The sequence below is a fragment of the Brachyhypopomus gauderio genome, chromosome 12, assembly GCF_052324685.1.
Source record: "Brachyhypopomus gauderio isolate BG-103 chromosome 12, BGAUD_0.2, whole genome shotgun sequence".
NCBI classification, from domain to species: Eukaryota; Metazoa; Chordata; class Actinopteri; order Gymnotiformes; family Hypopomidae; genus Brachyhypopomus; species Brachyhypopomus gauderio.
In genome coordinates this window covers 22,041,521-22,181,496 of record NC_135222.1, presented here as the reverse complement: position 1 = coordinate 22,181,496, position 139,976 = coordinate 22,041,521, and the positions used below count along the sequence as shown (strand labels likewise).

Here is a 139,976-nt window from a genome sequence, read left to right as displayed (position 1 = left end):
AGCGGTTCTGGACACGGATGCGCCTCTTCTCCGGCCGTTCCCATGAAAATCGCAGAGCTGGCTTTTCCTAGTAGGAGATAGCACGCAGAGCCCTCCAGTGCAGTGGGAGTCCACGTCTCCTCGCTGAGCACAGAGGAACAGTGTTTTTGCTGAGGAAGTAGAGATTATCTTCATTTTAACAGTTGTAGTGATACAGTGGTGGTGCTTTTGAACACTTCACCAATTTTTCATCACTTTATGCATCCATACAATTTGAAAATAAAGCTTATGTTGCTTTAAAATGCACATTATGTTTCACTATTATCTTTCCACAATGCAAAATTAGCATAATGGTTTCCATTTCTTCCGTTTTCTTTTCTCACTCCTTCTGCACTGCAGTTTCTTTTGTTGAACCGTGACAATAATAGCAATGCTGGGATTTCTTTTTTGCTTGTTCATTTATTTTCCCAGATTTTCTTTATTAGTGTGCCACTAAAGTGCCTTATCTGTGAAATTAGAAGCACACTGCCCTCTAGCACTATTGTGTCATGTATCAATATATCTGATCAAATCAAATAAATACTTCTGCATCAAAACTATAAATATCTGTTACTGTAATGGCTGGTAGCACTTCAGTGTCTCATGAAGTTGACTGTGCCTGCATGGTGTGTATCTATGTACCTGCATGGTGTGTATCTATGTACCTGCATGGTGTGTATCTACATGCCTGCATGGTGTGTATCTATGTACCTGCATGGTGTGTATCTATGTACCTGCATGGTGTGTATCTACGTACCTGCATGGTGTGTATCTACGTACCTGCATGGTGTGTATCTACGTACTTGCATGGTGTGTATCTATGTACCTGCATGGTGTGTATCTACGTACCTGCATGGTGTGTATCTACGTACCTGCATGGTGTGTATCTATGTACCTGCATGGTGTGTATCTATGTACCTGCATGGTGTGTATCTACGTGCCTGCATGGTGTGTATCTATGTACCTGCATGGTGTGTATCTATGTACCTGCATGGTGTGTATCTACGTACCTGCATGGTGTGTATCTACGTACCTGCATGGTGTGTATCTATGTACCTGCATGGTGTGTATCTATGTACCTGCATGGTGTGTATCTACGTACCTGCATGGTGTGTATCTACGTACTTGCATGGTGTGTATCTATGTACCTGCATGGTGTGTATCTATGTACCTGCATGGTGTGTATCTACGTACTTGCATGGCGTGTATCTATGTACCTGCATGGTGTGTATCTAGGTACCTACATGGTGTGTATCTACGTACCTGCATGGTGTGTATCTATGTACCTGCATGGCGTGTATCTACGTACCTGCATGGCGTGTATCTATGTACCTGCATGGTGTGTATCTACGTACCTGCATGGTGTGTATCTACGTACCTGCATGGTGTGTATCTACGTGCCTGCATGGTGTGTATCTATGTACCTGCATGGTGTGTATCTATGTACCTGCATGGTGTGTATCTACGTACCTGCATGGTGTGTATCTAGGTACCTGCATGGTGTGTATCTACGTACCTGCATGGTGTGTATCTAGGTACCTGCATGGAGTGTATCTATGTACCTGCATGGCGTGTAGCTGTGGGTCTGTGTAATTGCATACACATGTGGCTTTTACTTCTTTAGTTGTGTGTTTATGTATTTGTGTAGCTTTCTACAGTTGAGCTAGTTATGAAGCGCTGTTGTATATATTGGGTGTATAGTGGTGTATAATTGGCACTTGTGTAGTTCTGTAATTGTGTAGTTGTCTACCTGTGTTTCTCTGTGTATGTGGTTCCACAGCCTTTATGAATGGAGTATTAGATTCATTCAAAAAAGGAGTGTCTTGTCATAACTCAGCATGGTAGCCAGCTGTCCTGAATCCCCCTCTTAAGATGAACACCACTTTGTTCTATCATATCCTCTCTATAGCCTCACGGGCACAAAATGATCAGCCCAGTGTAAACAGCTGTCAGAGTGCTTATCTCCTCCTTAGCAGCTGGGTCCTTCAAAAGTCCTTAAGGTGGTTACAATCAGTGCTAGCCTTCATTCCGATAGGTTACCTGAGCATTTTAGCTCTTGCAGTGGTGCAATCTGTGCAGTGCGGCTCATGCGATGTGATGGGGTAATTAGGTTGAAGTCTTTTCATTTCTCATACCAGCCCTCGGCATGTGCTGTGTGCTGGCCTGTCGGGTCTTGCCCAGGCTACAAGCTGCCGTGGTCCTGACGGAGGTGGGGGGCTGGTTCTCGGGCTCAGGGCCAGCTGGAGTGAAGAATGGGGAGTCAGTTACTGACTACATGTTGGCTTGAGAGCTTGTATCTGTCTGCTTACAGTAGCCCGCAGTTTGATATGTGTTGGGGTGAATGCGGGTGTGTTTTTTGTGAGTGCTTTCATGCAGGTAAGCTTGTATACATAATGCTGTGCATGTGTGCATGTGTGCATGTGTGCATGTATGCGTGTGTCCATATTCGATTGTGTGTGTGTGTGTGTGTGTGTGTGTGTGTGTGTGTGTGTGTGTGTGTGTGTGTGTATGTGCTTGCATTCATGTGTTCATGCATGTGTGTGTATGGTGTATGATAATGGAAACGTCTGGAGATGTAACATGTCAATGTGTTTTGTACATTCCAAAGGAGATTTGTTAACTAAAACTGACTTCTTACAACCTGAAATCATACTGAAATTCACAACTCAACATCTGTTGAACACTTTCAGCTTATTTGCTAATTCACTGCAACATCCCGCATTTTTTAGATCAGTCTATATCAGCTACAATATACTACAGTATACACAAAAACAACAATAAAAAATATGTGACAGTTTTCTGCTGTGTGGCCCTGTGGCCCCATCCCGCTGTTGACTTCCCCATCAACAGACGCACATGACTCGTAATTACATGTATTCACCACTAGAGTGTGCAGCAACCTCTTAAATAGCTTAAAATCAGCCAGCGCTGAGAAAGACCAGGGCTGCTACAGGGGCCCTGTCCCATCCGGCTGCGCTCCACGAGTGGGGACAGTGGCGTGCAGTTTAACTGGAAACAGACCTGTGCTGTCAGTGGCACGTTAAGCCTGTCTGTGACTTTTATGGTTCTCAGTTGGGTGTCACATCTGGTTCTTCAGCGATTACAACAACATCAAAGTGCTCACAATTCCAATTTTATCATTAAAAAAGATGAAAGGAGGAAGCAGAGAGTGATTTGCCACAGCCCTTATTGTTTTCTCTGCCCCACTTTCCTCTGGGAATTAACCTGTGACAGGTGTCAGTCTACACGTACCAGGTATCAGGATGCAGTGGCCTCGGTCCGAGTGTGATGGGAGATGTTTTCATATTTTTTTTCCTCCTTCATTGCCATGTAAAATAGGTGTCAGAGTCGAGTCAAGTCAAATTTATTTATATAGCGCTTTTCACAACACATGTTGTCACAAAGCAGCTTTACAATCGTAAGGGTCCAGATCCCTAATGAGCAAGCCAAAGGCGACAGTGGCGAGGAAAAACTCCCTATGATGGTGGGGAATAGGAAGAAACCTCGGGAGGACCAAGACTCAAAAGGGAACCCATCCTCCATTGGGCGGCCCGTTAGCACAAGTCTGTGGTGCGCAGGGTGGTTCTACAGTTCTACAGTAATAGTTAAGGTTCTTGTTCCCTGGCCAAGTAATCACAGTCCCTTCGGTGCAGGTGGTGAGCCTCAGGTAGGAGCGAACATCAGCACGACCTCTTGTGGAAATGGCACATCCAACCCCGGCATCAGCACATCCACCAGCAACCCAGACCATCTCCCAGGTGCCTGCAGGTGCCTGTATCCATTCGTCTTGGGTAGAAGCATGTAAAAAGATAGACAATACAGACTAAGTGTACATCAATTTAAACCACCATTGATTTAAACATACATAGCTCACGTGCCAGTGATGAGCATGTGGCTCCGACATGTGGCTAATCTATAGCAGCATAACTAAAGGGAGGGGTTCAGAGGTGACCACAGGCATGAGGGCTCACTGAGACATTGCTTTCCAGTCAAGTCATTATCACAACCAGAGTGATGCCATGACACAGCTGGATACAGCATCAACATCTCAGATTACCAGAAATCTCAACGTCTGGAGCCCCCCGAGCCCCTAAACATTACAAGGGGAATATTAGCTGAAGGCTTGATTAAATAGGTGAGTCTTAAGTCTAGATTTAAAGATTGGAACTGTGTCAGAATCTCGGATTGGAGCTGGAAGGCTATTCCATAATTGAGGGGCTTTAAAAGAGAAAGCTCTGCCTCCGGCTGTAGTCTTACAAATTTTTGGAACTAGGAGAAATCCAGCATTTTGGGAGCGCAAAGGGGCGAGATGGGTTGTAGTAAGCAATGAGTTCACTCAGATATTGTAGGGCAAGACCAATTAACGCCTTATAGGTTAACAGAAGAACTTTAAATTCAATGCGATACATACAGTGACATACTCCTTAGATGCAAGACTCCCTGAAGAAGAGCTGCAAAGCACACTGCTTATGTAGCCTCATAATCCATCCGTTATGACACTTTTTGCTTAGTCAGTGGACTTGTTCGATTAAGACTGTGAATCCATGTTACAGCCTTGTAGACGTGAGTGGGGAGGTTCATTATTAGCCCATCTGTTGACAAAATCCTATTCACATGTATACTTAAATACACTTACAAATACAAGGTGATCATTTCGTTAGTGAACAGTGAACAAAATCACTATTTACAGTAGACTAACATTTTTTGAGATTTTTCAAATTAAAAGGTGTAAAGTTAAATATTAATCACTGTGTTCAGAGAAACTAAGGGCTGTTTGAATCTTAGAAACACCTTTAACCCCACATTACAGCACCAGAGCACTTCATTCCGACAGGGACTTTACTCAGTCACCTCAAACAGTTTTTATGTTTCCCATAAAAAGATCATAAAAGCATACCAAAGGAGACTTTATGCACTGGGAATATTAAAAGAAGTCTAATGTGCAGTGCAGCACTCCCTTAGAATTTTACTAATAATAAAAGACAAAAATAAAATATGAGGTCAGGAAAAGACAGACCAAACAAGAAACCAAACAAAAAATAAGGATAAAAGCTTCTGATCCCGGCTATGGTAACTTATGTCAAGGTTTTTGGCTGAGACTGTGGTGAAAATAGAAGCTGACTCAGATGCTAAACATAAACAGCAACCCAGCAGGCTTCATGTGTAACTGTTAGATCTCCGTCTCCAAATCTTAATCCTAATCCGGTAATAGTAGGATTGCAATGCGTCTGTGTTTAAAAGACAAACATCATGCCATTAAGGGTAAAGGTTGTGGATGATGGGGCAGGAATATAAAGGTATATATAGGGCTGATTTTCCTTTCCCATCAGTCATGTTATTTCTTCCGTCCTTCCCACTCATGAAACAGCCTGAGGTCAAAGGAGACTCGGTGTGCCATGAAAGAATCTGTGCCTGCCTCCTTCTGTCTGCTTTGATTAGTCACTGTAGCAGAGTTCATGCTGCAGGTTCAAGAATTCAGAGAATCTACTCAACATGTCCTGACCACTACAGTTGTAGTGTAACTTCTAACTTTGCTAAAGTGAACAGTTATAATTTTACTGAGGATAACATCAATATGTGATCAGTGGGTTTCACCTTTATACATTTGATTCTCATAAATATTAAAGCCTTTCTTGATGTTAGAATCTGACTTCTTACCACTGCAAATGTGTAGGGCATGAAGTAAAATATATTCTTCTTGGAATCAGGTTAAGAGAACCAATCATGGGCGTACAGGCCTAATGGTTTGTAAACGCTTTTGAACGTCTTTCTGGTGCCGTGACAGAATTGGACGGGTGAGTCACCATGTGAGGCCCCTCCCACTCCCCCAAATCTCCCACATGTACCAGCTGAAGGAATAGTGGGAAGTGAAGCCCTCCACGCACCATTGACACACAGTGAGGTGTGTCGGAAAGAAGGTACAAGGTTATGCTTATGTTACCCCTACAAACAGGAGATTCCCAAAAGCCTCAGTTTACGCACACAGACTGAGCACACAGGCGTGCTTGGAGAAACAGCTCAGACGTTGTTCTCCATATTGTGGTTTTTCTTCCTGTGCCTCAGTCATTCATGGTCCCCCCTGCTAAATAAAAATGGTAAACTAACGGAATTTCATGTTATTTAAGCACAATCTAAACAGTGTCTCCCCTTGGTTTGTTTGGGTATGACTGTGCTGTAAGAAGCCCACTGGAACAAAAGGAGTTTTCTTGTCTGTTTCCTATTTCCCATTTCTCTGTGATGTTCCCAGATGTATTTGCAACAAAGACAGACAATTGTATTAAACATGAAGCTGAGGCTATCACCAAATTTAATCTAATTCAGTCCGAGCTTACTAGATTCATGCCTGATGCACATATGACACGTTTGGTGTTTAAAAAGACCAGAAAGTCCAGAAAGACGTTAAGGCCACACAGCATATTCATCAGAGGCGGTCTTTGCATAGAGGCGTTGCTAGGCAATTGCCTTGGGCCCCTCCCACTGTAGGGCCCCCTTGTCTAGCTAAAGCCAGGTTCACACTACACGACTTTTCAGTCATCAGGTTTTTGTGCCGTTCGCACTACACGACTGGTTGTGCTGTAATCGCGAGTCTCTCAGTTGTTGTGGCTTTCACACTACATGACTGATCGGCGACGCGGGCTCACGAATTACACGACTGGGGAATCGCCGACTCATCTGGCTGCCGTCCAAAAACGCGAGAATACGAAACGAAACTCTCGCGAGAACCAGCAACACCACGAAGAAGATAAAAACAATGTACATGTACTCCACATTTTCGTTATTATTATTATTTTTTGTACCGTTTAACCACTCCATAGTCCCAAATTGCCAGAATTATTTCATCTCTCCGTTGCAGTGAACACAGATATAGTCAATCGCACTATTTCTCCAGTGCTGTCACAGTAACTTAAACACAGTGTTGTAGTAAAGTTGTATGAAGCTAGACGCTGCTGTTGACTCTCAGTCGCCGACTGGGCTACATATTAAACATGCTAGATATCTGCCGGTCGTCTGCGATGAGTTGGCGACCACTCGGCGACGGCTCGGCGAGCGTCTTTCAGCAGTTCACACCACGACTGAGCGAGCGCCGAATGATCCCCGATTTGCCTCCGACCACAGTTTCTGTCGGCGATCTACAAAAACAGTCGGCGACTGAAAAACCAGCCTAAAATCGTGTAGTGTGAACCTGAACTTATATCTCGCATATTAATGTTGATGGGCCCCCTAGCTAAATTCGCCTTGAGCCCCCAAATAGCTAAGTCCGCCACTGATATTCATGGCCATTTTATGATCATTGGAGAAGATGCTGATTCCGGTGATCCAAATGGTGACCATGACACAGATGTTTTGTGAAGAGAACTCATTGTTCTGGGGATGAATCCCCCTAAAGTTGCCCGTGTTCTCCTGCTGTCTTTACGGGCTTTATTAACATGTGTGGAAAGGTCAGCTCCATGCCTCTTCTACCTTTGAAGCCTTCTTTAAATATCTTTCACCTTTGTTCATTTGTGTGTATCATGTTACAGAAGCAGCTTTGCAGCAGATAGTGTACTTCATCTTTAACAGTGAGTTTGAGATCATCTGATGGTATTAAAAACCCCGACATTCAGCTCACTTGTTTGCTTCTTTTCATTACCCAGAGTCACTTCTGACACATGCTGTGTACCTCCAGCTGCTTGAACTAGCTCTGTGAATGTGTTTGTCTTGATTTATATTATAAATCATTAAATCATATATTATATTTGTCTTGAATTATAGTTGATACTAAATGTGGAGATGCTTTGCATTGAGTACCTGTATCTAACCCAGACTGGTGTGCTGTTCATGAAAGCTTCTGAACTAGTTAAAGTATCTAGCCAGCAACCTTAGAAACAAACAGACCCCTGGGCTTGATGTGCTCAAGTGGCACCATCCTGGTTTACTGGATTATGACTCAACTCCTCTTACATGTGTATTTAGAGACTCTCTTTCTCACACTGATTCTCTCACGCTCTCTCTTTCCCCTCTCTTTCTTTCTCGAGTCTTCTTGGATTGTTCAACAGATTTTCTTCACATTTCAAAGTATTCTCCAGTCAGCCCTTACTGTGGCCTTCTGTGATCTGCCAGGATGTTTGCCATTTCAACATTTGCTTTTAAACAATGTCAAACAATGTTTAAACAGTCAGTGCTGGCACACCCAGTCATGGTCATGTTTCTGATTTGCGTCAGCTTTTTGCTTGCTATTGACAGCTCTTTGGTCCTTATGTTGAGAGACAATGGCAATAATAGCTTCAGATGCAAATGCCACAAGTAAATTCCAGACATTTGCTGTCTTTGTGAATTAACCGATCAGATAATGATGGAATAACACCAAGAAACCATGAAACAATCGCCTACTTACCAGAGGTGGCAATTCCAGGTTCAGAAAATAAAAGTCCTCACCAGGATTTTGCTCAAGCTTGCTAGATTTTCTAATTAGTGCAATCCAGGTAAAATTGGTGGAATCAGCACAATCCAGGAAGCCTGAGCAAAATCCTGGTGAGGACTTTTACTTTCTGAACCTGGAATTACCACCTCTGCTACTTACTAATGACTGTGTACAAACATCACATGCATCCAACACTGTTGGACATACATACCTTTAAAATACTTTAAATTGAAGTGTAAATTAAATAAATTTTGTTGTCATTGTTTCAGTAACAACAGAAATAAAGTGCTGAAGAGTTCAGTACAAATGCTGGAGTTCAGAGACTGAGAAGGTGGCCTGCCAATCATTCATTAAGAGGCTTCTCTTCTGTGTTTTACATGTCAAATGAGGCATCTAATCAGACATCTAATAAGAGGCATCTGACAATGCAAAAAAAAAGTCCAGATCAGGAACAATGGAACTCTGAATCCCAGAAGTTAAACCCCATAAGCACTTGCTCCAGGAAGGGAGCGTGCCTTAGAGTATAAAAGATTATAGTAGGCCATTTTTATTGTGCACACCAAAGCAAGTAAGAGGGCAGGAGGTTTGATCCCATTCCATATGCAGAATTATAAAAACATCCTCTGTTACCACATTCATCCATCATCAAATATCCATCAGCCTCTGCTACCATCAAACATCTATCAGCCATATGCCTCCATTTTCCACCCCTGGTTTTCCATGTGGCAGGAGGAAATACTGTCGATGATCCAAATTATGAGAGAACATTTAAAGAATATATAGACTTGTTACAGAAGATGTACTTCTGTGTGTGTGTACTTTTGAGTGTGTTTCTACCCACACAGTCGCCTATACAATTAACAAATTCTCTCACATCCTTTTTGACCATAATGTGCCCCTGTGTGCTCCTCTCCCTGTCCAGTCCCATGAAGATGGCCCAGAAAAACAGATCATCCAGAGTCCACAAAGAATCCAGAGAATCTGTGAGCCAGTTCAAAAGGAGCTCAGTGATAAACTACAGCGTATAGATATGCAGTGGGAGAGTTCTAGTCAGGAGGGTAGAAACTGATGAAGAGATCTCCTAGTCAAAAGGCAGTAACTCAAGGAGAGATCTCCTTTTCAGAAGGGTAGTAACTGAGAGACATCTGTCCTGCTGGTTTCTCCAGGTGGCCATGGACAACCAAGGGGAAGGGCTTGTGTATTTTTAACTTTTTAGATATTTTCTAATACCGATGAGGTGGAAATATGTAAACCGTTTCCTTTTTTCACTCTCCCTGTATTTTTCTCTCTCTTTCTTTACTCTTATAAAAGACACAGCTGAAGTTCACTAGAGAAACACACACCATCATCACTCCATTGCCTAATCACTCCCCAGAGGTGAAAAACTTTGCCAACCACTCTTGTTTGACTTTTTCTAGCCAGAGGGAGAAGGAGGAGATACAAGGGGCTCACAGCAGGGGTGTGAATTAGGGTCAGACAGAAAAAGACAGAAGACCCCCCACAGATCACCATGAAGCTGGGACTATATGTTTTATTGCTGTGTGGTTGTACCCATACTTGCTCTAAAGCTGGAGGTAAGAGTGTCCTCCTGCCGGTATCTGCCATACCTTGCATGAACATTTGACATATTAAACTAATCTTAATAGTATCACCGTTTCAGTAGGCACTGTGCATAAATTGGATCAAAGATGGACCTCTTTATAATTCTTATAATGCTTGGTACTGAGAAAACATATTAAAGAAGTGCAGTGGTGACGTGTTTAGGCCATGGGAAACAGCCGTGGTCTTGTATGTGGAATTTGATGGAGTGGGATAAAAGCTATGGTCACTCTGTGTTTCTTTATTTGATCAGAAACTCTTTACTTTATTACTAGTTTTCCTCCAGATAATCCCTCTGGCAGCTGCAGAAAGTTCTGTTTGCAAGCAACCAACGTTTGCTCTCAGAAATCTGACTGTCAGAAAATTTCTGGTGTTGGTTATGACTCACATATTGTTGCTTACTGGTATGAGTTTATGGTCCATGTCTGTATGTTTGAGATTATGACACCACAGTTCTGAATATCACTGAATGGACTGGTCAAAAGCTCAGTTCAGGCATATCAGTTTCTTCTTAATCTATCTCTCTCTCTCTCTCTCTCATTCATACGTTTAACTCCTTGGTCATGAATACTCTAAAAACATGCTCCATTAACTTTACATGCAAATATTTTATTCCTTAAATTACTTTCAATATTAGATACATTATTAAAAATAAAAATAAAAATAACTTTATTCACTATGTCCTCATAATTCAGGTTCCTTATCTTATCAACACAGTGTTAAAAGAGAACAAGCTAAGTCCATGAAAGTCTAGTGAGTAGTGGGACTCTCTGGCTGTCGTACACCACATCTCATCATTAGCACACACACTTGGTTTTCTCCCTCAAATCCATCCTTCAAGAAGAGGAGACCAGATAAATAATCGCGTGACATGCCTGCGCTAGCTGGGTGTTAGGTTTCTCTGTGTCTACATGAGTACGTTTGGTGTGGACACATCATGTGTGGCCTCAGAACGGCAGAAGATCGGATTTCTCCCTTTATTTACCATTGGATTTACCCCATACGGGCAAGTGTGCTGCGCTGCTATCTTCAAGCACTGCCTTGGACTTCATGTGCAGGATCAAATGATCAGCAGATCCCTCAGCACTGTGTAGTGAGATCTAATTACCCATGTGTCATGGGGTCCAGCACTGACTGAAGTTTCCTGATGCTGTTTGAACCTCTGTGTTTATCCCCATTTTTCCCCTTCTGCCCCCCCCCACCCCCATTTTTACGATGCGTTCAATCTCCACTACCTCATGGAGGAAAAATGCAATTCACTTTTATTTCCCACAGAGAACACACCGTTTTGCTGAGTTAGTCTGCACATTATCTTTCTCCTGATGCTCCCACATGAGAGAGAGAGAAAGGAGGCATTTATGTATTACTCTGTCTAATCGGCGTAAAACGCAGGCCGTCTATCACGTGTAACAGTCATTCCAGAGGAGGTAATAAAAAACGTGCAACATAATGATATGAGTGACGCCGGAGGCCAACACAAACGGCTCTGCCATTACCCCCGCTGAATCAACGAGTGCATAATAACACACAGTAGAGCAATTCACCACATCAGAGCGCCATTTCAGTTCCAATAATGTGCGTACGGAGAGGGCAAAGCAGCCGTTTGGGAGTGAGCAGGAGTAAGGGGCTCGTCGGTCCTGCGTGGTCTACCCCCGTCGGTCCTGCGTGGTCTACCCCCGTCGGTCCTGCGTGGTCTACCCGTTTCTCCCGTTCCCACTGCCTGTGGGCTGGCTGGGGTGTCGGTACGCTGATTAGCCTGGCTTTAAAAAGCAGGGGCTGGAGGTTTGAGGAGACACTCCTCTTCAGCGTCGGGCTGGGTTCAGACTGGTTCTCTCCCTCTCTCTCTCTCTCTCCCTCCCTCTCTCTCTCTCTTTCTCTCTGTGTCTCAGGTTCAGGATGTGTTTGGCTCACTGCCAGGCCCCCATCCTGCTGCTCCTCCTGCTGACTCCTCTTCTCCGGGGCACCGGCTGTAGTCCGCGCGTCTTCTCCGGTGAGGCTACATAGCTACTATTGTCCTCACACGTCCTCGCATGGGCCACCAGGTGCCCACAACCACACCCTCCCCTCGATGGCAGGCTCACGGGTTACTGCGTGTAGGCGAGGGCTTAACCTGAAGCCGCGTGCCCCACAAGCGTAGCGTGGGCTTGGATCGGGAGACGGAGCCACTCTTGTTGGAGTGTTTTAGGTAAATGAGTGGCCAGCGTTGCTTTGGAGTTCACGCAGGGTTCACTAACCGCAGCTTGTGTGTTAGTGTGGGTCGCTGGGGTCAGGTCACTGGGGTCGTGTCAGGTCGTTGTCGATACAAACCAGGTTGGAGCTGGAGTCTCTTCCTCCCTTGTGGCTCTACATATAGCTGCTGTTTCTGGAGCAGGAACAATCATACCTAACTTTTTTTTTGGGGGGGGGGGTGCAATTGTCATTAGCAGCTGGGGGAGAAGCAGAACCTTTTTACTGGAACGCGCAAGCTAAGAAGTCACTGGACGATGCTCTCAGCCTACAACCACGTGTCTATCGTGCCAAGAACATCGTCCTCTTCGTTGGTGATGGTGAGTTGCAGCCATGAAGTGGCCCGTCTGCTTGCTCATTTCAGTGGCTATTTTAATAGATCCTGCTGCCCTGCTTGGAAATTAGATTTAAATTTAGTTTAAATTTAAGTAAAATTATACCTTGGAAAATTGGCCATCGTGATGTATGTTTTGTTGTTGTTTTGATGCTGATTAAAATTTGGTAATCAAATGGGCTTAATTTTGGTAAATTATGTCTATCATATGGGCATAAGTCCAGTGATGTTATAGTACCACCTCTCTGTCCTGCAGGGATGGGCGTGTCCACGGTGTCCGCTGCCCGTATCCTGCGAGGGCAGACGGAGGGACACCAGGGGGAGGAGACCATTCTGGCCATGGACAGGTTCCCTTATCTCGCCTTGTCCAAGGTCTGAAGCGCCACCATCTCCACCCTTCCACCCCATACATCTCCATCTCCCTGGAGGTGACACACTGTCACAGTTCAGCCCGAAACCTCTGACAGTTCAGCCCGAAACCTCTGACAGTTCAGCCCGAAACCCCTGACAGTTCAGCCCGAAACCTCTGCTTCCACCAGACGTGTGTGACGTTTCACACCGTACGAGTGCAGAATTGCGTGTGTATGATCGAGCAGTGCCTAAGAGTATAAATATGAAAAAAATCATGTGTGTTGTCAATTTTTACTCAGTCTGGAGTGAAAACAGGAAACTCTGCATTTAGTCTCATGCAAACCAGTAGCCAAAGAAAACCTCGGTATTACTTCCTTTTTTTGAGTAATGGACTTTGAGACCAATATTAGAACCTTTGGGCATTTAACTAAAGGTTGTATTTCACTACATCAGATAATGACATTTAAACCAAAGAAATGGGTTGTACTGTTTATCTTGTTAACTTATTTGTTACTGCTCAGGATCCAGGTCAAAGAGGCATTCAGTTTTGTATTTCTCGAAAATAAAGTCATGTGAGAACTATGCATTTGGCCAAAGCGTACTGTATCTCGGGGTTGGATGGTGGTATATCTGTGCTTCATCAAATCACACAGTGTTTTAAATGCTTGTTTTCCAGGGCATGCCTAAAGAAAAGGTGGTGCTGGTGTAGACATGCGTGCCCATCAGCTGACCCGGCAGGCCGCTGTGTTTGTGTGCAGACATACAGCGTGGACAGGCAGGTGGCAGACAGTGCGAGCACGGCTACTGCGTATCACTGTGGGGTCAAGGCAAACTCCAAGACGGTCGGAGTGAGTGCTAACGCCATGGCCTATGAATGCAACACCACCTTTGGCAACGAAGTGTACTCCGTCCTGCACCGTGCCAAAGCTCAAGGTATGACTTGGCTTACAGTAAGGTTTACACTAACATCATTACAGTTATTAGTGCTAGTAACAGTAGAGCAATGGGAGTGGAGGTGCTGACATTATACCCTGTATTTATGTTCCATCTCGTTGTCATTGGTATTTATGGGTCATTATCTCCAGCACAGACAATTCAGCAGATCAGTGATCATTTTTCATATTATTTTTATTATTTTATTTATTACTTTATTATAACACTTTATTATATCCTCAGCAAAAGCAAGATAATGATATCGAACGTTAATGTGTGCGATTTAGTCATTCATCTGAGCTTTGAGACAAAATCAGCATGTCTGACCTGTGAAAAATGCAGATTTAAAGCACTTACTATATATTCTTATTTTTTTGTTTCTGTGCATGGCTATCTGTTTCTGTTCCTGTTCTGATACATGACTGGGAAGTCTTGAGACGCTCTAATTATAGGCAGACAAACAGAGATCACTAAAGCTAAAACACTTTCCTACTATTAGGCCATTAAACAAGCACAAACCTGTCCAAGACCTCAGCACTGCAGCGTATTCCTTCTTCACAGCTCTTTCCATCCCTCCATGTGGAAAATATCCACAAATAGTACGTGTGAGGTCTGCGCATGCATAGAGCTGCTCAACCTGAATTTGGGATGTATGTGTATTTGAAGAAGTGCAAAACTATGTGTGTACTTAAAAAGGGGTAAAACCTTTTGAAACATGTGCAAACATGTAATTTCCTCACTGAATGTAGTTGCTTAAAGAGGCACAGCGTGTGTGTGTGTGTGTGTGTGTGTGTGTGTGTGTGTATATATATATATGTGTGTGTGTGTGTTTGTTTGTTTGAGTAGGGATGTCCGTGGGCATCGTGACCACCACCCGTGTCCAGCACGCTTCCCCTGCTGCAGCCTATGCCCACTCGGTGAGCCGCAGCTGGTACAGTGACTCTGATCTGCCCCCTGCTGCCCGCAGAGAGGGCTGCACCGACATTGCCACCCAGCTCGTCACCAACACGGACATTGACGTAAGCGTTTACCCATTGCAAACTCTCGTTATAAACTGCCACAAGTTGAGTTTTTAAACCACAGCCTATCCAAGCTCCCTTAGGAGCTAAATGGGCTTGGTTAAAAACAAACATTTTCTTATGTTTTAAAAAGAGAAACTTTAAACAGTTAAAACAGTAAAATTAACAGCTGTACACATTCATCAGGTAGCCTAGATTTAGTGTTCAATCACCTGATCTCCCGCAGATCTCCAGTTTAACATGGTGTCACCGCTGTAGGTTATTCTTGGTGGCGGGCGCATGTATATGACGCCGAAAGGCACCCCTGATCCCGAATACCCCTCCTCATCCTCACGTAAAGGAGATCGCAAGGACAGGAGGAATCTCATCGATGTCTGGCTGAACGCGAGGAAGGTGTGTTCCCTGTAGGCTACGCCATGTGTTTGTATGGGTCAGCTTGAGGATCACTGAACACCCTTTTATCCTGGGGCGTCTCTTGCTCCTTCTCAGGACAGAAATGCTCAGTATGTTTGGAACAAGGAGCAGTTCAATGCAGTGGATGTGAAAACCACAGACTGTCTGCTGGGTAATATCATTTCACCTTTGATGTGTCACTACCGTTTCTATCTTTTAATGTGAGCACAGTGCTGGTTTGATTAATAAATGTTAGATGTTGCATGAACTTCTAGCTGTTTTTGTTGTTTATTTTTTGTTGTTTGTCAGCAGTTGCTTTGGGAGATTCTGAAATTTCTCTAATTCTAGGTCTGTTTGAACCCAAGGACATGAGGTTTGAGGTGTTCAGAAACCGCACGCGTGATCCTTCCCTTGTGGACATGACTGAGAAGGCTCTTAAGATCTTGAGCAAGAACCCTAAAGGCTTTTTCCTCTTTGTGGAAGATAAGAATGAATCATTTATATACTATTTACATGATAATGATGCCTTGTCCTATCTTTCATATGAAACTCTTAAAACTGTTGTAATTTCATACTTTATTGAATATATTGAATGAATTTAATTACTCATTGACTTGTGTTGACTATAGGGGGGAGAATTGATCACGGGCACCATGACGGCATAGCCAAGCTCGCATTGACAGAGACGGTGATGTTCGACCGAGCTGTGCAGAGGGCATCTGAGCTGACCAAAGAGTCCGAGACCCTCACAGTTGTTACAGCAGATCACTCACATGTCTTCACATTCGGTGGAAATACACCTAGAGGCAACCCCATTTTTGGTATGTCTGACATGGTATTTTGAATGACTAGTGACTAAACACACTTTTACATAAATGCTTAACTTTACTTACTGTAAGACTTGCCTTTTTGCTTAGGACATTTTAGTGTGGGGGGGAAAAAGACAAGAATCGAACCCATCATTTGAACAAAACTTCTTTTCGAAGCCCATGCTAACAACTGGACTGTCAGTTCCAAAAATGAGCATGTGCAGCATATTTGACTGATTGCTTGATTGATTGTTTGTTTGTTTGCAGCTCAAAGCTCTCAAGCTGGCATTAAATTAATTGTTGCTATGCAGAACAAGCTTTTAATGATAACCTAGATTAGCCTTCGTCCACCGAGGCCCCTCTGCTGCTCTAGCGTTGTTTTTGTTTGTTTGTTTGTCTTAAGGTCTTGCACCCAAGAACGCTGATGATAGACTCCCTTTCACTAGCATCCTGTATGCTAACGGCCCTGGATATGTACACGTGAATGGGACACGGGCAAACGTGTCAGCAGTAGATTACTGTAAGTGTATATGTGTGTGTGTGTGTGCGTGTGTGTGTGTGTGTGTGTGTGTGTGTGTGTGTGTGTGTGTGTGTGTGTGTGTGTGTGTGTGTGTGTGTGTGTGTGTGTGGACAGATGTGGATAGATGTGGGTGTGTTCATAAGTTTGTATATGTTCAGCTATATTTAGCTCTTTGTGTATTTTGCTCTTTGAGGTTTGGCGGGTCTCCATGATAAAAAATGACTAAATTTTTCCCTAAGAAGAAAAACATTTAAAACTGTATATTGTATATTCTACCTCTAAAAGATGAAAGCTTGAGAGTGTGCATGTGTGCACGTGTGTGTGTGTGTGTGTGTGTGTGTGTGTGTGTGTGTGTGTGTGTGTGTGTGTGTGTGTGTGTGTGTGTGTGTGTGTGTGTGGTTACATTGTGCATTGATGTATTCTCTGTGGTCTGCTATGTTGTTCTCGCTCTAGTTGATGAAGAATACATGCAGCAGGCAGCGGTCCCGTTGGACGCCGAGACTCATGGCGGTGAGGACGTGGCCATCTATGCAAAAGGCCCCATGGCTCACCTCTTCCACGGGGTCAAAGAGCAACACTATGTAGCACATGTTATGGCCTACGCAGCCTGTCTGGAGCCCTACACCCAGTGCCCCCCTCATCCTCCCCAAAGTGGGGCCCACAGACCACCCCTCCTCCTGCCTGGACCGCTCATTTCTATATGCAGTGTGCTTTGGTGCATGACAAGATGATATGAATCAAAAGTTCATTCACTTTTGAATGACATCTGACATATTTCTCCATCTCTCCCCACTGTCTCTATCTTTTTAAATAGATAGTTCTTTTATCAGTTCTCTTATTCAGTTTACTGACTGGTGAGGGAAGGTGCAGAAGGCCTGTGCTTGCTTTTATACTTTTACATGTTCCTTTTATAGTGTTAAGATATTTTGGTACGTAAATGTTGAATTATAAGTTGTACTCTGTGCACAGTTGGTTCATAAGAGACAATGTTTTAAGAGGTTTCTAAAGGTTTATTTACCATATGTGTCTTTGTATACTACTTTTGGAATATTATATTTTAAACGTATATATTTTCTATGCAGAGGATATATGTGCATTTTCTAACAACTCTTTTGTATAGTTTAAATATACCTAATGTACATGATGCCACAAATAAATGTCTTTAATATCACATAATTATTCTTCTGTAATTATAGTAATTGTAATGTAATTAATATGTAATTAAAATCTGACCTTTTCTGTTTTGGCACACTATTCATTTTTCTACAATCTGAAAAGAACGTAGTGACGACAGGCACTAACCCTAGTCTGAAAATTAGTTTCACCTGATTCATTTCACCTCATAACTGGCTGTATGTGTTGTGACAGCTAGTTATCCCAGTAACTATATCCCAATAACAACGTTTAAAGGTTATCAGTGTTACCATCGGTATTTCAATAAAAGCTTTGCTACAAAGCCCATTAGACTAAATGACCACATGAAATGCATGTAGTAAACTGTAGGAAAACAAATCTTTCATGAGTCATATTCTCTGTTCATAAGAGAGTTATAACATTTTGTATTAGTAATCATAGAAAAAATAGGTTTACTTAACTGTATAGCAAAAAGATATTATTATATGAATCGTCGTTAATTACCTAGATGTTTTCTTGTAAACTTATAAGGGTGTGTCCATTTTCATACAGGGACATTCAAAAGCAAATAATGTCAGTACGTTTGCCAAGTGTCCCATGTTCACAGTCGTCATGCATCACAAAGATCAAAGACAGGTCAGTAGGAAACTTTCTTGTTACAGTGAAAAGTGACTCCAAAACCACAGAAAAGTTGAAATGGACAAAAGGCTCAGAGAAGATTGGCTAGGAAAAGATAGGATATAGGTTATAAATAGATACAAAACACAGGTATGGACCCTTACAGGAAGGAAACAGAATCACAAAATGGGTTGGAGACAATATGGGGTAAAGATAAAATGAAAAGATGACATACGGCATGTTCCAAGAAAAGCACAAAAGGGACTGACCTTGACAGTGAAGCTAATTAACACGAAAGGTTAATTAGACTAATCATTGCATTAATGGACTGAGAAATTAAAATACAACAATAAATTTAGCTTATTCGTCTTCAGTTTTACATGCAGACATACAGCATGAGATTTGAAGACGCAATTGTGCACGTATTTTGAATAGTTATTCAATTTTGTGTGGTTTCAATTAACTTAAAACACTCAAATAAATTCATGGAGTGGACCATGAATATAGTGCAGTGAACCTGTTGTGGTTGGTTCTTTCTATTCAGCTACAGTGCATCCGGAAATAAATCATATTTACATAAGTATTCACAGCCTTTGCTTAATACCTTGTATAACCACCTTTGGCAGCAACTACAACTACAAGTATTTTTGAATATGATGCCACAAGCTTGGGACACCTATCTTTAGGCAGTTTTGCCCATTCTTCTTTGACCTCTGAAGCTCCATCAGGTTGGATGGGAGACATCTGTGCATAGCCATTTTCAGATCTCTCCTGAGATGTTCGATCTGATTCAAGTCTGGGCTCTGGCTGGTCCACTCCAGGACATTCACAGAGTGGTCCTGAAGCCACTCCTTTGAGATCTTGGCTGTGTGCTTCGGGTTGTTGTCCTGCTGAAAAATGAACCGTCGCCCCAGTCTGAGGTCAAGAGGAGCAGGTTTTCAGTCAGGTTGCCAGTTCCTGCTGCTGAAAAACATCCCCATAGCATGATGCTGCCACCACCATGCTTGACTGTAGGGATGGTATTAGCCTCGTGATGAGTAGTGCCTGGTTTCCTCCAAACATGATGGTCTCATGGTCTGAGAGTCCTTCAGATGCCTTTTGGCAAATTCTAGACGGGCTGCCTTGTGCCTTTTACTAAGGAGTGGCTTTCGCCTGGCCACTCTGCCATACAGGCCTGATTGGTGGATTGCTGCAGAAATGGTTGTCCTTCTGCAAGGTTCTTCTCTCTCCATGGAGGAACGTTGGAGCTCTGACAGAGTGACCATCTAGGTCACCTCCCTGACCAAGGCCCTTCTCCCCCGATCGCTCAATTTAGACAGCCGGTCAGCTCTAGGAAGAGTCCTGGTGGTTCCAAACTTCATCCATTTACGAATGAAGGAGGCCACTCTGCTCATTGGGATTTAAAGCAGCAGAAATTTTTCTGTATCCGTCCCCAGATTTGTGCCTCGAGACAATTTTGTCTCGGAGGTCTACAGACATTTCCTTCAGTCTACAGACTTCATGCTTGGTGTTTGTGCTCTGACATGTAGTCAACTGTGGGACCTTATGTAAACAGGAGTGTGCCTTTCCAACTCATGTCCAATCAACTGGATTCACCACAGGTGGACTCCATTTAAACTGTAGAAACACCTTAAAGGTGATCAGTGGAAACAGGACGCACCTGAGCTCAATTCTGAGCTTCATGGCGAAGGCTGTGAATACTTACGTAAATGTGATTTCTTCATTTTTTTTTTTTTATACATTTTCAGAACTCTCAAGAAAACCTTTTTCACGTGGTCATAATGGGGTATTTTGTGTAGAAATTTGAGGAAGGAGATTAATTTAATACAATTTGGAATAAGGCTGTAACGTCACAAAATATGGAAAGTGAAGCGCTGTAAATACCTTCCGGATGCACTGTATAGCTCAGAGAAAACAAGATGTGGGGAGCGTGGGCTTCCTGCTGACGGTGGTGTACTGAACTGACTAGAAGGGGTTTCTGTCTTTGTGTTTTAAGAGTCAGAAAAACATGAACGGCATGTTTGGAAGCACACATTATCTGAGTGGGATGTAGAGTCTTGTCAAGAGGACAACTGATAATAAGCTAAGATCATAAACCCTTTTTATGGTACTTTGACAAATACCATAATCATGTCCTCCTCATTCAATTTACTGGCTGTATGTGGGGTGCAGAACTTTAAACCCACTGCTGTCCTACACAGACCCAGTTCAAAGCAGGTTGTCTTTATATTCAAAGAAACAAATCGGGTGTGATCATTTTAATGTTAGAATTATTTAAAGCTCAGTTAATAATTAATATCAGGCAAATACACTCTGTGAAGTTAGCCCAGTACTGAAATGACATTAGGTGGACCTGGCTAGAAGTGGGCACGGTTCTCAGCAAGAGGCTGTGATTTCCTAGGGATGAAATCAGTGTAGTGTAATCAGATCTTGCCTATGTGATTAATAAGTGATGAATACAGACCGGCTTCAACAAGGTCAATCTGGGAATCTTAAAACGACCTTTGGTCTGAAGCGTGATTATAAACAGCAAAACCCATTAAGTTTTACTAGTATGAGCCTTGTTGCTTATTTTAGCTGCATCCAGGTATCCACACAATGTCTTTAGTACAAAATACCATGAAATCAGGATTATTGATTTTACTTTTCATCAATGGATATTTTTCTCTCATCCCTGGTAAGTCCTTAATTGTTTTTTACTTTTTTTTATAGATGTAGTTGACAGGAAATAAATTATGTAGGATTAACATAATATAAAGTTAAAACAATTAAAATTATACTTTAAATTATCAGCAATTATAATATAGAGATACATCACAAGACCAACCGATTTCATTATCCTTAGAGAAAGAACAGGACCCACAGTTCTGGAACGTGAAGGCAAAGGAGGCTCTGGTCTCGGCTCTTGCTGTGAAACCCAACATTCACCTGGCCAAGAACCTTATCCTGTTTCTGGGTGATGGTAGGTGAGACAAGGAGCCAGCTCACTGTACTTGTGCAAAGATTGTAGATTTGTGTATTTTATTTGCATTGAATTTCATCACCCTCTTTTAAATTTGCATGTAATTACATGACAATGCTTTGTTGATTTAATTAGTACAAGAAACTACAAAAAATCCTTAGACAAGAAATGCAAGGAATACAATGTTTTTTATTTTAATCCTTCGATCTGAAAAATGCTTGCATATTACATGATGAAAGTGTTTAAATCGGAGTGAAGAACTGAAGCATTTTTAAATGTAATCTGCCTTTATTTTGTTACTCATATCATTAACTAATACATGATTTATTTAGTTTTGCTTTCATTTCTTTCTTTGTTTTTAATTAATTGATTGACAGAATTCATGCCAATCTCAGTTACATTTTAAATCGGTCCAAATCATTAAAGGTAGGCATCGATTTGTAGAACACTATTAACTACACAATCAAAAATCATTGCAACCCGAAGAGCCTGTTTAAGACTGCACTGGCAGTCCTAATTATTTTCAAGTATTGTTCTCCATACTAAAGCATCTATTATGCGTTGCTTTGTAAAGAACATATAATATAACAGATAATGCAGTTATAAATTGTTGGCATGCTGCTTTTATAATGATTGAATGGTTGGTCTGTGGGAAATGACCATAAAACCATGTAAGCTGTAGAAGATTAGACGACAGTCCACTCATATAGTTATGATTCAGTTTTCAGGCTTAATGATAATGAAGATATCATTATTTTATATTTACAGACATGCGCTTTTCCTTCATCTGCTGATTGCATCTATGCAAGACAACAACCCTGATGTCACACCCTTTCCTGTTATCAGCCCAGAACACTCACTAGATTAGACACAGGACAAAGCCTATACTGAATGATCTAACGTGGAATCTGTGTGTGTGTGTGTGAGTGTGTGTGTAGTATGTGTGTAGTATGTGTGTAGTGTGTGTGTGTGTGTAGTGTGTGTGTGTGAGATACAGCGTTGCTTTTGCACACAAAGGTTTTTCAGTGTGTTGTACCACTGCTTTGTTAACTTACAGAGTTATTGCATTCCTATTCTTGACCTTTTTAAGGTATGGGAATTAGCACAGTTACAGCAGCACGTATTCTAAAAGGGCAGCTGGCTGGCGGCACAGGCGAGGAGAGTACTCTCACCATGGAAACGTTCCCATATGTGGCTTTATCCAAGGTGCTTTACCTCAATTACTTCAGCTTTACTGAATTACTTCAGTTTAATACAACTTAGTTCATAGTTCATATTTATAGTTTCATATTTAGTTCATATTATATATTATAGTTTCAAGTTTAGGTCTAGTCTCTTTATATAAGCTTCATTTCAGTTCATTTTACCCAACTTTTGATTAGTTATTTGCATGAACTAAGTTTACTTCACTTAATGTATTGTTGTTTTCAACCCACATCCTAAACCAGTGGTCATTTATGCTCCATCCATGAATGTGCAGACCTATAATGTGGACCAGCAGATGCCAGACAGTGCAGGCACAGCCACGGCGTATCTGTGTGGCGTGAAGGCGAACTACGGCACCATGGGCTTGAGTGCAGCCGCACGACGCTACAAGTGTAGCTCCACCAAGGGCAATGAGGTCAAATCTGTTCTCCATCGGGCCAAGGCCGCGGGTACAGTAATGACAGGGCAGATTTTTTCTGCTGTGCTAATGCCATTTTTAGCAGATACAAATTAAGCTCAGACTAAAATATTTTAGGTGGCATTTTTGCTGCCCCCTTGTGGTTGTGAAAACACCATGTATCTCTCTGATAGATATGGATACAGTTGAAAATTCTATTTTTATGCAGTTGCAGAAAACTCAAAAATGAAGCTGTGTCCTGAAAGTGGCCATCACATACAGCCAAGATGATCCTTTTGTTTCAGGGAAGTCCGTGGGCATTGTTACCACCACCCGAGTTCAGCATGCCTCCCCTGGGGGCAACTATGCCCACACTGCTGACCGAGAATGGTACAGTGACGCCGACCTGCCCGAAGATGCCATCCAGGAAGGCTGCAAAGACATTGCCTACCAACTCGTCCACAACACCGACATAAATGTAAGATTTCAAAGCTCTGCTGGCGTGACATAAGTGGCACTCTCACGCAGGGCCGGAGTGGGACACTTTTTCAGCCCGGGAGTTTCATGCCCAAATCCGGCCCAAAATTATTTTTCCCTCCCAATCGGCCCAAACTAGAGACTGACATGAGCCGGCCCATCGGGAATCCTCCCGAATCTCCCGATTAGCCACTTCGGCTCTGCTCTCACGGCAAAGTAGCCTATCTGGGGGACAACAGTGAAGAGGCAACCATTGAATCCACTATGTTTCAGTTAATATTAAGTAACTGCATGACCTTTTACGACATATTTTTTTGGTGTTTGCTTAGGTTATTTTAGGTGGGGGACGGCAGTACATGTTCCCTAAAGGTACTATAGACCCTGAGTATCCCAACAAGACAGGGGACCGAAACGACAGTACAAGCCTTGTCGATGTGTGGATCAAAAGCAGAAGTGTAAGTTCATTTCAAAGTTCAGAGATTCTCTGTATTGAAAAATCGCTAACTCTATCTCTCCTGGCTATGCATTGATCTGTGTCTATAGAGGTTGTATTAGTTTTCTGAATATATAACTCTTGGCAATATCCTGATCATTATTTTATTATCTTTCCTTCAAAAGAAAATGATTTTGCCTTGTTCTTCTTCTTATTCAGAATGCCGAATATGTATGGAACAGAAATCAGTTGAATGCCGTGGATGAGACAAAAACTGATTATTTAATGGGTAATAAAAAGCTTTATCACCAATAATATTCCTAAAATACTGCAGTGCTGATCTTTGAAGAGCAGTCTATCTATTAATATTGAAAAGTATTCATGTAATGAGTGGCAGCTAGAGAGACACAGGTGCTGGGTTGAACAGGTTATTACAGTTTTTTACAGACGCTAAGAGTCATTTTTGAAAACTACGTCTCTTTTGTCGAAAATTAACACACATCAGCCAATGCTACACACACGAAAGGCAAAACATCTCAAACTTTTGGAAAAAGCAGATACTTCAACCAAAACTCTTGCAACTCTTGCCAAAACCATATTAGCTACACTGAAAAAAATAAAGCATGGCTCAATGTAATAAAATTGAATTAATCAATCACACGAATTTTTTTTCATTGAATCAATTAAAAAAACTAAATTAATTTAGTCATGAATTAAGTTTTTTGGATTGAGTCAATGAAAAAAAATTCGTGTGATTGATTCATTCAATTTTATTACATTGAGCCATGCTTTATTTTTTTCAGTGTATTTCATCTAAATGCTACACACAATATCAGGGGTGAGTTTCCCAAAACGTTTTTAGCGCTAACCTCATATGTAAGAACGAGGTTACGAAGCTAAGAACGTTTTGGGAAACTCACTCCAGATGATTAGCCTTTCATAAATGTGACTACACACACACTGAAAAAAATAAAGCATTGGCTCAATGTAATAAAATTGAATTAATCAATCACACGAATTTTTTTTCATTGACTCAATCCAATCATGACTAAATGAATTTAGTTTTTTAGACTGAGTCAATGAAAAAAAATGTGTGTGATTGATTACAGTTTTTTGCAGTTGCTAAGACACAATTTCTGAAACTGTGTCTCTTTTGTCGAAACTTAACACACAGAAGCCAATGCTACACACACAACAAGCAAAACATCTCACACTTTTGGAAAAAGGACACACTTCAACCAAAACTCTTGCCAAAACCATATTTTTGCATCTAAACGCTACACACAAATATCAGATGATTAGCCTCTCTTATATGTGACTACACACTTATGTGATAAATAGAAAACACTACTACCATGTGTTTTTTAAATGTTCAGTGTTTAGTCTGTTCCAAAAGTATACCATAGTTCACATATACAGAGGTTTTTATGCACATTCATAAACACCATGAAGTAAAATAGTAACAAGGTTTATTTACTTTTTGCTTGAGCAGTACACATGGAAACAAAAAGGACAAAAATACCGTACAATAGCAGACAAATTTAGGGTGCATTGTGTCTTGTATTTGGGTCTGGCCACAAGATTTCATCAACATCACAGGTGATGTCCTCTTTGGTAAGACAACGGGGGAAGTATCTTCTTGAGTGACGTATCCAGCCCTGACATGCACCCTCATCAATGTCCCCACAAGCTTCCTCCATCACCTGCAGAAGTGGTATGTGATGGTGGGGTTGGCGCTCATAAACTTTCCACCTCCATGCCGAAAAAAACTCCTCAATAGGTTTGAGGAAAGGTGAGTATGGTGGGAGGTGAAGCACATCAAACTGTGGATGTTTGGTGAACCAATGTCGTACTTGTGTAGCACGGTGGAAACTTATGATGTCCCAGATGACAACGTCCCTGGTCTGTTCTTGTCCATCTCCCTGGTGATGTGGAATGAGTTGTTGTGTAGTGTGTTGAGAAAGGTGATGATGTGAGCAGTGTTGTAAGGACCAAAAGTAGCATGATGATGGACAACACCATTGTGGCAAATGGCTGCACACATTGTGATGTTCCCACCACGCTGCAGGGACACTGACTATGGCACGGTGTCCTATGACGTTTCTTCCTCTGCGTCTTGTTTTGTCAAGGTTGAAGCTTCATCAATATAAAGGAACTTGTGTTCCACTGCTGCAACATCTAGCTCCATTACTCTCTGAAACCAAGCATTACAGTATTACAGTACTGTATTTGACCGAATGAAATGGGCATATATCATACTCAATATTGTGTGGCACAGGACACTGGAGTAAAGTATAAGTAAGAGGATAGCAGAGCATACTTGCACATATTCATAGTGCAGTTCCTTCACACTGTCAGAGTTGTGCTGAAATGGTGCCCTGTGTAGCTGCTTCATATGCACTTGATGTCTTCTCAGGAGTCGTGCCAGTGCAGATAGGCTCACTGATTGAATGTTGCTGAAAGTGATGTTGTCAGTAATGATGTGCTGTTGTAGTTGTCGTAAAGGTATACTCGTGTTTGATATGACAATGTTCACGATGGCCTCCATGGTCAACCAAAGTGGCCTGGATCTCATCCGTGATGGTTGTTTGTGTTCTTCCTCTTCCTTGTCCTCTTCCTCGTCCTCTACCTCTCTGTGAAGTATTAGCTTCCATTGTTGTGCAAACCAAGATTTGCAACTTGTGGCCTCTTTATAAGGATCAAGTTCTGATAACGATTTGTAAAAATTAGCTAGAAGTGTTGTAACGTGTGAGAACTGTGTATGGTAGTTTGGTAGGTGAGTGTAGCAGTTGTGTGGCAGTGTTTTCTAAAAGAAACACATGGTTTTCAGTTTTGAATGTTGTGTCTTATGTGAACAACTGTGTTTAATGTTTTGCAAAAAGTGTGTTTTAGAATTTCTAATTTTTTTAGAATTTCAGAGAATTTCTAAATTCTCTGAGTGTAAGGCAGAGAATGTGCTTAAGGTTTAGCACACCCGGTCAATAGATAGGCTACATGGGTTAGTTGTTTCAAAAATTGTGCTATAAGGACCACTTTTTTTTGTCTTAGCAGCTGCTGCAAAAAATTGTAACAGGGTTGAGATATGTGATACTAGTAGCCTCCTGTAGTAGCCTCCGAGGCATATGAAACTAACTTCACTAACACACAACGATACAAGACAAAAGCACAGCTTCACAGATGACAATGTACAAACTTTCAGAGAGCTTAAATCAACACACACCAGGTAGGCATTCTCTAAAACAACAATACAATTGACAACATTAACCATAAAAACAAGATCCAGATATACGTACGAAAAATAATGCGGGTAACTATAGGAGCCCGAAGTGAAGGGGAACAGAGCAGGGAAATGAACGTAAAGGATTACTTAACTAAGGGAACACAATTCATGCTTTAATATTCACTTGTTTATTTACTTATCAGAAAGTAAAGCAAGCAAACTTTCTTTCAAACTGGTACAAATCATTCCAAGGACTTTTTGTTGCCCATGTTTGTGCTGTGTTTAGGACTCTTGTAGACTATCCATGACTACTGGATGCTGCATATAGGGTTTTGTTCACATTGTGTTTGTGCTGTGTTCAGGACTTTTATAGCCCGTCTATGTTTATGTCTGATGCATGCAGGACTCTTTGAGCCAGAGGATACAATGTACGAGTTGGAACGTAATCCAGACACAGACCCTTCCCTCACAGAAATGATGGAGAAAGCAATTAAGATTCTTCGCAAAAACCCCAAGGGATTTTATCTCTTTGTGGAAGATAAGTATATTCACCAAATGTAATGATATTTACAGGTAAAACATGAGTATTATATTAATTAGAGATTGTATTTTTTCCCCAGTGCAAGTGGTAGAATAGATCATGGACACCATTCAAGTGAAGCTAAATTATCGCTCTATGAGGCAGTGGAGTTTGACCGAGCTATTGCAAGAGCAGCTGAGATAACCACTGAACGGGACACCATGACGGTGGTCACAGCGGACCACTCTCATGTCTTTACCTTCGGTGGCCGCTCGCAAAGGGGCAACCCAGTATTTGGTAAGGCATAACCCTAGTATTAGATACGTTATAAACCAAGTATTAGTTATGGGACAAACCCAGCATTAAGCATGGTGTAAATCTAATATTAGATATGATATAAGACCTGTATTAGATTTAGTATAATCTCAATATAATTTATGGTATAAACTTCGAGAGGCGGTCTTCAAAAGCATGCAGAAACCCATATTAAGTATGTAAAAGGGGTTTTGTTGTTTTATTCACATCTCCCACAGGACTTTCCAGCGAAATGGGTGCCGATGGTAAACACTTTACCACTGCTCTTTATGGAAACGGACCTGGACATGAAATTAATGGAACACGACAAGATGTTAATTTTACTACTTCAAGTAAGTTCCAGTAATCTTAGCGAATCATTTACTGGGACAAAACGTATGCACAAACAAGTAGCACTGGCGGCTGGTCCTAAAACTCTTGCGGGGGTGTGGGGGGGGGGGGGGCAGACAAACCGAAAAATCAAAACACACACAAAAAAATCAATCAAATCTTTAAAAAGGTAGCACACATATCTAGGCCTTATCCAAGCTCTAACATCATGGCTCTAACAAATTCAAACACTTCCAATACACCTTACAACTGTAGTCACTTACATATTTATACTACTCACATACTCAAAATGGTTAATTAAGGTTTTTTTTATCACATTCACGTCTTGACGTTCTCTCGGGTTTCACGCTGAAAATTACAAGAGGCGGTACATTGTGTTTGTAACATAATACAAGTGAATAGTCAGATAGCTATATGTGGTGAAACGAAATGCACTTACAATTCCCAGCATTTTAAAGCACTTTAGTCAAAATTCCAGCGCCAGCAAACCTGGAAATGCAATATTAACATTTAAGCATTTTCAAGGATTTCAAGCACCCGAACGAACCCTGAAATTAGATCTATCCGCCCCAAACTCCGTTATTGTTTTTTCTTCAACCGACCGCCTGGTGAAGGGGCATGTTTGTAAGAACACAACTGAATTTTCATTCATTTGAAATAAATTATGTGCCAACTTGAAATTTTAACTCTTCAACAAGTTAAATCTTCCGCCTGTGTCGATCAACTAACGAGCTGTCAGAATGCTAATGGAAATCATCAAAGATTACCCTATCACATAAGAGGAAAAATAATTAACTATACTGATAGGCTATCGATTATAGTAGGCGTGTCCGGTGCACAGCAAACGTTTGAAAGAGCAACCAATTAAAGAGCTTCCCCAGATCAGCTGCTTGCCAAAAGTTTAAAAAGGACCTGTATAAACACACATTAGGACGGTGCTCCACACACAGGAAGTAATAAAGGTTTTTAATTTTTTTTTATCACATTCATGCATTAATCTTTACTACACTATAAACAAGATTTAAAAGAAAAAGTATAAATTAAAGTTTCATTTATACTGCACTAATATAGAAACCAATTATGTAAAATACCAATAATCTAAATCGTGGAAGAAATGTTGAATGGAATCAATTTTTTTCTCTGTCCTTTCTTGAGATCAATGAAATCAATATTTGTTTGTATTATACACATTATGCCCAGTCCTCCATGGTCTAAGTGCTTCAAGATGAGTTACGTAAACATAAAAATGATCTCTCAAGAAGCTTCATTAAACTCAGGTTTAGTCACTAGGTTTAGTCAGAAAATCACAATAAATCAAAATAGATAAAACATGGTTCCTACAAAGCAAGTCATTAATAATACCAGAGATCTTTAATCTTTTCAGATATTCCAACAATAGTTACCTGTAGCAAGTGATTGTCGCATATGTAAATCTATTACTTTGGTGTTTAGAACTAAATCTCTCTCTCTGTGTCTGTCTGTCTGTCTGTCTGTCTGTCTGTCTGTCTGTCTGTCTGTCTCTCTCAGCTAGCACAGGATATGTGCAGCAGTCTGCTGTTCCTCTGTCGTCTGAAACCCATGGCTCTGAAGATGTGGCCATTTTCGCCAAAGGCCCCATGGCCCACCTGTTCCATGGTGTGCAGGAGCAGAACTACGTTGCTCATGCCATGGCCTACGCTGCCTGCATCGAGCCCTACACCGACTGTCAGTTGGAGCCAGCGGCGGACCATGCTGTCTGCTCCCAGCAGAGTGTCATATTGGCGCTGCTCTGCCTCCTTACATCTTTCATGTCTCTTAATTACAAATAATTTTATAAATACTGACTAAAATCCTCTGTGAGGACCATGAAAAATTACAGTAGCATGATAAAAGAAAATCTTAATCTTCAGGTAAAAAATAACAAAGTGGAATACCTGACTTTTGAGATTTGAAAATACTATTATTGAACTATAGTCATTAGCAGAAACTGTACAGACATCTCTTTGGATAACTTCAATCGTTGACGTAACTAGCCCCATGAAGTTGGTTGCCTCACATGCATCTTGATACTTTTGTATGTTGTTACCTATTAAGCAGAGGCGGTCTTTGCATAGAGGCGTTGCTAGGCAATTGCCTTGGGCCCCTCCCACCAGAGGTGGGACCAAGTCAGTGTTTTGCAAGTCTCAAGTAAGTCCAAGTCTTTATACCTCAAGTCCCGAGTCAAGTCTCAAGCAAAGACACTCAAGTCAAGTCAAGTCTCGAGTCAAGACAGGCAACAGTCAAGTCAAGTCCCAAGTCTGAAACTTGGAATTTCAAGTCCTTTCGAGTCTTTTTTTTTTTTTTTACCGATGTTGCAGGTATATTTTAAATGTAAATAATAGACATGCGTTCTTTTTTTAAATCTGTATTCTCCTCAAATCTTGATAAAACGTGCAACTGAAAACACGAAGTATAAAAAAAATTTAAATTACACCTCTTTATTGCACAGTTCAATTTGTTAAACTTAGCTGCAAAAATATTCAATTTTCCAGAAATAAATATTATGTGAAAAAGTCATAAGTAGAACTCCATGTTCAAATAAAAAGTGCTGATATTTTCACAGTACAATACAACGAACCATAACAGCATTTTCCCTCTCTTCTCTTATCTGGTTTCTTGGAGAACATGTGTGAGTGACACAAGACAAACAAATATAAGAACTGAACAATTAACAGGAATCTGCAACTTTAGACATTTCAGTAAACTATTCTGCATTGCATTTGCTGGCCAAAAGTCTGTATGTCATTTGTGCACGATGAATGATGTCCCCATAGCTGAAAACTCGCTCCACTTTTGTCAATATATTTTTTTCTCGACGTAGATGTCTTCAAATACACAATCCATGCTGAGATAGAACTGGATATTATGATGGTGACAGAGAGAGGCTCTCTTCCCCGAGTTCAGATACAGAACCCAGGGTTGCCAACTCTCACGCATTGAGCGTGAGACACACGCATTTGACCGTCTTCACACACTCTCACGCCACACATCCGATTTCTCACGCCGGAAAAAAATCTAGTTTATTTACCTCTGATCCACATCTATGATTCAATGAGTTACTAGTTCGCTCTGGCACCAACCACTGGCGATCGATCGATCGCGATATAATACTTAATTTGTGTCCATTTTACACCCCGCCCGGTAAAAATTTACGTTCGCCAACCCCCCATTTGATTGGTTGTGCTGCAGCTCATGCACACACACACACGTACAGAGTGTGGAAAAGCAGAGGACTGGTCTGCGTCAGAAGGACGGAAATGAAATTAATGGGGCGCACTTTATAAATATTAATATGCGTTTTAAAATTTAGATTTGGGGTAAAAAAATGAAGTCTTTGCAAGTAAACAGGTTCAAGTCCAATTCAAGTCCCAAGTTATTGGTGTAAAAGTCCAAGTCAAGTCTAAGTCTCTGAATATTTTTTCAAGTCAAGTCAAAAGTCTTAATATTAATGACTCGAGTCTGACTCGAGTCCAAGTCATGTGACTCGAGTCCCCACCTCTGCCTCCCACTGTAGGGCCCCCTTGTCTAGCTAAAGCCAGGTTCACACTACACGACTTTTCAGTCATCAGGTTTTTGTGCCGTTCGCACTACACGACTGGTTGTGCTGTAATCGCGAGTCTCTCAGTTGTTGTGGCTTTCACACTATATGACTGATCGGCGACGCGGGCTCACGAATTACACGACTGGGGAATCGCCGACTCATCTGGCTGCCGTCCAAAAACGCGAGAATACGAAACGAAACTCTCGCGAGAACCAGCCACACCACGAAGAAGATAAAAACAATGTACATGTACTCCACATTTTCGTTATTATTATTATTTTTTGTACCGTTTAACCACTCCATAGTCCCAAATTGCCAGAATTATTTCATCTCTCCGTTGCAGTGAACACAGATATAGTCAATCGCACTATTTCTCCAGTGCTGTCACAGTAACATAAACACAGTGTTGTAGTAAAGTTGTATGAAGCTAGACGCTGCTGTTGACTCTCAGTCGCCGACTGGGCTACATATTAAACATGCTAGATATCTGCCGGTCGTCTGCGATGAGTTGGCGACCACTCGGCGACGGCTCGGCGAGCGTCTTTCAGCAGTTCACACTACACGACTGAGCGAGCGCCGAATGATCCCCGATTTGCCTCCGACCACAGTTTCTGTCGGCGATCTACAAAAACAGTCGGCGACTGAAAAACCAGCCTAAAATCGTGTAGTGTGAACCTGAACTTATTTCTCGCATATTAATGTTGATGGGCCCCCTAGCTAAATTCGCCTTGAGCCCCCAAATTGCTAAGTCCGCCACTGCTATTAAGTTTCAGGTAATTAAAATGTAACGTTATAATGCTTGATAAATTAATAAATAATAAATGTTTGAAAATAAATAAAAATACTGATCTTGTGTTTTTTTAAGCTTGTATATCTTTTCACCCTTCTAATCACTTGTAATGAGTATGTTTATTGTTAAACTATGATTCTCCTCATAAATTTAATTCCCGAGAGTACACATTCTAACAAAACTAATAGCCTACAAATGTATTTCGCTCTCAAACGTTGCAAATTCAAATATAAGACGCAAATTTGCCATTTTCTGAGTATCACCCGACATAAGGAAATCGCAAAGAAACGCGAAATCCGTCAGACACGAAGCGCATTTTGAAGTCTCGCGCTTCGACCCGACGCCGCGTTGCCATAACGACGGCGATAACCTCGCGAGGCGCGACCGTTGGCGCTCCACTTCCTCGCTCGCCGGGGCCGCCGGAGTTGCCAGGTTCGCGGTTTTCACGCCAAATTGGGCTTGTTTGGAAATCCAGCCGCGGGTAAAAAATTCTGGGGTCGCGGGGTGCGGTCGACAACTTACACTCATAACCACCCCCCCCCGTCGATCTCTTACACTCACCACCCCCACCCCCCGTCAACAACTTTGGTCTTTGGGCTAGTTTAGGTTTCTGAAGGGAGGGTTTTTCACTGACTTTGTGCGGGATATTTTTGGTAGGACCTGGCAACCCTGCCGGCTGCGGTTGTGCGGTGTGGTGAAGGCGTGTGTGTGTGGCCGGGAGTCAGACGGTCTGACCACCGTTAACGCTCATTTGAGGCGGATCTGAGGGGGAGAAACACCAGCCGGTCGACCTCTTACCGTCTGAGGGAGCTGTGTCCGTGTATCCAGACCGTCCAGGAGGAGTTCCGCGCGGCGACAGCGAGCGTGCGGGGCTGTACACCGACCGTGTGGCATGGCTGCTCCGCGGCCCATCAGAGGCATCTTGAAGAACAGAAACAGCGGTGCGAGCGTCAAAGGCCGCCCCGAGGTTCCGGCGGAGAGCGCGGACCCGCCGGCGGCGGCGCCCGGCAGCCTCGAGGACGACCAACAGTGAGTAGCGTTAGCTGGGTCGGGTCACCGGACACGGTGAGCGCGGTTAGCCTGCTAGCTAACACGACGGAGCTACAGCTAGCAGGCTAACAGCGGTGCGTCTTGTGTCCGTTCGTCTCTGTTAAACGTTTATTTTTGGGTCGTCAGTGCGCCCGAGTAAGTTAATTTGACCAAACCCCACCAGACTCCCCCACAGCCTGCAGGGTGTACTAGATGGGCGGGTTAGCTAACGTTAGGTAAGTGTTTAGCTAGCTAACTCGACTAGCTGGCAATCCAGTCAAACTAGGTGTAGTGACGTAGAGAACTATCCAAAAATATCTATGTCCTCTTGTGTGTGTTACTCTGACTATGTCCTCTTGTGTGTGTTACTCTGACTATGTCCTCTTGTGTGTGTTACTCTGACTGTGTCCTCTTGTGTGTGTTACTCTGACTGTGTCCTCTTGTGTGTGTTACTCTGACTGTGTCCTCTTGTGTGTGTTACTCTGACTGTGTCCTCTTGTGTGTGTGTTACTCTGACTGTGTCCTCTTGTGTGTGTGTTACTCTGACTGTGTCCTCTTGTGTGTGTGTTACTCTGACTGTGTCCTCTTGTGTGTGTGTTACTCTGACTGTGTCCTCTTGTGTGTGTGTTACTCTGACTGTGTCCTCTTGTGTGTGTGTTACTCTGACTGTGTCCTTTTGTGTGTGTGTTACTCTGACTGTGTCCTTGTGTGTGTGTGTGTTACTCTGACTGTGTCCTCTTGTGTGTGTGCTACTCTGACTGTGTCCTCTTGTGTGTGTGCTACTCTGACTGTCCTCTTGTGTGTGTGCTACTCTGACTGTGTCCTCGTGTGTGCTACTCTGACTGTGTCCTCGTGTGTGCTACTCTGACTGTGTCCTCGTGTGTGCTACTCTGACTGTGTCCTCGTGTGTGCTACTCTGACTGTGTCCTCGTGTGTGCTACTCTGACTGTGTCCTCGTGTGTGCTACTCTGACTGTGTCCTCGTGTGTGTTACTCTGACTGTGTCCTCGTGTGTGTGTGTTACTCTGACTGTGTCCTCGTGTGTGTGTGTGTGTTACTCTGACTGTGTCCTTGTGTGTGTGTGTGTGTGTTACTCTGACTGTGTCCTCGTGTGTGTGTGTTATTCTGACTGTCCTCGTGTGTGTGTGTTACTCTGACCGTGTCCTCGTGTGTGTGTGTGTGTTACTCTGACCGTGTCCTCGTGTGTGTGTGTGTGTTACTCTGACTGTGTCCTCGTGTGTGTGTGTGTTACTCTGACTGTGTCCTCGTGTGTGTGTGTGTTACTCTGACTGTGTCCTCGTGTGTGTGTGTGTTACTCTGACTGTGTCCTCGTGTGTGTGTGTGTGTTACTCTGACTGTGTCCTCGTGTGTGTGTGTGTGTGTTACTCTGACTGTGTCCTCGTGTGTGTGTGTGTGTGTTACTCTGACTGTGTCCTCGTGTGTGTGTGTGTGTGTTACTCTGACTGTGTCCTCGTGTGTGTGTGTGTGTGTGTTACTCTGACTGTGTCCTCGTGTGTGTGTGTGTGTGTTACTCTGACTGTGTCCTCGTGTGTGTGTGTGTTACTCTGACTGTGTCCTCGTGTGTGTGTGTGTTACTCTGACTGTGTCCTCGTGTGTGTGTGTGTTACTCTGACTGTGTCCTCGTGTGTGTGTGTGTTACTCTGACTGTGTCCTCGTGTGTGTGTGTGTTACTCTGACTGTGTCCTTGTGTGTGTGTGTGTTACATTCTGACTGTGTCCTCGTGTGTGTGTGTTACATTCTGACTGTGTCCTCGTGTGTGTGTGTGTTACATTCTGACTGTGTCCTCGTGTGTGTGTGTGTTACATTCTGACCGTGTCCTCGTGTGTGTGTGTGTTACTCTGACCGTGTCCTCGTGTGTGTGTGTGTTACTCTGACCGTGTCCTCGTGTGTGTGTGTGTGTTACTGACCGTGTTCTCGTGTGTGTGTGTGTGTTACTCTGACCGTGTCCTCGTGTGTGTGTGTGTTACTGACCGTGTTCTCGTGTGTGTGTGTGTGTGTTACTCTGACTGTGTCCTCGTGTGTGTGTTACTCTGACTGTGTCCTCGTGTGTGTGTTACTCTGACTGTGTCCTCGTGTGTGTGTTACTCTGACCGTGTCCTCGTGTGTGTGTTACTCTGACCGTGTCCTCGTGTGTGTGTTACTCTGACCGTGTCCTCGTGTGTGTGTTACTCTGACCGTGTCCTCGTGTGTGTGTTACTCTGACCGTGTCCTCGTGTGTGTGTTACTCTGACCGTGTCCTCGTGTGTGTGTGTGTGTTACTCTGACCGTGTCCTCGTGTGTGTTACAAAACCACTTCAGAGTAAGAGCTGCTGGCCGTGACTGACGAGGCTGAACGCTGACAGTGTTTGGTTAGACTACAAGAGTTTGAATGTACTCGTGCCATTGCTTGTAACTCGTGCCATTGCTTGTGGGAGGTCCTGCATGTTATCTGACAGAACATCTATTCCACATACTTTAAATACATACTGTGAGTACTTTAAAATACATACTGTGAGTACTTTAAAATACATACTGTGAGTACTTTAAAATACATACTGTGAGTACTTTAAAATACATACTGTGAGTACTCTTTGCACTACTCGGGTCACAGCAAATAACACCAGGGAATGTGCAATTGTCAACAGCATTGATGGTTCAAATGGCATTGAGTAGTTAATGATTGTGTATAACAGTGTTGTCTAGTTTCTCTTCCCAGTGTTTTTGTCCTACTCTCTCTCCCTGCTGCAGGACTGCACACATGCCTGTTCCTCTCAGGAGTTGGCAGAGACTGCTGACATCAGAACAGTCCATGCATGAAACTATCATAAAAAAAAAAATGGTTTCTTGGCACAGCCAAGCATCAGTTTTTATAGCCGTAAAGGATTGTAACCTGTGTCCTGCCCAGCTGTCTGTTTGCCAGGCAGATAGTGGCATCTCATCTCATTCCTCTACTCCGTCTGTAGTAGTAAAGTCAGTTTTTTCACGTCATTCTGCCTTTGATATGTTGATTTCATGCATAGATTTTTCAGCATAGATTTGTGTAGACACTATTGCTTGTTGACATCCAACAAAACATTGTCTACTCCCTTTTTCTGGTGTATTATTGTCAGCCAGCAACTTGCATTCCATACAGTTAGATGGCGTGAAAACCATATGCAGTAGATGCAATTCAGTTGGAGCTTAAATTTAATTTCTGGTTCTAGATTTCATTGACCGCTGGTACTTACTATGGAACGGTAACTTGATGAAATTGATTGATACACTTTTATCACATATGACTCAGAGAGTTTGGAAAATCTAAAGTACACAGACCTTGAGGATCCTGATATAAAATCCCAACATTTTCAGAAATTAATTACTAGGGGATTCGAAAATCCAGAACTAGACACTATATTCAAGTTTGGATACCTATTGCATATATTAATTATCTTCAGTCATCCAACTGAGTCATTCAGCACTAATGCGAGCCTTGTCTACTCTGAGTGGGTACCAGTCTGCCTATTGTGGCATATTTGATATGTGCTCATTTGTTTGGAACATGATATCATTGCAGTGTAGGCCCTCTGCTCAAGGCTACTCATTTTTTCATTCTAGTCGTACTCTCATACATTCCTCTGTTACCCCAAAATAATGAAATTGGACCAATGCATTGGGTTATATGATGTTTTTTCCTCTTAAGCTCTGTATGCTCTGAGAATTATAATTGGCCAGAGAGCCTGCCGTGTAGCTCTGATTCGTTCTTGGGAAGTTATGTCATAATGAAGATTAAGCCGCGCCCCTGTGGTAGTGTGCCGGGGCTAATTTGAATCTCACTGGTGCCTAATGCAGAATGTTGACCTCCCAAATATGGGTTGTGAAACTGTTTCTTGTTAAACTGATGCATTTAATTTGTACTTCTTAAGAGATGTTGGATTTTAGCACATTTGTGCTAACGGGCCGCCCAATGGAGGATGGGTTCCCCTTTGAGTCTTGGTCCTCTCGAGGTTTCTTCCTAATCCCCACCATCATAGGGAGTTTTTTCTTGTCACCTTTGGCTTGCTCATTAGGGATCTGGACCCATACGATTGTAAAGCTGCTTTGTTACATGTTGTAAAAAGCACTATATAAATACATTTGACTTTTTGACTGTGGTCCATAGTGTTTTTCAGGTCTGCATAAAGTTATTTTGTCACTTCATAAAGCACACTTAAAACAATATTTTTTCAGAATATTCTGACTATAGACATGCTGGTTGAACAAAGATTATGAAGTCATTATTCAAAGCAGAGTTATACCAACTGTAAAACACAAAAAGACTCAATTGTCTTTCATTTGTGTTATCTAATTACCAGTGCTATCCCTGTCTGAAAGTTAGAAGCTCATAATATGGTGATGAGAGAAGGCATGATTTTTATTACAGAGGTCTTTATTGCATAACCAGTTGATTTGACCTGCCCTGTGGCTTTGCTGTAGTGCCCCACCCGACTTATTGACTGGCCATGAGAGATGGGGCCAGAGACACTCTGGAATATCACTGCTGCAAGGGCCAGGTAGTGTTCTCCCCTGACCCTGACCTCTGTTAATAACAGTTCTTGGCTAAGATGAGCTGCAGAGAAGGTGTCACATCCGCAGCCTCATGCCATATGTGGAGGGAAGGTCGATCAATGTTAGTCATGTAAATGTGCAAAAGGATTGCTTCTCTTAGGATATGTACTCTAGGATATGTACTCACAACACTAGGTGTACTTCTCCCATAATCGCTGAAACACTGAGCAACTGAAGGCAGTGGTAGCTACCTAGAATAATAGGTTTTTAATAAGTTTATTGTGGCTGCTGTTTGAAACAACTTTAAAAAAAAAAGTTTCAAAGTGGGACAAAGTCCCTGTTTCAACCTTGCTGTTCTCTGGGGGGGTAATAGTTCTATCAGTGCTAATGGTTTTTACCTAAAATTGTATGCTAAGCTCCATATTTGGACTGGTTGTTTCAGGAAGAAGTCACAGAAATGGGACGAAATGAACATCTTGGCCACGTATCACCCAGCAGATAAGGACTACGGGCTGATGAAGATTGATGAACCCAGTACGCCATACAATCGGTAAGGAGAAGCTGCACCTTTTGTGACACACGAGCACAGGAGCAAGCACTCATCGGGCTGTTTAGGCCATTCCAAAATGCAGACAAAATTACCATTGGATTGATTGTTTTCCTTTACGTAGTTCATCTGATAGGTGGGTATGCTAATTAACTGATGAGTTTAAAAAAACCTAAAACATGTAACACTGTACGTGAATGAATTAAATTACATTTCTGAATTAAAGTAGTAATTGCAGTTGAGTGCTCAACACTTTTCTAAACACCTTGCCACAGTGCAGTCTTGACAATGAAGTGAACAGAGAGCACGTTAACTTCATGACTATCAACTGAGACGAGTCATATTACATGTAGATCATGTAGAGTACATGTAAATAGTGAGTAGAAAACAGCCCTAACACACACCAGCAGTGTTTTCACGCGTCATAACCTCCACCGGAGCTGCCTGCATTGTGAGCGCCCGACAGTTATTTTTGCGCTGTCTGCAATCCGCGAGGGCAACGTTGCAACCCAACCCACAGCAGCTTCTCTGGGAAAAGGTCACCACGTGCCTTTAACCTCTGCCTGGCCCTCAGAGCTGTTCCCTCCCTTTCAGGATGGTGGGCGATGAGGACGACGAAGAGGCACACAGTGATTCAGAAGGCAATGCCTCCCTAACCGTAGATGCCCTAGCCAAGAAGTAAGTGATCCGTGGGGTGGGGAAGGAGTTTGGTCCTGTCCAATGAAGCCATTCTAACATGGTGAATGTGGCTAGGCAGGGTGGTGTATAACCAGCAGAACAGGAAGATGTGGTAAACTACTAATAGCATTCGGTGTATGTGGGCAGTGAAAATGCCCCACAGATGAGGGCTTTAGGTCAGCTGTTTTTGGTAATGTACACAGTAGTACTGGCGTCCTTCTTTTCTCTCTCTTCATAAATCACCTAATTTCTGGAGCTGGTCCAGTGTGATTTATGTACAAACGTGGGTCAGTTGCAGCTATGTGAGGCTTATCAGACTGGGAGCTGCCACACACAACCTCGCTGTGCAAGAAGAGCTTTGCTGTGGGAAAATTATAAGCCCTGCTCTAAGGTGCATGAGACGACAGCCCAAGGACTGCCGTGAGTCTGCTGTAACTGATATGTGGTTTATTTACTCATGTTGCATGGGTGGTGATGGATGAATGGAAGGGAACAAACTGTATAGTTACTGACTACAGGAGGTGAGTTGGTAGATATGTAAGGCTCCAGCCTGCATGAAAACCCACTGAGATGGTTGCTAGTACTATCCACACCACTGCAACAGGCAAACCTGTCCCACTTATGGGGCTGGCCCACTTCCATGTCTCTGCTCTCTTTTGCAGCACTGTAAAATCAGCATTTCATGGTCCTGTGATTGAAACACACAGTAATGTATGCCAATCAATAAGGAGGGTGTAGCTCACTAACCTCTAAGTCACCCAGACAAGGGAGCATGAAAGGTTTCTAGCTCAGGTGTTTCTCTCAGCATTAACTAAAAATGTCATTAACCAGTATCATAGCTATTGTGTTGACAGTTGCAAAGATAACTGTCTAAAGGCCATTACAGGGCAATCATCAAATGTTATGTAAGTATTCTCACAAAAATGTACTTCAATGTTAAAAGTACTCAATGTAGGAAAAAATACCTCTTGTAACTGTTGTATTGTTAGATAGTATATGATTAGTCATTGCTCATGCATTGATGTAAAAGCATTATTTTAATGTCAAAAGTACTTAAAATGACTACTACGGTGCCACCACAAGTGCTCTAAATGATTATCAAAATAGTTGCAAATTTACTGTAGTTGTGTGACGGCCAAGAACAACCAGTACAGGTTGTATCTTTAACTTAAACACACAATCTCTTGTCAGGGTTCCAAGCCAGAAAAGTTGGTGCATGTCCCCTTTTGGGGTCAGATTGGGGTCAGTGTGTGTCTAATTGTAAGTTAGAGGTCCCGACCAGATAGACAACACATATTTAGCTGGGATAAACATTCACAGGTTTTTCTTTAGGTATTCAAGTTATAGAGTGGACATTCACTATATTGCCAAAAGTATTCGCTCACCCGTCCAAATGGTTGGAATCAGGGTTTCCAATCACTTCCATGGCCACAGGCGTATGACATTTTTTACAAGAATGAGTGAAGAATGGGTCGCTCTCAGGAGCTCAGTGAATTCCAGCGTGGAACTGTGATAGGATGCCACCCGTGCAACAAATCCAGTCGTGAAATTTCCTGGCTCCTAAATATTCCACAGTCAACTGTCAGCTATATTATAAGAAAATTGAAGTGTTTGGGAGCAACAGCAACTCTGCCTCGAAGTGGTAGGTCATGTTAACTGACGGAGCGGGGTCAGTGGATGCTGAAGCGCATAGTGCAAAGAGGTCGCTAACTTTCTGCAGAGTCAATCACTACAGACATCCAGCAGTTGTCAGGAGAATGGTACTTGTCTAACTACATTGTGCCAAGTGTAAAGTTTGGTGGAGGGGCGATTGTGGTGTAGGGTTGTTTTTCAGGAGCTGGTCTTGACCCTTAGTTCCACTGAAAGAAACTCTGAATGCTTCAGCATACCAAGACATTTTGGACAATTCCATGGTCCCAACTTTATGGGAACAGTTTGGAGCTGGCTCCTTTCTCTTCCAACATGTCTGCACCAGTGCACAAAGCAAGGTGCATAAAGACACGCATGGCAGAGTCTGGTGTGGATGAATTGGACTGGCCTGCACAGAGTCCTGACCTCAACCTGATAAAACACCTTTGCGATGAATTAGAGATGGAGATTGAGAGCCAGAGACTGAGATGCAGTGCCAGTTGCTGAGGCAGGTGAGGAGTGAAACATATGGGCATCTGTTTGGATGCTTTCTTTTTTTCTTCCCCCTATACCGGTAGTAAGCAAATTTGCATGGTGTTATAACCATACATTTTCATACCATGGTATACACTGAAACCGCTATACCTCTGCAGGCCTATTGGAGATATGCATTCAAGCCTGAAGCTGTTAACTGAAGAAAGGGAATGTTGTGTTTTAAGTGGCCAAGTTGAGCCTGTGCATACAGTTAGGCACTAGCCCAGAGTACCTGAGTGTAAGAGAGTGTGACTGTGTTGTAGGGCTGCACAATATATCGAAAAAATATCATCTCGATATTGACACGTGCGATAGGCATATCTTAAAATTGCGCGATCATTTCTAATATTTTTATTTATAAATAATGTCTTTCTTTATGTCCGCACTTTGACCAATCCGGCGTGACCTTAAATGTGAAGGTGCCGCGGCGCTATTGGCCAGAGCGAGCACATGCTCTCAGCGGACCAGGGAGCATGTAAACACACAAAAGGAAAACAAGCATGGCGGGAATTGAAGAGACGAGTCGAGACTAAAACAGAGAGCAACTTGTTCCTAAAAGACACTGCACCTCCAGAATTTGGGACTACTTCGGTTTTTCCACACAGGACACACACAAGTTCTTTGCAAGTCATGCCGAAAAATTGTGGCTACGTCAAGAGGAAACATGACAAACCTCCACAGCCATCTTCAATACAACCACAAGGAACATTACAACGTATATTTAACATATACAAACCCACAGCCTACTCCGGTAAAGTCAAGCAAACGAAAGGCAAGTTCACAAACTAACATAAATGATAGTTTTGCTTCTGCCGCTCCTTATGAGAAAACTTCGAAGCGACACAAAGCTTTAACTGCAGCCATAACAAGATATGTTGCAAAATGCACTCTCTGCTAATACAGTGTCTAAAGAAGGATTTTTGGAGATGGCAAAAGAGTTCGACCGGAGATACATAGTGCCATCTCGGACTTATTTTTCCCAAGTAGCTATTCTGAAGACGTATGATGAGTGTGTGAAGTCCGTCAAGGCAGAGCTCAGTGAAGTGGATTTTTATGCTAGCACTACTGACTTGTGGTCCAGTTGAACCATTGAGCCAAAGATGCTGCTAAGAATTAGTTGTTACATGAAATGTCTTTGTTTTCATTATATATATATTTAGCCCTTTGTCAAATAAAATCATCCTAATTTCTGTTAATAAATATTTTTAAATGATGTGTGTGCATTAACAATAGGCATCTTCCTTACTACACATTAATAAATCACACCCTGTAGTTGCACAATCCAAATGAGCGGAGCTGAACACGATACAGGATAGTCAGTAGCATCTGCCGAGATTATAATGGCTACAAAAAACTTTTAAAGTATTTTGAAAAAGATAAAGATGAATCAAACAAAGAAAAGTGCAAGTTGGGTCATCAACGTCTTTCATTTCGCACGACAACAACCAACATGGCATACCATTTAAAACGCGTAAGGCGAAAAAAAAAACAGTTCAGCCGTTTGTCGTTTCGGTCGTGTCGTCTCGTCGCGGTGCGTCTCGGCAAGTAGGCCTATAAACATTTTTTGTTGTTGTTTGCTTTTTAAACCTCGTTACTTGAACCTTTAATTATATTTTTTTCTGTTGTGTGGCAATTTTTTAATATTTTCAGGCAGGCACATTTTATTTAAAATATTTTTGACATTTTGCACAGTGCCTGTTCGATATGCGCACTGCCGGTTAATGTTCTCTAGCATTTCATTAAAAAATAAATAAGTAAATAAATAAAAGCTGAATAAAGCCAAACCTACCATGTTTATTAATTTATCTGAGTGCTTTAGATTTTTACTTTGAAATGGAAAAAAGTCCTGAATGAGAACGGAATTCCGTTTTAAGGTGCTCTAGATAAAAAATTTAAAAATCCCTGATTCGACTATTAGTCGACTAAAGGGAAAATCTGACGAATCAGATTCGACTATGAAAATCCTTAGTTGAATACACCTCTAATATGAAACTTGCTGTGCTTTATATTCACTTTTCTTCTATTGTTATTCTTTACTTTGGAAATTGCTTGCTTTTCTTGGCTTTAAACAAAAGATTTTTAAAAGAACACCTATTTCTTTGTTTAGGGTTTTTAAAGTTACTGTTAAAAATTGCTTCAGAACACAAATAATAGCATCAAAAGTTACCCTATACAACTTGATGGCTATTTAGTGTGTGTGTGTGTGTGTGTGTGTGTGTGTGTGTGTGTGTGTGTGTGTGTGTGTGTGTGTGTGTGTGTGTGTGTGTAGATTTGCATGCTTGTGTAAGTGTCAATCAATCAATCAAATTTTATTTATATAGCGCTTTTTACAACAGTTGTCACAAAGCAGCTTTCCAAGTGTCCAGGTCCTAGCCACCAGTGAAGAAGCCAAGGGCATGCAAAGTGTATGTTAGGAATGTATGATCAGGCAGTTTTTGCTGTTTTGGCTCTTCTGTTCTTCCTTGGTGGTTAAACATGATGTCTGGGTATGCTGGGAACTGCCCTTCTGATGTTTATGTCCAGTAATGGGAGTTTAGACCACTGTTTAACAAGAAGACATTGATTACCTATGTTTCACACAGTGTGACAGCCTTTGCAAGTTTGCTAAGTACTTGGGTGAAACTATTGCCGTGATGATATTGATCAGATGCTAGCTCAGATTCTACCGTTACTCAGATTAAATTAAATTAGGAGATGGGCCTTTCAGTTGTTTGCTGATAACTGTCCAGGTTGTAACCTTGTTTGAAAGGAAACCCCAGAGAAATGGAGACCTATATGGCACAGTCCTAGCACCTCACAGTTCAACAGTCCACATGCCATTGTAGTTGCTCCATCGATTGTGTTGCATCGATGATTTGTTTTGTTTTCCCAACTCTAATCTTATTCTATATGACTATATACACCTCTTAGACGTCAGATACAAATTTACCCACTGCTTTTCAGCATCTTCATGCACAGATGTGTTGTGGCCAAAGGAAATCTTTCATTATGCCAATCAAGACAGTGACCACAAACCTTCAAGGAGATGAAACATGGCCCCTAATACTGAACCAAACAATTACACCTTCTTTTTATGCTTTCTGTGTAGATTGGATGATGGACTCTGGCAAGTCCAAAGGTTTGGGAATGTGTTTCATACCAGTAACAACTAGTGCGATATAAAGAATATTACTTTTGGAACAACTGGCAATTGTTTACTGTCCCTTCTGTCTGCCCCAACTGTACACATCCCTCTTCAAGAAAATAGTAATACAGCCTTATTCATATTCCTTTGCGTTGCTTTATAGGCTACAAAACTAACACTTGGAAGTATTCACAGTTCACAACTTCAACAAAGCTAAATTCGAATTTTTTGTTTCTTTTAACACATTGTGTGGTACCAGAGACAGAAACACAGTTCACTGTATAAGAACGTCGATGAAATCTGATCACATTGTGATCTTCCTGTTAGCAAAACATAGGGATTCAAGATTGAACAGGAAGGTCATTCAATGAATGAAGTGAATCCCTGGATGGGCCAATCAGAAGCTACACGGTGCTCTGTCCTCAGTGAGTTTGACTAGGGAATGGTCAGGTGGACTTTATCTGATATATACAAGTATGCACATGACGTGTTCAATCTCATCAATAATGTAGCCCATAAAACAGGGGTACTCAACTGGCGGACCGCGGTCCGGATCCGGACCCGAACGCAGTCCTGTCCAGACCCAATCTCATTCCTGATTAACTGGATATGGACCAAAACAAAACCGTAACATTTATTTCAGGGCTATTGAAAAAACACTCCGTCACGAGTGTTACGTTTGCCACCCCCGCTCAACAACTTACGTTCGCCACCCCCGGGCTACAAGCCTGGTTGACGCTTCGCGAGCGGCGCGAGGGTCCGCGCGGCGAAAATAACGTAATCGCTGAGGCTCCGCGTGTGCGCGAGTGCCTCGCGCGCTGTCACGTTTTCAGGGTTCATACACCTTTACAAGGTGGAATTCAAGCACTTGTACGTCACTTTCAAGGTCCATTTCAATATTTCCCAGCATGTTAAACATAATTAAGTTAAATATTTATACATATACTCGAAATAATTCGCTTTTTATCACATTATTTAATGGTTGTTTATTTTAAAAACGCCCAATCTTCACGTCTTCACGTTCTCATGTTTCGTCCTGGAATTACAAGAGGCTCGTATTTGTTAACCTAATACAAGAGAACTATTCAGTCAGACAGATATTTGTTGTGAAACCAAGTAGTTACAATTTCAAGCATTTTAAAGTACTTTAACCTAAATTCCAGCACTTTTCAAACCTGAAACACATAGCAACATTAAAATTGGTCAGGTAAATGTTCATTCCCCTGTTTTGAGGGGTGTTTCTACCACATATCGTTTCGGACAAAACACCACAACCACCCCCCCCCCCCCCCCCCCCCGGACCTCAGGTCACAGGTATCTGCCAAAATTGGACCGCGGACAAATTTAGTTGAGTACGCCTGCCATAAAATAATCCTGACAACCATGAGAGTCTTTACAAATCAGAAAAGTTAGGTCATCAGGTCAGTATGTGATGTGCTAAACGAACAGGGAGCTGCCTACAATACAGCCCTCAATTCAGGCAATATAAGTGGCACCTTATTGACCAAGGAAAAATCATCAAAAATACCAAGTGAACGGAAAAATGTGGTGGAGACTCCTTCAATCTCCTGCATCTCCTGTATAGTGTGGAACTGACTAATGGTAAATACTATAAAACTAAACCCTGCTCAGTTTGGACAGGTGAATAATCTCTCACTGATCAACTGCCTTTTATGTGTACTGGGCTAACAGACAGTCAGCCTACAAGGAGCTGTGCAGTTGTGACTTGGCTAATTTCATTAACGGGCAAGGCAGGTGTCCCATCCCAGAGTGATATGTTGAGCTGATAGCGTCATTACATTAACAGCTCCCTCCCTGCAAGACATCTACATCAAGGGGATGAGGATATAAGCTATATTTATCAAGGACACTTCCCATCCCAGGAACCGACTGTGCACTGTGTTCAGATCAGGCAAATGTTTCTACAGCCACATTGCCCACAACACAGCTCTCACTAACTGGGCTTGCATACACCACTTTAATGCACTTGCAATTTAGACTGTCTGCTCACCACCAATATATGCATATTTTTCTGGCATTATTCATTTGATACATAAACAAAAGTTATGTGGCTCCATGTAGTTCTTATTTTGGTGAGAGGGGCCAGGGCAGTAGGTTGATGTTTCATTCATAGCTCCATAGCTGGTTAGGCAGGAGGTGGCTGGCCCAGGGTGGATAGCAGCAAAGGCTTGTCTCTTCTAGTCTCAATATTTCTTGGGTAGGAGGGCAGCCATTTGGAAAGAGAAAAGAGGGACATTTAGTTCTGTATGGGATTATATGTGGGGCAGGGAATTTATTCATGCATGAATTCAATGCCAAATTGCGTATTAGACATAAAAAACAAACCAGATAAATTGAAAAATTCTTATCCCATATACATGCATACCGATTTTCAGCCGTGTACATGCAGCCATTTGCGAGAAATCCAGCTTGTAAGTTCTTGTTGTAAACACGTGGCCACGTAAATGTCTATCAAAGCATCAGTATCACACTTTAAAACAGTAGAGGAAATGTTGGTGAATACCTTTATTTCTTTGCATCGCAAAAAAACATTTAATCCTCTCCTTTGCTAAGATCAACAAACAATTCTTGACTTATCAGCGACCATGCAGTGTTGTTTTTCGTCGTTGTTCTCGAATTGCAAAGCTACATCTGTCATTTTTATTTGACCAGAGTGAGCTGCTGTTGTTGAATGACAGCTTTTCACACCGCTGCCTGACGAGGTGTGAATGGGGGAGGGGTAGTGGGCCAATCAAGTAACTGCAAAAGCGACAAGTTGACGCCTTCAAAGTGATTCATATCTGTTCTAACCAATAGTTCACTTGAAGCTGAAAAGATTAACACCACTTGCCATAATTTATGAATGTTTGGCTTTGAGAAGGACATGCTCAAAACATGCTATGCTATGCTAAGATCTCCAGAACACACATGATTGACTCTGGCGAAACTGAAGTAGTCATGGATTATTTTGTTGGTTGATATTTTGATGGCATATACTTTTGGACATCATAGAAAAGAAAAGGCTTACTTTAGCTGGAGTTTATGTAGAGTTGTTTGGGTATAATTTTGAACTGGAAGCATGAACAACAGCTATGAAGGTTTACAAAGGACTCGTTTGTGTGTATAAATAAACAATTGTGCATACAACAATTGGGCAGACACTGCAGGACTGCTTTTAGGCAACAGACTGGATGGCACTCTGTGAGCTGCACGGAGAGGACATTTATGGGCTCACTGAGTGCATTACGGACTGTCCGTAGATATTACCCAAGCAACAAGCCCAAACAACAAAAATAGGTACTTCAGAGCTGGAGACAGGGATAACGATCCAGAGGGAACTGAAGACAACAATCAGGGAGGCTAAGGACAAATATAGCAGGAAGCTGGAGTGAAAACTCCAGGAGAACAGCATGAGAGAGGTTTGGAGTGGAATGAACATCAACAGTGTCAGGTTTAGTAAAAACAGAGGAGTGGAGGGCAACCTGGACAGGCCCAACAAACTACCTATGTTCTTTAACAGATTTGACACTGTCCACCCCCATCCAGACTCCTCTGCTACCTCAGCAGCCCACTCCACCCACCCCCTCTCCCTCCTGATAGCCTAACCCCCCCGTAACAGCACACCTCTACCCCTCCACCACTCTTCACTTCTACAGCGAGCCTCACTGCTCACCAGGTAAAAAGGCTAAAAGAGCCTCCACACAAGCAAGGCCCTGATGGGGGGGGGGGGGCTCCCATTCAAGGTGCTTAAAGCCTGTGCTACCCAGCTTTGTGGAGTACTGCACCATGTCTTTTGCATAAGCCTGAGTCTCCAGAGGTTCCCCGTGATGTGGAAGACCACCTGCATTGTTCCTGTTAAGAAAATGGCGACCCAGTGACCCCAAGGACTATAGACCAGTGGCACCGACGTCTCTCGTCATGAAGACTCTGGTGAGGCTCATCCTGCATCAGCTCCGGTCCATGGTCCAGCCACTTCTGAACCCATCAGCCCCGCCTAGGAGTTGAGGACTGCATAATCTACCTGGATAAGCCAGTCAGCACTGTTAGGGTCATGTTTTTTTCTGGATTGTGGGCTACCTGACTGGCAGGCTCAGTCTGCAGCACTGTGATGGACAGAGTAGTCAATAACACCGGGGCACTGCGTGGAGCTGTCCCTCTCTCCCTTCCTCTTCACCTTCTACAACTCGGACATCAGCTATTGTACAGAGACCTGCCACCTTCACAGGTTTTATGGTGACTTTGCAATAGTATGATGGTATCAGGATGGTATCAGGAGTGATGAGGATGGGTACAGGGCTTTGGTGAAGGACTTGGTCACATGGCTTGAGCTGAACCATCTGCAGCTTAACATGACGAAGACAAAGGAGCTGGTGGTGGACCTGAGGAGGGACAAGGGACCGGCAAGCCCTGTGTCCATCAGGGGTCACTGTGAAAGACTATAAATACCTGGGAGTACACATTGGCAGTACAATTGGACTGGGCTAAGAACACGGATGCCCTCTACAGGAAGTGCTAAAGTCATCTCTATTTTCTGAAGCATCTGCGGTCTTTTAACATCTGCCAGACTGTGCTCAGGATCTTTTATGAGTCTGTGGTGGCGAGTGCTGTCCTCTATGCTCTTGCATTCTGGGGCAGCAGGCTGAGGGTGGCAGACACCAACAAATTTATCCACACGGTCACGTTTTGAATGTGGAGCTGGACTTGCTGATGCCAGTGTCAGAGGGGGATGCTGTCTGCGCTGCTGGCCATTATGAACAATGTCTCCCACACACTCGGACACACTGGTGAGACACAGGAGCACATTCAACACAAGAATTGTTCAACCAAAATGCACCACAGAGTGCCACAGGAGGTCATTTCTTCCTACGTTATAACTCCTCTCTCCTCTCAATGTGTGACACTATAATTAATTTACTGTGTGGTACACTCCACATTCATATTTATTATCATTGCAACTTTACTGTTTCTAGAGAATTTAAATTAGTGTACAAATCTTGTTTTATTTTAGAGTATTTATATTATGATTTTTAATCAGTTGCAACTGTAATAACCTTGCTGTAATAACCACAATTTCCCCCCCCGAGATCAATAAAGTATTTGTGATTGTAATTCTGACACCCCAATTAGAAAGAGAAAAATACAAAAAGTATATACATACAGTATATTGCCAAAAGTATTCAATCACCTTCCTTGAATCACATAAGAGCTTAAGTTACATCCCATTCCTAATCCATAGGTTTCAATGATGTTGGTCCACCTTTTGCAGCTAGAACAGCTTCAACTCTTCTGGGAAGGCTGTTCACAAGGTTTAAGAGTGTGTTTATGGGGATTTTTGACCATTCTTCCATAAATGCATTTGATCTTGGGTGAGAAGGCCTGGCTCTCAGTCTCCGCTCTAATTCATCCCAAAGGTGTTTTATTTGGGTGAGGTCAGGACTCTGGTCCAGCTCCTGAAAAACAACCCCACACCATAAACCCCCCTCCACCAAACTTTTACACTTGGCACAATGTAGTTAGACAAGTTCCATTCTCCTGGCAACTGCTGGATGTCTATAGTGATCTCTGCAGAAAGTTGGCGACCTCTTCACACTATGTGCTTCAGCATCCACTGACCCCGCTCCGTCAGTTTACATGGCCAAGTTGCTGTCATTCCCAAACACTTCTATTTTCTTATCATACAGCTGACCGTCGACTGGAATATTTAGGAGCGAGGAGATTTCACGACTGGATTTGTTGCACAGGTGGCATCCTATCACAGTTCCACGCTGGAATTCACTGAGCTCCTGAAAGACCCATTCTTTCACAAATATTTGTAAAAACCTAGGTGCCTAGGTGCTTACTTTTTTACACCTGTGGCCATGGAAGTGATTGAAACACCTGATTCTGATAAATTGGATGGGTGAGCGAATACTTTTGGCAATATAGTGCATGTCAGTCTTTCTATATATGTTAATAATAAAATTATTTTCATGTGTATGAATAGAATATAACAGAAAATGTATTGGATAAATTTGTCTTTGGTCACTCATGGCATTTGTTATTAATTCATTAGTTTTGCTTGTTCCCTCATTTGATGCACATATTCAATAATTTAACTTATTTTTAATTTCTTTGTCATCTCCAGGCTGGCAGCAGCTGAAAGCATTGAACCTCACTTTATGAGAGAGGAAGAAGAAGAAGAGAGCAGTGAGGAGGAGGAGGAGGAAGAGCTGAGCCCAGAGCAGCAAGGTAGGTCACATGTAGAATCCAGCTAACCACCCAGGGCCTGATTACAGGGTCCTACTTGGCCAACCTGGGCCAGAGCATGGATCCGTCTAGCCAAGCAAGGACCAGTCAACTAACCCATCCCTTCGGTATTTCACAGTGCTTATCTCAAAATATCCAGCAAACTGAACTTCAGTTCAGCAAACTGAACTTGTGAGAATTCTTTGTAAAAAAAAGTTGGAATATTCTCCTGCAGCTTTCTAGATATTCACTCTTATAGCGGTGTGTAATTAGGTTAATGGGCTACTGCGTCACTCTGACTAATGTGTTTCCCAGAATCCCAGTACACTTTTAGAATTGGGCAGGCACAGTATGAGGGCAGAATAGTAAGGATTTGGGAGTGATTCAGAAGTTGACTAATTTGTCTAATTGGGTCTTGACAGCCTGATTGGCTTGTCTTAATGCACTGATTATTATTACTGTACTACCATGACATCTACTCTAATGTCAACAGATTTCATTGCTCCAAGGATATCTACACTAGTAAAACTAGCTTGCCCACATGACTCCCTCACTTTCCTTAACTTAATGTTTGCAAGTACATGGTTACTTATTTTATAATATAGTCTTAAATCAGATTTTTTCCCCCCCGAAACATCCTGCCTCAAAGATCATAACTTAGACTCTGAAATCAGTGTCTGTCTGATCTCTCATAATCCCTGAATTCAGATTGTCAGGGAAGCTTAGAACTGTTGAGATTAGATCCTGTACTGGAAGCCACACCCCATTCCCCACCCCTGACCTTTGACATGGTTTCACTTCGGCTAAACATGGACATGTCTTTCCTGTCTGTCAGCCAAAAAGAAGCAGTTTCAGATGATGAGGAAGATGCATTATAATGAAGGTCTCAACATTAAACTGGCCAGACAGCTGATTGCCCGAGAGTTGGAAGATGAAGATGATGAAGATGAGGAGATGAGGGATGACACGGAGACAGAAGATATTAGTGTAGACCCACCTCAAGATGGTAAATTATGTTTGATTATTCATTCTGTTGGATAATGTGTAGTTACATTTTCACTATTGTGTAGGTTCGAGTAATAAATTGTAATGGAATTCTGTTATTTTAATTAAGCCACAATCAAGGATTTATAAAACCATATTTGTTGAAGCCAATTTTTTATTTCCCAAGATGCCACAAGATGACATCTGTAGATATTTTTATTAACTGTACTATCCCATTAAGGGGTAAAAATAACCCACATGAATTGATTCCATGTTTGACAAATAATATCAAGAAAAACAAAAAACATGAACTTTGTCATCTGCTGAATTAGATCACTGATTATGGGCATCCGTTACTGAGAGTTTGACTAACCCAATTTGATATAAGCCTGAGGTGCTTGAACACCTCTGCATAACATCACAAATGCAGATCATGTCCGTTTTTGCCCATTTACGCGAGACTTCATGTGTCTTTTATATGCACCAGTCCTTTAAGATGTCTTTTAAAAGCACGTATGTGTTTTAAGAGCACCAGTCAAGCCCATGCTTCATCTTTTACTTTAGCAGATTCCCTGGATTCGTAAACAATGCCATCGTCTCACCTGCAGCTCATGCCTGGGCTCCAGACCCTTTGGAAGGTTGTGTGCTGCTTCCTGATCACAGAGGACACTGTTTCAGGACACCCCCCCCCCCCCCCTCTGTATTCTTCAAGCACTGCAATGCAAAACCACATTAGCCTGCTGGTTGCTCCCTCTGTTGCCAAGAGTATATTGTCTTACTGTTGCTATACTATTAAACAAAATGGCCTGAAGACTGTTATCAGGCAGGCCTCCACCCTGAGCACCAGCCAACGCCAGCCTGACGGCCGTCATGTTCCTGAGGAGGCCTTGCACACACAACTCCTGCTCCTCTACACCTCGTCCAGGCTGCAGCAACAAGCCACTGTTTTGACAACCTGTTCTGGTCAGCCCTAGAAGGGCTGTTTATCTTAAGACTGACTTCCCAAATAAAATAAAAAAAATGAAAACTTCTGTGCTTGGAAAACTAGTAAAGGCCTAAGTATACTTGCTACTGCACTACCCTGACCAACCGACTGTAGGCTGCAGCATCAATATATTTAGAGCCTAAGTTGTATACGTTCATGGTATACTGAATCAGAAACACTGTGCATTAGGTTTTAGTGGCTTTATTCACTACACTCTGGCATATAGCCTCTATGTTACGGTTGTCTTTCATTATTGCTTGTGCTGGTTCTGTTTTGGCATGGACCATATGATACAGTAGACATCGGCAGCAGCTGCACTGGTGAGTCCAGAGAAGTGAACCGGTATTCTTTCACAGTTAAGCCAGCTGACACTAGGACTCTCGCAGGCTGTGCTGTAGGTCGGGGGTCTCGCAGGTGTGGGGGTTTTCCCCTCTTGAGGTAAATTACCTATTTCTAAGTTATACACATTCAAATTGTCACTAAATGGTTAGAGATTTGGCCCCCTAAAGGCTGCTGATGAGGGTGTGCTGCCCTCTAGTGGCCTGAAGTTTAGACCCATAGTAAATTATTCATACGACCTCCACTGTCTGTATGCCTAAATATTAAATCTTTTTCTATTACATTAGCACTAATTATGGCTGTGCCCAACATTTCAATTAAATGGTGATGGTTCATAATTTATTGCAAATCAAAACTGTGTAAACTACTGAGGAGATTGTGTGCTTTTGCTTTTTCAAAATTAAATAAAAAAAAACAAAAAACCAAGATGGAAAAAAATATTGCTGGAATAAGCAATCTTTTTGGTTTGTCTTGCTCATCACATTGCTTTGCCCAAGTTTTTTTGTTTTTGTTTTCTTACTGTTATAACAGTAAGCAACAGAAAAAATATATATATTTGTACTCTGGTGTTTTTCACCTTTATGCCTGCATATTAATACCAGAAAAAGCACTAACCTTCATTCGTTGACTGCTAAGGATAATTCTCCACAGTCTACAAATGAACTCTTTCATTAGTTTGAGGTTGTTTATTAATGATTCCTCACCAGAATCTCACTGCATTAGGTTTTCAGTTGCTTGACGTTTTTGGTTGCACTATAGTCTTAAATATTGATTCCTGATTCATAGCAACATGTTTGCTTTGTGTTTCAATATCGGTAAACCTAACAGGAAGAGCCCATTTAAAACATAGCATGCAATTTCCCCCCTTTATAACTTATCCAAAACACCACACTGATGTGTAAATGGCAAGTGTGTTCTATATATGAGAAACAGCACAATCGTTAGTGTGTAATCCCTTAACATGCTGCCAGTATTGAACCTTTTATTGAGAGTATAGTATATTTAAATGTATGTGCCTAGGGTATAATCAAGTCACAAGCAGGTTTCTAGACTCCATGAGTGCTAGTCACTTAAAACTGAGAATCGGTGACATTACTGTCAGGATTAATCCCTTGCAAATACTTTAATGAATTCAGCTACTGTCTGATTACATGGGGTTACACACTCCTAAATTTAAAATATTTCACCATGCAGAATTTAACTTTTAATTTAATGTAAACACAATTTCTTGTTGCAAGGGAAAACATGGTACATGCTTGTTGAATGCAAAATGTTTTTTAGAGCAGTACTATTCCTGTATCTAATGAAAGCCTTGTGTTGAGATCCACTCTGCACACTGGATAGGGTGGTCGTACTGTTGGGCATGTGCTGTAAACCCTGATGATGAATCCTCTGTAAATTTGTAAATGCTCATATCCATATTCTATATTTTTATGATGTTTTACATTGCCTTTTTTTTGCTTAACTTTGTGATTCTTTTCTGTCTTTCATTGTGCTTTGGCATTTGTGTTCCTTAATAACATTTTCCTCACGAGATTATATAGATATTTGCTTCTTTTTATGTAGTACATGTGCACGCTCTTCACCTGTGTGCATATTTGTCATTATTAAAATATGTTTAAATAGGTTGCTTGTAATCCTTATTTATTGTTTCTTTGGTTTCAGCTCTTAAATGCTTGTTTTTAAATGGGCTCATTCTATTTTATAGCGCTGTACTAGTATTTAGAGACATGATGCAAGTCTGGCCTTGGACTAAATTGCAGTGTAAAAAGCAAAGCGGCTTTAGGCTGTTGAGTACAGACTGCTAAATATTTCTGATGTCTCATCTTAAAAAATATGTAAGTACTTCAAAACTTTGTTTTAGTTTAAATCGGCAGATAAGAAAAAAATACATGAACACAAGATGGCAGTAATGTACTCTGAATTTCATAGTTTCAGACTTTTTTGGACTTTGACAGGTTGGAATAAATGAAGCCATGTACAAATCGAAACGTGGAGCGTATATACACTCCTGTAGGAGCTGGAAATGTTTTAACAAACACTAGATCGTCCGGTGAGAACTGTTTACGCAATATGCAATCACACGTGAACAAGCCAGAAATTATACATTAATAGTTATAAATATGAGTACTGGTAGCCTCATTGTATTTGATTGGCTCTTACATGTGGCATTCATTTATATACACACGGAAGCTTCAGATGTGTCTAGTATTGGATACGTGTATAAATTAAATCTCCCACCCCTGACTGGAGTGACCTGGTCAGTGTAGTTTCTGAGAGCAGCATGATATAACTTACTGTATTTTAAATTTTACTTTTTTTACATTTATGTCAAATCTGTACATATGTTCCTTGGGCATATCCATGTTTTAATTTGGCAGCAAGACTGAGTTGCCTTTGTTAACCGTATTAACTAACGTCCCATGATTAGCCAGTTAGTGGCAATATTGAGACTGGCTAGGCTAACTTGAGCTGGGCTAACTTGAGCTGGGCTAACTTGAGCTAGGTTAACTTTAGCCAGGCTAACTTTAGCTAGGCTAACTTTCTTGCCAGCCCACCAGACTGAGTCCGGATTGCTCCTCGAGGAACAGCTCGTCACCTGCTAGTCATTGTATTTTTTTTATATTTCACCGAACATTTTATTTTAAAAAAAGATGAAGATTACTGTTGATTTTGAGGAATGTGTCAAAGACTCTCCGAGGTTCAGGTAAGTGTGTTCTCAGTTTAGTTAGTAATCTATATCGGGCTGTTTAGAAACTTGAATAAGGACGTTAGCCTAGCTAGCTAGCCCAGCTCTGCGGGAATGTTTGGCCAAATAGCTACAATAACTCGTCAAATGTGTCGGATTGCTCCAAATATCTGACTTTAATTCAGTTAACGTGGGTAACACGTAATTAAGAGGGTTTGATACTTAATATTAATGCAACAAGACATTGGTACTATTGTTAGACGGCACGAGAGTCGCTCGCTTGCTGGTAGATAAAGTTGAACGCGAGATAATTTGGGATTTGTCATTTGAGAGACATGAACGTGGACAGATTTCGCTGTGTTGTGTAATCATTAAATTAAACATTAAATCAAATGTCTGTCGGAGACACGAGTACGTTTGTGCGGAACGAGAGCAAACGTGGTGCAAGATTATTTACCGCCCACATCTTCTCCATTTGACCAGCTAGCTTACACGAAGCCAGATCGATCCTAATCCGGCACCGAATTAAAAGTATTCTGCTTTATTAATCTAGTGTTGTGTTAAATATTCCACAAACGACTGTAATGTCTCGCAATAGTTATAGGCCTACTGACGTATATGTTGTATCATGGTATAATGTCAAGGAACAAAACAGTTGCATGTGTTTACTACCAATGCATTATGCAAACACAAAAGTAGTTGCATCTTCTGGTTTATTCTTGCCTGTATTCTAAACGGAGGAGATTCAGTCAACTTCATGATCTGGCTTTCCAGGTTTTGTGCACACGCAGCCCTCCCTCTTCCCCTATTGCGCAGGCAGCAACATCCTGTCACCCCAAACGAGGAGCAGATGTTACAAAGATGTTGTTGGCTGGGGGGGAAGTAAATAAAAAACATAAAGATGCTTGTTGTGTAGGGAGCATCCAGTGTCTTCACACAAGCATAAGCTGAAGACTTAAGTAATAGGCGAGGGATAACTCTATGTCCAAGTGGCCCAAGCTTTGCTGTCTTTAGTGGAAACTAGAAGTAGCAAACTTGACAAAAGTTTGACTTAAAAGGGATGTCCACTGACGAACTAGCTATATTATTTTAGCCATTCTACCTTGCTTGGTAGATAACAGTTCATCATTGCAATAAAGCAATTAAATTTATATTGTAGCTGTTTACTCCCTACATACCCTTTATCAAGGTGTCCTAGGATTTAAAGACATCATAAGAGATGTCCTTAAGAAAACCCTAGTTAATGCAGTTGCATTCCTTACGTATGTGTTCAGTGTTTTTGAACAATGTAACAATTTTGATGTAATGTCGTTCATGGTGTAGTTCTTAGTAATGGGCCTTCGATTTTGCCCACCAATCCCCATCAATCTCCTTGGTGTTTGCAGAGTCGCCTGAGATCTTCTCATATTTATATGCGCTGACATCTTGCACAATAGCAGCTTCCCATGGTCATCACAATATCTCCAGATGTTATGCTGTCTTCTTTCCATCTACTGTTTGATTTGGCCTGGTAGGAGGGGAGGAAAAAGCTACGCACAAACCCAGTCCGTGTGGAATCACTCGGTCTTCTGACCATTTGGGCAAAATCCCCTCAGAGTTCCTGCCGGAGAAGTTTTACGTCTTGGGTTACGTTGGGTTTGCTGTTCTAACAAGGCAGCCATATTTAGGCTTCCCTTTGTGCATCTGGGACTGTAAGCTTCTCACTCTACAACTTCATAACTAATCAAAGTATGGTATTTCAGCATTAAAGAAGCCCCTGTTCTGTTCTCAATGATGTTGAAGTCTTTTAGTTTGTCTTTGTTTCCAAACTTTGTTTACAGGTCATTTAAATAGAGAGCTCTGCTGGGAGGTATGATGTCATTGTCAGATGGTCTTTGATGTAACTGTTTACTCCCACGTGGCCTGCAGTCCTGTTGACTTAGCAGTAACTTCAGTAAGGCCACAACTAAGTGCCAGCGTTTGTTTTTGCTTCTTTTTATTTAATTTTTTATCTTTTTGCTTATTAGAGATGCGTTAAAATTGCCATGCACGAAGATAGTTAAGTTAGATTTCCTTTGTGGGTTTGCCTCATGTGGTTTGAAGTCATGTAAAACTATCTTAATACCCCTCATGGACCTGCAGTCATTATCTGCTCTTTCCCAGTGGTGCTCTGTAGCCTGTATTGGCTATGACCACACAGGAAACGTTTGCTAAACAGTAGGACTGGAGACTTGGTCATGGATGTCTGTGCAGCTTTGAGTTTGGCTTGCCGCTGGTATGGTTGTAGGGGTGTCTGCATGATCCTTAGCATTACCCAGTTCCTGTGTTTGATTTGCAAAGTGATGATTTTCGGTTATTTGTGTTTTTCTCATAATCCATGCTATGTTTAGAAACCTGCAATTCTTCTTCCCCTGCTGAAATCCCTCGATGTCGTCACCTCACACCAGACTTTAGTTACTTTAGTCCTATAGGGCCTTAGCTCAGCGAGACCCCGCCCCCATCCCCGCCCCTCCCCCATCTGCATCATCACACCAACAATGGCAGGATGTGTATCACATCTGAAGAGGCAACCCCTCTCTGAACTTTCCCCTGAATGTTACTGCATACTGGACAGTCCCTGGGCCTTTTTCAGGTGCCTTTGGTAGTAGCTACACGGCACAGTGAGGGCTGATCTAGATCAGAGAATGAGATGGAGCGTGGAGGGCTCACAGGGGCACCTGGTCCTGGGTAACTGCGTCTGTGTATGTGTGTGTGTGTGAGAGAGAGAGAGAGAGAGAGATGCTGTGTGTGCTGGCACCGTCTGCCATCCTGCGTGCCCAGGCGAGGTCGTTTGGCAGGAGGCTGGGTGCGGTGCCCATACAACCCTGCTGTACACTCACTCTCTTGACTGGCTCGTGAATACGACAGCAGGATGATATTCACAAATGTGGGTTTGAAGTTGTTTGTTTGTAAAGGAGGTGTGTCCTCCAACCCTGCCAAAAAACACGTGTGAATATCCTACTGGTATTGATGTGGCTGCCTTAACCTGTTTGTTGTGGTTCTCCACATAACCACACCATCCTTCAGGTAGTATAGGTAAATCTCTTCTTTCTTTCTTTTCTTTCCCTGGCTGCTACAACCCACTTTCACACTCTTCTTTCTTTCTGAACAGTCCTTCTCATCGTATCATACACATTCTCATTTAGTACTAACTCTGCAACTCACTTAGTTCTATCCATTCACCAGTATATTTACTTTAACCTGCTCTGTCTCTCATCTCTCATCTCTCTGTGTAATCTGCTGCATACACTGTGGTAGGCTACAGCAGGCTATATTTCCCCCCTGGCTGTTGGACTAAAACTCATTCATCTTAATTGTTCTGGAGAGTGCAGAGAATGGTTCACAACATTTTCTTCACCTTTTTCTGTTTTTTTTTGTAAGAATCAACAATATAAAACAATGCTTGGGAAGTCTTGTTAGTCTCGTGATAATTTCACTGCTGTTTTCAGCCTTGTGGAGAAAGAGTGTAAAAAAGTTGAGTTCCCCATATATGAGGCATTTATGACTGATCAGCAGAGACTTCTATGGTTCAAAGAAACCATTTGAAACGATGTGCCAAGCACAAGACACACCTTCCTGTTTTTTTCCCTCGTTTACTTTTAATGCGCATGTTGAGCTCCACCTACTGTCATACACGCAGCTCAGTAAGAATGTGAGGTTACTCTGTGATGGTTTTTAAGCAGCATATATTTTACCATTCATGTTTTTATTGGACTAGATTTAAGACCTATGATCAAAAAAAAAGTACAGCAGATATTATCCTGTCATTTTCAGCTGCCTCCAAGTTGAGCTTTGTAAGCCCTGGGTATGACTCATTATGACAACAGCGTGCTGCTATGGTTTTAAGCTAATTTAACATATATTGGGCTCGCATCTAATATATTAATTACTTGTATATTAATCAGTAAAATAATTCCCTTTTACTGATCCTTTTTAGATGAATTGATGATTTTGTGGGTCAGACATTTTGGGCCCAGCTGGGCAGCCATTGCTGTAAGGAGAGTGCAGTGTGTGTTAGTGGGTTAGTGGCTAACCCCTCCTCATCCCGCTTGTGAAGTTCCTACATGAGAGATGTTTCCACACTCTCCTGCTGGGCTCGCTGCTGCGCTGTGAGCAGTTCCAGGACCCGGTCAGGCAGGCACCTCCTTCTCTTCCTCATTTCTCCAGTGGCTGCAGTTTCACAAGCTTCTGTCTTCAATTTCAAAATGTAATTTTGATGCACAATGGCTGAAATTCAAGCGCTGCTGTTGTCAGTAATGGCAAATTTGAGCCAGGCCACTTCTTTGACTCTCAAGAGTGCTTTCTAAGACGTTATGAGTATCTGTATGAGTAGAACAGACAGATAATGATAGGAGTTTGTCTTTATGATCTGTTTACCATCAGCATTACGACACTGATGATGCTTATGTGATCTGTAGTCATGCATTGCAGAATCCTTGTCAGTTGCTAAATCTTAACATAGCTTTGAAAATATGTTGTGAAAGACGCAGAGGGGAAAACCGGTGACAATGACTTACTGTTGAGTTGCAGGTCTATGACCTCAAAGCTGAAGTGTAGTGGACATATTCACAGCACATTGGTAATGTGTACATATACTCGTCTGGGGAGACTTAAGGCTTTTTCAGTTTTGTGCAGGGGTTTGCACACTCTGATCTCTGCTTAGAGCAGTTCCCCAAGTTGGGCTCTACCGAGTTCCTGAGTGTCCGTATTTTATCTTCAAGTGCTCCTAGATTTGCTTTAGAGGGCCCACCATCCACAACCTCCCCACACACCAAACTCCCGTCCACACCAACTCCAACCTAACAGGCAGTCACATGCACACCCTCCCCAACCCAACACTGTAACAACCACACCCTCTCCACCTCAGTCAGGAGCAGTATTAATGTACATAGTAAAATAGAAGAGCTTTCACCTTTACAATTCACTGAATAGACCATTTCAATGCCTGTGCATTTATAGAATATTTGAAGTTTTTTGGAAGTGCAAATACTAAACTGACATGGATAGCTGACGCGTCTTCATCCAAACGAGTGGTGTTTGGCTGGGGAGTGTGTGCAGCTGACTGGCCACAGTGGCGTCCCGCCTGTCATGTCCATATCTGCAGGCCTGGGAATGCATCACCACAGCTCTGGGCATTTGGCATCGCTCCCGTTGTTTTCCTGGAGTGGAGGATGGCCCAAGCATCTGTGTGGTGTCATAATAAATGAGTGCTGGAATGCAAATGCTTAGTTAATTAAAGACTCGTTGCTCTGCTTAAGTCTTGGTCCCAAATACAACAAGAGGGCAGTTTTTAGGTCTGCCATGATCACAGAAATATTTTTAATGGCTCGTGTGTAAAAATAAGTGCTGTTTAATTGTTGGAATACAATCATTTGAATACACACACACACACACACACACACCCATAAATAACATTTTGGTAGTTGACTGGACTGACATTTATAGTCTATTTGGCCTTTCCTGCATTTAATTTGGATACACATGCTCTCGACAGTTACAACACCTTCTACATATCGTCCTGTACTTCAGTTTGGACTGTGCTAGTTTCCCCAGAAGCCATTTTTAGAACGAGGTGGGTCAAACAGGCAGTGTGCAAGCCACCTTCCTGTCTTGGAGCTCCTGTGAGTGTGAGGTGCGGTATCTCTGAGGTGCGGTATCTCCGAGTGTCCTGGCAGCACGTGTGGCTCACAGGGGCTGAGCACATCCTCACCGTCCCGCTGGCTGGAAGTCCTGACTTTGATTTTTGATGTTTGATTTTTGTGGTGGTTGCTCAGCTTTATGTTCTGCCACAGACTGACTGTTATTTTCCTTTTTTTTTGCGACCCAGGGCGACCATCGAGGAGGTGGAGGGAGATGTGTGTGAACTGGAGTCCAAGCTGGATAAGGTACATTTAGAACCGAGCGTGCAGTTTCTGCTACTAACCTTAACCTTTCTACACTCTCCCAGCCTGCAGGACCTGCACATGGACCATGTTCCTCAGTCAGGGAGAAGCTCTGCGGCTAATGGAGGCTCAGCAGTAAAGGAAAGTGAGTTAGTGAGTGAGTGAGAAAGCACAGGGGAGAGAGAAAGAGTGGAGAATAGTGAGAGAGCAGATCTGAGAGAGTGTGTAGGGGAGAGTGAAGGAGCGAGCGTGTAGCATTGTCTGGAGGACTGGGGTCCCACCCTGCATCCTGTGGCTGAGTGACTCACGCCACATGCTGGTGTCACTTCCTCCTCACGCTGAGGACGGATATTCTCCCAGACCTCAAGGAGGAGTGGGAGGGCCAGAGTTCAGCAGAGCAGCCTCGACCGTCTCCCACAGCCTAATATCACAGCAGCCTTGTGCAACCTTGCAGGAAATGGCAACTGAAAGATGACACTTTGTACATGCATCGTTTTCTCAATGCTGTGATCTTTAGGTCACCTGTGGGTGTCTAGAGCTTTGGTGGAATGGTCAGGGTTCTGCATTAATAATAATATTTATGGACACAGTAAAGGGTATTTAAATAAATGATAAATGAATGACTGAACTAGGTTGTTAGGGGTAGATATTAGGGGTAGATATGATGTTAGGGGTAGATATTACTTGCCAGTCTTTCAGATTTTCAGATGAAATAACAGTCATCTTCCAAACACACTGCATTATAGTTTAAAGGGTTCTCAAACAGCTGAGCTCTTTTTTTTACTTTTTTTTACTTTTTTTACTGAGGCATTTTACTTTCCCTTTAATACAGCCAGTGTGAACTAAAGCATGATGTCATTAGTGATCTGGATGACTGGTGCCTGACTGAGATTACACTGAGAACAGTGCAATTAAAAATCTAAATATAGGACAAGGATGTGTTCTACAATGGAGTTATTAATTAAAAGACAATTACAGTTGTTTTAAAATGTGAAAAATGTTTCTGTGAATGTTCTATATTAGTTACCGTCCATTTTACCCAATTTTCTTCCATTTTTGAATGACATTCGCAGTGCTACCATTATGGGGCCTAAATAGTTATCAGATGTGATCAAGAAATGCAATTTAATATCTGTTAAATTTGTGCTTCTATTTAAAACAACAGAAGATACTGGTTGGAAAATATGCAAACATTTCTATACTGTTTTGTCTGGTTATGTAATTAAGCTCTTGTATCAAAGCTGAGGTTTAGGCTGCCGTACACCTGTGACCTCACTGCTAGTTTTAGAGCTCTAGTGTCGAGCTTTGCACAGTTTCACCTGTTCCACACCTGTTTCCATGTGTGGCTCAGCTGGTGAAACTCTGCATTGGCATGATCGACGCTGGCAAGGCCTACAACATGGCCAACAGGCAGTTTGTCAGTGGCATCCGCGAGCTGGCGCAACAGTCTGTCAAGGATGAGGTCATCGAGGTGAGTGGCTTTCTTTCAGATCAGGAACCGTGCTCATCGAATGCATAGGTCATGAACTTGTTTTCCTGTGCTTCTGGAACAGGTGGGGCATTTTGGAACTCTATCTGGTTGCTATTTGTTGTAACTTATAAATACTATATTATAATGTAAAAACTATCAGGACCTACACAGACATTTCCTATATACCTCATACAAGAATGTAAGGTCTTAGTTTTTCTGTGAAGGGTTATGATGAATCTCACATGAGTTACATTTGATAGGTTTCTTTTTTTCTCTGGAGCCGTTTGGTGGACACTTTTGTATGTATTTTTGTCCTTAATTCTCCACAGTCCAGTCTCACCAAGTTTGCAGAGAGCCTACAGGAAATGATCAACTACCATACAGTAAGACAATCAAGCCCAATGTATGTATGAGAGTCTGCAAGTGTGTGAATATCTGCAAGTATGTGTACATTTCTCAGAATGTGTGAGCAAGTATGTCATTTTACACACACACTCACTCACTCACTCACTCACTCACCCACCACTTTATTAGGTACACCTGTCCAACGGCTCATTAACGCAAATGTCGAATCAGCCAATCAAGTGGCAGCAACTCAATGCATTTAGTCATGTAGACATGGCCAAGACGATCTGCTGCAGTTCAAACTGAGCATCAGAATGGGGAAGAAAGGTGATTTAAGTCACTTTGAACGTGGCATGGTTGTTGGTGCCAGACAGGCTGGTCTGAGTATGTCAGAAACTGCTGATCTACTGGGATTTTCACGAGGAAATATGAGCACAAATGCCTCGTTGATGTCAGAGGAGAATGGCCAGACTGGTTTGAGCTGATAGAATGGCAACAGTAACTCAAATAACCAGTCATTACAACCGGTGCATGCTGAAGAGCATCTCTGAACGCACAACATGTTGAACCTTGAGGTGGGCTACAGCAGCAGAAGACCACACCAGTCCTGTCAGCTAACAACACGAAACTGAGGCTACAATATGCACAGGCTCACCAAAATTGGACAATATAAAATTGGAAAAGCGTTGCCTGATGAGTATCGATTTCTGCTGCGACATTCGGATGGTTGGGTCAGAGTTTGGCGTCCACAACATGAAAGCATGGATCCATCCTGCCTTGTATCAGTGGTTAAGGCTGCTGGTGGTGGTGCAATGGTGTGGGAGAAATTTCCCTGGCACACTTTGGGCCCATTACTACCAATTGAGCATCATGTCAACACCACAGCCTACCTGAGTATTGTTGCTGACCAAGTCCATCGCTGTATCCACTTTAATGGAAAGTTGAGTGGAAGGAAACAGTGTGGTAGAAAAAGGTGCACAAGCAAACGGTTTAACCGCAGCCTTGAAAGGATCGTCAATAATAGGCCGTTAAAAATTTTGGGGGAGATTCACAAGGAGTGGACTGCTGCTGGAGTCAGTGCTTCAAGCACCACACACGGACGTATCCAGGACGTGGGCTACAACTGTCACATTCTTTGTGTCACACCACTCAAGACCAAGAGACAACGTCAGAAGAATCTTACCTGGGCCAAAGAGAAAAAGTACTGGAATGTTGCTCAGTGGTCCAAGGTGGTGTTTTCAGATGAAAGTAAATTTAGCATTTCATTTGAAAATCAAGGTCCCAGAGTCTTCAGGAGAGGCACACAATCCAAGCTGCTCTAGTGTGAAGTTTGCACAATCTGTGATGGTTTGGGGGAGCCATGTCATCTGCTGGTGTAGGTACACTGTGTTATCAGGACCAAAGTCAGCGCAGCCGTCTACCAGGACATTTTAGAGCATTTCATGCTTCCCTCTTCCGACAAGCATTTTGGAGATAGAAATTTCATTTTCGAGCAGGACTTGGGACCTGTCGGTTGGTCTTGTATAATATTCTAATTTTCTGAGATAATGAATTTTGGGGTTCATTGGCCGTAAGCCATAATCATCAACATTAACAGAAATAAACACTTGAAATAGATCACTCTGTCATTAATCTTTATATGCATTTCACATTTTGTATTGAATTACTGAAATAAATTTACTTTTTGATGATATGTTAACTGATTGAGATGCACCTGTGTATATTACAGTGCTGCTGAAAAGTTTATGAACTTTTTGAGAAGTTTAGTTTCTGTTCTACCACGATTCTCTTATTTTATCACCACTAGTTCTTGTATATGAAGTGTCCGGTTTTGAAACATGGAATTGGAGCATCTGCAAAAGTAAATGAACCACAACTGCATTGGTAAAGTCAATTAGGTTAAAGACTCAAACACATGCGAGTGCTCAAATAATCAATTAAGCAGACCAATCAAATGAGACCATGGGGGAAAATATTTGAGTCACACTGATTAAAAGTGAGAGGAAGCCACTGCCGTGCCAAAGTGTAAAGCACATGGATCAACTATGCCAAAAGGTAAGGAGACACCCAAGGACACCAGGAAGAAGGTGGTGATGGCCCAAACGATTCCTGATCCATCCACTATAAGGCAGATAATTTACAAATGGAGGCACTCTGCATCACCACCGCTCTGCCCAGACCTCTCTGACACGTGGCTCTAGCAGCATGCTGGTGGAAATGTGAAGGTTTGGGCCTGCTTTTCTGCCTCTGCACCTGGATGACTCCATATTATCCAGGGAACCAGCAATTCCCTAGGCTGTCAACAGATTCCTGAGCAGAGTCCCCGGCCATCAGTCAGGGAATTGAAGCTGTGATGTAAATGGATTATGCAACAAGACAATGACCCAAAGCCTTCCAGGAAACTACCGAGGATGTGCACTCTGGACTGACCAGTCAAAGTCCAGCCCTCAATACCATAGAAATGCAGTGGCAAGACCTGATGCGGGCGGCACAAGCCAGATGTCCCTCTGGCCTCTCCCAGTGGGTGGAGCTCTGCAAGCAGGCGTGGGCAGAACTCCCCAAAAGCAGATGTGCCACAAGCTACTAACTAAAAGACTTCCCATCCTTTTGCAATTGGCAGATTTTCAGTTTTTTGAGAGTGAAATTAACTTTGTTCAAGAAATCATGAAAATATATTTTACTTGGAAGGTCCACTTTACAAATTGAGATTTTGCATGTTTTGTTCGTTTTTTTAATAAAGAAAACAACTATGTTTGGGTGGTGTGTGTGTGTGTTTGAGTGTTTGAAAAATGCTGCAAAGAAAGAATGCTTAAAGTGTTAATTTGTCAATTATCAAAATACACTATAAATGAACAAAAAAACCAAATGAGTCTTTGATTTGTCCATTCAACACAGCATAGGTTCAAGGTAGAGTTGCTCAGGGATTAAGTAGGATTATAGTGAGACATAAGGTCAACCAATTAAACCATACAGATGGTGGGGGTCATTTCTATGTGTATGTGGGGGGGGGGGGGGGGGTACTGCCTTGGATTGCTTGAAGAGACAGAAGGATTTGAGCAAGACTGTCCACATAAGATCTGTGGTTAGCTCTCTCCAACATCCAACAATCTCAATGCTGAGTACCTTCAAAAACTGTGTGCAAGTGTTCCTAGAAGAATTTTGAAAGAGTGTGTGGACACACTAAACATTTAACTAGTTTAGATTTGCTTTTTGTTAATTGATAAAAAAAAAGCGATTAAACGTTTTAAATTGTTTTTAAAAGCATTCTCTGCAGCATTTTTCCACATCTGCCTATAACCTTTGCACAGTACTCTCTCCTTCCCCCCCGTCTGTGTGTGTGTGTAATATATATATATATATACACACCATCTATACATTTATACATAAATTGCACACACACCAGTGTTTTATTTGTCCTTTGTGGTGAACTAAAACATATTGTGAGTGTGGAAAAGAGAAGTTGTGGACATCAGCTGACAGTTAAAGTTCTCACCGAGTGGGACACATGATCTTGAGACCAGAATGGTGTATGATTTGCATGCTCAGATACACATTCATTATTTCTCTTTGCTGTGCTCTGTTGGTTTATGCCACTGACCATCCACACATTCCTGACATATTTCTTTGACCAAATCAGACGTCTGATTCCCTGATTCATGCTAGAGATAACCCTCCTACAGTAGCAGTTGTTGTAAGTGTTGTTTGGTTCTTGTGTGGTGGTTTGGGCCCGAGACACTGGTGCCCAGTCCCTGATCCAGTTCTCTCTGTTCACAGATCTTGTTTGATCAAGCGCAGCGTTCAATAAAATCACAGCTTCAGACTTTTGTGAAGGAGTAAGTATGCTGAAAAGTTTCGTCGCTTACACTCCAGTCTCGCTTTGCTGACGCTTTCCTGTTTTCATAAACACTGCAGTAATTGTCAGTTAGCACCACAGAGTTCTTGTTTTTCATGTCCGATTGGATGTAAAGTGATGTATAGAGGATCTCTGATTCTCACACCAAAGGTCAAATTTCTACCCTGACAATTCCTCTTAGCCGTCACAGTCAGTGACTGTTGTCGATCGCGTGCTGCTCTGTGGTCCTAAGCGTCGGCTACGTTAATCATGCGGATGTGTTGTGGCCCACAGGGACCTGCGGCGGTTTAAAGAGGCCAAAAAGCAGTTTGATAAGGTGAGCGAGGAGAAGGAGGCAGCGCTGAGCAGGAACGCCCAGGCGCCACGCAACAAGCAGCACGAGGTGGAGGAAGCCACCAGCATCCTCTCGGCCACGCGAAAGTGCTTCCGCCACATCGTCCTGGATTACGTGCTCCAGGTAGCAGCTGCACCCCGACACACCTGTAGGTCATTTGGGGGCTGGTCCTGGTGACTGGGGCTGTGGTGAGCTCCTCATGACATACGGCTCATTCTGATGAATTACTCTTGACTACACATCTTCATGCAGTTTCTTTATTATTCTGCCTTTGTCAGGCTGAGCAGTCTAAGCACTTTATTGTGCTGAACCTCCTGCTGTAGGGTTTGTGCTTCATTTCCCTTGCTGTAGGTTCCCTGCTGTGTGTGCTACCCAGACCTCCGCCAAACACCTCGGAGGTTTCTTGTGGTGTGCTCAGCATATGTCAAGTTCCAGCCCTGCCATTTTGGTCTGTGGGCCTGGACGCACAATACAGTGGCTCATGGCTACATGGATGACTATATTAATATAATAGTGACATTTATTTACGTTAATATAGAGATATATTCATGTGCTTTAACAGCTGGAGTTGTATGTATGTGTCTCACTTCAGGCATTGAGATGCACACACACACATCCAGTGTATCACAGGCATGAACACTTCACTGTGTGTTTTCTAAACACTTGTAACACATGGTGCTTTTTGTAATTGTGTTGGAATGCCCTGACATTGTATGGGCTAGTGCCTGAAGGTAATTACTAGTGCTGTGTCATATCGTTGTTCCAGACGACAATACTGTGGAGAACCATGCTAAAATACAACACACACTCCCTCTACTGACAGAACACAAGTACAGCACATTTCTGAAGTTTGGGAACTTTTGGGCAAAAAAATATCTTATTGGTTGTTGTGAAAAGGGTTTTGAACCGATCATACTGCCTTTAAGATTAGGTTTTTATCACAGATAATTACTTGTGAATTCTTGACTTTGAGACAGCTTTGAGCTGTTTAGAACTTTCCCATTTTACATTTTAGAGCTTCTGGGAAATACTTGCATACATACACACACACACACACACACATGCTGAGATCATGCTGAGCTTTGTCTTTGTCTCAATTCTCAAACTCAGAGCTCCTCTTAAGATTTGCAGTGGAGTGTTGTTTAATAAACAATAATAATAATATAATAAAACCTTTCATTTGTGTGCCCTGTCCCTCTCCAGGTCAATGTTCTCCAGTCCAAGAGACGATCAGAAATACTCAAATCGGCAAGTACACTGTCTCCCCGTCTCCTCAGTGTGGTAATCATAAATGTGATCAGTGATGTCTCTGCCATCCAGCGCTCCCTCCTCTGTTGGTAACCTTCGGTTTGTCTTCACGGTTCTCCTCTAGATGCTGTCCTTCATGTACGCCCACCTGACGTTCTTTCACCAGGGCTACGACCTGTTCAGTGAGCTCCAGCCCCTCATGAAGCACTTGGGTGGCCAGGTAGGTCCCGCCCCACACAGCCCCTCAGCTGAACACCGTTTTCCCACAGGAGTGTTCACAAACGCACAAACGCACTTGTGTACACCGCCATGGAGTGACGGAGGTGTCTTCGTGTTTAGCAAATGTCTGAAGTAAATGAAATATACAATATGGCGTTTGAGTTTGATCAGTGTGTAATACAAACAAATATTAGTAAAATCATATGGAATTAGGTTTGAACAAACTTTACTTGTGACCAGTTTAGTGTGAATATATGAAGTTTCCTAAACACACTCACATACCCCACATATACAAGCAGAGCTTTTTCCTCATTTCCTCGTTTACATTGAGTGGGTGTGGTGGACAGTTGCTGCAATTGCTGCTCCACTTTCCTTTTTCGGCTCCTCTGGGGCTGCTGGAGGGGCTCCTCCCCCCCCCCGCTGAAGGGACTAACCCCCCACCCCCCGCTGGAGGGACTCCTCCCCCCCCCGCTGGAGGGACTAACCCCCCACCCCCCGCTGGAGGGACTCCTCCCTCACCGCTGAAGGGACTAACCCCCCACCCCCCGCTGGAGGGGCTCCTCCCCCCCCCCCGCTGGAGGGACTAACCCCCCACCCCCCGCTGGAGGGACTCCTCCCTCACCGCTGGAGGGACTAACCCCCCACCCCCCGCTGGAGGGGCTCCTCCCTCACCGCTGAAGGGACTAACCCCCCACCCCCCGCTGGAGGGACTCCTCCCCCCTGCTGAGCAGCATGACTCTGAGAAGGGGAAGTGGAGTTCTGGCAGGCTAGCTGGGTATTCCCGCACTGGGAGTTGGACTTAGAAGCCCGGCGTGTGTGTGTGGCTCGGAGCCGGTGTGAGCGGAGGGCTTAGCGGCGCACAGGCAAGCCAGGCAGGGTGTGGGCACGGGGTGCTCACGGAGAGAGAGAGCTCCCACACGCACCTCTGCCATCATGAGGCTAAAGAAGGTGGAGTGGCTCTGCAGACAGGCGTGGAGGAGCTGTCAGCAGGTTGGTTTATCCACATACTCGAGCCTGTCCAACCTGTGCTGCTTACACTCGTCAGGTGCTGTTATTACAGAAAGAGATGATGGGTTTTTAGGATTTGTTCTTTACAAGATTGTTGGAATGTTATTTTACATTTTAAAGAAAGTATTAGTTTGTGTGATACAGGATTTAAGTAGTACAGGATTGTTTCAGCAAAGAAACCGTGGTAGCAGCGTCAGGGGGTCCTGGGGTTGGAAACCCTGCTCAAAGATGTTTAGGGGGACAGTGGGAACTCATAGCCAAGCCTTTTCTTATCTTACATCAATGAGGGTCAACCTGCAGAAAATACCATGGCTGTGTTATGATCATCAGATGGGTGTAAGGTACATGTCTCTGGTGTTACTAGTGGGTGTAAGGGACATGTCTCTGGTGTTACTAGTGGGTGTAAGGGACATGTCTCTGGTGTTACTAGTGGGTGTAGGGGACATGTCTCTGGTGTTACTAGTGGGTGTAGGGGACATGTCTCTGGTGTTACTACTGTGTGTAAGGTACATGTCTCTGGTGTTACTACTGTGTGTAAGGTACATGTCTCTGGTGTTACTAGTGGGTGTAAGGGACATGTCTCTGGTGTTACTAGTGGGCGTAAGGGACATGTCTCTGGTGTTACTAGTGGGCGTAAGGGACATGTCTCTGGTGTTACTAGTGGGCGTAAGGGACATGTCTCTGGTGTTACTAGTGGGCGTAAGGGACATGTCTCTGGTGTTACTAGTGGGCGTAAGGGACATGTCTCTGGTGTTACTAGTGGGCGTAAGGGACATGTCTCTGGTGTTACTAGTGGGCGTAAGGGACATGTCTCTGGTGTTACTAGTGGGCGTAAGGGACATGTCTCTGGTGTTACTAGTGGGCGTAAGGGACATGTCTCTGGTGTTACTAGTGGGCGTAAGGGACATGTCTCTGGTGTTACTAGTGGGCGTAAGGGACATGTCTCTGGTGTTACTAGTGGGCGTAAGGGACATGTCTCTGGTGTTACTAGTGGGCGTAAGGGACATGTCTCTGGTGTTACTAGTGATTAATAGTTCACACAGACACTGAGACAGAGCCATCCTAACACTCCCTAAACTCCCCCAACATACACATCCAGCCGCCAGCCCACATGCGGTGGTGGGAATGTGGGGCTGTATGCTGAGAGGGGAGAAACGTTTCCCATAACGTGATCTTATCGTCGTCTTCCCCTCTGGATACAACAAAGCGCTGCTTTTCTGCAGGGCTCCTTTGAACTGCAGCTTCAGTGGCGGTGGTCTGCTGTCTGCTGGTGGGCGTGTGGTAAAGGCTCCTCCTTTGTTAGTGAAAACAAGTGAACCAAAGGTGATGCTGTCACAGTATTACGTGTATCCATGATCCCACAAACTGCTTTTGAATGAGACTCCCTGCCAGTGAATGCAGCACTGAAGTTCTGGTCATAGATGGTACAGCATAGTTTTGAAATCACTGAGTATGAACTCTTAGCTAGTGTAGCCACTCGATCTTCTTCACTGAGTATGAACTCTTAGCTAGTGTAGCCACTCGTTCTTGCAGGCTGTTGTCAATGACCACCTTGTTTTTTGAAACTGACCACTGCTAGGTGCTCTTAATCAGCTGAACGGAGCCCGGCTGTCAGGTCCAGCTCTCCAGCGTGCTGATATTTCATTGTTTTAGAAACTGTAGCAAGTGATGCAGATTAAATGCTTCTTTGATCTTTGGTGAGTTTGTCTTCACCCACTATTGCACAGTTGTGAAACTGAGTTTTATAGATATGAAGCCCTCAAAAGGTCAAAGGTCACGTCAGTCACATTCTTTCTAGGCCTCTCTTTGCCTGTTTCTCTCTCTCTCTCACACACACACACACACACACACACACCAAATGACATGATCGGTTCTGATCAGAGATGTGTGTATTTCAGCTAGACCAGTTGGTGGTGGATGCAGCCAAGGAAAAGCGGGATATGGAAATGAAGCACTCCACCATTCAACAGAAGGTACACACACACACACACACACACACACACACACACACACACTCCACCATTCAGCAGAAGGTACACACACACACACACACACACACACACACTCCACCATTCAGCAGAAGGTACACACACACACACACACTCCACCATTCAGCAGAAGGTACACACACACACACACACACACACTCTACCATTCAGCAGAAGGTACACACACACACACACTCCACCATTCAACAGAAGGTACACACACACACACTCCACCATTCAACAGAATGTACACGCACGCACACACACACACACACACACACACACACACACACACTCCACCATTCAACAGAAGGTACACACACACGCACACACACACACACACACACACACACACACACACACACACACACACACACACACACACACACACACTCCACCATTCAACAGAAGGTACACACACACACGCACACACACACACACACACACACACACACACACACACACACACACACACACACACTCCACCATTCAACAGAAGGTATGAGCCTTCCTCTTCATCATCTGGCCCTCCCTCCACACACAGACACACACACACACACACACACACACACACACACACAAATACAGCTTTTGCTGGGTTGGCTGTACAGTGATTGTGGAAAGGTCCTACAGCTCATGACTGGACTCAGCTGCTGTCTGGTTAAACACCATTATGACCTAACTGTGTATATGACCAAGACAACCAAATACACAACTTAAATATCTTTATACCCACAAGTGATTGTACATGTAGCAGGTTTTTGAACAGTAAATCTCTTCCATTGATGAATCAAAAGAACAACACACACACTCACTCAATCACACTTACTCACTCACACACACACTCACTCACATGGACTCTGGCTCTCTATCTTTCTCTCTCTGGCTGTGTTTGTTGTTATTCTTGCAGAATTCTGTCCCTGTTTACCCTTGACAGTCTCCACGCTACTCCCAGAACTTCACACTCGTGCACTCCCACGCTGACACACACATGCACTTTCACACTTGTGCACTAACACACTTTGCACTCCAGCACTCAAACAGACTTTGCACTTTCACACTCGTGCACTACTGCACTAACACACGTGCACTTCCACACTCGTGCACTCCTACATTCACACACTCGTGCACTCCTACATTCACACACACGTGCACTTACATGGCCGTGCACTCCCACACTCGATTGTTCTGGAAGAGATATTCACTTCTGACTGAGGCTTAACTCCATGCTCAGATACTAGCTAACAAATACAGTGCATTGATCACATCTCATAAGCATGCAGGGTTGGGGTGTGTGTGTGTGTGTGTGTGTGTGTGTGTGTGTGTGTGTGTGTGTGTGTGTGTGTGTGTGTGTGTGTGTGTGTGTGTGTGTGTGTGTGTGTGTGTGTGTGTGTGTGTGTGTGTGTGTGTGTGTGTGTGTGTGTGTGTGAGTTCCAGTGGTCTCTGCTGGCGCTCTTGGCACAGCTGATAACATTCCATGCCTCACAGGAAGTTGCTTTGGCCTGCATGTACTATAAGAGCTATTATGTTGATGAGGGCAAAGAAGAGAGTCTCTGTGTGTGTGTGTGTGTGTGTGTGTGTGTGTGTGTGTGTGCGCGCGCGCTTGGATTTGCGCGCCCGTCTGTGTGTGCATATCTCTGACTGCTGCATTCCACACACACTCGTTACTCTTCAAGCTCCCAGCAGTTCATTAGTTCACATTAAGAGCTGGCACAGGTGGTTCTGCCCGGTTGGCCCAAACCTCCGCTCTGTCCTTGAGTCCCACAGTTCAGAGTGATGCTTCTTTCTACTCCCCCCGTGCCCCAGTGAGCTATTTTTATGTTTCGTTCACCCTCCCTCTCTCCCTCTCTCCGTCTGTCTCCACCCCCCTCCTGCTGTTGTGTATCAGCATTACAATCCTGCTCTCTCTCCTTCTCTCTCTGCTCATCCCAAGGCTTCCCTGCAGGTGAGTTTTTCTCCCCTCTCCTTGCCGTGTGTGTGCCGTGTGTGTGTGTGCCAGTTCTGGCCCGCTGAAGGCCTGCTGTCCTGAAGGGGCCAGGGTGCCGCGCTGTGTGTCTGGAGGTGACTGAGGCGTGGGATATGGCATTAGGCACGTGTGTAATGACTGGTGAGGTCATGACTGCAAACGTGCTGATGGTGACTGCGAGGGCCTGTGTATAGTGTCATGTGTGCCTGTGTCATGCGTGGTGTATAGTTACTCTTGTCTTTCCGGTGATGCTGGAGGGAATCGGTGAAACCGGATACACCTTCCTGATTCACCCACAAGTATTAACCACAGTTTTGGACAAGGATGATTTGGTATTTGCATGACATTGCAGCCTTTTAGATGTTTTATTACCTGTGCTGTTTCGAAGATGTGCTGAGTAATGGATGTAATGCTGACTGGCAGGACTGAGTGCATTAACACACACACACAGGCCCAGCGTGGGATAATACTCCTGTGGCTAACAGACCTTCTCACCTCTGCTGGCTGGCCAGACTGAGGGCAGACGGCTCCCAGCAGCCAGCGCCAGAGACCGCGCTGGTCATGCACACACACACACCGTAAATGTTTAATACACCAGATCGTGTCCTCTGAGGGCTGTTATCCTAGCCCGCTAGCTACAGCTAGCACATTTATTCACTGTGCGCATGGGCACAGGTGACCTTTGTGTAGGGGGCGGAGCCTGCTTGGCCAGCGAGTGAGCGTGCTCTGACGGGAACACGCTCGGACGTAACGCCGCTCACACTGCTACACACACTCGGGGACAGAAGAGAGGGTCAGAGTCAGGACTGCTACTGTGATGTTTGGAGGTTACATGCAGCATCACTGCTGACACACTCAAAACCATCATCTGTCCGACATGAAGATCTTCAGCCGCTTTCATTATGTGTGGTATCTGGTAAGAGTAATTCGTATCTGGGTATCTAGTGGAAGATTATTGTTGGTTTGTTTTGTTTGTTCGTTCATTTGGTTCGTTTAGATGTTCTCAATCCTCCCGAGAGTGTGGATAACAGCTGTGTGTGTGTGTGTGTGTGTGTGTGTGTGTGTGTGTGTGGCACCACTCCAGAAGGACATGTAGCATCTTTCTCGAGCTGAAGCCTTCTTCGTTTTGCCGTTGTGACTTGCAGGAGTGTGACGCCTTTCCTGACACTGACGTCAGATGCTTTTGTGCGTGGAGGTTCACGTCTGAACGTGGCCCTCATTGCACCTTTATGTGTACTTTAGTTCCTTCGTCTCATCTAATGTCTGCCTCACTTGTCATGACCCTCTGACTCCACGTGTGTGGCTGAATCAGACCATCTATTTTGAAATGGTTCCCATTGCTTTGCGTTCATTGAACCGTAGTATGATCCATAGCGTCTGTGTGTGAGTGTTAAGTTAGCTCTTGAACACAGACATCAGAGAATGGCTGGGGGCTAAATTAAGCATCCACCCACATGCTCTAATTATAGTAAAAAGGGTTATGCGTGTTTTGTCATGATTGTGTCCGTATACTCTGTGGATAGTGTAAAGCACAGAACACACAGTGGGAGCATGTCCGACATGGGTGACCAACTCAGCCCGGGACTCTGGACTTGACCCCAACCGGGATTCTGCCACCCCAAAAATAGCCCAGTCTGCCTGAACTGCCATGCGTCATGGTGAAGAGGGCAGATGAGCGAGCTGGCAGCTTCTCCTGGTTTCTCAGGTTAACAAGAGGGAGAAACTGAATCTGGCTATACGTAATGGCCAGAGCTGCTTCATCCTCCTCATTCTCCGCTTTGAAAGGGCCCCTGCACCACCAGCGTTGTCCTTGTGGAGCTGCGCTGGTACTGCTGGGACTTCTGGGTCGTATTTATTTACGTAAACTAGTGTCTGACACTGGCCATGATCCTTTTAGCTTGTTAAAGCAGCAACGCTATGTCACTGGGAGACAGAACTGTACCCAACCAGCAAGCTTTTCAAACGTGACTATAAACTCTTAAAATGCCGCAGAAACGTTCCGCTCCGGGGCGTGGAGCTGTCCTGTGGTCTCTCTGATCACGCTGTGCAGACGTGTGTTCCTTCAGCCACCCCTACTTGTGTAGTTTAGGTGGTCTAACTATAGCTGGCTTTGATAGGTTTGAGGTTGCTCAACATTGCTGTGCAGATCTCATTACCACTGTACCTTCTCAAATAGTTCTGGCTTTGGGGAACCATTCGATGAGCCAGGTGAAGAAATACTGATTCTGATGTCCAGATAAACTTGGGCTTTTAAAGTCCAACATCATTGGAGTTTATCTTGCCCAGAACTGAGCTGACTGGTAAATGCCAGTTTGTTGTATACATGCTGAGATGTTTTTCTCTGATGGCCCTGCAGAGGGCCAGGCTGTAAATGACCACATCTTCAGTCATGTCTCCTATCTGGTGTCCTGCTTGGCCATCAGGAATGTGAAGCTTCTAGAAAAACGAAAAAAAACGGCGGAAACAAAAGCGAACAAAAGCAGAGGATCTAATGACGGTGGTCGTGTTACCGGGAGGAACCATGAGAAGGACACCTCTTCCTGGGCTGGGCTGTCCTCCAGTAACATATACAGGAAACAGGAGTGATGTAAAGCAGCCCGGCGCACACCTGTCTGCATGTAAAAAAAATAAAAATCACATTACTGCTGATGGCACTTGCGTCTCCATGTTTAGCTCACATACTTTTTGCTGAGAAGCCTTGCAGACTGACTGCTCTGTGGTTTTACTCGGGTTATTAATCAGCTCCAGGCTTTGCTGTTACACTTCTGAAGCAGCGTGCTGTCTCACTGAGACTGGGGCCAGCTCCTTCTCCGGCAGTGTGAGTTAGTAATGTCATCTTGGAAACGCATGCGTCTCTTAGCTGGTTGTGCTTGTTTATCTTATGATGTTCTCCAGCTCAAGTGGCTCTAGCTCTGCTGGTGTCCTGCTGGAGGAAGCAGCTTTATCTGCTCTGCTCTGTATTATGCTTCATTCTCACAGCGGAGGCCTTCTGCGCAGGTTGAAGCTGTAAGTTATGCGAAGTTTGTATCTGTAGTGTTGAAAAAGCGCAATAGTGCTTCAATAGTGTTTGTTTCTATGATATTTGCCGTGTCATGGCTTAGTCAGTACACCAGCATGTTTGCTCGTTCCTGTATTGGTATTTAGTGTTATTGAAGCATTTACCTAATGTTCCACGGGGTTCTCACTGTCCATCATTATAGTGCCATCTTTCTGTGTTGAACGCTCATTGCTTTCATCATGAGAGGAGACCTCCGTCCCACGGTGCCCCTTTAATGCAGACACTTGTGTGCGTCTTGGTGCGTCTGTCAGACGTGTGCTCTCTTGTCTTCTCAGGATTATTCGAATGACGACACCAAGCTGGAGTACAATGTGGACACAGATAGTGGAATTGTCATGGAGGGATACCTGTTCAAGAGGGCCAGCAACGCCTTTAAAACATGGAACAGGTCAGTGAACAGCATTCCCTGAAAGCATTGCTGAAAGGCATTACTGAAGAGTGTTCCTGAAAGGCATTACTGTAAAATACGAACGGTAGAGCAAGGGATGATAATAAGCACTTAAGTCCAAACTTCTTTGTCTGGGTTTAGCAATGAGGAATCAAATGTATCAGTTGTTTAGTATCAGTTTGTCCTACCTCCTTAGCGGTGATGTAGTTCACCACTTGGCCCCTAGAGGGCGCCTCCAGCCCGTCCTCTATGGCTGTTTCTGCTCTCAGCTGTGGCGTGCGGGAACTGCTGGAGTTGTTCACGTGTGCAGTGCTCACACAGCACAGCTGATGTGCCTCCGAACAAAGAATTTATCTTTATATATAATGCGATACCAGTTCAGGTATCAGGTTCAGTTATTTATTTAAATTATTTATTGGTCTGCGAACTAATAATTTGACAAAATTTCACCATAAGCTCCCGGAAGCAACCTTACACTACTGAAATACTCCATGTCCTTTTCCTGACCTGTGTGCGTTTGTCTTCACAGGCGTTGGTTTTCCATTCAGAACAATCAGCTTGTTTACCAGAAGAAGTTTAAGGTTAGTCTCGTGCTTGTTCCAATCTAAAATGAAGTGTTTGTGCTGAGTGTGTCCTAAGTAGGTTTTAACAGACTTAGAAGGGGAGGAGAGGGGAGTTCATTTTGATATTGGATACAGCGTAGTGTCTTTAGTACTCTTCAAAGGTATATACACGGTGGATGGGTTTATCTTCGGGGTGTGGTGATTTGTGTGCTGTGGGAGGTGGTGCTGACGGCGTTCTTCCCCAGGATAACCCCACCGTGGTGGTGGAAGACCTCCGCCTGTGCACAGTCAAGCACTGTGAGGACATCGAGCGCCGCTTCTGTTTTGAGGTGGTTTCCCCAACGAAGTGAGTGACCCCACAACAGCTGTGTGTGTTACAGCATGCGTTATACTGACATGTTCTGAAGATGGTCCACGCTAACCGTTATGGTGTGTGCATGTGTGTGTGTGTGTGTGTGTGTGCAGGAGCTGTATGATGCAGGCTGATTCAGAGAAGCTGAGACAGGCGTGGATCAGAGCTGTACAGAACAGCATTGCCACGGCCTTCAGAGACAGATCTGATGATGCAGAGGTGACTACAGTTCACTGTTCATGTCACTATTGCCGTGAGATAAGCATATGCTTTTTGCTCTGTGCTTGTTACGTTCATGTAAGTACATGTGCATACAACAACAAAACCCTAGCTTAGCGATTAATAGTTAATGATGACATTTTAAAGAGGCATTCAATACTCCATCAGTCTCAAAGAGGTGGAGATAAGACGTTAATGCCTTTGACAGAAACTAGACAGGAAGTCGTCTCCATCCACGGTCAGTCTGGACTCGGAGCCCAGGGAGAAGACCCTGAAAGGGGACAGTGCCTTGCAGAAGGTGATGGCCATCGCGGGTAACGGCACCTGCTGTGACTGTGGACAGGCCGAGCCGAAGTGGGCCAGCATCAACCTGGGCATCACCCTCTGCATCCAGTGCTCAGGCATCCACAGGTACAGGAGCACTGCAGTAGCTTCATGACACCACACTCAAGCTAACACGACAGAGGCGTTCTCTGAGCGTGTGCAAAAATCAGTGTTTCCCCTTTCAGAGACTTTTCACATGACATGATGTTGATATACGAGTATGTACATTATAACCCATACGAGCCATAAGGCAGCTGTTTTGTGATTGTGACTGTAGCATTAGGAGTGTTGTAAATGTGCTACGCACGTCTCTGCTCAGGAGTCTGGGAGTTCACTTCTCCAAGGTCAGATCACTGACGCTGGACACATGGGAACCTGAATTGCTAAAGGTGAGAGCAAAGAAGCAGATTCCCACAGAAACCCTAATCTGAGCTGTGGGTTATGCTCATCTGTATTTGTGTGGGGTAATAGAGCTTTTCTCATCTGTATTTGGGGTAATAGAGCTTTGCTCATCTGTGTGGGGTAGTAGAGCTTTGCTCATCTGTATTCGTGTGGGGTAGTAGAGCTTTGCTCATCTGTGTGGGGTAGTAGTGGCTTGTAGAGGTTTGGTTATCAGGATTTTTTGGATTTTGTGTGTGTGCAGTTGATGTGTGAGCTGGGAAATGGAGTCATAAACCAAATCTATGAGGCTCGGAGAGAAGAGCTAGAGGCTAGGAAACCTCAGCCAGGGGACCCCAGGTACACACACACACACACACACACACACCCTGTAGCCAGGAGAACCCTGGTACATACAAACGCACACATTTTGTAGCCAGGAAAACCAGTTACACATGCACGTACACAGTATAGCAAGCACATTTGTGCACCACTGCCTGGAAACTCCAGCTACATATACACAGTCCAGTCCAGCACCCCCTGTTGCAAGGCAGGTTATTTAAATACAGTGCACATGAACAAATACACACACTCGCTACAGCGGGACACACCAGGTATGCACACACATCCTCACCCACATGCATCAGCAGCTCAGGACCACGTAGCCTGTAACTACACCCAGAGCTGGTGCGGTTGGATGACCGTCAGGTGGCCTGTTCCTCCGTCTGGGTTCCAGGCAGGAGGTGGAGGCGTACATCCGAGCCAAGTACGTGGACCGGCGCTTCATCCGAAGGCCGTCGGACGAAGAGCTGAAGCTGAAAGTGTTGGCCTTGTGCAAACAGGGCAAACGCCTGAGCCTTTCCTCCGAGCCCCATCCACCCAGAGCACCGCCACCCACACCCAAAGCCCGGCCGGCCTCCAGCGCCTCAGGTGGGTTCTGCTGCAGGTTCCTGTGTGGTGGCTCGACGCCTCGGCTGCTCTGTCCGCTACACGCTGCTGGTCTCCACGGTCTCTTCCTGCTGCGTTACGCTCTGATCTTTCTGACAATTCTGCTTTCTCTCTGATTGCTCTCTTGCCATTTTTATTCGCTCTGCTCTCTGGCCTCCCGTGTGGGTCCTGACTAACCCCTTCCTGACCCCCTGCTTCCTGCCTGACCCCCTGCTCCCTACCCCACCCCCTGCTCCCTACTTGACCCCCTGCTCCCTACCCCACCCCCTGCTCTCTACCCCGCCCCCTGCTCTATGCTCTCTGACCCCTGCTCTCTGCTCTCTGACCCCTGGCCTCTGCGCAGCAGCGAGTGGTTTTGAGGAGGCCTGGCGTGAGTCTCTCTTCTGTGCTGATGAACTAGACTCTCTCTTCTCCTACTTTGACACGTCTGGCAGGCTGCGCAGTAGTAAGTACAGCTCTGTGTCCCAGCTCTCAGCACACTGGGGGCAGGGGGCGGAGCCAGGCTGGGCGGAGCCAGGCTGACCCCGCCCCATTCTGCTGCCAACTGAGCTTTTGCACCTAATCTTGCTTCTAATTCAATGTTTCTTTTCACTTTTTAAACTTATTTTTGCATTTGGTGGTTGGTTAGTTGTTTTGTTTGAGGACATGTATTTTGATGTTTCCTCATTGGTTTTACATCTATCATGCATTGATATGACAGATATAATTAAATAAGTATAATTAATTCTAGAACATTCCATCATGTGTCTCTTAGTGAGGTGATATTTGTTGCACCTGCACCTGCAAATTGCAATTGAAATTCTTAGTAAATTGCTATAATACCCATGACACACGACACCCATGACGCTCTTCCTTATTTCCCTGACCATGAACTAGGGTTGTCCCAATCCGATATTAGCAAAAAATGCGTATCGGTATCAGATCGGCAGGCACGAGAAAATGCCGATCCAGACTCCCGATCCGGGTTTTCCCCATTTAGATAATCCATTCCAGTTTTTGCTGTGGTTTTGCCAGTGAGAGTAAAATCCGGTCCGCATTTTCCAGCACACCATCAGCACACGAGCATAGTCTCCCCAATTTAGCTCAGTGGCATCTCCTAACCATTAGGACCGCCGTGTAAATTTGAAGTTAAAATGTCAGTTGTGTGGGATTATTTTACCTTAAAGGACGACAAAGATGAAGATTTAGAGTGCAACATATGCCACAGCAAAGTCAAGCGTGGTGGTAAAGCTGTAAGAACTTTTAATACAACCAATCTAATCAAGCATTTAGCGAAATACCACCATAAACAACATGACGAGTTTCTAAAGAAAACCGAAGACAAAAAGAAAGGTCATACACAACTAACACTGGCAGAAACGTTTGAATTGAAGGGAGTGTATAGATGGGGATGGAGCAGCAAAGTGTGGAGTAGAAGGCATTTTGCTTTTAGTTTACGATATGTGCACGGATTTTTTTTAAGTTTTGGTTTACACTTGGTCAAGAGCACTGATGGATGTTAATGTTAATAGACTATTTGTTAATAGACTATTTTCCACTCAGGTTGTGTGTTTTGCTTTTTAAATATAATTTACAATATTATTTGCACTTGTGGCTTTTTAATCCTTGGTTTACTGATGCTATTTCTGTTTGTTATTTAATATTTTGTCTATTTTGAGTTTATTAATTGCTAAATAAACAGGTCAGTTTCTCCTTACCAACCACTGTGTATTATTCAAACACACCTAATTCAGCTGGCTACTTGTTATCAAGAATAAAACACTTTTCAACATGAGTTTGACAACAAAGTAAGTTGGCTAAATAACTTTAAACTTTAATACATGCTCGGATAGGCCGGTATCGGTATCGGCCGATATCGGTATCGGATCGGAAGTGCAAATAATAATCGGTATCGGATCGGAAGTTCACAGGGTACCCGCGGGTCCTTAAAAAGTCTTAAAATGTCTTCAATTTAGTTTTCCATATTCAAGGCCTAAAAATGTCTTAAAATGTCTGGAATTTTATGAGGAGAGGCATTAAATTATTTCAGTTGTTCTGGCGCGATGTGAACTTTGCCGAATCTAGCGCTAGGACCATGCAGAAAATAACCGCTCCAGGGTCCTAGTGCTAGATTCCTAGCGTTGGAGTATACGGCCTCAACAACGTCAACAATTTTAGTTCGCCAACACCCCCCCCCCCCCGTCAACGATGTGGAACACACCTGCATCCCCAGTAATAGTATTATTTTTTCTTGTGAGAGGTATTGAAAAGGTCTTAAAAGTCATTGAATTTGAGATTTAAAAATGTGCAGATACCCTGGTTCAAAAATCTGGATCGGGACATCCCTACCATGAACGTCCTGTGCTTTTTTCTATTTTTAATTAATGTACTAATAAATGATCACTGGTCACAGGTCCATGGTGGTGAACAGTATAAAAAATGAGTTTAAAGGCTCTCGGTAGAAAGGAGATAACAATTCAAGTCCGATACATGGTCTCAGGTGGTATCTGTAATTTGATCAGTGCCATCTTTAATTTGTCCTAAAACAAATGGTCATGTGTAGTTATTTGTCATTCAGTTCCTCCTGAGACATGTGTGTGTGTGTGTGTGTGTTGAAGAACATTCAGTAAGGTGAGTTTGTGTTTTTCACAGAAAAGAGTGCAGACAGTGGAATCCTGAACAGTCCTGGAGGGAGCAGAGAAGGTCTGGTGAGGAGCTTATCCAGCAACAGCCTGAACGACACAGGTCAGCCCCCCCCCCCCCCACACACACACACACTCCCCAACAACCTGAACGACACAGGTCAGCCCCCCACACACACACTCCCCAACAACCTGAACGACACAGGTCAGCCCCCCCCACACACACACCCTCCCCAACAACCTGAACGTCACCCCCCCCCCCCCACACACACACACACTCCCCAACAACCTGAACGTCACCCCCCCCCCCCCACACACACACACACACACCCCAACAACCTGAACGACACAGGTCAGCCCCCCCCCACACACACACACACACACACACACTCCCCAACAACCTGAATGTCACCCCCCCCACACACACACACACTCCCCAACAACCTGAACGTCACCCCCCTCCCCCCCCACACACACACACACACCCCAACAACCTGAACGACATAGGTCAGCCCCCCCCCACACACACACACACACACACCCCCCAACAACCTGAATGTCACCCCCCCCACACACACACACACTCCCCAACAACCTGAACGTCACCCCCCCCCCCCCCCCACACACACACACACACACACTCCCCAACAACCTGAACGTCACCCCCCCCCCACACATACACACACTCCCCAACAACCTGAACGTCACCCCCCCCCACACACACACACACACTCCCCAACAACCTGAACGTCACCCCCCCCCCCCCCCCACACACACACACACTCCCCAACAATCTGAATGTCACCCCCCCCACACACACGTAATTTGTTGAGTGGATTGCAGATTGGCTGCCGTGAATGTCAATCAAAATACAACCGTCAGTGCAGATGTGCGATTCATCTACTACTATTTTATGTGGCGCGATCTACGCACATTCCTTCGCGATCGACCGACAGTTCCTTCGCGATCGACCGGTCGATCGCGATCGACGTAATGAGCACCCCTGGAGTAAATGTTGTATGGTTTCCTCTATTTAGTAGTACACTTTAATTATCTATTTACCTATTTATTCAGGGTTGCCAACTTTTCAAGATCGCTTGAAGTGAGATTTGAACCTGGAGGGGGTGGCGAACGTTAATTTTTGACGGGGGGGGTGGGGGGGGTTAGCGAACGTAAGTTGTTACCAGGCGGCCTGTAAAATGGACACAAATTAAGTATTATATCGAGATCGATCGCCAGTGGTTGGCGCCAGAGCGAACTAGTAACTCATAGATATGGATCAGAGATAAATAAACTTTATCTCAGTTTAAAGTTTAAACTTATAAACTTTATCTCAGACCCTCGCCACTTGCGTGCGCTGCAGTGACTTCGCGGGCTACCGTTGCATTGTGGGGAATGTAGTGTTTGTGCGTGCAAAACACCATCGGGCGGCTGTGGCCTGCGGGCCGGTTCTAATAGTAATTAAATATCATCCAGGGGGCCATAGATAATCAATTCGCGGGTCGGATCTGGACAGTTTATCCCCGCTTTCATGTAGTGTACTGGGATACTGCTTTTCCCCGATCTTTTTGCCGTTATTTTCGTCGCTCATGCTGCTTTCAGTCTGCTCCTCTTGAACGTATATACGGAAGTAAGGCGGGAGTTTGTCGACGTCACATCAATACGACATCAGTGATTGGTCAAATTTGCGGGAAAGTTGCGGTGATTGGCTGAAGTTGCAACACCGCCCTGAATTCGCGGGGTTTGCTTGAAGTTGCGTTGAAGTTGCAAATCGCAACATCGCGACTTTCTGGAGGGTCTGATAAGAACACTCAGTGAATGTGATGCCCGCCCAGTCTGTGGGGATTCTACATTGTTGCTGTCTCAAGTAATGGGCTGCACTGGGAGCCAAACCCTCGGCAGTGTGGGCGCCCCTGAGGTCTGCGGTGGGAAACCCCGCTTTAGAATCAACCTTCAACTCAACCAAAAATAGTTTGTGTTCAATTTCCATTTGTAAGCAGCTCAAACTGAGCTCTGTTGTATCCTCCTGACCTGTCGTGTGTGTGTGTGTGTGTGTGTGTGTGTGTGTGTGTGTGTGTGTGTGTGTGTGTGTGTGTGTGTGTGTTTGTGTGTGTGTGTGTGTGGTTGCAGAGGCGTGTAGCAGTAAAGAGGTGGTGATGTTCTCCGAGCCGAAGCACTACTGCCCCGGCCTGCAGCTGTACTGGGCGTCTTTCACCCGCAGCCTGCCGGACATGGCCGAGGCGCTGGCGCACGGCGCCGAGGTCAACTGGATCAACACGGAGGAGGAGAAGAAGACGCCACTCATAATGGCCGTGCAGGGGGTGAGCGGGCCTACATGTCAAAAACACTGAGGTTTGATAAACAGGATTAGACGAATGACCCGTGTCTGTTTTCAGGGCTCTCTGGTCACATGTGAGTTCCTACTTCAAAATTCAGCCAGCGTAAACCAGCAAGACAGCCAGGGCAGAGGACCCCTTCACCACGCCACCATCCTGGGCCACACAGGGTGAGCACAACCCCCACATCCTCACCGTCCCCCCTCACACAGCGGCGAATTCCTGCTAACGCCCTTGGACACATTTATCAGTAACATCAGGGAAATGTGCTGTATCCGTGAACCATTGCAGCAAATCTTATAAAGATGTGTCATGTTTCTAAGGGAACAAGTATAGTGTGTACACAAGCGTTCCTCAGTCATATCAGGTGTAACCCGCATGTTGCCGCGCCCGCTGTTGTCCTGTTTATGGGCATGAACGTGTGCTCTTCTGGCTTTTTTCAGTCCTGCGCAAAGGAACTGAAGAGTGAACTGTGATTTTACAGGTTTCACTCAGGTTTTCAGTGACCAGGTAATGCTTTTCTGTCCGTAGACAAGTGTGTTTATTCCTGAAGCGTGGAGCCAATCAGAACGCATCCGATATCGAGGACAAAACGCCGTTGTCAATCGCCGTGGAGGCAGCTAACGCAGACATCGTGACGCTGTGAGTCACCCTGGTGCCCGTCACATTTAGTTGATAAACAACATTTTTGTTGTTAAACATCATCATCACACTCCAAGAGAGCTGCTTCATTCAGCCACGGTTTCTGACATGCGCTTGCTGTTTTTAGAACAACAGTCCTGTTTAATTTAAAAGATGGCAGCGTAACATTTACATGTGTGTGTGTGTGTGTGTGTGTGTGTGTGTGTGTGTGTGTGTGTGTGTGTGTGTGTGTGTGTGTGTGTGTGTGTGTGTGCGCGCGCGCGCGCGTGTGCGTGTGTGTGTGTGTGTGTGTGTGTGTGTGTGTGTGTGTGTGTGTGTGTGTGTGTGTGTGTGCTGCTCACAGGCTGCGGCTAGCCAAGATGAATGAGGAGATGAGGGAGTCGGAGGGCCCCTACAACCCCACAGGTCAATACTCCTCCAACAGCCCCACTGAGATGCAGTACAGGAGATGTATAGAAGAGTTCATTAGCCTACAGCTCGGCGAGGTCTAACATGTAGCCTGCAAAGCCCACATTAGGTGTTCTAGGAGTAGCTCGTAGGTGTTGAGGCAGCGTATCTCTTTGTAGTGAGATACATTCCCTTCTTCTTTATTCCCATCAAACTGCCAGTCAGACTTTGTGTGGGGTTTTTCATACAGCAGCCAGGTACACGCCCAAACGGGGAGCTTCGTAACATGCCCCTGAATGTTTGAGGTGGTGGAGTCATGGAGGGTTTGCTCCACCCCCATGAGGGCTGATGGTGTACCCGAGCAAGCACTGGCCATGTGATGTCATGGTCGTAGCACAGCAGGAAATCTTTTAAAATATGTTTCTGTGTGTTTTGATTTGTATTTATTTAATACTTTTTCACTTGCATGTAAGGCTTGGATTGAGCCGTACGGGACGGGTGATATTCTGTGCATGGCTGGATGCCATTTGGCGAGATTTTTTTCAGCGCAATTTATTCAGTCTTTCAACCATAGCAGTGGCTCACCTGAAGGACAAAAAATATATCAAACAGAGGTTTTAAAGCTGGCTGAACAGATCCCAAGCCTGGTGTAGTAGCTACGCAGTGGGTGGAGATACATAATACACCTTGTGTTTGATTGTGTTCTGTCAGGCAGGTGGCTGTATCATACTGATGCTCCACGTCCCACCTACTTTAATAGAAACATCGTGTGCCTACACTAGGTAGGTTCCCCTGTGTCGTAGGTGCATATGGTAGACATGCACTGTGTGAGCGTATGACAGAAGAGTGTGTCAGCAGTCAATGGTGCCACTATACATTCCTGATCTGATTTTAAAGTTGGTATAATGTGGTTGGAGGAACTGTTTGATCCAGCATTTCATTGTAATTTGTGTATTTCCAATACCGTAAGACTGACACAACATGACTGACTTATTGAGCCATTTTTGAGGGGTTTTTTCAAAAACATTTCATCCGTTATATAAAAAAATGGTGAATAATAGTATTTAAAATAATTGTTCAATTCTACAATTTTATGTAGAGCATTTGAAGTTGTTTTGTTGTCGAGGAAAAGGACCATAACACATGGTGTCTTATACAATTATATTACATATTTTTTTAAACTTAATTTTTTATTGCAAATGATCTATATAGCTATACTTTGCATTTTGTGAAATGTCTGTATATATTTGAATATATATATATTTATTTATTTATTTATCAGAGACTACTATTTATGACACATAAATGTATATGTATGTAATGATAATGAAAACAGCAATCTTAGTAATATAAACAGATGTCATCTTGGTTCTCTGCTTTAGTTTGTAAGTGCTAAAATGACTGCAGTGTCTTGTAGTGCCAGATGTAACCACAGGAGGGTGCCAGAGTTGGACAATCAGCTAATTTCTCTTAAATAGTAGACAGGAGGATCTTCTGTCTATACATTTCTTTTGCTTCCTCTCCTTTGTTTTCAACATTGGGGGTTCAGGTTTAAGAGGTGGATGTTTCTCTGTGCTTCGTGCTCATTGCTGTTTCTTGTGCTTCTGTATTTTAACACGTTTCACATTTTCATTCTGTCACTGTGCTGATGCTAATATGCACACTGCACTATAATACACACCACAGTACAAACATTACATGTTTTTCTTCTAAATCGCAGTCTTCTCTTCTTCCTCTGTTTTCCTCTGAACTGAACATGGATGTAAGGTTCCGCCGTAGTGTTGAAACCCCACCAGCAGGGGGCGATCTGAGCAAAGTTACCAATAAACACATTTGTTTCTCTATGCTCGTGCTGGCCTTGCTTCTGTTCTCCTCACCTCCTCAAAGAACCTTTCCCCTTCCTTCTCCCCCTGCTGGTTGTCTGCTGAGTTCTGGTGGCCCAGCTATGATTCTCTCTCCACCTTCAATTCTGGCTTGCTGTGTCCTGCTCCATGCACCCAGGACAAAGTGCAGTGCCTCTTGGCCTGGAGATATCGCTTGCATGGAGACTGCAAATCTCTCTCCTCCTGGCTGGCGTCACCTGTGATGGTTAACTGTATTGATTTATCCTCTTCTCAGGAGATGAGACATACCAGGACATTTTCCAAGACTTCACCCAGATGGCATCAGAGAACCCAGATAAATTGCACCGCTTCTGATCAGAAGCCCAAGGAGGACACAGTGAACCTTTCAGAAGCCGGCTGGGACCCTCCTGGTGTTCTACGCCACCACAATGTTCATTTTAGAATGGTCTTTAATTATATGTGCATTGTTTTGATGTGTTTTAACATGTCCAGCATTTAGAACAGAAATGATTACCAAAGATAAAGCATGAAGTCATTAGGCAACTCCTGTTGTATGATTATTAGACATGCTTTTAACTCCTCAACTGGATTATTTCAACCAGTTACTAAACTGAGCCAAAAGGGATTTAACAGAGTCAGATTCACTATTCAGTGTCCCACTAGGTCTTGCTCTGCCCTAGGGCTTTGTTTAAGAAGATCCACATACATCATCAGTGTTGTACTGCAGAATGTTCGTCTCATGTATATCTACATATTACTACACGAAGCATAGTCGTATTCTACAAAGCATTTAAGACACCCGATGTATTTATGATTGCGTATTAGTGAGTTGAATATGTTGTTCTGTTTGGCACTTTTTGCTGTTGGTGTGTTTATTTCTCTGGGAGTTCACACAGGCACTCATCTCACACCACTCACAGAATATCATTACTCAGCATGCTGGACTTTCCATAGTCCTCATACACAGCCTTAGTATCATAGGGGGGTCAGAATGATATCATGGTTTAATTCTAATGTAATTCTAATTTCCTGTTTCATCACCTTTTGATGTTTTTATTTTTCATTTTTTTCTTATATATATATATATATATATATGTGTGTGTGTGTGTGTGTGTGTGTGTGTGTGTGTGTGTGTGTGTGCGCGCGTGTGTGCGTGCGTGCGCGTGTGTGTGTGTGCGTGCTCCAGCCTGCTCTGTCCATGCTCTCCGCAGGTCTGGGAGCTCCAGCAGGTTATGGAGCTGACTAGCACTGTTCCAGCAGCTTGAGTATAAAGCACACTGGTGCTCTGAGCAGACGCCCCTGCTCCGCCAGACCTGGAACTGTTGCCCTCTAGTGGACAGAGATGGATTTAATTTCATTCTCAAATATGCAGGCTGGTTTTCATGCTGAATATAAAGTATATGGCGGTATGTAGATATGTGTAATGGGTTTTATAGGCATGTATTCATGAGGTTTAAAATGCTGGGTGTTTTTGATTGGCCACTCCAGATGAATTGGGTGCTCATGGAGTTTGAAAATGTTAGAGAAGATCTGAGGAGCCCGACAGCTGGGTTTCAGTGATTTGATGGCTTCTATTGCAGTAATAGGCTGACATAAGTCTCTGCTATATGCAGACAAACGTAGCACACAAGTGAACAAGTATCCGTCATGCGTTTTCTTTCTAGCCTACATGTTGTAAAGCGTGTACATTTGTACATACGTGTGCTTATGTTTTGCTATAAGCGTTTCTTAAGTAAGAAATAGTGGTACTTGAAATATATTAATAAGCTTGTCCTTTTATTGATTGTTTTGAACTTGTTTTTATTGAATACTCTGCACTTAATATGTACATGTTTAATGAGATTTCTAAGGAGATTATAATTATCTTCCCTGCAGATGTTTTTTGAATGATGAAACTATTTTCTGTATGATTTTTTTTTTATAAAGCATTCTATTATGTTGGCATTCCTGTTTCAGATGTGTGTTTGTGTGTGTGCATGCATGTTTGTCTGCTGTCTGGATTTTCTTTACTCCACTGTAAATATTGTCAATTCAAATTTTAATCTTCGTTTATTTAGCACTCAGAAAATTGCATGGGTGTAAATTGCATATTGTTATGTGAAACATGTTTTCTGATACTACTTAATACCATATACCTCTAATCCATCCATGCAGTCACTCAGGATGACCGTGACATCACAGCAACCTCGTAAGAATGGATTACAACGACGTCACTCTTTCGCGAAAGGTTACAGGCTTGCGATCCTATCAGCAGAGATTCGTGAATATTTCTACATCATCCAATTGCACACCCGGAGAGCCAACCGCAGTTTTAGACCTGCAGTTCTAGACGTGCCGTAGTTTTAGATGTATGTAACGTAATATCCAGATAGTGTTTAGTATGTCGCGGGAGCAGATGGAAGAATATTTATAAGCAACAATAATATATGATAGATATATGATAATGTCTGAAGGTAATTTTTGGGTTATCGTAATGTTTATGTCATGAAGGATGAATCTGACTAGCGTTAGTGTGTCTTGGTTCGTTAGTTCTGGCTACCTTTATGGCTACTTAGTAGCTACTTTGATTAAATTTGAAACAACTTAAAGGAAGGAAATTAGCACTTACTACGCTACTATTAATACTAAAAGTAGTAAGCAAGCTAAAGTAGCATTTCCCCATCATTATTAACCCATAAGAACCCAGACTATGTTCTGAATATTGATACAATTGAGCATATTAATATATGATACACATATATTTAGTCTGCTAAATGCCATAAATGTAAATGTAAATATGATCGGTCTGAAGGTCATTTTTGTGTTATCGTAATGTTTATGTCATGAAGGATGAATCTGGCTAGCGTTAGTGTGTCTTAGTTCGTTAGTTCTGGCTACCTTTATGACTACTTTGTAGCTACTTCGACTTTGAGAGAAATGCTATAGTCCTGCGAACGTAAATTTTTGCCGGGGGGGGGTGGTGGCGAACGTAAAATGGACAAAAATTTGTATTATATTGCGATCGATCGGTCGCCAGTGTTTGCGCCAGAGCGAACTGGTAACTCATTGAATCATAGATATGGATCAGAGGTAAATAAACTAGATTTTTTTTCGGCGTGAGAAATCGGATGTGTGGCGTGTGAGCGAAAAACCCCAAGTATCACATAATATTTGCTAGTTGCATGCCAATGAAGGTATACGAGTAAAACAAATCACTCCTAACATTCTGGAAACGTATGCTTACTCACTGAAAGCATCCTGACATTATGCAATTTTTGCTGATTTTTAATACAAAATAGCCTATGCCAGTAATCCAGTAGTTTAATTAAAAATAAAATATCTTCAGGAGACAAGCTGTGTGTGTAAATGACAAAATTAATCAAAACTCCCTAAAAGAACAGGGAAAATGAGGCGTACTACTTCTATTTAAATACAAAATGTGGTGTACATTATCGTTTAAAACTTGTCAAATGTTATAGATTTGGCTAAAACAATTCAGAATCAATGGGCTTATTTAACAAATAAACAATGGATTATTACAATATACAAGCCCCTGAGCCTACGGCATGCATTGGAACTGCTGGTCTAGAACTGCGGTTGGCTGTCGTTAGCTACATTCCGAGCCGCTAGGTGGCGCATGGCTAAAACTACAGCACGTCTAGAACTGCAGGTCTAAAACTGCAGGTCTAGAACTGCAGTTGGCTCTCCGGCTGTGCAATTGGATGCATCTCGAATATTTCGTAAATAACTACCTAAAAAATAGATGCCTCCTATATAAACTACTGCTTCGTGCTCACATTTTACTCGTGACTAATTGGTAATGAATACCAGGTCAGACTACGTTGATAGGCTACGTATTCTATGTATTTTGTATTTAAGAAATGCATAACTATCTTGGTCTCAACACCAAGGACTAAAACACACGGAAACTGCCTCCAGAGACCTCTCATCCCCCTGAATGAAAGACAAAATGAACAGATAACGTCACTCAAACCACCTTCGAACATTAACAGATTTTTTCCTATATCGACTTAGGTATACAAATAATAGATTTACAGTCTATTACTACAAATGATTACTCCTTCTTTCATCGCTATGGTGGTGTCATAGTTTCCTCGAAGAACTCCGCTAACACGGCGTATAGTCACGTTGGGCCCAGCCTGCTTGTGTTTCCGTCCGCCGTACACCCGGTTCTGGACGGGAAGTCTGCGGTCAGCTCCCCACTGAGCGGCGGAGAGCCACCGCTGAAGCTCTTTTCCGTCCATAAAACAGAGATGTGCACAAGAGCAAAGAGGCCAAGCTCCATTAATGTCGTTCGCCTGAAGCTGCCAAAGTTTCATCCAGTCCCCTCAGTGTCCATTTTAATTCAGTTGTTGCTCATCGGTCCCTCGGGAACCAAAGCTGCTTGTTGTCTATTCAGTTCATACGGATGCTTATTTGAAACTGTATTATTACCATGTCGTGTCTCAGAAAAGAAAAAAATATTCAACACTAGGATTCAAAGGTATTACCAGTAAACACAAATGGAGCGCCTCTCTCTTTTTGGCCACTGCTGACATACAAAACCTGATATAAAAACCTAGACAGTGACTCTGAACAACTGTAAAACATTTTTATCTCCTGCCTTTCGTCAAGCCCTCCGCCTAATGAGGTCTAACTGCAGTGGACCGAAGAGCACGACACACTCCCCCGTACGGAACCGTCTGAACCACTCTCACAAGTGATGCTTTAGCACTCGTGAGTAACTGTAAAGGAATGATTGGCGTTTTAACATGAAACTGGAAGAACCACAAAGAACCTAATTGGTCCTCTCGGTATTTTCTAAATTGTGATGAATGAACCTACAAGAACAGACGTTGAACCGGCCGAATTTCTTACACCGCAACTCTCCATTTCTCCAACTAATGGGAGGAAAACTGTGAACTTGTATCACACCGAACCATCCATCCCCCCATCTCTCCCTTCTTTTTCCCCCTTTCTTTTCCTTGTTCTCTGTCCTGATCCATGCCGATTGTTTATTTCTGCTGTCCTGCTTCCCAGAATGGGTTGGCCTTCATGTCCTGACTGTCCAGGCACTTTTAAGAGCGGGGTCCCTGGGGTCTCGTCCTCCACACCCCTGCACATCACCAGCCGGACGCAGCGTCTGGAAAATCTGGCGCAATTCTGTCGGTGAATCTGGCGTCCAGCTGTGAGCTGTACCCTGCCTGCACAGGTTAGCCCAGACCAAGAACGGGCACTGCATATCTCTGTTTCTCTTCTTCTGAAAACACAATTATCTGATTCAGATCATCTGGTCTTTATCTAACAGGTGTTTTAGATAAGGGAAACAAAAATATGCAGGGCATGACTGGATCTAAGCACCAGTGCATACAGCTTTAGATTGTGTGAACACTACTGCCATGTGGTGCAGTTCAAGCCATTTTATTGCCTGAAATATCAACGCTCACAACCAATAGTTCAGCTTAGCATTGTCCACTGGCTATGTTTATTTCATCTAAGGAACACTCACAAGCTAAACTTTAAATGTGTTGTATAAGCTATGTATTGACTGCTGTAATCATAGCTGGCTCTGTCATTTCAGCTACATTTCTCAATGCCTGCGATGAACAGTAGTTCTTAGAAGCGGAAGTTTTAACACCTACTAATCCTGACACATATGATTGCCTGAAAAGCCTCTGAAGGACATTAAAAATTGCCTAGGGGGATCTAACTGTACCAGGTATTTGTATTAACGGGTCCAAAAATCTACTTCATGTAGATTCAGAATGGGGGTGTGGAATGCCTCTGGCTTGGTATATGATTGGGTCTGTTATTGACTGTTCTGAACAGATCTCAGCCACCTGCAAAAACAATGTGCACTGGTCTATGGGCACTGAGAGAATCCTATCAACATGGCTAATCCTTTAGATAAACTCAGTACATTCCCCAGGCTTTCTCTGACCCTCTTATGCAATTCCTGCTCGCCGAGTCCCGAACTGCACTCCTCATTCTGCCATCAGCATTTGAATTTAAGTGATAATATTGAAAGCAGCACAGTAATTATAATAGTGAGGCCAATCATATAATGTTGATGTGCAAAGGTCATAATCAGTCGTCTGAAATCAGCGACCCTCAGATTTGAACCCAAATGTCAGGGTTATCAAAGCAAATTCTACAAGTCATCGTCACTGTGTCTCGCCACATATACCAGTAAATGCACTGCCCGAAGACAGGGCTATGACACTTGCCCAAGCATATCCATGATAATACCCTATTTATAATGTACTCACACCCCAGCCAAGATTCACAAACTAGCCCGTTCCTTTGCTCTTGAAGGGTCATAAACAATGACCCAGTCCAAAGGGCCGTATTTTCATCAATCACCGCATCCAGTAAGTACAACAAACACGAGGCTCCTGACCACCACCAGGGCTTGGCGACCTGCACGTCTTCTCCCCAGTCTGCCTCACTCCGACCGGGCTGCTGACTGACCCACTCGTCATGGGTTCCTCTCTGCAGCTGCAGCAGACTGTGACTCCATGGGAGAGAGCGAGGCGGGTATGTGTGTGCCAGTACACTGACAGACAGGTCCCCAGTGCCTCTCGAGTGGATGTCAGGGTGGCATAACCCGGGCCCACCACCATCTATGGCCTCACGTCCATATGCCAGTAGTTATAAAGGTGATCAATGCTTCCTGAAACCGCTCCAGACAACATTCCAAATAGTCATTATTTCAGCATTGCTGAATGTTGATGCAGTGACCTTCTAAGTGTAGCTTTGAGCTGGGTACAAGATTCTTGCCTTCCTGATCACTTTTAAAGAATAGTCACTGCCTTTGTGTTATCACTCATCTCCATTTGTGATGGACCTTCATGTCCTCTGTTCTACACAGGGCGAGATGGTGTGATGTTGCCCTTGGTCTTCCTCGGTTACTTACTCAGAAGGAAAACAGGTTGCTGTGTTCACTCTTTAAATTACAGAACAGCCAACTGGTGTGTTTTTTTTTTTTTATGAATGGACAGATGCCTCAGATACTCTGGTTTCATATGCCGTTTCATTTTTGGCAGCAAACAAAAGAACCCAGAAAGAGCAACTCCTACAAGCTGGCGAGTTTATTGCGCCATCCGTAAAGAAAAACCTTTAAATCTCAGAACCCTTCGTTGTGTTTCCAAACAAAAGCTGTAAAGATAAAAAGAATACTCCGAATAGTGAGATGGGGAATCGATGCAAATTTTCCAAGGACAGATGGATTAAAGCATTCCACCCACTTTTTAAAAACACAGGAAATTGGTGCACTAGCACAACCCAGACCTTTTATGGGAAACAGTGTGTTAAGAGTAGTGTGTTAAATGTGTGACTAAAGGCTTCCTCCTGTCAGGTTAAAGATTGCAGGAACACACCCAATGTAAAAAAAAAAAAAGCTAAAAAGAAGAATATGCCAAACAATATATATAGAAATGGATTCAGAACACATACAAAAACATGTTAATTTAAGTTAAATTTAACCAAAGGTTTGGGCCCTATGGAAAAAGTCATTTTATCACCATACAATATCTGATCAGAATGGTATGTATGTGGTGGGATCACTTCACATGGTTTTACAATCACCAACACTAATAACTCACCTTTAGTTCTTCTTAGAAGCATTCAAATAAATTAAGGTTAATTTAAATTTCTTGTTAACCTGTGACAAACATGACCAAAGGGAGAAGAATAATGTTTTGCTTGTGGGAGAAGCAAATCAAATTAGCAAGTTTTCTGAATCATAATAGCCATAAATCTAACTGGAACTTTACACACTTGTTGTAAATTAAATTGATACTTAATATCAATTTAATTTAATATAATTTAAATTAATACTTTATGTTATACTTTAAAAATAATACGACGTTTCACCCCGAGTCATTGCCCCACTATAAGCTCCAAAACAACTCAGAACTCCATGCGTACCTCTGGAAGCTATTGAACTAATGAGTGAACCCTAACCTCAAAATGCATATTTATTTAATGACCATATGCAAGGAAAGAACATCTAAAAACAGGAAAGATCTGCCCCAGGACAGGGGTTTGGAGAAGCATGCTGAGAAGTGTGTAGACAGCGACACAAGTGAACACAAAACTTTCTGGATGGGCAAGAACTTGCACACAGTATGCGTTAACAATCATGGAGAAATAATCACACATTTATCCAATAGATAATTTTTTATTGTAATGACAGAAAATGATGTAAAATATTGGCCATGTGGCTCTGAGGCCAGTTTGACGAAGGAAAAGTAAAGAAGGTTTTGGGTGGAGGACAGGACACAGAGGGTGCATGCTGGGATCCTAATGGATACACCACCTGTGAGGGCAAAGGGAATCGGTTAGATGCAGATTCATTTCTCCACACGTCATTGGAATGAATCATTTTCTTCAGTGTAAAAAGAAATGAAGGTTACATTATGTAAAGCCATTTAATTATGTGCCTGTTTTAATGAGCCTTAACTAGATATGGCACCGATTTTATACACACTACTCAAAAGTTAGGGATATCTGGCTTTCAGATGAAATTCCAGGACGAACATAAATACACTCTAACCTTTACACTTAAGTGTGACCTCTAAACTTTTGACTGTGTATGTCCAACTGTTCAGTGTTTCAGTATTTCTGCACAACTTGCTGCTCTCCAACAAGGAGCTTCCCAGTGAAATTCACAACAGGTGTTTGATCAATGAATCGACCAATAAATTTCCTGGTTCAATTAGAATTGGTATTTAAACAGTACTCATCACGCTGTTCACATTTTGACATCACGAGACCAAGATGACACCTCAGTTGATCAACAGTACCTCGCCATCGTGAGGCTTCAAACAGGAAGCTCTCAGACGGAAGAGCATGAAGCATCAGGGTCATCAGCAGGTTGCAACAGAAATACAGAGACTGGAGAAGTCACAGAAAGAACAGAACCCCCCCCCCCTTGCGTACAATATCCGATCCAGTTCTGTGTGTGTACTGGAACGGATATTGGGAGAATAGCAATTAAAGAAACCAATACAGCCTGAAAATATTACAGCTACACAGTGCAGGTCACATGATGACAGCGAGCTACATTTGTGCTGGTTTGATAACATTCTGGGCACAATTTATACACAGGTTTAGAGCTTTGAACAAATTAACACACTATTAAAACTTCAAAAGCAAATCTCCATGCACTGCCACCTTGCATTGCCAGTGTGGTGGAACAGGTAACCTGCCTTCCTTAGGGCATTAAAATGAGACAAAACAAGGTTTCAACATGGCCATGAATCTACGATGAACAGTAGAGCTGGGCGATTAATCGATATTATCTATTAATTCGAATTTACAGTTAAGGACGATGTGTTTTTATGAAAATCGATTTTCTGAGTTTTAATTTTCACCACCGACGCTGCACTGTGGGCTCCCATAGTTCAGTGAGTTTAGCACCTCCCACCCATCCACCCATCCACCCTCAACACACACACACACACACACACACACACACACACACACACACACACACACACACACACACACACACACACGACGGCGGCGGCGGCGGCGGAGCTTGTGCCCAAGAAAAGAGCAACTAGCTCCGTGATTTGGAGTTGGTTCAGTTTTGCGGCGTCAGACGTAGACCAAACAAGTCCTCGCTGTAAGGTGTGTTTGAAACCGATAGAGGGAGAGAGCGAAGAGTGCTATTGTTCAGTTGCGTTGTGAATCAAGTTTCTCTCTGCGGGATATTTTGGATTAAGCAGTTTCTGCCTCACACCTCGCGCGAACGGCGGAAGCGTTTATACGTCCGAAACAATATGTGGTAGTATAAAGAGACACCCCTCAAACAGGAGAAGGAACATTTACCTGACAAAAATTAATGTTGCATTGTGTTCCAGGTTTGAAAAGTGCTGGAATTTAGGGTATAGTGAGGGCAGCCCTGTTCTTAATCAGAATGTAGACAGCGTGACTGTCAGTACGCAACATGCAACAATTGTTAAATTGTATTTGTTTTCCATTTTATTAAAAAGGGCACCAAATTATTTATATCTATTTATTTTTTGAGGGTGTGTTTATTTATTTTAAGTTTGAGGGTGCATTGTGTCAGTGCTTAAACTATGTTGGAGAAAGCCTTCTAAAAGTTACTGGATGTTCTCACTTGTTTACAATTGTTTTTTGCTTGTTTCTGGTTGCACTTGCAAAGGGGAAATTTAAGTGAAAAATAAATTCAAACTTTTTTAACCATTCCTTCATCATCTGTAGTTTTTTAGTAGAGGAAAATAAATATATTAAAATCGAAAATTGGATAAAAAAAAAATTAATCAAAGATTTTTTTGGGGGGCCATATCACCCAGCTCTAATGAAGTGATCATTAATCCATTCTTTTTCTTTTAAAAAACAAATGCGTCCGGTTTGGCTGTGAATTTAAGGAAGTTCAGGGTCAAAGGAAAAAAGAGCAGCAGAATCCTGACAGAATCCAACCGAGAGAGGAGAAAGAATAACCAAACAAGTACATGTGCATGAAAAAAAGGAAAGGCTGCTCAATTTCCCATTAGCCTGTTGATTTTTAAGGGGAACTGGAAAATCTGAATAAGAAGCTGGAGAGTGTGATAAGCCAACTCCAGCCATTATTTATTATTTATTTTTGGTTAGGCTTAGGATACAAACAATAATCATCTTGTAATCTTTTTCAGATTTACAGCTGCAATCCACTAAAATAATAATTATAAGGTCATTAATAAATTGATGTAGAATTACAAGTCCACTCTGTAATGAAAAAACGAAGTGCAGACAAGCTAGATCGGCCTAGTGTGCATTCCAGGAGAGAGAATATAGACAGAGAGACAGACACACCGACCGCCCGATCGATCGATGCGGAGAGAGGGACGCAAAATGGCAAAGAAAGGAAAAAATTCAATGTTTTAATCTTGTAAATAAAGAAAAATATAGCATATTCCTTCTCACATACTTTTCAAGCAATGTCCAAACAAAAAAACTGAACCACAGCTTCACAGTGGTTTTTAATTGAAAGATTTTGGATTGGTATTGCTGTAGGATAACATTCAAATGAAAGGTATTGGATCAGTACAGAAAACGTGATATTGTGCCATCTCTAGTCTTGACCCTTAATACTGCTGTTACTTTTTGTCTGTGTAAGGCTGGAATACAGACACAGGATCAAACGGACAATGTGAAGGATTATGGCGTTTTCTTATCGGCTGGTCTGTTTTTGTTTTGTTTTTTTGTTAGTTTTATCCCTTTCATTTTTTTTATCTAGTGACAAAACAAAATCCAGCAATCAGGCTAAAAAGTCCTAACATTCACTTTCCCGCCTGTTCAATCTAATCCTACTGGGTGTGCACATCTGTGGGAGTGTTGCATAGTGGTGTGAGGAGGGTGAGCAGGAGTGAAGCAGCGGGGCAGACAGCAGCACTGCGTGTACATGGCCAGACTACAGGAGGGGGATCCAGACAGCAGCACTGCGTGTACATGGCCAGACTACGGGAGGGGGATCCAGACAGCGAGGGGTCTGTGTTCAAGCCAAGTGCCGATCACAAAGGCACGTAGTCTGCTGTTACCGCTGCTTTCATTCCACAGGCAGCGACGGGTTCGCGCAGGTCGCAGGCCGCACACTACTCCGCCGCTTATCTCCGGATGATCGAAGGCGAAAGGCTCCCAGGTGCCTGAGAAGCACGTCTTGGGACAACACTGAACACGTTTATCACCGTTGGCTGCTGGGATGCAGTGGAACTCCAAAACAAACACTAGTCTGGGTTTTATTGAATCTAGAGGTTTATCACCCAATCAAGTGCAGCCCCAAAACCAGACCAACCTGCTCGGGACAAACTCCCAGTTCAATAACAGATTTGCATGTTGTATTCTTGATTCTTAGACCGGTGTTGAAGAGGGCTTGGAGGCGGAGGTGGTGAGCTGTTATGACTGTGAGCTGTGCTGTGGACGGTTCTGCGTACCTATAGCTGATCATTCACTCGTCTATGTACTCGAATGGCTCTGGCGCCTCCGGCTCCTGTTCCTCCTCTTCAATTTTGGGCCCGTGGGCGGAGACTGGCTCCACAAGCTCCTCCTCCTCCTCGCTGGTGTCTTTCAGGATGATGATGCCACCTGTGTGCAGCTAAAGAAGGCAAGACTGAATCAGGTCGGGCTCTGCGTTGTGTACATGAGACCACGCAGTGGTCCCATCGGCTCTAAACTGCACACTGAGGAAGACGTGTGTGTGTGTGTGTGTGTGTGTGTGTGTGGTGTATCCTCACACACCCTCCACTCCACAGCCCTGCAACCATGGAGCTAAGTACCCAAGTTTCCACGCCAAACTGGATGGAGCCGTAGTTCCATTATGCAGTGTTTAGCCCAGAGACCATCCGCTGAAACCCCCTACAGCGGCCGTCCGCAGCCCCCAGTGTAGACAGAGCCTTACACCACGCCATGTTCAAAGGTCCTCTCAAAAATATACACCAAAGCAGTTATAAATGGTCAGTAAGTAGGACCGTCTAACTGCTGACATGTTTGTGTTCATCTACGAGGTATTTCCAAAAACCATGGAGGAGAAAGGCCTTCTAATGAAAGCGTGGACCAGGGCCAGGGGCATCTCCGTCAGGCTGCTGACCTCCGCAGCCTACATCTTCACTTTGCTCTCATTTCTGTTTATTTGAGGCCATTAGTGGAGTGTTGTCATCATCTCTGGAGGGGTCAGGTTGCATGTGGCGGACGGCCGATGTCATTATTTAGCGTGGAAAACTGTCAAACATCTACAGCAGGCCAGAGTCCAAGCAAGGCTTTATGGGCCAGAAATGTGAAGAGTCGGTTGTGTTTTTCTCCCCATTTAGTAAGAAAAGTGTGCACGCCCAGTTTGTGCTGGGTGGAGCAGGACGGACTCACCGGTTTGAAGGGTTGGTAGCGGCAGTGGTCAGGCATGGCGAGGACGCGGAGCTGGGCGGGCATCACGCGCGCCGGGTTCTCCAGCGTCTGGAAGCTAGGCTCCTGCTCCTTCTTCTTCTCCTTTTCCTTCTCCTTCTCTTCATCTTTCTTCTCTTTCTCAGCCTCCTGTGTCTCCTGCTTCAAATACAGTAGGACAGAAGAGCATTTTAAAACTATTTGATCGGTAGGAGCTCTTCAATTAAATAACTTTTCACCGATTCATGCAGCTGAAATGGACCGAGTACTGACAAATGGTCTTTACAACATTAGTCTTGTTTAAATCTAATGAATCCAGCGAAGGTTCTGCAGTGTTTCAGTGAGGCTGCTAGAGAACTTGGAGGCCTTTGATGTGCAGCAGTCTGTGTCAGAGCCCTCAAACGTACCCTGGGCCCGTAGTGAAGAAAAGCATGTCTGATCAATGAGCCATGGCCCCCACACAGGCCCTTGTGCGCGTGTGTGAACAAGTCAGTAAACTCTCAGAGGAAAATGGGAAAGTGAAAACAGTGAAACACGATGAATGTCTGTTATGGGCAATTATGAAGCTGGACCGTTCAGATAAGAGATAGCCAACGACAAGATTATAGAGGAGCTTAGACCTAATTCACTCAGCAAGTCAACTAAACCAAACCCCACGAGGGTTCAGTTTCACCAGCTTGTCTCTGTAGGGGCCATGAAAGGCTGCAGGGTGTAATTTGGTATGTGGTCTCTTCCTCAGTGCCCAGCAGAAAACTGGCCTGACAGGACAGCTCAACAGAGCTGAGAGCAAATAAAGCTAATATACCCCAACCTATCTTTGAGAGTAATGGGTGGTCAGCCGGCAGGTTCAGGGGTACGGGGTGAAGGCACGGGCTTGCCCTTTAACCTTTCTTTACACCCCACCCTCTGCACCAGCGGTCTCTGTAAGCCATTAACAAATCAAAGCCATTCTCCAACAGCGGAGCCCCACCCCTGGGCCTCCACCACTTTTCCATTTCATGAGAAGCTGTGCTTGAGGTGCAGACTCTTTTCTGCTTCAGAGCGCTCTCAAAACGCTCTCCCTCTCTTTCACACGCACATCAGCTGCGGGGCACGTGAGGGGGGCGGAGCTCTCTCCAGCGATGGTGGGTGAACACCGTGTGAGGTACAGTGAGGCACAGCTGTAGCCTCACGCTGAATTAAACATACCACTTCCATTTTCTCCTCTTCTTTCTCCTTCTTTTCTTTTTCTTTCTCTTTCTTCTTGGCTTTGGCGGTGATGGACAAAACAGCAGTGGAAACCTACCAAAAAATAAAAACAGATGAAGACGATGAGCAGCAATCAAGGGAAGAACGTCAACTGACTTTAAACTCTAGCAGACCAACATCGCATGTACACAGGACTAAACAAGGCAGTAAACACACTGCCAGAAAAACTCAAAACTGTGGTTTTCAAATAATGTGCATGTGCTGAACACAGGGTCAGTCCAGCAGAGAGAGAGATAGAGAGAGAGATAGAGAGAGAGAGAGAGAGAGAGAGATAGAGAGAGAAAGGGGGGGAGAGAGGTAGAGGTAGAGAGAGATAGAGAGATAGACAGAGAGATAGAGAGATAGACAGAGAGACAGAGACACAGAGAGAGACAGACAGACAGACACACACACCCAGGTGTTTCCCTGATTCAATACACCTGACTGAAAGCAGCAGCAAATCCAGGAACTGCTTCAGGTGTGCTAGCGCTGGTCAAACTCAGCGGTGCGATGCTTAACATTGCCAGGTCTAGGGAGCACTACCCAGGGAGCACTACCCAGGGAGCACTACCCAGGGAGCACCACCCAGGGAGCACCACCCAGCATCCCTTACCTTCTCCTTCTCCTTCTCCTTGGGTACCTCCAGGGCAGGGGGATAGGCAAAGGTCGAGGGTTTGCAATTGGACCGGTACTGCACTTTGGGCATCTAGACAGACAGAAAGCACAGAGCACATTTAACATGTAATGAGTCCCATTCTAGCTGCTGGGCACTACTGGGCTCTTCAGACTAGCACGGTGGAGAGGACATTATATTATACTGGGTATATAGCACATTACATTATATTATACTGGGTATATAGCACATTACATTACATTATACTGGGTATATAGCACATTACATTACATTATACTGGGTATATAGCACATTACATTATACTGGGTATATAGCACATTACATTATACTGGGTATATAGCACATTACATTATACTGGGTATATAGCACATTACATTATATTATACTGGGTATATAGCACATTACATTATATTATACTGGGTATATAGCACATTACATTATATTATACTGGGTATATAGCACATTACATTATACTGGGTATATAGCACATTACATTATATTATACTGGGTATATAGCACATTACATTATATTATACTGGGTATATAGCACATTACATTATATTATACTGGGTATATAGCACATTACATTATATTATACTGGGTATATAGCACATTACATTATATTATACTGGGTATATAGCACATTACATTATATTATACTGGGTATATAGCACATTACATTATATTATACTGGGTATATACAGTTGTGATCAAATTTATTCAACCCCCAATGCTGCGAAGGGTTTTATGGAATTCAGTGCACATTTGTAATTGTGTTCATAATGAAATCTTACAAGGACTTGTTAAAGAACTAAATGCAACTAAGATAGCATCAATTTTTTTTGTCAAAGTATTAAATGGCCTTTTTGTGATTTCTTCATTGACACAATTATTCAACCCCTTTACGACTACCACTCCTAAGAACAGAGGTTCATTCCAGTGTTTTCCATCAGGTATTGAAAACATCTGTGGATGTCAACGAGCAGCAATCAAGCATGATAAGCACCAATTAGGCAGATTTAAAAGGACTGTGATACTCAGCTCCTTCTAGACATCTACTGGTGTGTTTCCAAGCATGGTGAAGGCAAGAGAATGGTCCCAGAAGACAAGAGAAGAGGTTATTGCTCTTCACAAGAATGGCAATGGATATAAAAAGATTGCGAAGTTGTTAAATATTCCAAGAGACACTATCGGAAGTATCATTCGCAAGTTCAAGTTAAAGGGCACAGTGGAAACGTTACCTGGTCGTGGCAGAAAGAAGATCCTGACCGCGACTGCTGTGCGCTACCTGAAGCGTAATGTGGAGAAAAATCCCCGCGTGACTGCTAAGGAACTGAAAAAAGACCTGTCAGATGTGGGCACTGAAGTTTCAGCTCAGACAATAAGGCGCGCACTGCATAACGAAGACCTCCATGCCAGAACGCCCAGACGCACCCCCTTGCTGACTCCAAAGAACAAGAAAAGTCGACTGCAGTATGCCAAAAGTCATGTGGACAAGCCACAAAGGTTTTGGAACAGTGTACTGTGGTCAGATGAAACTAAATTAGAACTGTTTGGGACAATGGACCAGCGCTATGTTTGGAGAAGGAAGAACCAGGCTTATGAACAAAAGAACACCTTGCCTACTGTGAAGCATGGCGGGGGGTCAATTATGCTTTGGGGCTGTTTTGCTTCTAATGGTACAGGAAAGCTTCAACGTGTGCAGGGTACCATGAATTCCCTTCAGTACCAGGAGATCTTGGAGGAAAATGTGATGGAGTCAGTCACAAACCTGCGGCTTGGGAGACGTTGGACCTTCCAACAGGACAATGATCCGAAGCACACATCCAAGTCCACTAGAGCATGGTTGAACATGAAAGGCTGGAACATTCTAGAGTGGCCATCGCAATCACCAGACTTAAATCCAATTGAGAACCTCTGGTGGGACCTAAAGAAGGCAGTTGCAGTGCGCAAGCCTAAGAATGTGACTGAACTGGAGGCTTTTGCCCATGAAGAATGGGCTAAGATACCCATAGGTCGCTGCAAGACACTTGTGTCAAGCTATGCTTCACGCTTGAAAGCTGTCATAACTGGAAAAGGATGTTGTACTAAGTACTAAAAAATAATGTCACTAGGGGGTTGAATAAAACTGATAATGATGTGAGCACAGTAAAGACATTTGTGGTTATTCCATCATAAATATTATGTTATGTTTGTCTAATTTATAAGTGCCTCTTTGATATAATTGTAAATAAGATGACTGAAATGATCAAAATCAATGTCAAACTGGCCAAAACACTTTATTTCAGTGGGGGTTGAATAAATTTGATCACAGCTGTAGCACATTACATTATATTATACTGGGTATATAGCACATTACATTATATTATACTGGGTATATAGCACATTACATTATATTATACTGGGTATATTGCACATTACATTATATTATACTGGGTATATTGCACATTACATTATATTATGGGCAGTCATGGCCTGGCGGTTAGGGAACTGGTCTTGTGACCGGAGGGTCGTGGGTTCGATTCCCAGACAGGTCATGACTGAGGTGCCCTTGAGCAAGGCACCTAACCCCAACTGCTCCCCGGGCGCCGGGCTAGGCTGCCCACCGCTCTGGGCACGTGTGATCCACAGCCCCCTAGTAATCACTAGTGTGTGTGTGTGTTCTGACTGCACAGATGGGTTAAAAGCGGAGGACAAATTTCGATTGGGGTGTAAAAATCACAATTGACAAAATATGGCACATTTCACATTTCATTATTCTGGGTATATTGCATTCCATTATATTATTCTGGGTATATTGCATTCCATTATATTATTCTGGGTATATAGCACATTACATTATATTATACTGGGTATATAGCACATTACATTATATTATACTGGGTATATAGCACATTACATTATATTATACTGGGTATATAGCACATTACATTATATTATACTGGGTATATAGCACATTGCATTATATTATACTGGGTATATTGCATTGCATTATATTATACTGGGTATATTGCATTCCATTATATTATACTGGGTATATAGCACATTGCATTATATTATACTGGGTATATTGCATTCCATTATATTATACTGGGTATATTGCATTCCATTATATTATACTGGGTATATAGCACATTACATTATATTATACTGGGTATATAACACATTACATTATATTATACTGGGTATATTGCATTACATTATATTATACTGGGTATATTGCATTGCATTATATTATACTGGGTATATTGCATTACATTATATTATACTGGGTATATAGCACATTACATTATATTATACTGGGTATATTGCACATTACATTATATTATACTGGGTATATTGCACATTACATTATATTATACTGGGTATATTGCATTACATTATATTATACTGGGTATATTGCATTACATTATATTATACTGGGTATATTGCATTACATTTACATTTAGCTGACACTTTCATTCCAAGCAACTTACATTTATGACTGAATACATTTCAAGCAATTTGAAGGTTAGGGGTTTTGCTCAGGGGCCCAAAAGTCACTACTTGACAGTGGTGTGGGTTGAACTATCAACCGAGGTCACTTTGATGACCATGCATAAAAGACATGAAAAAAAAAACATGGGAAGGAATGTATTTGTTTGCTTCATACACTTAATATTGGTTCATTTATGAACAACTTGCGGTGAACTAAACCCCAGTACTAGACTCACAATTACCTTCAGGTCTTTGTTGAGGCCGATGATGGCAGTAGGTGTGAAGGCCAGAGACAGAAAGTGAGCGAGTGGGAACCAGAACCAGAACTGGGTGAAGACCAGGAGACCCACCACTGAGGGCATGTGTGTGTGTCCGGTACGGGACTGCAAGGAGATGGTCACATTACGGCCACCTGTGGGGGAGGGGGGGGGGGGGGGGGGGAGACAAGTTGGGTGGGGTGAATTTGAAAGAGAGAGACAGGATGGCGGGAGATGACGGAGAGACAGAAGCAGGATGGGGGGAGATTAAGAAAGTTAATATCTCTAACCCAAAGACCAGCACTTTAATTTGTATCAGACATTACTATTGTTCACCCTGCAGCAGCAGATAAGATATGACAGGAGGTGTATTTGATCAGAACAATGGAGCTTCGAGGGCAGAGAACACTGTTCTCCAACGGCTCTTCCTGTCTGGGTCCTGGAAGCAGGAGCAAAGACCAACCTGGACAATTAATGAGGCCTTACATGAAGGTCAAGGGTGAAGCTAAGCCAAGAGAAGTCAAAAAATGGGCCGTGCAGCACCGGGGTGGGGTGGGCGAGGCAGGAAGGGGGTGTGGCTCTAATCATTAGAGGATAAAGGGAAGGTCTTTAACATTGATGGAGGAGGAAACGCACACAACAAGTTCATCTTCAGTCCCATCAGTCTGTAATCAAAGGCTGCACGGCACGGACGATGGCGCCCCTCAAGCAGGGCAGTGGCGGTGCTAAATCATCTGGATGCTTCCTGCTCACTGAGCACTCCGTACGGACCAGACCGTTTGAGTCAGACATTTGAAGGGCTGTGTGCTATTGTAGGCCAGAGCACCACTCTCCAGATTTCTGACGACTAATTCCTGATTAGTGCCAGATCACTTTGGAAAAAGAAAATTCCAAACATATTTACCCGTGTGATCGCTTCTCCAAATTAACAGACCTCAAATAAGCAGCGACAGTTTTTGAGAACTGCCAGATTCCCAAAGAATGCATTGTTAACCTTAAGTCTAGGAGCAGAGCTTGGATAACTGACAGTGTTTTCATAAGGCAATGGGCACAAAGGAGATTGTAACATGTGGAGAATAGGCTGACTGTGCACATTTATAGATGAACTAAACCTGCTTTATTGAAGCTCTAACTGGATGTTCATTAGATCAGGAGTGAATACCGTTTGCTAGAGCTGGGCGATATGGCCCTCCAAAAAAATCTTCGATTAATTTTTTTTAAATCCGATTTTCGATTTTAATAGATTTATTTTCCTCTACTAAAAAACTACAGATGATAAAGGAATGGTAAAAAAAAGTTTTAATTTATTTTTCACTTAAATTTCCCCTTTGGGGTTAAAGTGCAAGCAGAAACAAATTGTAAACAAGTGAGAACATTCAGTAACTTTTAGAAGGTTTTCTCCAACATACTTTAAGCATTGACACAATGCAACCTCAAACTTAAAATAAATAAATAAAACACACCCTCAAAAAATAAATAGATATAAATAATTTGGTGCCCTTTAATAAAATGGAAAACAAATACAATTGAACAATTCTTGCATGTTGTACTGACAGTCACGCTGTCTACATTCTGATTAAGAACAGGGCTCCCCTCACTTTAGCCTAAATTCCAGCACTTTTCAAACCTGAAACACAATGTAACATTAAAATTCGTCAGGTAAATGTTCCTTCCACTGTTTCTTTATACTACCACAGTTTATACTTTATACTACAATAGTTGCCAGGTTCGCGTTTTCACGCCAAATTGGGCTTGTTTGGAAAATCCAGCCGCGGGTAAAAATTATGGGGTCGCGGGGTGCGGTTTTTTGGTCTACTTTTGAGTTGGGCTACCGCAGGAGTTACAAGTCAACAATAATAATGGATCGCAATATAATACTTAATTTGTCTCCATTTTACACACTCGCGAGGTGCCCGGAGCCGCGCGCTACGGTCACTCGCGAAAGTATAATCCATTGAAGCGGGTTCGGTGACCGAGGCAGAAACTGCTTAATCCAAAATATCCCGCGGAGGGAAACTTTATTGACAGCGCAACTGAATAGCACTCTTCGCTCTCTCCCTCTATCGGTTTCAAACACCTTACAGCGAGGACTTGTTTGGTCTACATCTGACGCCGCAAAACCGAACCAACTCCAGATCACGGAGCTAGTTGCTCTTTTCTTGGACACAAGTTCCGCCGTCATGTTTGTGTGTGTGTGTTTTGAGGGTGGATGGGTGGGAGGTGCTAAACTCACTGAACTACGGGAGCCCACAGTGCAGCGTCGGTGGTGAAAATTAAATCTCAGAAAATCGATTTTCTTAAAAACACATCGTCCTTAACTGTAAATTCGAATTAATAGATAATATCGATTAATCGCCCAGCTCTACCGTTTGCAATTGACAAACAATTACAGAGCACAGAGGCAAACACACACTGACATTTATGAAGAATTCATAAGGCTCTGTGGAATGTATTGCTACCTTAAGAGATTCATTTAAAATGTGGCTAGAGGGGTTGATGATCAGGGCGAAGTGTCCATACTAAAGGTTAAGGGTTGTACTGTCATGTGTGAAATCAGTAAGCTTACGGTACATTGTCCTCCCCATCACTACTGTCATCTTAACACACACACACACACACACACACACACACACACACACACACACACACACACACACACACACACACACACACACACACACACACACACACACACACACACACACACACACACACACACGACAATGTACTAGAGCTGTTTATGGAGCCAAGAGGTAGGGGCAATATGGGGAGAAATCACTCGACATTACAGAACTGCAAAGATCTGAACACTAATGCAAACTGAAAAAACTTTTGCATTCTACAGCACTGTAAAGTGTGCAAAGGCTTCTGGGTAATTGTACACACGTCTGTATAATGTCCTTCTCACACACATGCATGCAGGAAAGACTCACAATCACGCAAACACCCCCCCCCACACACACACACACACACAATCACCACCCCCCCCCCCCCACACACACACAGAATGCAAAGCAAGTTCAAGCCTGTTGCTCACTGAGCCACATAGTTGTTGTGTAGGCACAGATGCACTGATACACATCAATAGAAGCAGCTCTTTCACACCAAACACAAACAGATCCCCCTCCACACCCACGTAACTACATCACATCAAGTGAATGATCTTCCACAGATCTACTGAGGGGTAAGTTAATATTTCGTTCCTTCACTAGTTATACAACCAACCCAGCAGCATCTCAAGACAAAACTGCTGGTTGGTTGTATAACTAGCGAAGGAACAAAATAGCTTCTAGTGCTAAAATGTCATCTGATGTCAAGCTAAGAAATAACAAGCACTGGCATCAGAACAGCAAGAACAAAGCAGCTGTTATGGAGCCCCGGGGGGGGGGGGTAGCTCCTGAAGTTCTCACCTGCATCCAGAATGCCCTGAGCCAAGATGGCTCCAAACTTGGCCATAACATCATCGTGCTTATCGTTGATCACTTTTGCATAGAGCTGCCTGAACTGGTTGACCTATAAACAGAGCAAGTGAATACAGCTTAATCACAAAATTACTGGAAAAGATTACGGCGGCTAGCTAGAAACATCTCACTTTGGGTTTCAGGTGGTTCGGGACGAAGACAACCTATCCTTACTGTCAGGACTATCGAGTACTAAAAGTGTTAGTTCCAATATCATCGGCACAATGAAACAGAAGAGTAATCTGGTCAGGTAACACACATGAGCAATTTGAAGAACAAGATTCTTAGAACCATCCTGAGCGTCACCAAAACTGTATCATGGTGGATCACCTTTGCACATTATTACAGGCCCTTGCAGACAGCAGTATACACTGCATGCCAATATTTCATGCAGTGTGATGAACATGCATGATTGCAGTGCATATATGGTAAACAGGTAGCAAAACAATCCGTCTCCTCTTTCCTCATCATCAACTTGGGATCTCAAATTAATCATATCGGACTGAGACACACCATTTAGCACACGCCAGACTGTAACAATCTAAAAGGCAGCAGTCTCTGCAAGCAAAACTGTACAGAGCTTAAATTTCTCACTACCCTCTAATGGCACATACTGCAGTGCAATGCCAAGCTCCTTAGAGCAGAGCGCTCTGTGTCTTTAAATCACTTTGTGAATCGATACTGCATGTGTAAGCGCTTCATATTGGTCTGGCGAAACCATTTTCGTGAGCAAATCACAGCACTAACGAACTTCATTTCCTAAATTCTAACACAGAACAGGTGGCCATTATGGTTTTCACCGTAACCATCTGTGCAGAGGGGCTTAATACCATAATCAATAGGAAATGTAGGTGAAAAAACTTTAGAAGAGGATTTTGAGATGCTACGGCCAGAAACGATATCTGATAACAATTCATGTAAAACTGTAAAGTATCAAAGAAAAAGAAAGAGGAGGAGGGGTGTTCGAGCTCCTTTCTTAAAACTAGGGATGCACCAATATTGAACTTATTGCCTTGATACAGTAATCGATTGTTAGCACCTTCTTGTGGCCAATCCTGATATGAATAATCCATGAGATACTTTGTATAATGATTAAACAGCAAATGTATACATCTCTGACATAGCAGTAATGCCTAAATTTTTTTGATGGACGAAAATTAGCAGCTGCGATCAGTCAAATTCCCATTATCAAATTGAGAACACTAATATTAAAATATAAGATAACACTAATATTAAAATATATAAAAAAAACAGACATCAAGTAGTTTCAGCAGTAGCCCTGAGGTGACATGCTTGAAACCCTGGTCACCAGCAACAGATGAATTCAATCCCTGGAGTGCTGGGTAGTGTCCCTCTCACCTTTGGGCAGGTGACCTCAGTCTGCTGTATCATAATGAGGGCGGATGCGATGAGGGCTCCCTGCCTGACGTAGTTCACCGGATCATTGGTCATGGGTTCCAGCAGGGTTACTGCTTCCTGTTCAAGAAAACAATCATCAAGTCAACCATCATTAGTTCAAGTGAACGACCAAATTTGAATTTAGTCATTTTACAGTAATGTATGCCATTTTAGTTTAAATAAAGGCGGAAAAAAGTAAATAAAATAAAGTTATTATAAGACACCAACACCCTGACAGAGCCAAGATACTGGCAGTGATCTGACAGCTGTGAACCCTTGGCTGTTATATGATAACAGTATGAGCAGCTGAAGGTGGCTAACAGGCACCTGTAGGCTCACATGGGTGAAGGACTACACTACCCAACACAGCACCACCCAACACGGCACTGCACATTCACAGAGCACAGTGGGCTCCAACCGCGGCCCACAAAGCACTACACTTCCTGAACCTTTCGTTCCATCATGTTCCTCCTCACAACAGTTGATCCCAGAGCCAAGACACATCCTCTCCCCAGTTAAAACAACTCAAACGCATCAATAGAACGGGCTTTGTGGCAAGAGGCGAAGAGGCAAAATAAACGTGCGGTTTAGTCTAGACCCTAGCACACTTGAGTCTACAGGGTTGCACCCCTGAAAACGTGCCCTCCCTTCCCGGGGGCTCATGTATGTAGATTTACTGTCAAATTCAATCTTCAGGTTCCACTGATGTAGACCAGGTTATAAAAAACACCTTGCAATCAAGGCTTTGCACAGTTGGAAATGCTGCAAGCTTTGCTGAAAGCATCCCTGCACGCGGTATACAAGGACACAGAGGGAGACCCCCTCTGGCAGGATCAGCAGCAGAAAGCAGCGAGCCGATACACGTGTGGAGGAGAGGAAGACAGCAAGTGCCGGCAGGCTGCGTCCGAACACATTCATCAGACGCAAACTGCACCCTGCATAAACAGTGTGGGCATGACACTTCCTCGTGTTAGAAGGGTGGGAGCGTAGAAAAGGTGTAAACAGCTTTCCTAGACACAGAACAGCACAGAAGGAACACGCAGTACTGTGACAGAAATGACCATAGGATGGCTGACACACGACGGCTGGAGGCCCGGTTCTGACCGGTGGCCTGTACATGTCCGACGCCATCGCTCTCCTCTTCTCAAACATGAAGCTCAAAGAACACAAATGTCAGCTCTCCTCGCAGACGGGATTAACCAGCTCTCAGAAAGGGATTAACTGACTGATTTCACAGCTCAGATTATCTTTTTACATCCATGTGAGTTATGAATGTCTCTTAAAAGATTAAAGAACACACTGACCACAGTAGAGACCTGTAAAAATGTGTCAAAAGACCTTTCACATTTTTCTTTTCCATCCATTAATGGATATTCACCATGAAAACAGATTGCTCCCTCTAGAGCTTGGACTGCTCTGATCACAGCTAAATTATCAAAAAAACAGACACACATCTGGTGTGTTCAGCTGACACACTGCTATAAAGTGACTTCCTTCTCCACAGACTCACAGGACATTATGAGAGCGCTACTGAATGACATTAGAGAGGGAGATGGAGATGGAGGGGGGTGGGGGGGGGGGGGGGGGGTGAGAGCTGAACTCACCTTGTATCCAGTGCCAGCACAGCAGATGCCCAGGGCCATGGCTGCCCCACACCGCACATGGGGGTTATAGCTCTCAGACAGAAGGGACACCACACTAGGGCACTGCTCAGGAGTCCTACACACACACACACCATAAACACTTACACATGAATAATAACAGAATTGTAATCAGTTAGATCAGATCAAACTGGATTGGGGTCACACCATAGCTGGTGTCCATCGTGGTACTGTTATAATTGAGTTCACCACCCTGTCACACACACACACACACACACACGCGCACCCCCACGGCACAGGCACACGCACACACACACACACACACACACACGCACCCCCACGGCACACGCGCGCCCCCACACTGCCCTCCACCACGGCACACGCACGCACACACACACACACACACACACACGCGCACCCCCACACTGCCCTCCACCACGGCACACGCACACACACACCCCACACCGCCCTCCACCATGGCGCACGCGCATCCCCACACATATAGGTGCTTCCCTTTCCACCATGGCGCGCGCGCACACGCACACGCACACACACACACACACACACCCCTCCTTCCAATGCCACCCCATGTGCCACCCAAACTCTGAAGCTTAAGTTTCCTCATCATCACATTTTCCTGGCTCTTACCAAACCTGCCATTTGCTGCTAAAATATATATATATATATATATATATATATATATATATATATATATATATATATATATATATATATATATATATATATATATATATATATATATATATACGGTCTCTTCACAAGTTTTTCTGAAACTCAACTCAAATACCTTCTACCAACACTCCTAAGTCAAGGCAGATGTGTCAAGAAAGTTTCTTTAAACAATTTACTCAAGGTAATTCAGGGTGCCCGAGGCCTCCCTGCACTGAGGTGCTGGGGGAGCGTCGGACTGCCTGAGGATTAACAGAGCTGAACACAGTGTGCCATGAAGTGAGCAGAATCTATTAAGTGTCCCATCTTACCAAGACACCAGGGGCCAGGAGATACACAACACTGCATTCTAAACTACAAATCACTTAAGCCTCAGAAAGGACTGAAGTCTTTTTAAAGACCATGTTGATTATAATGTGTAAAATTTTATTCAATTAATCTCATTTGTATATTGCTTTTAACAGACAATTATAAAATTCCATTACGCAACACTAATGAACAAGCAAGTCAAAAGGCGTCAGTGACAAGGAAACTCATTTTCTGTGAACTGGTACACGTTTGGCCCAGATCAGATAGGTGTGGCTACACCAGAGCCTTTTCAGGGTATACGCCACTTTATCACTTATTTCACCCCGACACAGGAATATAGGCTTCACATCTTTCAGAGAGTGAGAGGCAGAAGGACAAATATGTTTCCTGCTCTTCCATTCAGTTCTGAAGAGAAGACAACATTATGGGTGCTTCCCTTTTAAGTCTCCATTTGCACAGAGGATCATTTAGAATAACCCAAGCACTCTGGATGACCAATCACCTATGGAATGGCCCCATCCCTCATAAAACTACATCCAGAACATACCCCCCCCTCCCTAAAAAACCCTCCTCCACAGCACCTCGCAAAAATGTCACATTAATCAAAATCCTCCAAAGGAGAAACGGCTCACTGGAAATCAAGGGACCGACGACTCCAACTGATTTGACAATGCTGTGAACCTACAAGCCTCCCTGCCATCTCAACGACACACAGAATGAAGTCCCTGTAGAGAGCGTGGCAGCTAACACACTTCTAAAACAAACTTTTGTTGGTAAGACTTAAAACCAACTGCCCTAATTACATTCAAACAAAGGTCATGTAACAAGCCATTACAGTGATGGCTGAGATTCAGTGTCCACACCACATCACCCTCCACCAGTTCTGAAAAAGAGTTGATTTCTTGAAACATACTCTCCAGAGAGATACTTAACTCCTTTAATACTTAAATATCTGTACTGCACAAAGAGCTGCTGATATGTACAACTGATACGTTGATTTACATTTTTAAAGTAACACACACACACAACAATTAGGCTACAATAGTATGAGTGATGTTCAGTGGCTTTCAGTTGACAAAAACACCTTGGAGCCCATAGGCCTCGTCTCTTGCAGACGGTGTAACACATCAGTCCACTTTGTGCTTTGCAACTGTTATTGTGACAACAATAAATATTAAACAAGAGATTCTGTGGATTTTGTGTTTACGCACATTTCACATTTCTATTAGTGTGTACCATTAACTTACCTACCCAGCAAGCAACTGCACAGATGCAGAGACCTTGCATGCACGCACATTTAAACAAAAAGAATCAGAGAGGCAGTGAGCAAAAAAAAAAAAAAAAAAACACATATTCTAGACTAGCCTGCTAGGTGGCCTGGCAGAGTGATTTGAAGATTAGCTCATAGCCCTTAAACTGGTGAAGTGTGACTCGGTCCTGCTAGATGGGCCTCTAACAGTCGCTGCTGCGTTGAGAGGGTCAATTTAAGGCCCTAAAGCTAGCTCAAGTAGTTCTGCAATACTAGAGTGAACCTTTGGCTCAAATAAAACCTTCATATAGTGCCAAATACAAGACTGTCTGCAGGCTTCAACTGACCAGCTAGGGGCCTTTAGGGCTCACTGCAATCTGTAGCCTGGGGCTTTACTGGCCTAAACAAGGGAAGAGAAAAACCTAGACAACATTTTAGAAGCTTCTAAGGATCAGTGTGCATTGGGGAACTCAGTTGTGACCTAGACATATTTACAGTCCCAAGTCTTACTAAAAGTTTGTTTTTCGAAGACTTAAACAGTCTTGTGAATCAAATTTTTAAATCTTGATATAATATGTAAAGCATTTGGATACCATTCAGGTAACAGTTTCATTCATTTGTTGTTTTATCTAATTTATTTAATCTATTTCATAGACAAATACTGAAAAGAACAACTTAAAAAAAAAAAAAAAAGAAAACAATCGTGAGCCAGGCTCATGTAATTAGCTTAAACAAAACAGGTGGTCCGAAATGTCATAGAAAACTTTGCTTTCTGCATGTTAGCTACACACCAAACAGGCGGTAATAGACAAAAGCAAAAATTACACAAAAGCACACACAGCATCACTAATTACTGGGAATTCAAAAATCTTCTCAATTGAAAACTTGGTGAATTTGTCTCTTAATGTATAAAAGGAGTTTTTGTAAAGAGAGAGAGCAAGAAAGAGTCCAGCTGTGTTGGGCTGATGAGGACTGTCACGGAGTAAGACTACAGTTTGAACAGGAACCTCCCCCCAACTTTCTCTCAAAAGACACTTATTCAAAAGGCCATTACCTCAAGCAAGGTAACCTGTACACGAGAAACAGCTGACTCATGATTACAGAGAATTGTGATTCAGAGCACCCAAAATCCATATCTGGAAAATTTCAGAAGAAAAGTCAGACAGAAAGAGAAAAAAGGGTTTTCATAAGGTTGTTTTGGTCTGCTTAAACTTTTTCCTCTCTTCTGAACATTCATAAACATAAAGAGAGGCTGACAGACTCCAGAGTCGGGAGAGCAGGGCTCAGTCTCTCTCCTGTTGCCAGACAGGCCGACACCACGGCAAAACGAACAAACAGAAGGAAGTCCCAGCTGTGAGAGTTTTCCACTTGTAAAAGGGAAGAAATAGGATATTAACATCTCGGTAACAGGGGAACAATTCTTACGAATAATAAAAAAAAGACAATCCAGAAAGTAGTAGTACTTATTCCATCTGAATATACAGTGGAGGTTGCTCATTCTTCTGAAGAGCAGGACAGAAAGAACATATTAACTCAAGCACACAAGAAACCCATGCTGAATAGATCACACCACGAAAGAGAAATCAACGTAAAGGTATCCCTACTATCTGTCTGTAAACCACAAACCAGGTGGGTCAGGCTTGAATGTGAACGTCGGTGTGCAGTTTACGTGACTGAAGTAGCAGGCACCAAGCCGAAACCATCCTCTGCTTATGAAGGGTGGACGACAGATGTGTCCGAGTCAGTGAAGGTAGAGCAGATTGTGGTGATGTGGCTTGGGGAATGTGTTTGTGTGTGTGTGCACATATTCAAAGGGGATTTACTCATGCATAAAATCCATAAGAAAGGTTCATTTATTACAAACAGATGCTGCTATCACTTTTTTAATTTGTCTGTGCAGTATTGTGCATTTAAAAATGCAGACATGTGAAACGACATGTCTCATTATGGCACCCTTGCTCCTGCATAATAAATTATATTAAATGACATTGGACCGAGGACTTCAAACGAACCTGTTTACAAAGCAACCGTGTCTGCATGGAAGAATGCGCAAATTCCAATTTCTCAAAAAACGTGGTGGAAAAGTTCAATTTGTTAAGGACGAACAGGAGCAAGAACACAACACCGCATTATGATAACAGCACAGAGTTTACAGTGAAGCACACAACCCGAACAAGCCGACTCCGTTAATAACGCATCCATTTCTACATCTGCTCCTGGCCAAGACTGAGAAACATAAACAGCAGGTCTGCTGTGCAGAAGGAAGTGAACTCCCAGAATGACTGGCAGAGATCCAGCACAGGCACGTTCACGAGCGCTCTCCCTCCCCGCACAAGTCTTCACCCTGCAGGGCGGCGGGCGACCCAGTGCAGTGCGGTGAACGCACCAGCCAACCACGCCAGAGGCAGGAGGACAAACACAGGGAGCAGGACAAAAGCCCAGCAGGTGATGCACGACAAAACCGGGGATCCTTCCAGCGCATCGTGATGAAAGGACATACTTCAGCATAAAAAGGCAGCACTGAGAACACGTTTGGGTTCGTTCACCCCCAAAAAGGCTAAAGTATTTCATGACAATAACTCTCTTTTTTTTTTTTTATCTGCACTTATAAAATGTGTCAAGCAACAAATTAAGAGGCTTTTTGCAACCATAATGAAATGTGAAGAAAAGGGGGATTTTTTTCCTCTCAACCTCAGCTTGTAAGGCTCCTGATGCCTTACAAAGAGACGGCGGAGAGGAGATAAAGGCATGCGGCACGCCACTTACAACAAGCCCCGCCGAGTCTGGACTAAAGGTAAGGAAGCTCAAAGACAAATCTTCTGTGGCTCTTTGATTTCAAACATGCAAGTAAAGGAACGAGTTTGTTTGAAGAATATCTGACTTGCTAGATGAGATACTACATATAAAGAAATAAAATTTGCCTACAAAAGAAACCGGCATCTTGGATCACATGAGCAAAAATCTTGAGTACATTTAATTCAACTTTGAAATTAGTGTTAGTGTGAATTTTAGTGAATTTTCAAAGGTTTTTTTTTATGTGTTTTTTTTCCATTCTTACTTGACTCTAATATGCCTATTTATAAAGCAAAGTACGCATCACTTCACAAATCTAATGTGTCTTAATATATAACAATGTAGACTTCAGATTGCTGTGCATTGTATTGTACTTTGTCATCTCATACAGCTCTTACTATTACTTTTATGCAAATTATGCAAATGTATTATGAAAAGATATCAGATATCTTTCTATCCAAAAATTATATTACTTCAAAACCGTAAACTTTTGTAAACACTAATGATATTAACAAGACACATCCGAATGATTAATCCTTATTGACTTCTGATGGGGAAAAAAATGGGCCATGATAACATCTGTTTCAATTTATTAATTTTGATTAAACCATAAAATGTCTGGGTTCATGAGCAAACAACAAGATGTCAGCAGATCCAGCAGATAGCCACTTCCTTGCTTAATTACTTCTCCACGGTGTAGAACTAATGACAGAACAGAGAAATGTGATCTCATTTACAATAATGAATGTCAGTCTGAAGCGAGATAGCGATGGCCGAGTTACATGCACTTTGTTTGGACTTGCAGTTCTGGGTCTTCCAGCAACCGAAGAACGGGAGGGCACGCCGAGAGCACACGGCCGGCACGCAACACCGCTCTGAACACGCTGCCCAGACAGAGGGTGGCACACGAGAGGGACACAGGAGAGGAGGACATACCCCCCCCCCCCACACTTAACCCCACACCACCCCGCTGTGACCGTCAGCCACCGAGTCAAGTCGTCGGTTCTCCTGCAGATGGGATCGTACCAGTCGTGAGCGGAGCCCGCCCCCACGTTGCCCCCTGCTCCACTCCCGGCCCCCACTCGGACGGACCGCGTGACCATGCTGGCCAGGCCCCGGCACAGAGGCAGAGCAAACGTTCCCCGTGCCTGGGCCGCCAGAGCAGCATGTCCCGGTACACGCCGGCCCCGCCGGGGCCCAACTACACGGGGTGGGGCGAATGCGGCGTCCTGTGCAAGAACCTGCACTGGGCCTCGCTGCTCATTCTCATGGTCATCATCCCCACCATCGGAGGAAACATCCTGGTCATCCTGGCCGTGTCGCTGGAACGCAAACTCCAGAACGCCACCAACTACTTCCTCATGTCCCTGGCAGTGGCCGACCTGCTGGTGGGGCTGCTGGTGATGCCAATCGCACTCGTTACTGTGCTATTCAGTAAGTGACTCTCTGCATTCACCATAACTTGGTCTCATTTACAACATCTTTCATGATTTTTGTGTTTGAATAATACGTAAAAAAGTGGACGTACTCGTGTGGACAGAACATGACCATTGCAGCCAGCTGCCCGCCCCCCCTGGAGTTATATTGGCTATGGATTCTGCAAGAATCTATAAACAAACTTAGTATAACGAAATAAATAAAAGAATATTGATTAACAAATCAAAACTGAAAACATCTCAAGCTAAAATCAAGCTGAAATAACCATCATGCCCGTTAAACATTTCTTTAAGTTTTGCTTTATGGTTCTCTGCATGATTCACAACTACACATGCTGGAACCCCTCCCTCTACACACCAGTAAATGATGTGTGTACGTAGCTGCAGCTCTCAAGTGCATCTCCTCAGCCAACCTGCCGTTGCACTGTGGTGGCACCAGCTCAGGTCATCCATTTCTACTCATTTAGTTAATTAGATGGGCTTCAGAGACACGTGCCTCAACGTGTGTATGCGTGCTGAGAATTAGCGCTTAGACCAGCTTCTTTCAAACCGATCCTTTTGGGTGCCGTACGGGTATCTCGGTCAGCACACACACCGAGACCTGACGCGCAACTTTTCCAGCTATTCTCCTAGAAACACGTCAGAGAAAACGACAGCACAGGTTGCATGCTCATCAAATGGCAATACATGAAACCTCCATAAAGAAAGTAAAAATGACCAGAAGTGTATTGTGACACTGCTCGTATGCTCAACTCCACATTCACGACCAGAGCAAAGACACGAAAGAAAGATAAACAGAATTGGGGGGGGGGGGGGGGGGGGGGGGGGGGGGGTTAAGGTTAGTGGAGCAAAGCAGCAACCTCGAAGAGGCAGCCGCAAGGGGTCAGCTGAGCAGTGACTGATATAAGCAAATTTAATGCTTCACATGGCGCACGGAGGCCACATGTGAGGGAGGACTGTGTGTGCCTTGGGTACAGAGTATACATCAAGTGCACTCGGAGAATACATCAAGTGCACTCAGCAGTTAAAGGACCTTGGTGCAAACAGCCAAGCACAGCTCGAAATTTGCCAGAAGACAGGAACTCTCACTGGTAATTAAATCATATTGCTGGGACACGAAGGAACGATAATGGATGACATTTGAGTACAATGACCGATTATTTATCAAGAGGAAAAGGAGAAGGAGTGAGAGAGTGTGAGAGAGAGAGAGAGCTGGCTGTATAGTGTTTATGTCTGCCTGGGAATTCAGAGATCATTATTTGACTATACTTTCATGGCACCTTTTATTTTGGGGGGGGGGAAAAGACACTTTGGTTTTAAAAGGAAAACAAAACTGCAATGTAAACAACAGTGATTAAAACATCAGACTTCAAAGTGCATCCTATTAATTCCACGATCCCGCCTCGCTTGATTTTGGCTTTGGAAATTTTTTTTTGCTCTTCATTGAAACATCTTGTGTGACAAACTTCATTTAAAAAATGTAAAGAAAGTCTTTGCTGAGGTTCCCTGTTTAAAGACGCCTGGCTTACTCAGCACAAGAACACAAGCAGAGCTCTAATGCTCTGGGTCCATTTCTGCATCTGCTATGCAGGTCAAAACTGGATTTCCTGTCTTGAAAACTTCAAATAATTCCATGTTAGGGAAAAATGTGAACAAATGCCGTCTGACCAGAGAGTGAATCTAGTTCAGCTCACTTTAAATATATACCACCAGGGCTAAAAACACAAGTATACTCTCTCAAGAAGAATCATAAATGAATTAATCAAGGATGGAGAAATATTTAAATGAGAATCTTCTGCCTTGGCAGCCTAGACACCTTCTTCCGTTTCCCTCAGGGAGATTATGATTAGATTATGGCATGGCAAACCTGGCTTGTCAATCTCCTGAAAGTGGACAACCCTGAGTGGCAACAGCTCAGTTATTCTCATGAGACGAACGCTTCAGAGTTCCCGGGAAACTACAGACCTGTTTGACAGAAGAGAGGCTAAAGGCCTGAGCTATCAGCACACTACAAACCAGTGACCACAAACGTAAGCATGGGAGAGCATTGTACACAGAAACAAGGAGGAACGCTTCCACAGCCCACAAGTTCAGGGGGGAACTGGAGTCAACAAACCTGCACACTTTGACCCTTCAGTGTAGTAGATATCTGAGAGGAAAGACGCAGTCTGGTTTAAGCTTTGGGAAAACATTCAGAGTTTTTTAAAATTCACTCGTATGTAAGCCATATACTATTCTCACTGAATCCTGGTACATGCGAGATGACACCTGAATATGCAAAATATTGGAATAAACCCTTAAAGGTCACATCACTTACACTGTCAAGCTTGAGTTCAGAGACAAATTATACACTAAAAGTCAGAATGTAGATATTCTTAACACCTTTATTGAAATCATAATCTTCCACGAAGATTACATATGGATCACACACCCACAACAGTTCACCCACATCTATACTGCACGATTGCCGTTACTTTTAAAATGTCACCATTACTGAAATTTCCTTGGGTGCAAGGTGTACTGGCGTATTTACTACAAGTGTAAGCTCAAACAATTGTCCAACTTGGCAAAAAATAATAAATAAATCCAGATAGTTTCTGCTCGCTTTCCCCAGTTTTAGCTACAAGACATGTGTGGACATGACAGGGTTATACGCAAGTTGTACGGAGTTCACTTCTGATGAGTTTCATCAGGAAACTCAAGAAATATATATTTTCAAAAATATGACAACTGCAACCAACACAAAATGAGTACTGTGAGGAAAATTACATAAAAGACAACATTAATGTAAACACTAATCATTGTTTTTTTTTTTAAGGAGTAAAATTGGCAAAGAGCTTACATTTCAACCAAGACACTACAGTATTGAAGAGGTTTTTTTTTCCACCAGATGAGAAAAAAGGTCAACAGCACAAAGCCAAAGTCTGAAATGACTAATTTTACTCACTTTAAGTGATATATAGTTCCAGAGCAAACTAATAGTGCATCTTTGCATTGGCCCAATAATAGAATCTTGTGCAATGGGACGCAGTCCAACAAAATTATACATTATCAACATACTGTGCTTCTAATGAATACAGTACACGCAAGTATACATCAGAGAAGGAAAGGCACTCAAAGGCAACTCACAGAATAGCAGAAATGCCGCAGAACGTTTATTCAAAATGTTCCAGTTTTGTAGAGCAGAGGGAAACAATTATGCTAACAATTCCACAACTCAAAGCCCAACTAACCCAAAATATAGACAAATATAAACACAGATGATTCAGGTTCAGTTGTGGAGAAAATTACAAAGTCTTGTTCTCTGTGCAATAAGTTGTAATCAACTATGTAGCAAAAGCAACAGCTTGACCAGTGCTCAACCCTCTGTATTTCAGATTCAGGATGGCCCCTGCCAGAGTTCCTGTGTCCCATCTGGCTCTTCCTGGACGTTTTATTCTCTACTGCCTCCATCATGCACCTGTGTGCCATCTCGCTGGACCGCTACATCGCCATCAAGAAACCCATCCAGCACAGCCAGTACAAGTCCCGGGCCAAAGCCATGGCCAAGATCGCACTGGTCTGGCTCATCTCTATAGGTAAAGCAATTAAACTTGAGGCTCCCACGCTACTCTGTGACCACTGCGACGTCACGGCCCGTGTCCCAGCACTCTTCCTGGCGGGACAGCAAGCAGAAGCACCTTGCCTGTTTTTCAGTAACCTCTCCACTTCTTCCGTTCTCACCAGCACTAATGAAATGTTTATTCAGATGACCGACTGCACAGTTTCCTATGGTGCTTATCTGATCGTGATCTACCTCTTGGCAAGACAACTGTTTGTACCACTCTCAAGTAACTGACACCTGGTACCAATGTAGGAGCCCTTGTTTATTTTGTTGCCACTAGAAATAGTGTACTTGGCAAAGATTTACGCAACTTCATCATCTTACTGTCGCCAATAAACACGGAGCCAAGTGCTTGGGCAATTCTGATATAGTCACATTTCCTGTCTTAATATTTTCCAATTCACTTTTCCATAAAATGTATTATATCCTACACCTCCTCCCTGGATTCCCCTGAACACGCAAGCTTATATAAACAAAAGAATTGACTGGTAATGGCCTAGCCTCAGTTATAAATATTGGCTTTCCTGGGAACGAAACTAGACACCTATGAAGTTGTGTTCGTTAACAAATGTTCAGGTTATCACTCTGCTTGTGTTTAGAGGACAGTGTTCAGCACTACAAAGAGGAACCCTGGCAGTGTTTTACAGCCATGAAAGGCACGCCATCTCCTTTAGTGCACACCACGCACACCGTGTCCCTGTGTGAAATCACACATTCTCTCTTTTGACAAAGCAGTATTACTGATCTAAACCAGACAACGGTAGCTAAAGTTATGGAAGGTACTCAAGCCAGCGTTAGTGAGAGAGTCTGCTAGTTTAAGATCTACAGTCACTGTCATAACTGCTTTTTTTCTCCACAAAGACAAATGGTTAGTTTACTGACTCTAAGTGTTTTGTTTTATAGAGCTATACAGCGCAGAGCTTGCCATTTCACTACTTGAGAACACAAGCAAGCTAAGGCGCCAGTCTTTTAATTATATTAATGCATTATCTTTCTCTCCTATAACAGGTATCGCCATACCTATACCCATCAAAGGACTGCAAAGCTCTGACCATCCAAACAACAGAACTTTCAACAGCAACCACACCTGCCTGCTCACGCTCGAGAGCTTTGGGGAATTTAAGGTGTTTGGATCTCTAACAGCCTTCTTCATCCCACTCACAATAATGATGATCATATACCTACTGACCATTCAGGTGCTGCGTAAGAAAGCCTGCCTCCTCAGGTCCAGGGCATCTCAGCGATTCAGCAGACCCTCGGTGTCTACAGTGTTCCAAAGAGACCATTCACTGCCCTCTCCAACAGAGAACCTCCACACACTCGAAGGAATTAAGAGGGACCAAGTGCTTTGCCCCACCCACCCAATCACAGGGGACGAGATTCCCATTCGAAGAATGTCCACCATAGGAAAAAGGTCCATGCAGAACCTGAGTAACGAACAGCGGGCGTCGAAGGTCCTGGGGATCGTGTTCATGTTGTTTGTGGTCATGTGGTGTCCATTCTTCATTACCAACGTCACCTCGGTGCTCTGCAACAGCTGCGACAACAAGTTAGTCGAGAAGCTGTTGGACATCTTCGTATGGGTGGGGTACATCTCCTCCGGCGTCAACCCGCTCGTCTACACGCTTTTCAACAAGACTTTCCGCGAGGCGTTCACACGCTACATCACGTGCAACTTCGGAGGCAGGAAACCACCCAAAACACAACGCAGGAACTTCGGAACGAGAATCTCCTTCCACTCCTCCATGACGGAGAACTCCAAACTGTTCATGAAGCACGGCATGAAGAACGGCATTGGGGCCGTGGGCTACCAGAGCCCCCTGCGGCGGTGCCCAGCCCACCTGCAGCCCTCGGCCAGCGTCACGCTGGACACGCTGCTCCTCACGGAGAACGAGGACTGTAAACCCGACGAGAGCATGAGCTGCGTGTAGAGGACCAGCACTCGTGAATGAACTGAGAGAGACGGGGCGTCGTCCTGCAAGATCCCCACAGCACGAACAGCTCACTCCAGTGAACACTGCATGGACTGTGGTAACTGCACTGGGTTTGTCTGGGTAATGGTGAACAGGAGTTTTAAAAAGACCCTGCAGAGGAGGCTACATGGACCTACAATACCTGGTGAAGGAAATCAATACGATCAATCTGAAATTGATGAATGAGAACAGGACGCTATTAACAATGAGTGCATGCATATTATTCACATCACTGCTGGGCAACAGGGTCTGCAATAAGTAGCCTAAATATGTGGCTCTCTTATGCATGGACAGATTATAAACTCTAAACCTATGCCTTCACACAGACAGATGGAAAGTTATTTTGTATGGTTTGGTTTGTAAGGAAGATTTAAAAAGAACATTATCAATTGTATTTAAGATCATATTTGTGCCCTCATAACTCGCCTCCTCAAGTCTTATGAATATGCAATCTATTACGTAAATACTGACCGAGTTAGAACTTGTGTACAACCTTCCCCCCCCCCCCCCCCCCCCCCAAAATAAAATGTTTTAGATAAATATTCTGCATCTTCTTGCAACACTGCAACAATGTATTTGTGGCATGCAAGACTGGACCCTTAAAGGAGGTTAGTGTACAAACCTTTCATAATTCATCTTATATTAATTTGAGATATTATTAATTTGAGTCATATGAAAGGACAAATCAAACCTCAATGACCAAGGAGCACCTTCACATCAATAACATGGACAAATGTTGCCATGGTTGATGTGAGGAACGGTATAAAATAATCTGGATGTAGCTAATCGAACTGCCCTAATCCTTCCCTAGACACAGGCTGATCAATCCCCTGAGCAGAGACACGGGGGGAGCGCTGGCCTGCTCACATATCCAGTGCAGAGAAGCCCATGAAGCTGAAAGGACCGGGCAGGGCTGGCCAGCTGCAGCTCCGGAGCCTCTCTAAACACAGGAAGGATTTACATGGCCTTTATCTTGCAGCCAATTGATCATGCAAATATCATATGGCCTTTTTAGGGCTTAAAATAGTTTGCCCAGTTCCCCTGCTTTGGCCCAGAACACTGAGCGCATGCCTGGAGTGTAAATTTACTCTGGAGATGAGCTGGGCCTCTAGCAGAAAAATCCCTGAATCAATATTTTACGTGTTGTAAATGTAACAAGTGCAGTTCATCAATTAAAAATGCATAGCTCTTTGAAACGGTAACCGACATTGGAATAACAGAAGGCTGCTGGTGGTACGAATCGCTTGCATACAAATGATGCAAAATAAATGGATGATTCAATAGCCAAGCAACAATTAAGCAAACAAGGTAAAAGAATCAGATGTACAGACATTAAAATAAAACAGAATCACGGGGCAGATTAAGAACTTCAAGCCCAAGACCTAAATCTGAATGGCTCAAAGGGAAGAGAGGATAACTTCCATGACAACTTAAAAGTTTACTTCAGCCAGCATTTTAATTCCAACTAATTGTTTGTCAGGGCATTAAACATTAAGCAAAACATGGTTCTAGCGGGACAGAAGTCTCTTTGTGGTGATGAAATAAAAAAAAAAACTGCAATCAAAAAAAGTCAGTGCCAAAGTGTACCTTTTGTGCTAGTCAAATCATCTCACAGCTCAGAGTACACCATCGCATCTCAGCCCATGCAATCAGAGCTAAATGTTTTCCCCATTCTCCAGTTGTATAAGCATCAATCCGGTCAGATGCGCTATGAAAACCCAGCAGGTCTCTTGATCCTTTACCACCACCCTTGAGACAGATTATTAAATTTTCCATGAACAATGTAGGACAAATCCCCCCCCCCCCCCCCCCCCACCTGCTTGACACAGACTCTCACCACTGAAAGGCTAGTTAAGCAAAAGGAGCAACCTATGGCAGACCGACTGGTCAACAAAGCACGGAAAAACATCTTCATTACTACACAGTCGGAAGAGATTAATCTCAATGTTTCGTTTGGAGGTATTGCGAGGAGACAGGAAGAGAGAAATCAACCACCAGCAACATCCATTTGAGACGGCACTGCAAACCCATTTGGAAAATATTCTACAAGAATGGATGGAATCTAGTTTTATGTATACATGAAGCAGGGAGATTTATCAGGTTTAACTAGGGGAAAATTCTGAGACGAAGGCAGGGCTAGTCTAACGTGGAGCCAAACAGGATCGGAACTTTGTCTGAAATGAGTTTCCTATACAGCTGGTGTTTTGACTGATTCTGGCCTGTAGGGGTTAGAACTGCTTCTCTGGGCCTTCAAAGGACATTTTAGTAAAAGCAGAATCATGAGAGCAGTTGCATTACAACTCACAGGCAGCCTGACAGAAAACGTTCTTCTCTTTGATACCCAACTGAACAGCCAGCTCTGTGTAGGGACCTCTAGCCACTGACACCATTAAGAAATGTTTCTCACAAACTTGGATGCAAAGACAAGAAACAGCTGCAACAGCTTTAGGACACATTCTAAGGCCACCATGCCCAAAAACAGGGCTACCAGAGGAAACACAACCCCTGCTAAAATTACGCAACTTATTTATTATTATACAATTAATTTTTGTAATACAATAAATAAGTAATATGATTTTAAGATGGGAATCTCAGCTTACTGCTAGTCACATTGTTATGCTGCGCCTGAGCAGGATATTTAAATTCTTTGAGCATGACATCTGCTCCATGAACCTGATTCCCCAGATAGTCCGCTGCTGAAGGAATCAGCCTTCTGGCTTCATAACATCCAATTCCAGGAGTCACCAAGTGAGTGAGGACAACAGAGGCAGTGACCAGTGCTAACGGGTTGGAGACTATACCTGAACATGATGAACCCAATGGACTCCACAGCAGCTCTGCGCACATCATCGTTCACGTCACTCACCTGTGGGTGGGTGGGTGGGTGGGGGTGGGAGAGAGAGAGAGAGAGAGAGAGAGAGAGAGAGAGAGAGAGAGAGAGAGAGAAACGGGTCACTCACAGTCTGGCTTCTGATCACTGCCACTCTAGGCACACCAGAATAAACACCAGTACCACGAGCACATGAAAGACTGAGGGTTTCACTCCCCACATCAGAAACTGTGCCGAGTCTGCCACCTGCTGGACAAGATGTGTCCGACTGAAGAACAGTTTTTTGCCTCCCACCCATCTCCAACCAAGCCTTTAGCATAGTGGAGCAGGCAACTCACACAAGCATTTCAAACCTGAGCTACAACTCCTTCACCAGAGCAATGACCTAAAACACAAAATCATCCTCAACGTAAAAGATCTTTAACACACACCTTGTCCAAATCTGTTACTATATTATTTTAGATTAAATGCACTTGAGTTGAGTCAGTGGGTCAGTGTCTCATCTTCACCCCCATGTGAGGAGGGATTCCTGTTGCACTTAAGCGCGTGTTCAGAGTTCAGCCGGTGTATGAGGGGGGGGAGAGACTCACGGCAACGTGCAGCAGACGGCGGATGGCTTTATTGTTCCCGGAGCCGCAGTACGCCATGCCCACGGTGTACATTCCTGAGCGGCGGAGGATGGGGTCCTGCAAGAGCAGCGAGACAAAGCAGAGCTTCAGCCTGGAGACGGAGCCTGGGCAGACCCCATCACAACTGCCCCCGTGGGGCAAGACGTGACTGATGGCAGGGGACGGGGGTGGCCCGTCAGATGAAGGCATAAACGCACGGGGGACAAAGGGCGTGATATCCAGACTATCATTCCAGGCGTCAGCGGAAAGATTCTGGGCTCAGGAGGAAACAACGTATGTCGAGCGATAACTTTAAAGCAAGTTGTTTTCAATCGTGCAGCAATGTGTTTTAGTCCTTAAAACGATTTACACTGTCAACAGATCCAGTGTCTACCAAAAACACAGGTGGCATCAGAAACTTGGCCATCATCATGTTTCTTGTACAAGTAGCAGTGAGGCTCTAATAAATCTGATGCATTGAGCAGTCTCTGAAGTACATTCATACATTCAAGTGCTTTAATATGTACGTTTTGATACCACTTTTAAGTAGAACCTACTAAATTGATGAGATATCAAGAAAGAACTTCATTATGATAGCTACATGTTGAAGTCAAAAGGGGGGCAGTCATGGCGTGGTGGTTAGGGAACTGGTCTTGTGACCGGAGGGTCGTGGGTTTGATTCCCAGACCTGAGGCCATGACTGAGGTGCCCCTGAGCAAGGCCCTTAATTCTCAATTGCTCACTTGTATAAAAATGAGATTAAAATGTAAGTCGCTCTGGATAAGGGCGTCTGCCAAATGCCATAAAAATGTAAATGTAAGTCGGACCTCAGGAGAGGTGCGCTCACCTTGTCCCTGCAGAGACTCTCAATTAGCGCGTCTGCCTCCTCCATCCTGCCGTACATGACCAGGGCGATGCCCACCGCCAGCCCACGCAGGATCTTCTCGTGCTGGGTCTCCTGGGCGTAGGCCACCATGTCCTCGATAGCCTGGGCCGACTTTGAGCCCAGCATGACCAGGCCCAGGGCCAGACCGGCCGCCTCTCCTGTAAAACAGCGCAGAGCAATAAGACATGAATCACTCAAAAATAACAAGCTGGCGATGGTTAAGTGGGTCCAACACGGGTAAAAATTCCTTGCCTGTAACCGCGTCGTCCTGATAAAGGTTTGATTTGAGGAGATCATACACGTCCTGTCTGGCAGTCCCGAGGGCAGCCAGCCCGAGCCCAAGGGCGCCTCCATGACGGACAATCTGCACAACAGAAAGCAAAAAGGTCCATTTGTTTTACTGCAGCCTCAAACAGTGCGAGCAGCCCGGTGGAAGGAGACCAGCACTTACGTCATTGCTTGCACTCTTAAGCTGGCTGAGGAGGTAATCAATGATATCCCCCCCATGGTTCGCATGGATCAGTCCAAGGGCATAAAGACCTCCCCCTTCCTGATAGGCGGAGCCAGGTGAGGTGTCTTTGGGAAGGTAAGTGGCCATAAGCTGCAAGGCCTCTTTTTCATGACCCTAGAAGACAACAAGAAATGGCACCTGTAGATAGTACGTAACACCCAGCAGGGCTTAACACAGCTTTATGTTTCAGTGGTTACAGTATGTAGATCCTGCGATAGAACGAGCAATCTGCTTACCTTGTGTATAACACCAAGACTCGCTGTTGCTGTGAACTTCGCCCAGTTTGTGGCTCTCGCAAGCCACTCCAGATTTTCTCTTGAAGGGAAGACAAACATGGAAACATTCGTTTCTTATACTTTCACCGGATTTCAGAGACGGTGTTTATTTAAAAGCAACTTTTTTTTTATTGAACCAAATCATACATGTCTCAGCAGTTAGGAAAGTAAAGGGCAGTTTTACCTACAGTAATATTAAATGAAGTTCTCACCAAGGTCATATGAAAGGCAGTTGTACCTGAGAAACTGATCACTTGTGGTTCCCGTGTGCATGAAAGAGTTTGCTATGACTGTTGCTGTATGGCATACCGAATTTCGTACTGCATCCTGAGGGACAAAAACACAACACATTATCTCTCTTCTTCCAGCGGCTCCAACATTTACGAACATTTTGTTTGGAGAGGGGTATAAAGTCAACTCCCATGTCAACCCCTTCATTTTATAACAGCCATGAATATTATTCTTCCTCTTATTCTTATGTCATCTGCAAAAGAGTTTCACAGGCCAGCTCACTGTCCTTAGTGTTTAGAGCAGGGAAACCGCCCAACTGCTCCAGCAAGAGAGAAACTCAACTCACTGCACATCATCTCTCACCTTTGTATTTTTGAGGATCATCAAGTCTGTGTTGTTGTTGCGAATGAGGAACTGGAGATGCAGTTCGATAGCCATTTCACCACTGAGAATCTTGATCATTTTTGAGTTCTGGTCCTTTGGTTCATCCTTCTTTTGAAACAGAAGACACGACAACATTAAAAAGCATTCCACTGTCACAGGCACGTATATCATTTGAATTCTGAGCATGCGAGTAAGGCCTGGCACAGGCCGTTGACCTGTGGCCAGAGTATGTGAGGCACACGAATTAGACACAATTACCCCATCCGCAGCCTTCCCAGCTGGGGAACTGCCGGCCTTGTCATCCGTCTCCATGGCATCGCTGAGACCATACAGCACCCATAGCAACAACAGTCAGAGGAAAAGCATCAAAGAGAAAAAAAAAAAGTCTGAAGTGACAATCAAAACTTTAAAAAGAGTCAAACAGCCGGTCACTCTATAAAAAAACCCTTTTAAAACAACTTATTTGAAAATAAAAATATCAATGTGACAGTCTAACAGGTTTGTCCTAAATACAGCAAGATACAGGGAACAGGTATACATTTGACTTATGGGCATTAATACACAGCTCCTCACAGGCCTTGTGCCCACCTGTCTTTGTCCTGAGTTGGCACAGTGCCAGAGTTGGTGGAGCCTGGCACAGCGGGAATAGGGGTGCCCACTGTGCGCAAGTTCTGGATAACGGAGGACAGGAACTGCTGGCTGGCACTTTCATACAGGTCAAAGCAGATCTGATAGGCCATCAGGAGGTTGTCTTCCTTCACCAGCTTCTCCAGTATATCACTAACTGCTTGAGGGTCGTCCAAGAATATGAGGCACTGGAGGGAGGGAGGGAGAGAGAGAGAGACTGGCAAGGTCATTACAGAAACAACTTCAGAGACGTCAATATCAGAACTGAACAACCTTCACAAGGGTCCTTGCAAGTGAATGCTGTTGGCTGGCTGTCACCTGACAAACGTTGATGAAGTCGGGCTTTTCCAAGTTCATGTAGAGCTTAACAAGCACTCGGAGCACCTCGTTACGAAACTTTTTATTCTGCATCAGTGTCATGCAGATCTTCAGGCTGTATGCTAGCAGACCACTGACATCGTTCTGCAGGGGGGGGGGGGAATCAGTTAAGAAAATAACACGTGAACAGCTGTAACAGGAAAACATCACCTCTTCGCTGAACCTGAAAGACATTAAGCTGGACGCAGTACATCGTCCTATATAAACCCATCGAAAACAGAAGAGCAGCTTACCGACTCCAGGATAGTTTTCTCAAATATGTCCAGGCGTCTTGTCTCCAGAGCGATCCCGATGGCTTGCTTGTACTTATGATCATCAAGGCATCGCTGGAACATCTTGTTAACGATGCCCTCCAGACGAGGGTCGACGCTCCTCTTCTTCTCCTCCTCAGGCTGCTCGGCGTTCTCCACACGCAGCTTCGTGTAGTGGTCGATGCATTTGGCTGTTGGCCAGAGAAGTTGGAGATTTTATGCAAAGTGTAGAACATGAAAAAACAACCCTGGAGAAGCGATGAACATGAAGGAAACCTTGTGCCTCACCTATAATCGTCTCCACATACTCAGAATCGTCAGTGACGTTGAAAAGGTCCCCAGCACCCAGAGCATAGTTCAGGGACTCTTCAAAAGCTCCGAGGTGGTAAAACACCTTAGAGGCCACCAACGCAGCAAATTCTCTGCTACGGAACGTCTCATCTTCATAAAGGACCTCTCTGAGAAGTGACCAACACATTGGCATTAATTAAACGGAGGTGTTTGCAGAAGCACAAATCAATTAGATATGCTTGAAGCAGGGCTTACTTACATTTTATCCACAGACTCAGAAATCTCTGCCCAGAAATCATTGACAATTGAGTTCAGCTTGTGGAGGGCAAACTCCTTCAAATGAAAAAGAAAAGAATCCTACTTTTAGGATGAAGAAATGAACCATATAATAAATTGCATGAATATGCAATAATCAACATTTTGTGGTAATAAATACTAAATTTCAATTTCAAAAGATCCTATTTAAATTGACATTCCCAAACTGCTAAGCTTTATCTCAGTATTTTTATCATAACCAATACAAAATGTATCATTCAAGTCAATTCTGCAAATGTAAACAGGATTTGGCAATATGTCTACCTTCAGCTGAGGCTCATCCTCGTCCAGGAGGGATATGATTCCAGCTGCATAAACAGTCAAGAAATTACAAACTTATTCATGTTTTAAGTTTAGTACTAGCAATCCCTACAGGACAGTTACTACAGGATAGTACAGCGTAATTAAGGCGATGTAACATTATGTTCAGACTGAAGATGGCCAGCTTATTGACAGGCACTGTGATGAGACCTGGATACACATAATAAACACTGATTTTTATTATTATAGAAATTTGATTTTTTCAGTTACGTGTGGGACCAGTTTAAGTTATCTTGGGCAACCCAGTTTGTCTGACATCAACACGTTATGAGTTAAACTCAACTCATAATGAATATTTTAAACAATATGTGTCTTCACATATTTTCCCTCTAAAACACCTTGGCTCGACATCCCTAGCATAAACTTTGGCTTTTGACCAGATAACCCATGTAACGTACTCAGTTTAGACTGTAGTAAGCAGCTGGCTACACTGCTACACCGCTAACATTACTCAACACATCACTCAACACACTTCAATACTTCATGAACGCGCTTGGCCTCTAGAGGACGAGCTAACTGCTAGTTGTGCTTCAACATATGAACAGGAATGGCCGCTGGTCAGACAAACATTTAATACAACACCACAACAATCTTATCTAGATAACTAACTACATGTTATACGCGACATTAATGTTATATATTATATATAAGTGTATTATAATGAATCGACAGTTAGCTGCTCGGCTAGTGGACTGTGTAGCTAGCGCTAGCTAGCGCCGACTAGCCGTGTGGGCTCGCGCGAGGTTCGTTATTTTAACTCTTAGAAACAACAGCGTGCGCACAACATCCGCGCGCGACCACCCCGCGTGCTCCGTCCACACGGCGCGCGCTGGTACCATGGTACCCGGTACCGCCGTCTGAGCTGCTGCGGCTCGGCCAGCGCGGCTGTGTGACTCAGCTAAATCAAGATCAACACCGTTCTCAGATCAGCGCTTACCGGCAGACGTGATCATATTTCACCCGGTATTCGACCCTCGTGAAAATCTAACGGAACACGGGGCGCTGGTGGCGGTGTGACTGGCCCCGCCGACGAACACTGAAACACTTTTAGACCCTCCAACACACAAACACCGCACAAAAGATCCGACCTCAGCGCTCTGACGCGGCACTTATGAGACACAACGAGCGTCCCGTCCACCAGGACCCTCAGGGCAGGGTTGCCAGGTCCTACAAAAATATCCCGCACAAAGTCAGTTTAAAACCCGCCCTTCAGAAGCCTAAACCATTGATCTATATTATTAATATTATATATTAGTAATATAGATCATTGGCCTAAACTATCCCCAAGCCCAAAGTAGTTGACGAGTGTGTAAAATGGAGACAAATTAAGTATTATATCCCGATCGATTCTTATTGTTGACTTGTAACTCCCGCGGTGGCCCAACTCAAAAGTAGCCCAAAAAACCGCACCCCGCGACCCCAGAATTTTTACCCGCGGCTGGATTTTCAAACGAGCCCAATTTGGCGTGAAAACCGCGAACCTGGCAACTCTGCCTCAGGTGGAGGAAGACAAGCCGTTGTGTTGCCAGAGAACTCGTGTGACTTTTTTTCCGTTCAGAATATCCATTTGTACAATAAAACGTGTACAATACTTTGGAATACGTTTTTAATGCTCTTCGTTTCGTTTCTTAAATATCAGCGTATAGCTCAAAATTAATATAGAACATTTGTATTTTTATGATGGCATCGATTTGGAAGCCCTGTGATTCTTCACGCGGCTCTTTGAGCGTATCAAAAGCGCTCTCTCGCCACCTAGCGACTGGCTTTAACTATAACTATATGTTTCAGGTTTACTAAAGTTATGTTCAATTAGGAACCACTTGCATATTTGTCAAATGGTAGGGAAGATACAATGTACAATGTTTTATGCCAAATAAAATAAATCTGTTTAATTACACTTATTCTTATTTTGCCTTTATGACTTTAATGTACTATAAAATAAAACAAAATAGAGGTTACACTTCACTCAGACAAGATTTTTCTCAAATAGTAAATAGGGCTCAGGGTCATGTTAACATTTGAAATGATGTCCACATATCAGATTGCATTGTCAGTAACAGAAAGCTCATCCTGCACATCGAGCTTGTGGACATACTGCATTACTTCTCTTGTGCAGCCGTCACTCCTGTGTACCGTACTGCATTCCAACGCTATTGTGAGAATTACTGGATCCTGCAGCACAGGAAAACAGGAAGAGGCTTAGCACTTCCTGAATTACAAGTCATGAAAATAATAAACTTTACTATGAAATCTGTGATATGTACATTTAGTTTCAAAAAAGTGACTGTCACTACGAAACCTGCAAAATATAGCTTTGTGTAAATTCATGAATGCATTAACACCTGGCTTATGCTGTAATTTTAAAATTAACACTTAATATATAACTTAATCCTCTGACAGAGCCCCATTAGCTAAAGTCCAAGTTTCAAACAGGTTAAATAAAAGTTGTCATCATTTACTCTACTTATTACTACCAACTGATCTGTACAATTGTGTACATTCACAACTTATATTTTTAGTTCACAATATGTACACAATAGTATGTCAATGGCAATATCATAACGTGTTTGCAATACCATCAATCAACAGTAGACACCCTCAAACACGTTATATGTTTCATTTGGGCATTGTGTACCGCATGTTCTATTCCCCATGTAAGAATAGACCTGGTAGATATTTTAATGCCTTACTTTAATGAATTTCAAATGTAGTTTATGCTCTTTTAAAAGTCAGATACATCCGAGAGTTTTTAGACAAACCGTGTGGCCACCAATCATACCAAGATAACTCACACATGCCTAGGCATCTTACAATCATACAGTGTAGTGACACAAACTGCCCTCTTATACCAATTTATATCAAAACATGTTGAAAAAGAAGGCAAACGAACTTCGACAGGATAGTCGAATTCACCAATTTTGAAATCAACTGCAATAGAACATGATCACATTGGGTCCTAGTTTATTTCAAATCAGCTTCCATTAATAGAGAATATTTCTATTAAGTCACAGTATGTATTAGACATTGCTATAAAAAAATTTTCACATTACAAATTTTAAAAATACAAGGAAAAATAAAGTATTAGGCTATATAATACAATTGACCATTCTGTTGCATTTTGTTGTATTGACAAATTGCATCCAAAATCCATTCATGTAATTGATCTGAACTAGACAAAGGTGTTAACCTCACCTTCCCAAAGTCATCAGGATTATAAATGTCAAAGCTAGCTTGCCATATAAAGCTCACATGTGTAGGGAACGATAGCAAAGATTTTTCAAATGGAATTATATATCAGAGATGCTCACAAGTCATTTTTTGCAAGTCCAAGTCAAGTCTCAAGTCTTTGACCTCAAGTCCAAGTCAAGTCTCAAGTCTTTGACCTCAAGTCCAAGTCAAGTCCCAAATATTTGAGTGACACTGTAGTCGCAAATCACTGTATAGTTGTAATGGTCTGTTATGACACTTCTGATGTATAATAGCTTAAACTGGTAAATAAAGAAATACAATTTTTAACAGTGCGCACGCACACACAAACGTTTTCCAGATAAATTTTGTATCCGTATTTTTCTCCAAAAAGTATTTTTCTTACAAAACATTTTTCTGGATACAATATTCTCTTCTTTCAGTAGAACATCTGCTATATTTTGTTTTAAAAGATAAAGGAGGGCTGTGAAAAAAAAAATAATCACATTTTTAACTATATATATATATATGAAAGGTCTGCATATAAGGAAAATAGCAACCAAATTAGTCATTATAAAATAAAAATTAAAAACAGAATTCAAATTTTACAATAATAATGATTCTGACATAAAAAGCCCTGCAGAAACAACTATTTGTCTCCTAATGAACGGGATCAAACTCAATCTATTTGAATTTCAAGGTGTCTTTCAGTTTCCAATACAAGGAAAATGTTTATGCAACTAACGCATTACATTTTTAAAAGATCAGGATTGACAGGGTACTTGCACTTAGCCTGGCTTGGTGAGGGCGCATTATGAGGCCTCCATGACTGAACACCCTCTCTACTGCTGCACTGGTGGCAAGTCAATACCAATATTGCAATATTGCTAATAACCTTTCAGGCAGTGACTAACCTTTCCGGGTGGGTTTTCAGGTGGCGAATAAAATTAGATGTGGTGGAACCAGCGTCCTGTATTTTTATGCCACACACTCTGCAGTTTGCTGCTCTTCTATTCGCTACTTGTACTTGTTTTGTACCCAAAACTTATTATGAATGGTGGAACAGAAGCGAGCGTCCTCACCAGCGCCGCCATGATCGCGATGTTTTGCAGCGCGCGCAGCGCCAGGTTCGCGTGTGCGAAGTCGCGCGCAACGGTCGCTTGCGAAATACTTGACGCGTCGCGACCGGGTCGGCGCGCCGAAAATGTTACGTCAGCGGGAAGTAAAAAGCATACAGACAGGCGGAGAAAAAGTTGTCAAATGAAACACAAAAGAACATTACAAATAAAAGATTGTTCACGAGTCTCAAATCACGAGTCCAAGTCGAGTCGCAAGTCTTTTGAATGCAAGTCTAAGTCGAGTCTGAAGTCACTGTATATGCGACTTAAGTGCGACTCGAGTCCGAGTCCCAAACTCGAGTCCCCATCTCTGTTATATATTAAATTCAACATTTGTTGTGGTATAGTCCTTAAACGAAACCAACATCATTAATTTATACCTTCATACTGAAAATCACATCTACCATAAATATCACTTAGTAACAATGAGAATCTTACTTCTTAAAGAAGGCCAAACAAACAAAGAAAGGAAAAATATAATCACATAATAATCAGGGATAATCAGAAATTCAGAGATTCAATCATTGTGTGCTTAAAAACCTAATAGTAATTAGAACCATCAGTCTCATGAGTGTTGTATGGACCTCATCCGTAGTGGGATTCCTTCCTCTGTGTTTTCTGGATTACCTATGGGGATTACATAATTAGCATTAGAGAAAAGTGACAGGAATCCGATTTTATTTAAATGCACATTAATGAGACTGTTTTACCTTTCTGTACCGGACTGTTTGAAGTTGAGCTGGGTTGGCCTTCTCCCCTAAACCAACGTAGTGGCAAGGACAAACAGCCTTGTTTTTCGGGCATATTATCTGCAGAGTTAACACATGAGAACATTTAACAAAGACCAAGGTGTTAAATGAAAGAATTCTTCGGTTGAGAAATTAATTTCTATGCAACCTCTTCAGATTAGAAAAAAAATATGCTCCTAATCACGTGACTGAAGACTAGATAGATACAGTGGTTACTCGATATACAAATTATGCCAATCGCTACCAAATATACAATTAATAATTTAGTTTACATTGCAATTAATCAGTAAACAGAAATAATAATTTGCTAGGCTACTTAACCTGGAGACTGAGAGAAATGCACAGTTGTGCAGATATGCCTCTTAATAGTCTGCATTCCGTCCGGCGACTTTGAAATATAGTGACCGGCCCATATAGACTCGTGTGGATGTTTGGTGAACACCGACCTAAGAGTCTGCTCCAAGAACATCACGGAACCACGAGTCTCTGCACTCTCAACATCCGAATAAATCAGGCCGAGCAGAGCCGGGCGAAGCCCACTACGTTTGGTTCGTGCCTTCACGTCCTTCAGAACTTCCTCCACACACACACGGTTGTTCTTATTGTGAACATATACGTGCCTGAAAATGAAGATTATTATGGCACAACTAATAGTTCGTCCTTTAGCGCTCATGTTTGCATTTGTCTTTACTATTCTGCTCTTGACTCGTGCACGTTTGTCGCTCGAATCGCCTTCTTTCTTAAGCGGAGGAACACCCGGTTCTGAACTGTACTGGTCCTGGTCCTTCAACGTGGACCGGGCGGGTTGGACACACGGCTCGTCGCTCTGCATATTAATATCGGACACAATATCTTGACACGAACCAGATCTGATATCGCCATTTCTAATGTGTGTTAGGGCACAGCTCAAATCTCCACGATCACTGTGGAAGATCTCCGCAGTGAACTCGTGTAAGATGCTGTAATCACATTTATTATCCATTTCATTTACATCGCCCACCAAATACATTTGTCCTGGACCACCAACATGAGTCAAGGTGTGATGAAACTCCTCATCCTCGGACGTGTACTGGACCGTGCTGCACTCCGAGGCCATGCCTGATAAACCACGTCCACTTTCAGAACACGAAAAGGTCCAATTAAAGGTTACACGACATTGCAGCGATCTTCGTATTCGACGAGCAACCAGAAAAGTTGATTCCGAACTTCAGTGCCGTGGAACCCAAACCGAGCTGGGTAGTCCGACCGCGTAGGAAAGGAGGAGCGAGACAAACCGGAACACCCGGACGGGGCGGACCGCACGTGTGCAGAAATGTGTTTGTATATCGGTACACATAGCCTAGATCTGTTCCTAACATAAAAAAGACAAATATTTATCACAATAATTTTATACACACACAAACAGGATTGATACAGCTTAAAGCAGAAATTGCAATAGCAACATTATACGTATTTCTCTGTTCGGATAAATTGTGTGGATTTGCGATGTGCGGACGGAGTCAAACGCATCAGCGGCTTTGGTTCAAGGACACGAAGAAGAAAACCAATATACGAATATGGGGAAGGCTGTTTAACTGTAAGCCAGTTCACCTGCCCTAATGATAAGCCGGTTAATATTTAACATTAGAGGACGTGAAGAAATATTTGTTTCAGATTTAATGACTAGGTAAATTTTCTGATAAATTTTGATTTGTAATTTCACAAATCAGTGCCATCCAGAAAGGTTACATTTCTTGTCATCTTAGAGAATGTTTCTTTTCCACTGCAACCCTTGCTTTTAGCTACCTGTTAATGTGGATCTGG

At 43.3% G+C, this 139,976-nt stretch overlaps 7 protein-coding genes across 15 annotated transcripts; 5 read left to right on the top strand and 2 right to left on the bottom strand.

Annotated features, from left to right (window-relative positions):
- Positions 1 to 9,860: 9,860 nt before the first annotated feature.
- alpi.1 (alkaline phosphatase, intestinal, tandem duplicate 1) lies at positions 9,861 to 17,842 on the top strand. 4 transcript variants are annotated; one of them, XM_077023855.1, is made up of 11 exons: positions 9,861 to 9,993; positions 12,445 to 12,564; positions 12,835 to 12,950; positions 13,688 to 13,862; positions 14,709 to 14,881; positions 15,140 to 15,274; positions 15,371 to 15,446; positions 15,623 to 15,757; positions 15,904 to 16,095; positions 16,487 to 16,603; positions 17,057 to 17,842. In XM_077023855.1, exons 1-11 carry the CDS (start codon positions 9,930 to 9,932, stop codon positions 17,332 to 17,334), a joined length of 1,581 nt encoding a protein of 526 aa, XP_076879970.1. In that variant the 5' UTR covers positions 9,861 to 9,929; the 3' UTR covers positions 17,335 to 17,842. The 4 variants fall into 4 exon arrangements, with proteins under 4 accessions (XP_076879970.1, XP_076879968.1, XP_076879969.1 ...); XM_077023853.1 differs by lacking the exon at positions 9,861 to 9,993 and adding an exon at positions 11,699 to 12,008 and having other exon boundaries at positions 12,442 to 12,564; XM_077023854.1 differs by lacking the exon at positions 9,861 to 9,993 and adding an exon at positions 11,700 to 12,008.
- Positions 17,843 to 20,974: 3,132 nt separating this feature from the next.
- Positions 20,975 to 30,023, top strand: alpi.2 (alkaline phosphatase, intestinal, tandem duplicate 2). The gene is made up of 11 exons (XM_077023300.1): positions 20,975 to 21,032; positions 21,201 to 21,317; positions 22,408 to 22,523; positions 22,798 to 22,972; positions 23,226 to 23,398; positions 23,727 to 23,852; positions 24,050 to 24,119; positions 27,454 to 27,592; positions 27,677 to 27,867; positions 28,104 to 28,217; positions 29,743 to 30,023. Exons 1-11 carry the CDS (start codon positions 20,975 to 20,977, stop codon positions 30,021 to 30,023), a joined length of 1,560 nt encoding a protein of 519 aa, XP_076879415.1.
- A 3,192-nt stretch (positions 30,024 to 33,215) lies between these two features.
- ppp1r2 (protein phosphatase 1, regulatory (inhibitor) subunit 2) lies at positions 33,216 to 54,787 on the top strand. Of its 2 annotated transcripts, none has more exons than XM_077023851.1 (6): positions 33,216 to 33,593; positions 38,559 to 38,666; positions 39,258 to 39,341; positions 50,753 to 50,856; positions 51,689 to 51,859; positions 52,402 to 54,787. In XM_077023851.1, exons 1-6 carry the CDS (start codon positions 33,457 to 33,459, stop codon positions 52,419 to 52,421), a joined length of 624 nt encoding a protein of 207 aa, XP_076879966.1. In that variant the 5' UTR covers positions 33,216 to 33,456; the 3' UTR covers positions 52,422 to 54,787. The 2 variants fall into 2 exon arrangements, with proteins under 2 accessions (XP_076879966.1, XP_076879967.1); XM_077023852.1 differs by having other exon boundaries at positions 33,222 to 33,593; positions 52,405 to 54,787.
- Positions 54,788 to 55,417: 630 nt separating this feature from the next.
- LOC143528232 (arf-GAP with coiled-coil, ANK repeat and PH domain-containing protein 2-like) lies at positions 55,418 to 90,186 on the top strand. Of its 2 annotated transcripts, XM_077023850.1 has the most exons (24): positions 55,418 to 55,868; positions 61,696 to 61,753; positions 63,102 to 63,221; positions 63,551 to 63,604; positions 67,341 to 67,399; positions 67,693 to 67,876; positions 68,957 to 69,001; positions 69,126 to 69,221; positions 72,127 to 72,201; positions 77,516 to 77,628; positions 78,158 to 78,209; positions 78,437 to 78,537; positions 78,657 to 78,762; positions 78,971 to 79,173; positions 79,406 to 79,475; positions 79,730 to 79,824; positions 80,201 to 80,394; positions 80,756 to 80,857; positions 83,044 to 83,136; positions 85,164 to 85,354; positions 85,430 to 85,539; positions 85,901 to 86,011; positions 86,355 to 86,416; positions 88,517 to 90,186. In XM_077023850.1, the coding sequence occupies exons 1-24, from the start codon at positions 55,816 to 55,818 to the stop codon at positions 88,594 to 88,596; spliced, it is 2,427 nt and encodes an 808-aa protein (XP_076879965.1). In that variant the 5' UTR covers positions 55,418 to 55,815; the 3' UTR covers positions 88,597 to 90,186. The 2 variants fall into 2 exon arrangements, with proteins under 2 accessions (XP_076879965.1, XP_076879964.1); XM_077023849.1 differs by lacking the exon at positions 80,756 to 80,857 and having other exon boundaries at positions 55,421 to 55,868.
- Positions 90,187 to 96,383: 6,197 nt separating this feature from the next.
- Positions 96,384 to 134,247, bottom strand: psmd1 (proteasome 26S subunit, non-ATPase 1). 3 transcript variants are annotated; one of them, XM_077023847.1, is made up of 25 exons: positions 134,058 to 134,247; positions 133,064 to 133,107; positions 132,744 to 132,817; positions 132,482 to 132,651; positions 132,176 to 132,384; positions 131,883 to 132,026; positions 131,526 to 131,752; positions 131,196 to 131,256; positions 130,917 to 131,045; positions 130,561 to 130,649; positions 130,284 to 130,362; positions 129,988 to 130,161; positions 129,789 to 129,900; positions 129,498 to 129,694; positions 128,633 to 128,728; positions 128,014 to 128,078; positions 113,162 to 113,276; positions 111,519 to 111,635; positions 110,109 to 110,211; positions 106,684 to 106,853; positions 102,944 to 103,036; positions 102,292 to 102,384; positions 101,089 to 101,262; positions 100,164 to 100,324; positions 96,384 to 96,541 (listed from the first exon to the last, which is right to left on the bottom strand). In XM_077023847.1, exons 1-24 carry the CDS (start codon positions 134,071 to 134,073, stop codon positions 100,178 to 100,180), a joined length of 2,898 nt encoding a protein of 965 aa, XP_076879962.1. In that variant the 5' UTR covers positions 134,074 to 134,247; the 3' UTR covers positions 96,384 to 96,541; positions 100,164 to 100,177. The 3 variants fall into 3 exon arrangements, with proteins under 3 accessions (XP_076879962.1, XP_076879963.1, XP_076879961.1); XM_077023848.1 differs by having other exon boundaries at positions 101,089 to 101,265; positions 130,917 to 131,042; XM_077023846.1 differs by having other exon boundaries at positions 101,089 to 101,265; positions 134,058 to 134,246.
- On the top strand, positions 116,971 to 125,699 carry htr2b (5-hydroxytryptamine (serotonin) receptor 2B, G protein-coupled). Of its 2 annotated transcripts, none has more exons than XM_077023845.1 (5): positions 116,971 to 117,942; positions 118,103 to 118,200; positions 119,005 to 119,633; positions 123,013 to 123,213; positions 124,248 to 125,699. In XM_077023845.1, the coding sequence occupies exons 3-5, from the start codon at positions 119,366 to 119,368 to the stop codon at positions 125,168 to 125,170; spliced, it is 1,392 nt and encodes a 463-aa protein (XP_076879960.1). In that variant the 5' UTR covers positions 116,971 to 117,942; positions 118,103 to 118,200; positions 119,005 to 119,365; the 3' UTR covers positions 125,171 to 125,699. The 2 variants fall into 2 exon arrangements, with proteins under 2 accessions (XP_076879960.1, XP_076879959.1); XM_077023844.1 differs by having other exon boundaries at positions 116,971 to 117,968.
- A 3,727-nt stretch (positions 134,248 to 137,974) lies between the features above and the next one.
- Positions 137,975 to 139,499, bottom strand: LOC143528228 (uncharacterized). Its single transcript, XM_077023843.1, has 3 exons — positions 138,495 to 139,499; positions 138,135 to 138,233; positions 137,975 to 138,051 (listed from the first exon to the last, which is right to left on the bottom strand). Exons 1-3 carry the CDS (start codon positions 139,267 to 139,269, stop codon positions 137,990 to 137,992), a joined length of 936 nt encoding a protein of 311 aa, XP_076879958.1. The 5' UTR covers positions 139,270 to 139,499; the 3' UTR covers positions 137,975 to 137,989.
- Between the last annotated feature and the right edge of the window lie 477 nt (positions 139,500 to 139,976).

Excerpts from the sequence above, each read along its gene's own strand:
- htr2b (XM_077023845.1), top strand. The coding sequence starts at position 119,366 with ATGTCCCGGTACACGCCGGCCCCGCCGGGGCCCAACTACACGGGGTGG. Across the intron at positions 119,634-123,012 it reads ACTCGTTACTGTGCTATTCA|ATTCAGGATGGCCCCTGCCA; the intron begins GTAAGTGACTCT and ends TCTGTATTTCAG. Across the intron at positions 123,214-124,247 it reads GGTCTGGCTCATCTCTATAG|GTATCGCCATACCTATACCC; the intron begins GTAAAGCAATTA and ends CTCCTATAACAG.
- psmd1 (XM_077023846.1), bottom strand. Across the intron at positions 128,729-129,497 it reads AGAGTCTCTGCAGGGACAAG|GACCCCATCCTCCGCCGCTC; the intron begins GTGAGCGCACCT and ends CTGCTCTTGCAG. Across the intron at positions 102,385-102,943 it reads AGGAGAAGGAGAAGGAGAAG|GTTTCCACTGCTGTTTTGTC; the intron begins GTAAGGGATGCT and ends ATTTTTTGGTAG.
- ppp1r2 (XM_077023851.1), top strand. The coding sequence starts at position 33,457 with ATGGCTGCTCCGCGGCCCATCAGAGGCATCTTGAAGAACAGAAACAGC. Across the intron at positions 38,667-39,257 it reads CCCAGTACGCCATACAATCG|GATGGTGGGCGATGAGGACG; the intron begins GTAAGGAGAAGC and ends CCTCCCTTTCAG. Across the intron at positions 51,860-52,401 it reads TGTAGACCCACCTCAAGATG|CAGATTCCCTGGATTCGTAA; the intron begins GTAAATTATGTT and ends CTTTTACTTTAG.
- LOC143528228 (XM_077023843.1), bottom strand. The coding sequence starts at position 139,269 with ATGGCCTCGGAGTGCAGCACGGTCCAGTACACGTCCGAGGATGAGGAG. Across the intron at positions 138,234-138,494 it reads GCATTTCTCTCAGTCTCCAG|ATAATATGCCCGAAAAACAA; the intron begins GTTAAGTAGCCT and ends TTAACTCTGCAG. Across the intron at positions 138,052-138,134 it reads AAACAGTCCGGTACAGAAAG|GTAATCCAGAAAACACAGAG; the intron begins GTAAAACAGTCT and ends TAATCCCCATAG.
- alpi.1 (XM_077023853.1), top strand. The coding sequence starts at position 11,915 with ATGTGTTTGGCTCACTGCCAGGCCCCCATCCTGCTGCTCCTCCTGCTG. Across the intron at positions 12,009-12,441 it reads TAGTCCGCGCGTCTTCTCCG|CAGCTGGGGGAGAAGCAGAA; the intron begins GTGAGGCTACAT and ends AATTGTCATTAG. Across the intron at positions 14,882-15,139 it reads TCACCAACACGGACATTGAC|GTTATTCTTGGTGGCGGGCG; the intron begins GTAAGCGTTTAC and ends TCACCGCTGTAG.
- alpi.2 (XM_077023300.1), top strand. The coding sequence starts at position 20,975 with ATGAAATCAGGATTATTGATTTTACTTTTCATCAATGGATATTTTTCT. Across the intron at positions 22,973-23,225 it reads CCATCGGGCCAAGGCCGCGG|GGAAGTCCGTGGGCATTGTT; the intron begins GTACAGTAATGA and ends CTTTTGTTTCAG. Across the intron at positions 23,853-24,049 it reads TGTGGATCAAAAGCAGAAGT|AATGCCGAATATGTATGGAA; the intron begins GTAAGTTCATTT and ends CTTCTTATTCAG.
- LOC143528232 (XM_077023850.1), top strand. The coding sequence starts at position 55,816 with ATGAAGATTACTGTTGATTTTGAGGAATGTGTCAAAGACTCTCCGAGG. Across the intron at positions 63,222-63,550 it reads TCAAGGATGAGGTCATCGAG|TCCAGTCTCACCAAGTTTGC; the intron begins GTGAGTGGCTTT and ends AATTCTCCACAG. Across the intron at positions 85,355-85,429 it reads TCATAATGGCCGTGCAGGGG|GGCTCTCTGGTCACATGTGA; the intron begins GTGAGCGGGCCT and ends GTCTGTTTTCAG.